The following is a 142,380-nucleotide window of genomic DNA, read 5'->3' as shown; positions in this document are numbered from 1 at the left end:
GACTTCAGGAGCTCAAACACAACTTGGAATTACTCTATCTTTCTCTCTCTCTCTCTCTTTTTAATGTTCATTTATTTATTTTGAGAGAGAGAGTGTGAGAGTGGGGAGGGGCAGAGAGAGAGGGAGAGAATCCCAAGCAGGCTCCACACTGTCAGCACAGAGCCCAACATGGGGCTTGAACCCGCAAACTGTGAGATCATGACCTGAGCCAAAATCAAGAGTCGGTCACTCAACCGACTGAGCCACTCAGGTGCTCTTTTTTTTTTTTTTTTTTCAACTCTTTTTAATGTTTAGTTTTGAGAGAGAGTGTGAGCAAGGGAGGGATAGAGAGGGGGACAGAGGATCTGAAGTGGGCTCTGCACTGACAGCAGCAAACCGGATGCAGGGCTTGAACTCATGAACTGTGAGATCATGACCTCAGCTGAAGTTGGAGGCTCAACTTACTGAGCCACCCAAGTGCCCCATATCTCTTTCTTGGCATGATGGTATCATTCTGTCAATCCTACTTCTTCCACAAAGTAGGAAACATGGCTGTCAGCAACCCTGATTTCATACATCTTACAGCTTCACTACCGGAGAGGAAATGCTTGTTGTTCCCTTATTTCAGTTCAAAAAATCCTGGAGAAGAATCTTGGCCAATCAGTAATGGCCAGGGCAGCAGTGTCGCATGCCACAGATAGGGCCTTTAGGGGCCCAGAGTTAGGTTTCCAGAGACAGGGCCAAGTGTTCACAGCTGTAAGGTGGCGAATGAGGTGTTTCTTTCAGTGTGGTGCCTGGTACCTGGCACGTTGTTCAGGCATAATCTTTGTGATTCCTTATCATGTGTGGAGGCCTGGCAGGGGGAGGATCAACAAGGGGAAGCTTGGCTGAGAAGCTGTATCAATTGAGTGTAAGAGGGACTCCCCACTTAGAGCATAAGCTTAGATATCACCAATATTTACACTTCTGTAGTAAGTGAACTGATTTTCAGCTTAGCACATAGCCAACCAGATAATAATTTTTCCTAGTTTTATTGTGCCAGCGTGGCCAAGAGACTACATTTTAGCCAATGGGATGTAAATAGACTGTGTGCATCTTATTGGAAGTGTCTTCAGAGGCAGTAGAGTGCCCTTCTCTACCTCTCTGTGGACTGGAATGTAGACATGACGGCTGGCATTGGAGCAGCTGTCTTGTACATTGAAGAGGAAACTGATGATGGCAGAGTAACAATATTTAAGGAACATGAAGTTAGCATACCACAAAGGTCTATGTGCGAGAGAAATTAACTCTTTAAGCCACTGTTTTTTGGCTTTTGGTTTCTCACAGCCAAACATAATACTGCGTCACTCCTATGCAGGAGAGGAGCAAAAGTTTCTGTTAACAATAGCAGTAGTAGGGCCCATAGGTAACCTCCCAGTCCCTGCCACCTGCAAATCTATCAGCAACAGTTCCTGTCTGTGTCCCCATTTCAGTTGTCTGGGGAATGTTGGTTCCTGCCTTTCCTGCCCCCACTTTCTTCCCAGTATGTTTTCCCATAGCACATTTCCCGCTCTCTCTGCCCACCCTAAAGGAAGAATCTGGGTCCACGTGACACTGCTTCTACTGGTCAGGCCCCTCTCCACACTCTTTTCCTCTGCCACCATTCTCAAGTGGCTCCTTCTTTGGCCCAAAAGAGGGTATATTTGACATGGACCACAGGCTGGGGGCTGGGGAGGGGGGGATTTCTGGATGCTGTGTGTTTTCATGGGCCATTGTATAGGTCCATGTGTGCTGTGTGTGACTGGAGTTGTGTCCAATGCCAACATATTTAAGTCAGAATGGATGGTGACCAAAAGAACAGAGCAGGGTCTGGAAGTCATCTTCCTGTGGGTGACCAGGGTACAGGGGGACACTCAAAGGCTTGGGGCAGCTATTTTTAACTGTTATAGAACTAGGTCAATATTTTAATAAGTAGCTCAGATATATTGTGTATACTACCTAAATATCAGCCATGGTGGTATCAGCCTGTGTGTGAGTGTGTGTGTGTGTGTGTGAGTGTGTGTGTGTGTGTGTGTGTAAGACTTGGGGTACTGGTACAGCCCAAGGAGAAGGCTCTGAGGGGTGTAGGACTCTCCCAAAGTCATATCCTCAGGCAGTGGTAGATGGTACACACGTCCCTTAAGTTCTTGACCTTAGTGACAAGCAGGCTGGGGCAGATAAGTGCACTGGGGACAGGGGCTGACCTCCACAAGAGGGCCAAAGATACTTGGGACCTCTGGTGGGGACATATGACAGCATTGAGGAGCATTAGAGTGATGGAGAAGACATTAGATTCAGAGTAGGGAGGTCAGGGCAAAATCCCCGCACATACACTCACCCACCACTGCCACCACCCACCTCACCAAAGTCGTCAAAGATACTGGCCCATTTGGTTGAGTTGGGCTGGATCTTTTATTTCATGTTATATCCTCCACTCTCACCACTCTTCTCTAGCCTGAAGCTTCTTGGCTTAAGAGGCTGCTATGGGGTCAGCATTTGCCATCCTTCACAATCTGGATGTCCTGTTTGGTTTTCCTAGGATCAAAGGAGACAAAGATGAGGCCATCTCCTCAGGGACTGGAGCATACCCTTCAGGGACCCTGCCTGGCCCCATCTATCTCTGCTGAGATATCTCTCCCCCATCCCCCACCCAGTGCAGGTGCAGGGCAGGTCCTAGGGGTCCCTGGACACATCCCTTTATAGGTTTTCCTTCTTGTACACCCTCCCCCAGGAGATCTGAGCTTCCTGGGATTTTGTCTACTACTGTATACTGATGGCTGCTGAATCTGTCTCCAGCCCTGACTCTGTCTTGAACTCTAGCCATACCTCCACCAGGCTGCCCCAGAGGCTCAACTGTCCACAGACCTCATTGCCCCACAAACCGCCTTGATCCCCACTGCCTCCCATCTAAGGACATTGTTCTGCTGCTCTCTTGCCCCTCTGTCCAGAGCGCTATAGCTTCTGAAGACTATCTTCCATGATCCTGCTTAGCTCTGGCCCAGCTCAAGGGTTTTGGGGTCTTTTTAAGTTTATTTATTTTAAGAGAGAGTGGGGAGTGAGTGCGAGTGGGGAGAAGCAGAGAGAGAGGGCGAGAGAGAATCCCAAGCAGGCTCTGCACCAGCAGAGCAGAGCCCAATGCAGGGCCCAATCCCACAAACTATAAGATCATGACCTGAGCCAAAATCAAGAGTTGGATGTTTAACCAACTGAGCTACCCAGGCACCCCTCAAGGGTTTTATTAATGAAGAAAGGAGACAAATAGGTGATCAGACATACCAAGGTCATATTCAGGCCCTTCTCACCTCTCAAGACTCATTTCTTGCCTCTTCCCACTCTCCTTTAAGCTTTATACTCCAGTGTATCCAATTTCTTATATTTTCTCAAATACAAACTTTCCTTTCCCTTCTAGATCTTTCCAAACCCAATTCACTACTGGGAATTGCCTTTCCTTGTTCCTTCTTTTTCCAAGCTAATTTCAACTTATCTTTCAGAACTGAGCTGGGAAGTTGTCCCTGCCCTTGTCCTTGCCCTGCACTCACAGTACCCTGGGTGCCCCCACCTGAGCCTTGAGGATTCTATACCACACAGTTGGCTAACCATTAGCGTGGCTTCCCCCTTGGGCTGACCATATGCCCCAGAAGACCAGGGATGCTGTCTAGCTTATGCCCTGGTATATCCCCAGTGCCTAGCATGTAGTAGGTGCTCAATAAATGATTGTTGGCTGGAGGAATAAATGAAGTCAGTCAGGGACAGAACAAGGGAAGGGACCCAAGGTTTCTGCAACGCCCTCCCCAACCCCCTGCCAGCTGAGGTTTTGTGCTCAGAGCCGTGTGCCTTCTTTGAAACACACTCGTGCTTGTTCTACTGGGGGCAGTGTCAGAGGAGTCAGGCCAAGGTGTGTGAAGGAAAAGGCAAGTCAAGTCTTGCTCCTTTCAGACCTGCATGCACCAGTCATGGGGCAAGCTGAGGGGAAGGTGTGCGGTGGACTTACAGCCGAGTCAAGCAGAGCTGGCATTCACTGTCATATGTAACCCCATCAGTGCCACAGACCGGGATGGATGTCTGGGAACAGATTGGAGATTCCGCCATGTGCTCACAGATGGGCTGTGGAAGAGAGGAAGGGAAGGAGGGCACTCAAGGATTCAGAGGCAGTGAGGAGGGACCCAGGGACTCTGCTTGGAGTCATGGGCTCCAGGGGAGAGCCAGATTCAAGATGGCCCCACTGTTGGTCCAGGGAGCATGAAACTAACCGCCCACAGCCCCTTGGCACTTTGCTTATGTGTGCGTGTATGACTAAGTGTGTGTCTGTGTCTGCTGAGCCCAAGTCTGTTGGCAACCATGCGTTTGTCTGTGTCTGTATGTGAGGAGTGAGTTTATGCCTTCAAGCTCCTGGGGATGGGTTCCCACTCTTCAGAGGGCCTAACTAGAACCTCTGCTGCTGGTCCCAGTGAGGACCCCAGGAGACAGAACAATCCAGCAGTCCCAGGGGGCTCCTCCTCACTGAGGGCCCCCCAACTCACTCTGGCCTACATGACCCATCAGACCCCTGGTGTGGGAAGGCTGGAAAAATGAGACAGGGCTTAGGATGGGAGCGTGGGACAGGACAGGGTGACAGAGGCAGTGCCGTGCAACAGTGATGAGATCTGGAGCCTGAGTTCTGCACTGATTAACTGTGTAAATTTGACTGAGCCGTTTCTACTCTTTAGGCCTTAGTTTTCCTCATCTGCAAAAACTGTAAATAAATATAGTATTCTTCTCATATAGGGTTAATTGAAATAATGTGTGTAAAGTACTTGGTTCCTTGGCACAATAATAAGCCTGGGTTCTGATGGGCTGACAGTGTGAACTTGCTGAGGCTGCTGGATGGGAAGGTGGCTTTGAGCCTCCTTGTTCACCTACGTGAAGGGTGGGTTGGGGGATCTCAAGGAGGCCCGCACCACTGCCTTGGGATCCCTGGGGACATCAGACCCAGGGCCAAGGTAGAATCAGTGTTCAGAGACAATTTGGTGTCTGTCCCCTGCAGTGAAGAGATGGATGATGGAGTGTGATTGGGGAGGTTGGTCACACCAGGGGGCCAAGGGGCCAGGGGGACTCTGGCCTGAACCCTACAGCCTGCGCCATCTGCACTACACAAAGCAGAGAGTGCACTCAGTCCTGCTGAGCCTGGGCAGGGGATCTCACTGCTGGCAGGGACGTTGGAGACCAGGTTGGGGCAGATCTCTCGAGGTCCTTGAAGGCAAGTTTGGGACCTTGGCAAAGGGGCTGGGCCAGCTCAGCCTGGAAGGGCTAACCTGGGGAGCATGCAGGCTCAGGAGGCCATGCTGGCCACCTCGGAGCCATCTTGAGTTGTCTGAGCAAGAGTATAAAGAAGAAAAATGGTGGTTGCCTAGCATGGATACGGAAGCGAGGCCAGAACAGCAGCCCTGGAGCCAAAACTACAAGCGGCTGCCTTACCATTCTTGAGAAAGTGAACTTTCCCTCCACGGACACTGGCACTTCTGAAAGGCAAAAATGCAAGAGTTAGGTGATAATGGCTCTAGGCAGGAGGTCTGGGGTCTGGGGACTGCTTCAGGAGACCTGTTCCAGCCACTACCCAGTCTGCAGTTCGCAAGGAAAAGTACTGAGTCACCAGACAGTGGGGCTCCCAGAAAGCTGATGTGACCTTGGGTTGCTAGCACAGAGACAGGAAATCTAGAGTTAGGGAGGTGATGCTCCGACCTGTTCCTTATTAGTCAGATCCCACTAGGATTGTTAAATCCCATATAATAATAAAAATAGTTCAGTTACTATGTACTAGGCATCAAGAATACATGATCTTAATTAACTAGTCTTCACATCTCTATCACTATTATGCAACAAGGAGGAAAGGAGGCTGTGGTAGATGCTGTGGTCTGCTACCCAGATCCCACCTGCAGGACTAAGGTGCTCATTTCCTCAGCTGCCAGGAGTATTGGCCACTCCTGGCAAGTCCCTTGCTAGGAATTACCCTCAGAGAACAGAGCTGCCTCACCCGTGTTTACATCCCCAACCCAGGAATAGCCCACATCCAATGACAGGCTGGTGTTGTACAATGGCCGGAACCCCTCATCTCTATTCAAAACAATGTGGAGGAGCCACCCCATCTCGAAAGCTCCCTGTAAGATTGTCGGGGGCCTCTGTTGCATAGCATCACAACTTTCCTCATCCCTCATGGGTGTACCCCCATGAGCACGCCCCAAGACACAGCATGCCTGTCTAAGTCTGCTTCCTAGGGAACTTGCCCAAGCTAGGGAAGAGGCTCAGAAGGTAAAGCAACACAGATTGTTGAGGGCAGAGCTGGGATTGCACACAGGTCTGTCACTTCCCAGCCTGTTCTTGTCTCATACACGGTTGTGCCACCCAACCCTCCATGGTCTAGGTGCACTGCTTGCACACGAACAAACTGATATGACTGGAGAACATGACAGGTGCAAGGGGGAACGGAGCCATATCTAATGCCATAGGTGGAAGGTAAGGTGTCTACATAAATTGGAGAAGGGCAGGATGCTTCCTGAAGTCTCTGAAGGGCTGTCCTGGGGCCAAGGGAGAGACAAGCTCTTCTCAACCTCACAGTGCAGAACCCATTTGTGCAAGGAAACAGCAGGGAGGCAGGTTTGAGTTTCAGAATTTTCTCTCAGTGGAAACATACCTCAGTGAAGGATGCTGTTTCCAGAAGTGGAGAGTTCTCCATCACTGGAAGTGTGCCCAGCACTGTGGTTTTAGCTTTCCCTGAGGCTGCCGTTTTAAGAGATTTCCAAGGTAGAGAGGGAGAAGGAAAGTGAGACGGAGTGACCGCTGATGTGCTGTTTAAGCATGGTGTTGGGGCAGCAAGATGCAAACCCAGCCTTGTCACCACAGTGCTCAAACCCTCCGTGATTATAAAACTAGAAATGAGAAGTTATCCAAATGTCCTTCAATAGCAGAATGGATAAACTATGATACACAATACAGTGGGATACAACTCAGCAGTAAAACAAGAAAACAACTGATACATGCGACAACATAGCTCAATCTCAAAACACGCTGAGCGGAAGAAGCTAGACACAAAACTATATACTATATGGAAGGGGCACCTTGAGCCAAGGCGAAGGGCAGCCCGGGGATAAATACAACTTTTAAAAAAAATTTTTTTTTTTTTTTGCATTTATTTATTTTTGAGAGACAGAGACTGTGAGCAGGGGAGGGGCAGAGAGAGAGGGAGACACAGATTCATAAGCAGGCTGCAGGCTCCGAGCTGTCAGCACAGAGCTGGACGTGGGGCTTGAACCCATGAACCATGAGATCATGACCTGAGCCGATGTCGGACACTTAACCGACTGAGCCACCCAGGCGCCCCAATAAATACAACTTTCTATGTGACTTTCTAGAACAGGCCAAACTAATTTATCGTGGAGGAAAAAAAACAGCAGTTGCCTCTGAAAGTAGGGTGGGGGAAGGGATTGACCAGCATGAGGGAAATTTCTGGGGTGCTGGAAATATTTTGTTTTGGTTTGTTTTAATTTTTATTTTAAGTGGGTTCCACACCCAACCTGGGGCTTGAACTCATGACCCTGAGATCAACATATGCTCTATCAATTGAACCAGCCAGATGCCCCAGAAATGTTTTGTATCTTGATAGGGGTTTGGGTTACACAGGTACATGCATTGTCAGAACTCATTGAGTGATAAAATTTGTTTGTTTCATGGTCCATAACTGTTAGGGGATGAAAAAGCATTAAAAATATATAAAGGCCTTCCATGGCTCCCTGCCAGGATCACTAAGCTCCTTCATCTTATGTTGAGGGCCCTGCGTGAGACCTCACAAACTCCCTCCTGGACTCACTTCCTAGTACACCTCTCCATGTTCCTATGCCCCAGCTATTCCTTGCTGCCCATTCTTCCAGGACAGGCTCTGCTTTGGCTTATGCTGTGTCCCTCTACCTGAGATGTTCTTATCACCCTTCTACTGATTCTACCTTCGTTTCAAGGCTCAGACGCTACTTCCCTGGGAAGCCTTCCCTCATGTCTCCCAGAGTTCCCTGGGCAGACCTGGATTAAGGCTTCTGTTTTTGTCCATTTGGGCTGCTATAACAAAAATACCACAAAGTGGGTGTCTTCTAAACAACAAACATTTATATCTCACAGTTCTGGAGGCTGGGAAGTCTAAGGTCACAGAACTGGCAGATTTGGTGTCTGGCAAGGGCCCTCTTCTTGGTTCATAGCTGGCGCCTACTTACCGTGTCCCCACATGGTAGAAGGGGTGAGGGAGCTCTCCGGGGTCTCTTTTGGAGGGCACTAATCCCATTCATGAGGGCTGTACCCTCAGGATCTAGTCATCTCACGAGAGTCCCACCTCCCAAATAGCATCACCTTGGTAGTTAGGATTTCAACATATAAATTTTGGGGGCCACAAATATTCAGACCACAAATAGTAGCTTCTATCATGACAGTCCTGCCTCCCTATGACCTGAGCTCCTTGGGGCTCCTATGGTTCTGCCCCCATGTGTCAATGCCCCGCCACATAGTGGGTGTTCAGGAATTGGAAGTTACACTGACTCTCAGGCTGCCCTGGACTCCCATCCTCATTCAGCCCAGGCAGGAATCTGAAAGGACACAAGGATTCTCTTCAGGGCAGGCCTCCTCAGTGTTCCTAACAGGAGAACTTCTCAGAGAATGGCTGCCAGGTTGGGAGTAAGCAGGCTATGCTGGGCCAGAGCCCCCAGACCCATTCTCTGTTGCCCCAGCCCCTAGGCATATGTCCCCAGCGAGGGGAATGGGTGTGGGACTGGCCATGAGGTTGGTGGCCTTCCAGGAGGGTCCTAAGAAATCTCCCTGCTTCCGTCTTTAGTCTATTCTCAACACAGCAACTGGAGTGATTCTTTTAACACAACTCTGCTCGAAACCCTTCGGGGCCTCCTGTTTCTCTCAGAGGGAAAGCCACGTTCTCACATTGGCCTTCAAGGCCTTACCCAGTATAGTTCCCCGTTGCCTCTATCATCTCCTTCCTTGCTGCTCTGCACCCTGCCTCTCATTCCTTTCCAGCCACAATGGCCTCCTTACCGTACCTCAAACACTCCAGGCGTGCTCCTACCTCAGGGCCTTTGCAGTGCCTGTTCCCTCTGTCTGGGACCTCTTCTCCCAGATATCCACATGGCTCAACCCCTTGCCAGCTTCCAGCCTTGCTCTTAGAACGCCCCTGATTTAACATTGCAGCCCCCTCCCTCACGCTGCCCAATATGTTTTCTTTATCCTTTATCGCCTTCTAACATTGCACCTATCTTGTTTATTGTCTATTCCCCTCCATCCTACCCCACTGGATTTCTGTTCCATCAGGGCAGTTCTCTTTCTGTGTGCTCACTGATATGTCTTAAGGGCCCAGGACAATGCCTGATACACAGCAGGTGTGAGACCTCAGAGGGGCTCCAGGGCCTGAGGAGACCCCACTCCAGCTGGATGTGTCTAGCCTGGGACAAGGGCTCCCCTGGGCTCACACAGCTGCGGTCTGTCCCACAAGCACAGCCTGTCACAGCAGATAGGAGCTCAGAGGACCCAAGCCAAGATTCCTTCAGCACCCACCACCTTGCAGCCAGAAGACTTACCTGCCTCTCCTGAAATAGGCCTGCTTCCTGCTGCCTCCCCAATGTCTCACCAAGTAGTTGCTCAGAGAAACTTTGAACCAGGACAACTTCCTACGCTATAGCTGGAGAAACAGAGGCCCTAAGAGAGGAGGGATTTTTGCAATTCTGGGGCCAGAGTCAGGATTTGAACCCAGGTTTCTTCTAGCCCAGGACTTTTCCCACCACAGTAGAGGTACAGAAAGAGGATATATGCAGAAAATTGAGGCCTCACAGGTGCTCCAGGTCCTGTCTCTGCCCCCACAAGCTCATCTACCATTACCAAGCCACAGAGAATCCAGGCTCTGTCCACTCACCCCTGTCCACAATGAGGAGGGCGGCCATGGCCAGGGCAACCACCCACAGGCGGACAGCCATGCTGATCCTGGACTGACTGGTCCAGGCTGGCTGGGGCCTGAGCCAGGGGGATGATCGGAGACTATTTATAGGGCTGATCCCCACCCTTATCCGGGGCCAGATGGAGAGGCAGGAGCGTCATCCAGAGAATATCTGCACCCTGACATCAGAGATGTTGAACCTGTGGTGGCCTGGAGCTGTGCCTGTGTGGCTGGCAGATTTCCAGAGTGAAGGAAAGTTTGGACAACCTACAAAGCTAACAGCAGTCTGAGGGCTGGAGTGAGAGGGAGAGGGAAATTGAAGTAGAAAGACAGAAACCGAGTCAGAGAGAGAGAGGGAGAAGGACAGACAGGCAGATCAGAAGGACACATAAAAAGAAAAGCAGCCACTGAAAGGTGAAGAGGCAGAGAAGAGGGGCTGGAGCCTTGGGTTCCTTTGCTGGTGTTGCACTAACCAACTTTGTGATCTCAGAAAAGACACTTTCATTAACTGGGACTGAGTTTACCCATGCACAAAATGAGGATGGCAGTTCTGACTCTGTCTCCCTCCTGGGGCTGCTGTGAAGAGGGGAGTGGGGACAGCAGATGGGAAAACATTTTTGCAGAGGATGAAGTGGGGTGTAAATAGAAATAGAGATGTTCTTGGGGCGCCTGGGTGGCTCAGTCGGTTGGGCGTCCGACTTTGGCTCAGGTCACGACCTCATGGTTGGTGAGTTCGAGCCCTGCGTCCGCCTCTGTGCTGACACAGAGCCTGGAGCCTGCTTCGGATTCTGTGTCTCCCTCTCTCTCCACCCCTCCCTGGCTTGTACTCTGTTTCTCTCTCAAAAATAAAAGTTAAAATAAATTTAAAAAAAGGTTCTTTTTATTTCTTTCCTCTCCCTCCCCCACCATGACACAGTGGGGGCGGGGGGGGGGGGGAAGCAAAATAAAACATAAAGAAGATACACTCATGCCTTTCATGTATTATATTCCATTTGCAGTTTAATGGGTTAAACCCATGGTTTAATGGGTTTTAATGGGTTAAAACAGACAAGATTCTTTTCAAGAAAAATCAGTATCTAAAACTCCCCCATACTTATACAATATACATGAATGAGATGTTTGGTTATCTGCTTTCAAAGAATTTCTGATTTACAGAACAGAATAATGAAATGTTATTACATATTCACTTTTTTTTTTTTAATTTTTTTTTCAACGTTTATTTATTTTTGGGACAGAGAGAGACAGAGCATGAACGGGGGAGGGGCAGAGAGAGAGGGAGACACAGAATCGGAAACAGGCTCCAGGCTCCGAGCCATCAGCCCAGAGCCCGACGCGGGGCTCGAACTCACGGACCGCGAGATCGTGACCTGGCTGAAGTCGGACGCTTAACCGACTGCGCCACCCAGGCGCCCCATATATTCACTTTTCTAATTAATTTAGATCTGTGATTTTTAGCTCCATCGACAGATTCAATTTCCCTGGGAAGAATTTAAAACTAAAGATGCTGAGCCTCTTTCCAAAATGAATCAAAGTTTCAATGTTTTTTAAAATATTCTTTTTATTTTGAAACATTTCAAGCTTACAGATAAGTTGTAAGAAAGTTACATGACTCAATGGGAAGGATTCTTCTTCAAGAATAGCCCCTTTGGGGACTCCAGGCAGCCAGAGAGTCACCCCTGCAGACTGATAAGAGGTCCCAGATCTGCAGCCACGCCCAGCCTCAGGTCGGTGACTCAGCTTCAAGATCTTCCTGCCCCTCCTCAGGAAGCTCCCAGGCTCACAGGTGCCTCTAAGCCAGGTGGTATCTACCCTTCCATTGTGTAACCAGGCAGAGCAAATATTTAAGGATGATTTCCTGTCCTAAGGCAAGAACATCTCATTAGTGGGGAGGGGAGGTAACTTTAAGGTCACCTAGGTCTTGTCTACCATCCTCCACTCAGACCTTCCTACAGCAGCCCTGCCAGGAAGTCATTCATCCTCTAGGGAAGAGGAGCTCACTACCTACCAGCTTCATCATTGCATGGCTTGGAACTAAGTCCTTCCTCACACAAAAGGTCTGTTTCCCTGAAACTCCTTGGGGGAGTCCCAGCTCTGTCTCTAAGCCTCCTGCACCTACATGAACCCCAGTGAGCACCTCCAGGCTAAGCAGGTCCAGCCCCTTGCAGGCCCCCATCCTTCCACATGATGAAGCTCTTGAGCCTGTCTGCATTGCCTATCTGGTCCCCAGGTCTGTCTGCCAGTGATCCAGGTTAGAGTGAGAAGGGGACAGAGGGAAACAAAGGAGTTTGTCACCTCCCTTGTTTTTGGAACTTAGACCTTTATCAATATGGCAGGGAGGTCTGCTGCTGGTTCTAGCTGCTTCAAGGGACCAAGCGGCTTGAATTCTGCATCCTTTAAAGTTCAGAGTAAAATCAAGGGCAGCCTGATGCCCACCTACCATCCTCCCTGCCCAAAGTCTCTTTCCTCGGTCAAACACCTCTTGGATTCACTATAGTGATAAACTTCAAATCTGTCCTCCCACCCAAATATGAACCTGACCCCTATATCCAACCGCTATTGGACAGCACCCCTATGGATGTCAAGGTATCCAAGTAAACCTCATTCATTAATCCAGAATTCATCCATTCACTCAACAAGAGTTTAATAAGCAGCTAAGCTCCATGCTGAGTGTTTGGACACAGCAGAGAGTTAAGTCAGACACAATTCCTGCCCTCAAGCAGCTTGTCATGAGGCAGATAGGTGACTGGTACCAGAGCTTTATTGTTGCCAGTGAAGTAAATCTCACACATGAGATATGCTCAGTGCCTCTGGAGGATCCAAGACTGGCCTATCCATATGGGAAGTCAGATAAGGCCAAGGGGTGAGTGGGTGGGGCAGGTTGTAACAGAGTGGAACAGTGTTGCAGATAGGAAACGGAATGTGTGAGGGCCCTGAGGCAGGAAGAAGCTTGGCACATCCAGGAAACAGAGAGGTCAATGCAGCTAAGGTGAGGTTAGTGAGTGGAGAGAGGCACCTGATGAGTCTGAAATGGTCAGGGAGATCAGATCACTGCTTCTCACCCCGTATCCCCCTCCAGCAGTGGGGTCCTGAAGCTGACTCTGTGGCCTTGTTTGCCTTCCCACTGGGTCTATAGGTGCTGCTTCCTAAGTAGCTGTTGATCATATAAGCGAGAAGGAATGAGTCCTGCAGAGATTTGGGGGGAAGAGTCTGCCCAGAGGAGGAGCTGCAGGAAGAGGCCCTGGGACAGGAGCAAGTTTGGTATGCTAAGGAAGTAAATACCAAGGAATGCATTATGGCTAGAGTAGAAAGAACATGGAAATGAGTGGCAGGAGGAGAGGGCCAGCTCACCCTCAGGTCCCAGCCCAGACCAAACTGTTGGGTGAACTTGAGGGTATCCCTTCCTCCTTTTGGGCTTGTGCATGTGCTCCCATCTGGGAAATGAGCCTGCTGATCACCAGCCTGACTCCCAGGGCAGCTATAAGGACCCTGAAGAGGAGAGGTGAGATGTGTGCAGACACTATGATGCCAAGCTTGAGTGCAGATTCCTAGAAGTGGAGCAGAAGCGAAGCGCTAAAAGCCCTATAAGCTGTACTTACACTACACAAGTGCTGGGATCAATACAATAAAGACAGAGATGCCCTGAGACTGGGCTCTGGCAGAGGAGTTGGTGGTTCCTCCATCTCTTCCCCAGGTCAGAGTGAGGGCTGGGACGTGTGCACTGGCCGAGCCCACACCTCTCAGCCTCGCCCAGCAGCCTTCCTGCTCACTGCTAAGTATTGGACTGATGCCAGAGAATACAGCCTCTCCTCAATGACGACAATGCAGGATCCATTAGGTCTGAATTACCAGCCCTGCTGATGGGTGGAGGAAACAATGTCCTTGTTTGGTTTAAGGTGGATAAACTGAACTCAAGCAGGTCTTGGGCCTGCCAGATGGCACGGCCAACATGGCCAGCCTGCCCCTGGACCATCTTTCCTGGCCCCTCATCCCACATCCTGCTCCACTTTCCTCCAACCTCAAGTGCCCTCACTTGCCCATCTACCTGCATTAAGCACCCCAGGTGTGGGCACTCTCCCCCAGGAGGCCTGGTCTGGACACAGCCAGCTCCACGCCCTGTCCTGTCCTGGGATCCTGAGCCATCTGACTCCATGTCCCAGGTCTGGCCACCTCCCATGCTGCCTGGTCCAAACTTCAGGGCCTCCACATGATGGCAGAAAGAAGGATAGGGCACCCCTCTACTCCTTTAAAGGGAGATTTCATCTATTTGCTTGGGATCTGACTCCAAGGAGGACTCAATGATGGCAATAGACTGAAGTCATACCTCCATGAGGACACCTGCCCTACCATTCAACACACCCTTATTGAGTACCTATTGTCAGGCACAAGTCATTGTTCCAGGTCCTGGGACCATAGAAATGAGGGATAAATGGATGTCTATGTTCAAGGAGCTTGCATTTCACAAGTAGTGGGGAGGTGGAATGGACACATGGGCACTGAACATTTATAACTTTATAAAGATATTTCTAAAATGCTGTGGTCAGGGCAGTGATGGAAATGGTGATAGAGATATCCCATGGACCTCTCACTAAATGTGTCTAAAAGTAAGTTTACTATCTCCTCTCTACCCAGAGATACCCCACCTCTCAGTGCCCCCATCCAGGTGGACAACACTACTATCATCTAGGTGCCCTTGGCAGACATGGGCATCCCCCATGAATGCGCCCTTCTTCATTCTTACTGATTTCATCTCCTTCTCCTCTTTCATATCTATCACCTCTTCTACATTTCCACTGCCATTGCTCTAGTTTGGCCTCTGTGACCTCTTGGCTTCATTGTCTCCCTGCTTCTGGTCTCACCTCCTCTAACTCGTCCTCCATACTTCTTCCAGAGCAATCTTTCTGAGATGCAGAAATGACCACATGATCCATCTGCTTAATATTATTCAATTATTATTAGTCTATTCAATTAAAATTATTTAATCTCAATTGACTTGAGGATGAAATCAAATTCATTGGCATGGCATGCACATTTTTCCATGACTGGGCCTTTGCTGACCTCTCTAACTTCATCTCTGGCCACTTAGCCCTGAACTCCATCAGACAGAACCACCCACCATGCTCTTATTCCTCCAAGCCTTTGCTCATGTGGTGCCTCTGCCCGGCATGCCCCTCTACCACCTCCCTTGGGCTCTCTTCTGGGGCACTCAGCCCTCCCCAGTTTGGGCTCCTCACCTGTACAGAAATCTATCCCAGCAACACGCGTAATGTCCCACGGCCTTTTCTTGCTTATGAGACTATGCTCTATATTTCCTTACAGAGAGGAATGGGTAGACATCCGGTTTACCTCATATCCCCAGTACTCTGTGCAGGGCCTGACACAAGTGTGTTGAGTCTACGACTACATCCAGAACTGAATGCAGCTTCAGCACAGCAAGGAGTCCAGTTCCAGGTTCTTTCACCTGGGCTCAAGGGCTTCAGAGTGTTCTGAGAACCAGGCTGGGCTCCAGTTGGCCCAGTGGGTCCAGCCACTGACCACTCTATGCTGTGTTCTTATGGGAACAGAGGTGGCACTCTATTCCAAGGATCACATTGTTCTAGTTCTTGGTCCACCTGTTGGGGCCCCAAAGAACTCAGCATCTCCTCCAAGATCTAGATGTGGTGCTTTATTCCAAAATCTGTCCCAAGTCCTTCCGTAGGACTCACAGATAGCAACTTCACACCTGCCTTCTCTCTCAGTGTGTGGAATTCTGGCTTGATTATCATTGAGATCATAAGAGACCTGGTGATTTCAGGCCGTGTGCCATTCAAGAACTTCCATTCACAGACATAGCTCAGAAGTCAAGTCTTCTGAGCTTACCTGTGAAAGAACTTAGGACAAAGTCTCATGAGACCTTCTTCTTGCTTCTTCCCCAGAGCTCTGATGGTCTTTAGAAAGAAGACTTTAGGTTCTTATGTCCAGGTGCAATGTCACACCCCCCACCCCCCAGACCACTGTTAATTCTGATAGGGTCCATGAGTCAGGAGTTGATACCAAGAAGCACTGGCAGGGAAGTCAGGATAAGTGAGGCAAGGGGGGAGGAGAACTAATAGTGCGTATTACTGAGGTTATGGTTGTGGGAAACCAGGCCTCAGTCCCAGCAGGGACGGATGGGACACTTTGTGGATCCCATTTCAGTTATCCTCACTAAGGGGTGAGGGAGCTGGAGTATATATGTACCAACTCCTATCAGCCACTGATTGAGAATGCTGGAGGGAGGTCCTTAACTCCCTGGCTCTAAGCAGCTGCCTCTCTCAGGTCTCAGAGCACACAAAGAAAGCCCCCAGCCAAAGAATTGCAGGTGTTGTGGACGGAAATGCAGGTGTGCACAGGAACAGTGAGTGCCAAGAGATGTGGGTGGAGCACTGACAGAGTACACACTGTATAGTTCCACGTACATGAAGTTCTACAACAGGCAGGGCTTATTTATAGCGACGGAATCAGATCAGTGGCTGCTGGTAAGGTAACGTGTAGGGAGGATTTCCTGGGAAGGGCAGAAGGAACTTCCTGGAGTGATGGAAATATTCTCTATAGCATTTAAAGTGATGATTACACTGATGTACACAATTGTCAAAATTCATGAGTTAGACACTTAATATCTGTGCATTTTGTAGTATATAAATTCTATCTTTAAAAGACCTCAATTGAGGGGCTCCTGGGTGGCTCAGTCAGTTAAGCGTCTGACTTCGCCTCAGGTCATGATCTCAGGGTTCGTGAGTTCGAGCCCCGCGTCGGGCTCTGGGCTGACAGCTGAGAGCCTGGAAACCACTTCGGATTCTGAGTCTCCCTCTCTCTCTGCCCCTCCCCTCACCTCTCAAAAATAAACAAACAGTAAAAAACAAAACAAAACCTTAACTGAAACAGACCCATAAGTACAGAGAACAAACTGATGGCTACCAGAAGGAAGAGGTGTGAGGGGATGGACAAAATGGATGAAGCAGAGTGGGAGATACAGGCTCTCAGTTCTGGAATGAATAAATCACGTGGGCAAAAGGTATAGCATAGAGGGGCACCTGGCTGGCTCAGTTGGTGGAGCGTAGAACTCTTGATCTCAGGGCTGTGAGCTCGAGCCCCATGTGGGGTGTGGAAATTACTTAAAAATCAAAAATCTTGGGGCGCCTGTGTGGCTCAGGTAGGTTGAGCATCCAACTCTTGATTTCAGCTCAATGTCATGGTCTTGCAGTTTGTGAGATCAAGCCCTGCATCCGGCTCTGTGCTGACAGCATGGGGCCTGCTTGGGATTCTGTATCCTTCTCTCTCTGCCCCTACTCTGACCATTCTTTCTCTCTCTCTCTCTCTCTCTCTCTCTCAAATAAATAAATAAACATTAAAAAATATTTTAAAAATAAAAAACCTTTAACTACAACAAAACTAAATAAAGGTATATCATAGGGAATATAGTCTATCATATTGTAATAGCACAGGGTGACAGATGGTGACTACACTTGTGAGCATAGTGTAATGTACAGAGTTTTGGAATCACTATGTTGCACACCTGAAAATAATGTAACACTGTGTCAACTATACTTCAATAAAATAAAAAAAAAAAATAAAGCTACGTTGTGATAGTACTACACACTCACTAAGATGGCTAAAACATAAAAAAACAGGCAGCATCAAGTATCGGCAAAGATTTGAAGCAAGTGGAATTCTTTAAAAACAAAACAAAACAAAACAAAACAAAACAAAACAAAACAAAACAAGACAAGACAAGACAAGACAAAACAACACCCCAAAGAAATCAACCGGAATTATGCCTCAATTTTTAACCGCTACCACCAGGTGGCAGTGGTGCCCGATTCCTAAGCATTCAGCTGTAAAGTTTGTGTGATGACTAAGATTTGTGAATCATTCCATTTGTGAATGTTCTTGAAAGCATTGTTTTGTGGGCATGTATTTTTAATTTCAATCAATAGTATCGCGCTGGAGGTCTCTGTGTTCCTTACTCCCCCGCCCCCAACGTTCAGCACCATGTTTTAAGGATCTATTTACATTGTTGTGTGTATAGCTGGTTCATTGCGCCTCACTGCACCCAGCACTCCAACCATCACAAACAACTTTGTGATACAATACCCTCTTACATGTCTCTTCACGCACCTGTGCAAGAATTTCTATAATTGCATAGGCGTGAGTCGGATCCTTCTCATCTCTACTCATAATATTTATTTATTTGTATCTTTTTATCTCCTACTTAGGAAATTCCCCCAAAATTCTTTGTGTTAAAGCAGCTTAATCTGAGCAACATCCTAAACTTCTAAATTAGGGAACATATTTGCTGTGAGGCATTTTATTTCTGTAGCTCCTTGCAAAACATGTCCCCTTGTTTGTGATGTGATTTAAGCTTACAAAATACTATTGTTGACTAAGATTTGGACCATCACATTGATGATCATGGATTTTCTTCTACTAAATAGACTTTCCCCAATTCTTTATGGTAAAAGAGTTGAATTTAAGCAACATCTTAAGTTAAAAAAAATTTTTTTTAATGTTTATTTATTTTTGACAGAGAATGAGCGGAGTAGGGGCAGAGAGAGAGGGAGACACAGAATTGGAAGCAGGCTCCAGGCTCTGAGCTGTCAGCACACAGCCCCATGCGGGGCTCAAACTCACAGACTGTGAGATCATGACCTGAGCCGAAGTTGGACGCTCAACCGACTGAACCATCCAGGCGCCCCACAACATCCTAAATTTTAAATTAAAGGTGACATTTCAGAATAACATTTAAGGCAAGTTTTCTCAACAGTGGCACTATTTTGGCCTTCTAATTCTTTTTTTCTTTAATGTTTATTGATTTATTTTGAAAGAGAGAGAGCATGCAAGTGGGGGAGGAGCAGAGAGAGAGGGAGAGAGAGAATCCCAAGCAGGCTCCATGCCCAGCACAGAGCCCGCTGTGGGGCTTGATTCCACCATCCTGAAATCATGACCTGAGCCAAAATCAAGAGTTGGGTGCTCAACTGACTGAGCAACAGAGGCGCCCCTTGAGCTTCTAATTCTTTGTTATAGGGGCTGTCCTGTGCCATGGAGGATGTTTAGCACCATCCCTGGTTGCTACCCACTAGATGCCAGTAGCACTTCTCCCCAGTTCTAACAACCAAAAGTGTCTGCAGACACTGGCAAATGTCCATCTAGTTGAGAACCACTGTTTTAAGGTAAGTGAACTCTGGGATTCACATGAGGCCTTTTTCTAGGTTCTTCCTTTCTTTTCTTCAGTTTATTTCAGCCCTAATCTCAGGGACCTACTTGCTGTATGTGATCCCCCCCCCCCCTTTTTTTACATTTACTAATTTTTGAGAGACAGAGAGAGACAGAGCACGAGTGAGGGAGGGACACAGAAGGAGACACAGAATTCGAAGCAGGCTCCAGGCTCCGAGCTGTCAGCACAGAGCCCAATGCAGGGCTTGAACTCACAAACCGTGAGATCGTGACCTGAGCTGAAGTCAGACGCTTAACCAACTGAGCCACCCAGGTGCACTTTATGTGATCCCTTTTAAATTCCCCCCACCCCTTGCTTTCTGGCTGCACTAAAGCTCTTCCTGGAGATACTTACTGGAGCCCTTAGCCTCTTAGGGGACTGAGCTCCAAGCAGTCCTCTGAGTTCTATTTTCTCTAGGTTTCCTGGCCTCCCCCTCAGCCGCTACAATGCATCAGAGCAGGAAGAGGAGGACCCCTCCCTGGGTTATCCAGAAGAGGAAGGAGAGCCCCACAGTGGCTTATAAGACCTTAAAAGACTGATGACTCAGTCTGAAAGGGGGACAGATAAGGTAGTCTCTCTTTTCAGCTCTCATATCCTCTTCTCATAAGGAGCTATTCTCTCTCTAGATCTCTTATGTAACTTAATTTTAATCTACAATCCTTGGGTGAAAATGCAGAGTGACAACTGTCTGCTACATTCCTCAGCACACCAGCCCTGCAAGATCCTTCTGAGGAAATTTCCTGTGGTCATGTAAGGGAGGGTAATGCTGCCTCCTGGATCCCTCTCTTAGATACTGGCAATGACCATTTGTTTATTAACGGCTTTGAGAAGCTTTTCAGATGTCTATTTTTAATCCAGCATTTCCCAGATTGACTACAGAACTTCCCACTCTCCCTCATCATTTAATAAATATATATTAACACTCCTCAGAACTAGTGTTCCAAGGAACACAGTTTGGGAAATGTTGTCCTAGCTATTAACAACCTACATCTTTTATAAGTTGCCTTCAAAAGCCATTAATGTGTTCATTCATTTATTGAAAACTGTTGGGTATCCACTATGCGAGGTGTTAGGGCTGCAAAGATTACTTGTGCTAGCAATCACCAGGCTAGCAAGGGGACAGATGAGTCAGTCAGAAGATATGTCGGGGTGCCTGGGTGACTCAGTTGGTTGAATGACCGATTTCATGGTTCGTGAGTTCTAATCAGCTCACTGCTGTCTGCGTGGAGCCCGCTTCGGATCATCTGTCTCCCTCTTTCTCTGCCCCTCCCCTGCTCGTGCTCTCTTTCTCAAAAATAAATAAATGTTAAAAAAAAAAAAAAGGAAAAGAAAAGATATGTTAAGGTTTGAGTCAGATGTTGGGGAGAAGATGAAACCCTGTGATTAATTCTGACACTGGAGTTCTGATAATCTTCACAGATCAAATAATACCTTACGAAGCCTAGAATACAAGACTGGGTCCCTTACATCCTCACAATGTTAGGAGCTGGTTAGAAAGACAGAATCTTAGGCTGCACCTTAGAGTTACCAAGTCAGAACTTGGGCTTTAACAAGACCCCCAGGTACTTTACTTTTATACTTTGCTGTTTGAGAAGCACGGCCTTAAAATGAGCACATGTTCTGATAAGAATGCAAACAGAACCCAAATGTATTATACTGAGTGATCTCTTGGCCAAAGGCTGGCATAGCAGTCTCCAGGCCAGGCCAGACAGACGGACTAGGAAGGGAAGACTGGTACATCCAACAACTGTCCTCTCTTCTCTCCTTGTCCTCACCTAGCAATGACTGATTCAGTAGGTTAAGCTGCAGTTATGTATGTCATCAGGGAGCAAGAACACATAATGAGGCCGTGCCTGTGGTCCTTCCTGCTTAGATGTCTCCCACGGCTGGGTAGACTTAATGGCTACGGTTGGAAAGAAGGGAATGAGCAGGGTTCAGAGGGGGAAGGGGCATTTCCCAGAGACATCATCTCTGCTCTGGACTAGGCAAATAGCCAGCTGCACAGCCCAGTCCTCAGGGCTCTGTATGGAGAGCTTTTAGCTTCTTCCTCTTGATCCCCAACACTGGTAGATGGAGGAGGTACAGTGAGGATTTATGGCAGCCTGACCCATCAGGAAGCAAAGATGTTCCGAGTGAGTGCACCAGGAAGCTGAACAAGTCCAGTTTTAGGTTCTCATCCACCCTCCACTCCCCGGCTTTTTTATTTTTAATTTTTTTTTTTTCCAACGTTTATTTTTATTTTTGGGACAGAGAGAGACAGAGCATGAACGGGGGAGGGGCAGAGAGAGAGGGAGACACAGAATCGGAAACAGGCTCCAGGCTCTGAGCCATCAGCCCAGAGCCTGACGCGGGGCTCGAACTCACGGACCGCGAGATCGTGACCTGGCTGAAGTCGGACGCTTAACCGACTGCGCCACCCAGGCGCCCCTCCCCGGCTTTTTTAAAAGTTTATTTTTATTTATTTTGAGAGAGCTATATATAGAGAGAGCAAGTGGGGGAGGGACAGAGAGAGGGAGACAGAATACCAAGCAGTCTCATGCACTGTCAGCACAGAGCCCACTGTGGGGCTCGAACTCACAAACCGTGAGATTATGACCTGAGCCGAAATTAAGTCAGATGTTTAACCAACTGAGCCACCCAGGCGTGCACACCCCTCCCCTCCCCCCTTTTTTCTTTTGATTCTCTTCTCCTCTTAACAGGTCGTGCCCTTGTCTGGGCCTGGCCCTGGGCACTGGCGGCATGAGATCTGCAGGCAGACTAGGGTGAGGACCTTGCGGAATGCTCTCTCCACTGGCTTGGCTTCTGATGGGGGACCGTGGCTAGCCTGGGTGGGGGGGTCACCAAGAGGAGGGAAACTGAAAACCACAACCTCAGTAACCACCATGAAGGGTGGTGGACCATGCCATCTCAGAAGATGCCACTTCTGTGTATTGATTATGTTGAGTGTAGGCCCTTGAAAAGCAACCGATGCAGAGAGAGGCTTTCTCTAAGTTCTTCTTACCTGCCTAAAGATAGATCCTCCCAGGGCACCTGGGTGGCTGAGCCAGCTAAGCATCTGACTCTTGATTTCAGCTCAGGTCATGATCTCACAATTTGTGACTTCAAGCCCCACATTGGGCTCTGTGCTGACAGTGCGGAGCTTGCTTGGGATTCTCTTTCTCCTTCTCTCTGCCCCTCCCCTGCTCGTGCTATCTCTCTCTCTGTCTCAAAAATAAATAAACTTAAAAAGATAACAATAAATAAAGATAGATCCTTCAAAAGGAGCTCATTTATCATAGATCCCCTCCCTAAAGGTGTCATCAACCAGGGAAAATTGTCTCATTACAGGAAAGGAGGCTAGAAGTCAATACCACACCCAGAAGACAAACTTTGTCTCAAATTATTATACCTGCCATCTATTCTGAAGGCCCAGTAATCTTTCCTAAAAATCATTTTATCTCCTCTAAGAGGCCTGTATTCCCACTTCCCTTTCCCTATTCAGTTGGTATTTAACTCTAAATTCTAAACCACCTCAGTGACCTCCTCTTCTCCTGAGTATCTCCCATGTATACACGAAGTATACATGTTAATAAACTTCTGTGTTTTTTTTCCTCGTTAATCTGTCTTTTATTACAAGGGTCTCAGCTAAGAACTCAGAAGGGTAGAGATAACATTATTTCTCCTCCCCTACAACAACAAAACAAAACAAAATATTGAAATACCAACACAGGCTTTCAGCATACTTCTCTGCCCCTGACTCCAGGTCTAATGTGTGGCGCATTCTCCAGCAGGGGGCGCCTGTCTGCTGCCTCCAAAGGGCCAGCACAGAGCAGCCAATGCCTGGCTCCACCAAGATGAACTCTTCTTACGATTCTACCTAGACACTCAAAGGTAAGTCAGCAGGAATCTGATAGACATGGGATTTCAAGTAGAAAGAAAAGCCCACGCGAAGGCCTAAAGGCAGGCCCACATTCACTTGGGTGGGAAAAGGGACATCAACTTACACGTCTCTGTTCAGTCCTGAGTAAGCTGGACTTATGTTTTCCATACTCCAAAGACACCATTCATACCCTGTGCATGTCACTGGTGGCAGAGTCCCATGTTTGTTCCTCAAGGACAGGGCTAGTTCTGATTCAACTTGTTTCTCAGCAGCCCACTACAGGTGGCCCAACCTAACCCTGACCGGAAGAGTAAGAACTCCCCACATTTCCATGGCAGGTGCTTAGGACAATGGGATCCATGGTAGCAACCTCATTCCTACAGGTTGACCTCATCAGAAGGGTCCCTGTCTCACCACCTCCTACTCTTTTCTGAAGAAAGAGTTAACTCAGAGAGTTGTTTGCTGAGGTTCCTGGCACTAATCAGGCCAACGCATATCTGGAGGCAAATTCCTTGGCTGGGACTTGCCAGGGTCAGTCTGATTTGTTTCTGATAGTGTGAGCAGAACATGATGTATGTGTTCTCTTAAAAAAAAAAAAACAACAACAAATAAAACTGTAGCTACAAGAGTAATTTGTACTCATTGCAGAAAAATTGAAAAATAAAGAAAAAATATAAAGGAAAAAAGAAATACCACCTCCAGTCCCACTACCTAAAGGCAACCTGTTTGTACATTTTGGTAAATTCCTTACAAGTTTTTTTTTTCTATGCATATATGTGTATGTATTTAACATAGTTGAGATCAAAATAACTAAGTTTCATGCTTTACTTTTTCACTTGGTAGTACATTGTAAGCTCTTATTAAAATTTGCTGTAATCATCATTAATATTCCATCTATCCTTCTATCATTTAATTAACCATGTCCCTATAGTGGTGACAGATTTACATCACACTTCAACTGCGAATGTGCAGAAAAACTGTGATTTCTGGATTCTTTAGCTAAGCTAGCCTCCTGTACAACTTCCCACCCACTTATAATAGGGAAAATGAACCATGGGTCTAACTACAGAATAATCTAAGAAATAGTTTAAAAAGCATTTATGGCTTTTATCTTACTACATGATCCCCTTTTGCATGTCAGAAACCTCAAGCTTTCTGTAACAAATTCTGATCCCTGCTTTCCCCTCCTTCTCATGGATGCTGAGCCCCCCAGGGTCTCAGCAGAAAGCAGATGGTTTACTCCATGTGTCACTGAGGAGTTTAATGAAGGGACTATTTACAAAGGTGCCAGCAGGGCTACCGTGACAAGTAAAGGACAAAGTACTCAGGACTAGAGATGTGGGAGGGCATTGCCTATTGCCACCCCTAGTCCTGAAGGAGCAAAACTGTACCCGTGAGGGAGAGACAGTCCAACAGGAATTTAGGTGAAGGAACGCAGCTATTGCCTCCCTGTGGTCTGGTTGAGAGGGAACCAGGGGAGCAATCACTCTGACATGTCTCTACCTGCACTCAGATCTCTTCCCAGTGCCTCCTGTTAGCTGAACTATAAGCTGAACCCTTTGGAGGGTGCTGGCCACCCTAAACTGCTGGAGCTGGATGCTAAAGAAACCATCTGTCCTGCAGGAACTTGATGCTAGAGAAGTCACTTGCATTGCAGGAGCTGGGTACTGGAGAAGTTGTCCATGTTGTAGGAGTCAGGTGCCACGTGCCCTGGGGGCATGTGGGGGGGGGGGCGGGGGGCGGTGTTGCAGAACAGAGCACACCCAAATCAGGAAAAGAAAATTCCTCCCACAATGTCTCTCCCATGCCCTCTACTGACAAAGCTTTACATCAGTCACCTAGCAAAGAAAACATTTTGAGATGGTGTACTGTATTTTTTCAGGGCAGACAATGAAGACTGAATTTGGATCTGAGAGGCAACAGATTGATAATTAGCACAATCACAAGTCTGTATGCCCAGAGAAGGGACTTTGATTGGTTGAGCTGGTGCCACCCTGGATTTATCAGTCACCTGTGCTAAGAATGGAAGGAACCACATTACTATAAAGAGAAGCAGTGAGCATGAAAAGGCAGGTGCAGGAAAGCAAACTGGTCACCAAGCAGCCTCTGCTCTCCCAGGAAAAGAGCACTAAAGAAAGAGTCACTAGAGAAATTGTCTGTCCTATAGATCAGGGACATTTCATCAAGCCTCACCATTACTTGGAAAATACTCCTCAGAACTACACATTTTCTTTTATTCAAACATGCAGCTCACCAAGAAATCTGATTTTTCTTACCATTTACCCCAATATCAGCTGAGGGACAGATTTTTGGGCAGTGGATACACATATTCTGCTGTTTGGAAAGGCATGTCATCTACTGTGATCTAATAGATTGACCTTTGATGGCTATAGAAGCCTTGAGTGGTATCAGTGAAAATTTGTCACCAAGACTCTGTTCTTAGCTGGTGCACTAAGAAAAGCCAGTTTCTGATCTTGAGAAGCTGAGAACCAGGTTTTGGACTTCAGAGACTCAACCAGGGTGTTCTCCTAAAGGACCTGCAGCTTGCACCCCAGACAATTATTGCTGCCAGCACATCCCCCAAGGAAGAACTCTGCAGAACACATAATTAGGCATGGATAAATAATATTCTATAAATGTCTAACCAACAACCATCCTATAGTTGCTGGACTTAACAGGCATTTTTCAGTCTTTCACTGTTAAATATAACACAAAGATGAATGTTTTTGTGATTAGTATCTGTGATTTGTGTTCTTTTTTGCTGCTGTTTTGTTTTTACATTTCAAATGGTTCCATTAGGCTAGATGATCAGAATTGGAAATAAATTGATGTTAATTCACATTCTCCTTTTTGGGGGAGGGGAAGCATTTTATTTGCACTTGAGAACTACTGCCCTATGATTTCAGAAATGTACCAATTACAGTTCCACTTGGGACCATTTCAGGACATCCTGACTCACACAGAACATTATGGTTTAAAGTGTGTGTGTGTGTGTGTGTGTGTGTGTGTGTGTGTGCGCGCGCGCGCGCGCATGCACGTATACATATGAAATCTTGCTTTCTCTACATTTCTTTAGTTAATATTGATGTTAGCTATTCATGTGCACAAAAGGTATTTAGTCCTCTTGCCCTCTTCTGAGAGTCATCTGTTGAGATCCTTCACAATAGAGATGAATTGTGTTTCAATCTCTGGGGAATTTCATGTCCCAGATTCTTCATTCTGTCCTCTTTTGAATGGAAGGGAGTGCTTCTCCTACCTCTAACTCCTTTGGAAATTCCCTTCTAGATTCAAATGTCTTTGGTGTAGGATTGGGCTTGAGTGGCCAAGAGCTTCGATGAGAATGGAAACAAGCGTATGGAAGTCTGAAGCCTGCAAAGCAGATCGAGTTTCAATCCTGGGTGGAGAGTCTTCAAAGGGAAAGAACTGGTCTGTATATAGTTTTCTTTTCACTCCCCATTTTTAAATACCCCAGAGTGACCCTGGGTCTTTTTCTTCTCCTTATTTGACTCAAATTGAGTCTTTAAATAAACTATGCTCCTCTTAGCAGCCTAAGACATATCTAGAGGAAATGTGTCATTGAAAGTGCTATTTTGAAGTCATGTGATAAGTTATCAGAGCCAGAATCTCCTTACCCCCCTCTGAGCTCTATGCCTTCTTTGGCTCCGGTAAGAGAAAAACTTTCTTTTTTTCCCTCTCCTTCTCCTTTTGGCTTCTAAAACTGACACAGGGAACATGGCTTGCCCTGAGAAACTGCATGCAGGTGGTGAGCAGATGGCAAGTGTTAGGCAGTTGTGTGTGTTGAAGTCAGTGTGGCATGTGTGGGAATGCAAGAGGTGACAGTAACTCCTTCATGTGGGGAGTGGGGCTTAACAATGGTAATCAAGGGAGCTTTGGGGAAGAGGGGCCATTGGTGGTCACCTTAAATGATAGACAGAGTTTGGAAAAACAGCAAAGGAACCAGCTAAATTTCTGTTAGTTTCCACTCCTGTTTTACTGATACCACCAGGAATTCTGGTGCTCCATGTTGCTGCCAGGGACAGTCACCCATTCATTCATCATCCCTCCATCCATCCATCCATCCATCGATGTATGCATATATACATACATCTGACATTTTATTTGTCCATTTATTCATCCTTCCAGTGATCCTTCCATCTTTCCATCCATTTTTCCACTATTTACCAAGGCTCTATTCTCTGTTGCATGCTGAAGGCCCAAATATTAATAACACAAGATTCTAGCTTTCAAGGTGCACACAGTCTAGCGGTTAGCTGAACAATTTACGAATAGATAACCATACAGAGCAGTAAGTGTATCCTGTAGGAGTTGGTCTAAAGGATGCCTGTATAAATGTCTCTGTCACCCAAAAGGCCTTACCTGACCACCCAGTCTGAAACAGGTTCTTGTTATTATTATTTTTTATAATATTCTTTATCTTTTCCTTTGGAGCATTTATCACAACTTGTTAGTGTATAGTTAACAGTATGTTGCTTTGCTAAATATCAGAAGCTCCATGGGGGTAGGTAGGTTCTACCTCTACTTTGGTTATTATTGACTATGCAACAAGTGGTCTATGTATGGCATACAGCAAGCCTGCAGTAGACATTCACTGAATGAATTAATAAATAAGTGCTGATCATGCCCACGAAGCATCATTTCTTGTACCAAACCAGTGGTTATCAAAGTATGATCCTTGGACCAGCAGCATCACTTACTGGAAATGAAAATTCTTAAAAAAATTTTTTTAATGTTTATTTATTCTTGAGAGAGAGAGAGACAGAGCACAAGTTGGGGAGGGGCAGAGAGAGAGGGAGACACAGAATCTGAAGCAGGCTCCAGGCTCTGAGCTGTCAGCACAGAGCCCGATGTGGGGCTCGAACCCAGAAACTGTGAGATTGTGACCTGAGCCAAAGTTGGTCACTTAGCAGATTGAGCCACTCAGGTACCCCTGGAAATGAAAATTCTTGACCCCACCTGTTGGTTCATAAACTGGCCCCATACACAGAGGGCAGAGAGGCCAAAGAAACAAGCAGATCACTCCAGATTGTTTGGAGGCAGGTTTAATAAGCAAGGGAACTTACTTAGGAGGCTTGGCTTTTAGGGCCACAAGAGAAATACATGTCTGCACCCACCCACCTAATCTTAAAAGTTCATACAGAGGCATAACCTGGGTTCAGCCTTGTCTTCAGTCCAGGTGATCTCAACACCTTACTCTTTCAAAACTTCATCCTAGGAACAGCTCCCGCTGTGGGAACAGTAGGCAGAGCATACATTCCAAGGACAGGGGAGGGGGTGATGAGCCTCCTGCTGCCCAGGACCTCCTTGAGGGTCAACCAGCAGTCGTGTCTTCTCAATTACCTCCTCCCACATCACCCCAGACCAGAATTAGAATCAGAAACTCTGCAATCAGCAATCCACTTTTTAAAAATCTTCGTGGGTGATTTTGATGCACACTAAAGCTTATGAACGTTGTACTAAATTAATAAATGACAATTCTAGTCTACTTTAGACATCTATAGATTTCAGTGCAGAGACCAGAGTAATTGTGTCTGGATTGGGGAATACTTCATGGAGAAAGTGATGTTTTCAAGCAAGCCTTGAGCTAGATGAGCCAGGAAAAGGCAATTCAGGTGGATTAGCCTGGTGTATAACCAAAGACGTGGATTAGCCCTTATAGGCCTTTGAAGAGACCTATAAGTAGTTCTGCATGGCTGGGGATGGCATGAGATGAGGATGGCGATGTAGGCAGGGGTCTTGAAAGCCCAGTTTGGAGCGAGGAGGTAACACATTCCCCATCTCCCTCCCCTTCCTACAGCTGTCAAGACTGGCCTGAGTCAGACTTCCCTGAACTCACTTCCCACCTCTTCCCGCCTTTCTCTTCCTTCCCTCCTTCCCCTCCTCCCTCTGCTCTCAACTCCTCCCTTCCCCTGGGGGTGAGACCGCCTGGCTCCGGGGCCAACTCCACCCCTCCCCCACCTGGCCAGCCCACTGACGTAAGCTTGGCCAGGCGGGGCATGTCTGGTTTGCAGCTTTGGAGCCTGGCCTGGCTGCCTCCCTCACCGCTCCTGGCTTTGTGGGAAAGCCTGGGATGCTGGTGTGCTCTAGGAGCTTATCTGGGGGTTCCAGGGCTCAAGAGAGTCTCTTCCTCTGGAGACATCTTGCTGTGGGGGAGGGAACAGTAGTGTCAGAGCCTGGGCTTCTCGGGACCCAGGCTTGCGTCATACCACCTCCAGGGGAACTGGCTCTAGGCCCTCTCCTCCCCTAGTGACTCACAGCAGGCCTGGTCTCCAGGGTCCTCAATCCAATTGTGCTTGGAAGTGATGAAGTGTGATAACAGCCCTAACGACAATACGTCCTATGTATCCAGCTCTTAGTGTGTTGGCACTATGAGTCACCTACACCTTGTAACTCTCAACTTTATGCAACCCAATAATATTTTTCAATGCCATTTTTAGCATTCATAGATAATATAGCCAACCTGCATCACAGTTTCATAATATTAAACTAAAAAATGCCTCATAATTTAAAGGTGGAGATAAAAGGTGTTTAGAATACAAGAATATATATTTTTTGCTTGCTTGGGCAGCACATATACTAAAATTGGAACAATACAGACAAGATTAGCATGGCCCCTGTGCAAGGACAACATGCAAATTTGTGATGATAGCACATAGCCTGCTTAGGGTTCCCTCTCTCCCTCTCTCTGTCTCTGTGTCTCTGTCTCTCTGTCTCTCTCTGTCTCTCTCTTTCTCTCTCTCTCAGCCTTCTCCTTCTCAAAATAAATAAACTTTTGGAGCTCCTGGGTGGCTCAGTCGGTTAAGCGTCCGACTCTTGATTTCAGCTCAGGTCATGATCTCACCGTGTGTGAGTTCCAGCCCTATGTCAGGATCTGCACTGACAGTGCAGAGCCTGCTTGGGATTCTCTCTCTCTTTCTCTGTCTCTCTCTCTCTCTCTCTTTGCCCCTCCCTCCCTGCCCCTCTCTCCCAAAATAAAGAAATAAACATTATATGGGGTGCCTGGGTGGCTCAGTCAGTTAAGCGTCTAACTTCAGCTCAGGTCATGATCTCGCCGTCCTTGAGTTCAGGTCCCGAGTCGGGCTCTGTACTGACAGCTCAGAGCCTGGAGCCTGTTTCAGATTCTGTGTCTCCCTCTCTCTCTGCCCCTCCCCCACTCACACTCTGTCTCTGAAAAATGAATAAACCTTTAAAAAATTTTTTTTAAATAAAAAAAGAAATAAACATTATAAACAAATAAACAGACTTAAAAAAAGATTTGTGAGGGGCACCTGGGTGGCTTAGTCAGTTAGGTATCTGACTGACTCATGTCATGATCTCCCAGTTCGCGAGGGCGAGCCCCACATTGGGCTTGCTGCTGTCAGCACAGAACCGGCTTCAGATCCTCTGTTCTCCTCTCTCTCTGCTCCTCTTCCACTTGTGCTCTCTCTCTCAAAAATAAATAAACATTAAAAATAGTTTGTGAAACGTTCAATATGGAAATGCTTGGACAGACCCCGCTGGCAGATATAATGAAGCAGCCATCCCCTGTAAATGGGCAACAACTACAAACGCAGGCTGTTACACCTATGTTACATTATTGGCTCCAACAGCAACCACCAGCACCGTTGCCATTCAATCATGATTTCTGCAATGGTGAACTTCCCTGCTAAAGTTCCAAATAAAACAGAATCCAGTCTTCCCTTGATTGACACAGTGCTCCCCTGTCTTTTGTATGCCCCTCCAGATCCATTCTCCCCCACTTCTCTATCCTGCTGTTGGCCCTGGGAGCCTGACACAACCACCACACTCTTGGCCTCTGATTTCCTGTTGGGTTTGGCCAATGAAAGACAGGAGATGGAATGAGGGAGGGGAAGGAGATTGGGGTTTTTATTTTTCTGCCTACCTCCTATCTATACTTCCATCTTAAAGTCACTGTTGTTCTCAGGGTGGCTACAGAGGGTTGAATGAGGGCCCCCAAAAGCTGTTTGTGGGGCAACCTGATATGGTGGAGGCCAGCAGCACAGGCCGTGAAAGAATTCACCGAAGGCAGAACAAAGGAGAAAGAAGTCTATTGAATAAGTTTCAAGGGAAGCAGCAGGCAGGACAGCAAAGAGGCTGTGGTACGGGGCTGTAGTTAAGGGGGAAGGTGAGGAGGTATGCAAACATACAGAATTGTCCCCTTTTGATACCTGTGCCTGTGTGTAAGTAGTAAGTAGCCCATTGGTCAGCTAGGGCCCCTGGATGTTTTGAAGTCGGTCGCCTACTGGGCCTGTTTGCTTTCAGCCCGGTGGTCACTGTGGGCCCTTTTACCTTACCTTTTTCCATTGCTCAAGCCTGTTGCCTAAAAGTGGCCTCGCCAATGTCCACGTTCTAACTTCTGGAACCTGTGCATGTAACCTTATTTGGAGAGAGGATCTGTGCAGATGTAATTAAGGCTCTTGAGATGTGATTGCCCTAGATCATCTGGATGGACCCTAAATTCAAAGACAAGTGTCTTCAGAAGACACAGAAGAGAAGACACAGAGAAGAGATGGCCATGTAAAGTTGGAAGCAGAGACCGAAGTGATGCAGACAATCAAGGAACACTGGGGGCTCCCAGAAGCTGGAAGAGGCCAGGAAGGATTCTCCTGTGGGGTCTTCGGAGGCACTGTGGCCTTGATGTTGCCTTGATTTCAGACTTTTGACCTTGAGAATGGTAAGAATAAATTTTTGTTGCTTTGAGCCACCAAGGTCGTGGTGATTTGTTGTGGCAGCCTGGGAATCTAATACTGTCAGCAACACTTCTTCCCTGTCAGGTTCCAGTAATCTCGCCCCGCCCCCCGCCTCCCCCTTGGATATATAGCGGTGGTGACAGCTGTGCTGCTGCTGGACCTGGGTGCCCGCCCTGTCCTGTCTGGCTTCCCCACACCTGTCCACACCTTTGCAATTCGTCATTTTGCAAATTAACCCCTCCCTGAATTATCCTCCCGTGAGGGTGCTGATTCCTGTCAAAGTGCTGACAGTGACACAAGGCAAACACATTCCTGGAACACTCAACTGACATTAAAACCATGCAAAAATACTTTGTGGTTCTTTGTAAAACAGCGTTTAGTTCTAGGCTTACATTATTGTAACGTCAGATAAATGAATGTCCAACGGACCATATGAAAGCTTGGCGGACGAGTAACAGCTTGTTACTGTGGAGGAGTGTCCTAAGCATCACAGCACATCTAGCATCTTTAGTTAGAAGGGTTCCACAGTCATTGTTACAACCAAACATGACCTTACAATTTCCAGCTCCCTCCTCCCTCCCAACTCCCTCCCTCTCTCCCTCCCAGAGTGACATCATTCGATGGAGAACCACTGGTTATATAATATTTTTTTAAACCCTACAACCACATTTTAACTAGAAACTGTCTCTACTTTACACATGTGGAAATAGGCTCAAAGAGACAAAGAAACCTGCTTGGGTCTTTGGGGTGGAGGTGTGGGGGTTTCAGACTCAGATATGACTGGATTTAAGGCCTGTGTTCCTAGTCACAAAGCTGTACTGCCCCCTTTGTATTTTGGGTCTTTGTCAGGGTCAAAGGGCAGAGACAGTGCTGGAAGAGGTCAAATGTAACTCATAATAAGGAGGGGTTCCATCAAAGATGTGCCAGTCTGGGAATGGTATGCTACATATAACAATATACAAGTTCAAAATCTCAGTGACTTCACACAGTAAGGATTTATTTATTGCACCTGTAAACTCCAATTCAGATCTTCGTGGTAGGGTGACTCCTGGGCAGCTCTTCTCCAGGCAGTGAAATCAGAGATTTGGCCTTCTTCCATGAGGAAGCTCCCATCTCAGAGCCTTTTGTTTCCAGCCTTATAGAGATAGGAGAGAGGGTGTGGAACATTACCTGGGATATTTTATGGGCAAATGTGGAAATGGCATGCTTTTCTTCTACCTTCCTCCTATTGGCTGAACTCAGTCATATGGTCCATATCTAGATGCCAAGGGGCCTGGGAAATGTAATCTACATCTAGTGAGCATAGCATTGTCTCTGCAGAAGTGTTGTAAAGCTCTTCCAGTCCTTCTATTAAAAGCATAAAGAAGAGAGACTTAAATTCAAGTGTTATCTTTGCTATTGATCTGCCAAATGACCACGTTCATATCCTGTCCCTTTTTAGGGCCTCAGTTTCTTCATTTGTCAGATGGTTTTGGAAGCTCATCCCTCATAGCTGAACGATAGCCAGATGTAAGAGGAGAAGTAGAGTGCTGGTTGGAAGAAATCCTGGAGAGAGCTGCTCCCATCTCCTATCTGACTTTGCCCAACAGATCTCCAGACTCCACTTTCCACCTTCTGCAGCCAGGAAAGCCCAGCAGATTCTCCTGGTCATTGAGGAGGCCTTCTCTGTGAAGTTCAAGTTTCAGTGGTATGTCTGCACATTGGTATTGTTGGGGAAGAGGGGTTTTGGGGAATGAATAAAGTTTTGGAAGCCAGATGCTAGAATCTACCAGAGAACTCTCACAATGGCCATGAAGACCTACCGAGGCCTCAGAGATCCAGGCATTAATCCAAGGAGATGCTGGAGTTGTGGCTGAGGAACTGGGGCTGGTGTGTGGGGAGCCAATGCTCGCTCCAATGGACATCTACTGTTTGGTCTTCCCAAAACCTCTCTTTCAGGAATCAACTCTCCCATACCCAAACTACAAGGTTGCAGTGGGAAATGCCATGTTTCTACAATATGACCCTAGTCCCTGGTCACTTGATTGGTCCAGGGTCAGGCACTTAACCCATACCAGAACAATAATATTTCTGGTTTTTCCAACCAGGGATAGAGATGAGAGAAGAAGAGCTATGTTAACTTCTCTCTAGCTGATGGGTCCAATAACATGTAAGTCTTAAGTTCTTTTGACAGCCATATTTTCTCCCCTGTGTGAAAGTAACAAGCAGGAGAAACTGATCTAATGAGAGAATGAAAGATGAGGAGATTCCCAGTGGCATCTGAGTTTCTGATTCTGCTCCATGGCATATAGTATTTCATTCCTGGGGTCAGTCCTTTGTCTCTGTGGCATGCCCCTGTATCGTTATAATTAAGTTTCCCCTTCTTGATAATGCAAATTTTTGTTATTTATAATCCAAAAAAGCTAAGGAATAATGTGAACTTTCTTACCAGATACATTCATTCATTCAAGTGCATCCTTCTTGTGCCACCTCCATGCTTGGTTACCATGAAGGTGCTGGAAATCCAATGATCAATAGTATAGACATAGTATCTACCCTCAGGGACCTTATACTTGGAGGTGGGAAAACAGGTTAGGGCAGGGCAGACCTGGAACACATACTATACAGGTAAACTCCGGGTTTCTGAGAGCATACAACAAGATTATGAGAGCGTACAAGGTGAGAACTAAAGGAATGCGCAGGAGTTGACTGGAACGAGTTAGGAATTACGATGTAAAGGAGGGAGAGCATCCCGGTCTGGAAGAAGAGCATGAATAATCTACCATGAAGCCAGCATCCTCTACAAAGAAAGCAACATTTCAGTTAAGCGTCCTGGTTTCTCATCTACCCCTACTTTGGGCCCTCTGCTAATACACTGGTAAGAAAACTCTTTCCTTTTGCCCAGAAGCAACCGCCTTGTCTTTTCCAGATTCTTCTATTCCTTATTGAGCGATTACAAAGGGAGAAACACAAAATGCCCCCTCTCATTGATTCCCATTTTGGTAGAGAAAGCTAGATTTCATCCTAATAGCCGCTCTCCTCACCTTCTTTACTACTATGTTAGGGGCAGCAAAGTGGCTGGCTAATAAAACCACATTTCCCAACCTTACTTGTAGAGGGGGATGGCTAAGGAGAGGTCACTGGAAGTGATTGGATAAGGTTTTTAGAAAGCTGTTTAAAGGGGTTAACTTAGCTAGCAAGCACCTCTTTGTCCTTTCCCCCTGTTCTTGCTTATTTGTCCCTGGGACCAGGACTTGATGGATGGAGCTCCAGCAGTCATTTTCATCTCCGAGTTGAAGTCGTGTGCTAAGAATGACAGAGCAGAAGGCAGAATTCCAGTTTTTGAAACTTGTAGAGTCCCCACACCAGCCTGGCCTGCCTGGAGACAGTTTATCATGTAAGAGGAAAATAATCCCCAATCTCATTTAGGCCCAAACTGTTGTTTTGAATTGCTCTTACTAGCGGCTGAACAAAATTCCTCATTGATGAAACCCTAAAGGCCCTCTCATAACTCAGTTTCTTTTCTCTAAATAGTCCCAAGTCATTCATTCAATCATGTATTCATTCACTCACTCAAACACCCTCTGATTGAAGATAACTATCTCATATTCTTGAATCAGATGAGATTATGCGGGTATGAAAGGGTAGTGTAAATACCAAAGCATTCCGTACATATTAAATTTTGCTACCATCATTTTATTAATATTATGATTTGTTGTTACTCAAGTGTCCAATGGAGAAGTTTTAGTATGTGGTATGCAATTTGCTGGAGGAAACTACTGCTGTTAATTGGTGTGAATTGTTGAAATCCAGTGCTATTTGGTATGGAAAAGAAGCAAGGCGTGACCCAGGGCAAGTGCTTCTCAAACTGTAATATGCACAGAGAAAAATTTAGCTATCTTATTCAAATGCAGATTCAGACTCAGAGGGTCTGGGGCAGCTGAGAGTCTGCATTTCTAACAAGCTCTCATAGGTGAGGCTGCTTTGCCCTGGACCTTTGAATAATAGGGACCTAGGAGAGCTTTCCAGGTGCTGGGGAGAGAAATGATGAGAGGGGAGGAAGGCAAGCTGAGAGCAGAGAGAAAAGGAAAGTTATTTAGAGGCTCTATCTCCAAACAGGTTCGTACCAATTAAAAAAAAGCCAGGAACTACACATATAGTATTTCATTGGATTCTTACAACCTTATATAAGAGGAATTCTAATCCTTATTTTACAGTTGAGAAAATAAGTGGAAGCTCAGAAAAGTTAAGGGAAAGTCACACAGCAGGTAAGTGGCAGGGATTGGATCGGGATCCAGGCTTTTCAGAGGCCAGAGCCCATATTTCTTTCTAAGTACCTTGCTAAAATTCTGGGGAAGCTTACTCCTTTCACTGAGTTCTTCCTTCTCACCCAGGAAATGCTAGTCAGGGAAGGAGGAAGAGGCTGCCCAAAGGAACCAAGCTGCTTGGCTCAGCTCTTATCTACATAAAAGCTTTCAGGGGCTAAGCTTTGTTTTCAAGCCATGGGGCCCCAGGGGGTGGGAAGTGGGAGGGGTACAGGTGGGATGTTTACACATTTTATTGGACAATTTCCACTTTGTAAGCCTAGTCTCTTCTCTGGAGGGAGCCATGTTCCAGAGCTGCTGGAACTTGTCCTGGGAAGTGGGAGCCACAGAGGTGAGAGCAAACCCTGCTCTGACTCTGACCTGGGACCCTTGCTCATTCCCTGGGTACTTGAGGCCTGTGAGGGACTCCTGGCTCCCCCTTGGCTAACTGGGAAGTGTAAGTCCCCAGCGGAGACCCTCATTTTATCCCAAGGTAGCAGATATAAATGAGCACATTGTGTCTCTACAAAAGGTAGGCCACTCAGAGCGGAGCCTCTTTGATAGGCTCCCTCTGCCAGTGCTGTGCCTTGGGGCTCTGAAGTAAGAAATCTGAGCCATTTCTGTCTCCAGTTTCCCACATGTGACTAGATTTTGTCCACTTTCACCACCAAGAATATCTGGGGAGGACCCTTGCACGGTAAATCTTTGATTGGGAAAGTGGTTCTATCATTTGAAAGGATGATGTTAAGGAGAGACAGGACTAAGTGACAAACGTACTCAGGGGGTAGTGCAGAGAAACAGCTCCGGGTGCAGGACCAGGAAAAGCCTGGGATCTCAGAGCAGGGTTGACAGGTATGAGGGGAGAAAATCATGGAGGCACATCAGGAATGCCAGTCTGAGTCCTGGTTGCAGAAAAGCATGAAAGAGCTTCCGGGTAAGAAAAGAAACCAGGACCCACGATGTGGTCCCTTCTCTCCAGAGGATAAGCTGTGGTCTGCTTTGATGTTAACTCCACAGGTATGCCAAGGCTATTGGATGTACTGGTTTTACGTCTGGGGTCCAGCTATAGCAGCAACACCATAGGTGGGAAGAGAGGGGACAGAGGGGACAATCTTCTCATTGAAGGATGCCCAGAGGTATCCTAGTGTGGACTGTCTGAAGGGGAAGGACTTGATAACATCTATTCTGGCTGAGCCAAAATCATCCTCTAGCCTTCATTCCCTCAGGAATGTTTTCTGTTCCCAGGATCCCAGTTTCCCCTCCTTTCTGAGACAGGGCCAGCATTTCCAACGCCGTGAAGGATAAATGGGGTGCAACATGGAATGGTGTCGGATATTCCAAATCACCCTCACTCTGGCTGGTCTGGTCCTAGAAGCAGAAGAAAGCCAGGAAAATCCTCTCGGGAGCCCATGACCTCCATTGTCTCCCAGCCACCACCATCTTTGGGGCCAGGCTACTGGTTGATTCCAAATGGTTAACAATACTTGTTGCCTCCATTTTCTTGATTATCATTCTCCCAGAACTCTGCAGTCTAGTTTCTGCCCCCACTCTACCCTACCCCACTGAAACTCCTCCAACTAATGGCATCAACAGTCTGGACCAAATCCAGGGACCATTTTTTCAGTTCTTACTTTTACTCTGAGCCCTTTGCCTATTGGTTATAATCTTTTCATCTTGAAAATCTCAACTCTAGGGGTTCTTAGCAAAGGGTTCATGAGTCCTTAGATTGTCTTCAGGTAAAAACAACATTTTCAAGGACAGCAGTCCTTGAAATTGTTATACAAAGAGTTATACAAAAGTGTATTTTTTTTAGGGAGGATGGTCCAGGGCATTGCATTCTGAAAGGAATCAATGAACTGCCAATGTTAAGAATCAGTGCCTTTGACATCTGTATTGGCTAGGATTAGGTTCTTGTGGGGGCATTCCAAAATAACAGTGGTTGATTAGTCTTTCACGTATACAGAGGTAAGTCGTCAGAGCAGGAATGGTCGCTCTGACTTAGGAAGTTCTCAGGAACTCTGGCTCTTCATAGCTGTGCTCTGCCAACCCCAGCATATAGCCCTCAACCTCGTAGTCCAAGATGGTAGCATCTCATGCTCCAAGCAGCATGTTAGAGGGAGGGATGAAGAGTGTAAAGGGTATGCTCCTGCTGTCTCTCAAAGATTCCTGGGAGCTGCTTTGTGACATTTCCATTACATTATTAGTCCAAACTTGGTCACATGGTCATATCTATCTGCAGAGAGGCTGGAAGACATCCTTATTCCGGACAGTCATGTGCCAACCTGAAGATCCTATTACCATGGATGAAGGGTAGAATAGAGATATTGGGGGACAGCTATCAGCTCCTGTCATACTCATACAACATCCCTTTCCACTTCCTTCTAGTACATTAGAGCCGGGAAGCTCTGCTTCCTAGAATTCCTTGCAACTGGCATTCCAAATGTGGTTTAGAAACTGCCAATTAAATGAACTTACATGAGACTGGATCCTGGAACTAAGAGGGGGAGAGGCAACAGGTAAGTTTTGCTGGTGTGGAAGGAGGCCAGCTTGTTTCACGATCACCACCTTCCTAGTTCAGGAGCTTCCTGTAGCACTAGTTTGGTGGCTTCTTTCCTGATCATGAGGGCAGAGGCAAATTGATTCTGAGGGTCTACAGGTATCTCTGGAAGCTCCATTTAGTCTACACCTCCACCCATTCCAGCATTGCTATAAGCCAGAGCTTCTTACACTTTAATGTTCATGTGAATGACCAGAGGATACAGTAAAGGATAGATCTGGAGTGAGATCTCAGATCTTGCGTTTCTAACAAGCTCCTGGATAATGTCTGATGGTTAGAATAGATTTTTGAGTAGCTTGGTCCTAGGGTGTCCTCTGTTCACCTATACTCAGTTATAAATTCCTTTCTGCTTTAATATCTAAATATGTTTTCTGAGTATCCAAATTCTGTGGCTGTCTCTTCCTTTGTTCTTGAGAGATCTTCTTCCTGTGCTATCCCTTAATATTGGTGTATCCCAGGGCTCTCGCTTAGGATCATTCTCCAAACTCTTCCTGGATGATCTCCTCCATCCTCTGGGCTTCAGTCACTACCTATATGCTTCTCAACTCCCTATCCAATCTGTACTCTCTCCTTTGCTCCAGATTCTGGTATCCACAGCAGACCAGAACTGAGTTCTATAGATGAGCAGCACATGAAAGAAAGCTTCTGTGGTCAAGTAAGTTTGGGAAATACTGTGTTAAATAAAATGAAATTTATTTCCTTGCTGAGTTACTTCTAGAACTGTTAATGTGTTAAAATGCGTTGCAAATTTCCAAGAGGGGGCATGTAATATCCAGTACTTCTTAAACTTATTTGAAGTCTGTATTAGATACAATCTGTTTTCTCAGTCTCTGTTACACTGCCTGAGTGGTGGACTTCCAGCCTTTTGCTTTTCTTTACTGCTGCTACTGTAGCCAACTGTGTAGTTCTGTGGCCCACCAGCTGCTCTTCCCTGCATTTTGCACTGTTTCCCATCCCTCCCTGCCTCACTTCCCTTTTGCATGGCTCACTCTTGAGGCTTTGGGTTTGCACCTTCATAAAAGGCATCAGCATATAATTCTTGCCTCTGGCTCTGTTTCCCGGGGAATCTGGACTAATACAACCTTCAACAGACTCTACCCACCCCCCTTACCCTTTTTCTTGGAATATTAATATCTCCTGGAACTTGGGTTCCTAGAACATGCTTTGGAAGTGCTGTGTTGGTCATTTTTCCCTGTATATCTACAAGCACCTGACTCAGCATGTCCAAGACCTAATCAGTTGTTTTCTTTTATATCTGTCCCTTTTCTGGTCTTATCTGTCTTAGCAACTGGCACCATATTTGCTCATCACCCAAGCTACCTGGGTGTCATTCCTTGTTTTGTTTTGAAGATCTAATTGGCTTTATTAAGCAATCTGGATGTCATTCTTGACTCCTTCTTTTCCTCTTTTATCCAATCTGCCGCCTCCTCATCCTTCCTCTTGACTAATTGACTAAGTAACAATTATTCGTCCATAAAGAGACAGTGTAGGTACCATCTTCTTACCCCATCTCCTTCATCATCCGAGTGATGTACCACTCTGTTGAGCTCTCATAGCCCCTAAACTTGTCTTTCTTATAGAATTTATCACACTTTGTGGTAATTCTTTCTTTCTTTCTTTCTTTCTTTCTCTCTTTCTTTTAATTTTTAAAAATATATCTGTCCACCCTTGCCCCCACCTTTGGTGTCTCTCATTCAGTTCTTAATCCCTGGCATCCAGGGTAGAGAACTAACTGATTAATTGATAGATAGGAGTGAATGAGGTAAGTGGGAGAGAGAGAATTAAAATTTGTAAACCTTCCAGGGAGGAAAAACAATTTCCCCTCTACCCTTCTGCATTCTTGGCTGAGAAACCTGTAATGAAAGACAGGTTAGGGGTGCCTGGCTGGCTCAGTTGGTAGAGCATAGGACTCAATCTCAGGGTTGTGAGTTGAAGCCTCACATTTGGTGTAGAACCTAGTTAAAAAACAAGCAAACAAACAAACAAACAAACAAAAAAGACAGATTAACAAGAGAAAAACAAACAGAACTTTATTAACATGTATACCTCATATATACATAGGAGATACCCAGGGGAAAATAAGTAAGCCCCTGAGATGGCTTAGAATTCAGGAGTAAATGCCATTTTAATTGGGACAAGGAAGGGAAGGGGATGCAGTCCTCCTAGGGGAGAGGCCATGTTTTTGTTTTGTTTTGTTTTGTTTTTTAAAGTAGGTATATGCCCAACTTGGGGCCCGAACTCACAACCGTGAGGTCAAGACCTGAGCTGAGATCAAGAGTTGGTTGCTTAACTGACTGAGCCACCCTGGCGCCCCTGGGAGAGGGCATGAATTTTAGGAAAGACGGATGGGAGATACGATGTTTTGTACAAAGTTTGTCTGAGCATGGTGTTAACTTCTAAAGTCTCCTCCTAGCAGAGGATACCCTAGGACCAAGTAACTTCTCAGTCTTCCCTGGTTTATGAAATTCCTGGGGAGGGGATTTATGACAGTTGAATTCCTTTTCGGGGATCTGTCTTTAGACAGATAAGGGAAATTCAGAGAACAATCTCCCTGCACTGGCTATTTTTCAAGTGTCCTACAGCTCAAAACAACCATTATACCAAAGCAGCATATTTTGGAGTAGCATGTCCCGAAATCCTGTAATCATATTTTGGCATGGCACATTCTTTTACCATTCATTCCCTACCTTTGAAAATTCTTCAAGAAATTTCACAATCTAGAACCCGAGCTGGTAGATTTCACTGAACCAATCTCTTAGGTCAGTTCAGTTTGGTCACACTGTTGCACATCTGAAACTAACATAATGTTATATGTCAATTATATTTCAATTTATTTTCAAGAAAGAGTACACCAATACCCAAGAGAACTTTTTCCTTTTAACAGGTGAAAGAAAATTAAATTTTAGTTTTATATAGGTGCACTCTTTTTTTTTTTTTTTATGTTTATTTATTTTTGAGAGACAGAGAACATGCGAGCATGAGTGGGGGGGGGGGAGCAGAGAAAGAGGGGGACAGAGGATCTGAAGCAGGCTCTGTACTGACAGAAGATAGCCCAATGTGGGGCTCGAACTCACAAGCCGAGCTTTGAAATCATGACCTGAGCCGAAGTCAGATGCTTAATTGACTGAGCCACCGAGGTGTCCCTTCATAAGTATACTCTTGATACTAAAGCTTATTTCTAACCCCCCCCTTTTTTTCCCCTCTAAAACCCTTTTAACAAATTCATTCAGTTTTGACCAGTTTGACCACAAGAGATAAGATTCTCTGTCTGTCCTGATCTCACTCTCTCTTTCTCCAACTTTCTCCACCTATTTAGCTTTTGTCCTTTATTCTTCTCTTTTCCATTCTGGAACAACCAGTTATTCTATTTTAGGACACAATTATTCTCTTCTCCCTTAACAAAAATGTGTCTCTATAATTCATATCTTTTCTTACCAAAAATAACCCTACTTTTCTTATATATTTTGCATATAGAGCTTTTTTTTCTATTAGTTTTAATCAAATACATTAATTAGGATTCTGAACTCTTAGAAACCCTGATTTCTAGTGAACATTAAGAAGTAATCAACTGTGAATTGTCACATCAATATTCTATAGATGTCAAATTAGCTTTTGTTCCTCTCTAAGAAGAGGACAAAAGTAGGTAAACTTAGACGTATGTGTAGCAATTAATGTTTTCAGTACATTATCTTAATTGGAAATGATCTAGGTATTCAATGAATACCTGTCATGTAATTTAACATAGTATAACTTTAAGATTTCAAGTTACCAAAAGTATTTTGGAAATGATAAGATTTTGGAAATGATTTTTAAGCAGATATATTTTATAATATATAATCATTGTTGAAAAGATCATTTATAAACTTTTATCCCACCTACATTTAGATTATTCACTTGTTCTTAACAATTATATTTAGATCAGTCATGAAAATTTCGTTAGACATTAGACAAAGGTGGGCATCACTTTAAGTTACTATTCTTCCTGACAAATGTTTGACTAGTACACTCAGCTAGAATAAAAGCTGTATGTCTGCATTATTTTTTTTTAATTTTTTTCAACGTTTATTTAGTTTTGAGAGACAGAGAGAGACAGAGCATGAGTCGGGGAGGGGCAGAGAGACAGGGAGACAGAATCTGAAGCAGGTTCCCGGTTCTGAGCTTTCGGCACAGAGTCTGACACAGGGCCAGAACTCACAAACTGCGAGATCATGATCTGAGCCTCAGTTGGTCGCTTAACCAACTGAGCCACCCAGGCGCCCCCCCCTTTTTAAAAAAAATTTTTTTCTCAATATTTATTTTTGAGGGACAGAGTGAGACCGAGCGTGAGTGGGGGAGGGGCAGAGAGAGAGGGAGACACAGAATCTGAAGCAGGTTCCAGGCTCTAAGCTGTCAGCACAGAGCCTGACGCGGGGCATGAACCCACGAACTGTGAGATCATGACCTGAGCCGAAGTCAGTCACTTAACTGACTGAGCCACCCAGGTGCCCCTCTGCATTATTTTTAATGCTGACAGCTCTGAAGACTTGCCGTGCTGTTTTGTTTTGTTTTTGTTTTTGTTTTCACTAAACCAACAATATTCTTGTTTATCAAAGAGTACTCAAGTCACATGAACTTGAAAAACATTTAGGTTAGTTTCTATACTGCTCTGAATGCTTAATTTATATAAGCACTTGCTTTTCTTTAAGCCAATTACATAGAGCTCTTTTACAATTTATTCTGACCAGTGTCATCCAAAGTAACATACATATATGGACATATGTAAACATATAGACAAACATAGGGATCTTAGAGCTTTTATTAAAATTTTAGCCATATGTTGGGTATATGAATACAAAACTCGCTAGTTTATAAAGCAACAGTTGGGCCCAAATTGTGTTTCTAGCAGATGAAAAAGTTAAGGTTGCCTACTCAGATGGCTACAAGTTCTTACTTATATTTGTGGAGACAACTTTTAAGATTTTTCACTTGCCAAATTTCCAAAAGCTCCCTTTTCCTTTTCAGCCTCAAGTAGTTGCTTGTGGGGGTTTCTGGGTCCCTTGACAGCCTCTGATGAAGGGTAGGAGGCCTCAAGTCGAAGGGATTATAGGGAGCTGAAGGCTGAAGTGGGCAGGGTGGACAGAGGGACAGAGGAGGTTAGAGTTTGAGGGTGGACCTATCAAAAAATTCAAGGAAACTGAATGGAAGATTGAAAGTGGCAAAATCAAGAAGAAGCAACAGAAGAAATGGGAAGTAAGAGGTCTTAAAGGAGCCAGTTTAGGGAGATTTTAAGTTTCCCAAAGAAACCAATGGGGTTCCAAATTATCCTTAGCGAAATCATGCCATGAAGGAAGTAGACAGAGTTGGTGGAAGGAACATGTAGTCAGCAGGGGTTTGAGAAAAGAGTTTTAGTGGACTGAGAAGTCCCCATGGGAGGAACAGGATCAAGGAAAAACAAAGAACAGAGAAACCTTTAAAAAAAGAAAAAACCGAAGCTCCTATCAGACTCTGAATATCAGCTTCTAGGAGTGCCTGGGTGGCTCAGTCGGTTAAGCGTCCGACTTCAGCTCGGGTCATGATCTCACAGTCTGTGGGTTCGAGCCCCGTGTCAGGCTCTGTGCTGACAGCTCAGAGCTTGGAGCCTGCTTTGGATTCTGTGTCGCCCTCTCTCTCTGCCCCTCCCCTGCTCATGCTCTGTCTCTGTCTGTCTCAAAAATAAATAAAAAACATTAAATATATATATATATATATCAGCTTCTAATTAGGCCAATTTCTGACATAGAGTGCTCTCAAAAAATCCTTTCAATATCTTATTATCAGCTGGAACAAACAGTAAATATTTCTGGCAGTATTAAACTTCCTTTTTAAATAATTTTTTTCCTTTTTCTTTGAAACCAAACATATGTTTATCAAGTGGCTCAAAACCAAAGCTAATAAGCCTTTTGTGACAAATGGTATCCCTAAAGAGGGCACAAAGATGCACGCCTCTCTAGGTCCAGAACTACTCACTTGCACATACACAAGAACCAACAACCTGTGTCCCAAGCTGAGTTCTCATGACATTAAAGGAGACAAACAGAACAGCAATAGCTGTCCTTGGGAGGGAAAAGGATAAATAACCAAAGTGTACCCCAAAAACCAAATTCAAAAGAGTCATGGTTCAAAGAATTCATTCTTATGAATGTTTTCCTCCTGCTAATCTGAATTTGGAAAGTAGGGACAACATGAAGTTTTACCTTCCTCTCTTAACTGGGCACTACAGAGATCCAAGAGAGCTGATGTTAATAAGAACTCTTACCCTTCTGTCAGTGTTCCCAGGATTCCATCTGGGTAGGATGTCTCAGCAATCCTATCCTCATAATTTTCTCCATTCTTCTGAGTTGGCTGAGACTCCTGTAATAAAGCACAGATTAACTAGAGAAAAGCAAGCAGAAGTTTATTAACATATATACCTCATACATACAGGGGAGATATCCCTGGAAAAATTAATGATTCCCCAAGATGTCTTAGAATTTGTGATTAAATACCATCTCTCTCTCTCTCCCTCTTTTTTTTTTTTTTTTTTTTTTTTTTTTAAAGTAGGCTCCATGCCCAGTATGGGGCTTGAACTCACAACCCTGAGATTGAGAGTTGCATGCTCCATGGACTGAGCCATCCAGGCATCCCTTGTATACCATCTTAATGGGTAAATGAGAGGAGAGGATGTAGAGCTTAGAAAATAAATGATTTGGGGGAAGTTGAATGGACACTTAGAAGGATAAGAGATACAATAGTTTGTGGAAAGTTTGTCTAGGTGTAGTGTGGACTTCCAGGCTGCTCCCTGGTGATGGGAGTCATTCTTCCCTACTTGATGAAACTCTCTGGGAGGGGATTTATGACAATTGAGTTCCTTTTGGAGGATTTAGGAAGATTAGGGGAATTCAGAGAAATCTCCCTGAATTTGCTGTTTTTCAAGTGCCTACAGCTTAAAATAATCAACATACCAAAGTGGCATAATTTGGGGTGGCATGTCCTGAACTCCTTTAGTCATATTTTGGGGAGGCGTATTCTGCTATTCCCTCACCTTCTGCCTTAAATAAAGAGGAAATGTTCTGAGATTACGAGAAATCCATGTTTGTTCTGCCCTAGGTTAAAGTGGCTGGAGACTACATTTAATTATTTAAAAAAACGTTTTTTAATGTTTATTTACTCTTGAAAGAGAGTGAGCAAGCATGAGCGCATGGCAGGGGAGGGGCAGAGAGAGGGAGACACAGAATCCCGGAAGCAGGCTGCAGGCTCCGAGCTGTCAGCACAAAGCCCAGTGCGGGGGCCTGAACCCACAAACCTCAAGACCAGGACCTGAGCTGAAGTCAGACGCTCAACCGACTGAGCCACCCAGACACCCTGGAGACTACATTTTATAATCAGCTCCAAAGCACCACTCAAAGCTATTAGATAATGCGTTCAGGCTGGACGACTGTCACACACTCCGGCGTGGCCATAGGTGCCCAGCTCTCAAGGAGGCACTCAGAGCATCAGCACTTGCGGGGACCTGAGAGTAACTGCCTCCCAGAGTTTCGGACCCTGGGTGCCTCACCCTGGTCCTGGCCCCGCCAAGGCTCAAGCTGGGTGTCCCACTGACTCATGCTGAAAAGCGGAAATTCATAGCCGATATAAAATTCATAGCCGATTTAGGGGAGTGTATCAGTTTCCCCCCGGGTTGCCATAACAATGTATCATAAACTGGGTGGCTTAACACAGAAGCAATTTCTTCTCTCACAGGTCTAAAATCAAGATGTCAGCAGAGTTGTTTCCCTCTGAGGACTCTGAGAGAGAATCTGTTCCATGCCCCTTTCCTAGTTTTCCAGGATAGCTAGCAAACCCGCCATTCCTTGGTTTACAGATGCATCGCTCATCTGCCTGTCTTCACAGGGCATTCTCCCTGTGTCTTTCTGTCTTCATATGGCTGTTTTCTTTATAAGGAGTCAGATTAGGAGTCAGTCCTACTACAGTATGACCTCATGTTAACTAATTACATCTGCAATGACCCTATTTCCAAATAAGGTCACATTCTGAGATACTTGGGCTTAGGACTTCAACTTATTTTGGGGGAAGGGGAAACACAATTCAACCCGTAACAGGGTGAAAACTTTTATTTTCTATCCATTTAGAGAGCTGCTTTAATCCAATTATCCTCATTTTTGTTTAAAGCAGGGTCATAAGCTGGTGCCCCAGGGCCAAATTTCGCTCCTGAATATTTTTGTTAGGTCAGGGTGCTTCCCTAATTTCTTATGCCGGCCACTTCACAAGTAGCCGTTAAGACTTTTGCATAAGTGACTCTTAGTTTAGAACTTGCTTTCTCAGAGCCTTCATTGGTAAAAATCTTAGCCTCCCAACTACCCTGAGAGGCATAACAAGGGTGTTCCCATTTCACTGACCAGGAAACAGAGGCTCAGAAAGTGCCTGGATCATACAGTTGGAAGTAGTGGGTCCAAGTCTCCAACCCACCCCCTACCCCCACCTGGGCTTGCACACTGATCACGCCCACATCTCAATGACCCCAATGCCACAAAACTGCAGGGGGCTCACAAGACACCCCTTCCTCCCATTTCCCCAGCAAAATTTTCACAGTAGCAAATGCTATTAGCATTGTTGAGTCTTACAGACTTTTTAAAACCAGAGACATTTATGAGGGAAAATCTTTGCAGGTGTTTCTCCCAGAGAGAAGAAAGTCTAATAATGTGCTGAGTTAAGGGCAGTCTGGTTTTGAGCTTGGTCAATCTTTCCTTTTGTGAGTGTGCAAGAAAAAAGAGTGAAAGGGACCAGATGTAGAACAACCTTAATTAAGGGTTGAGCCCCTCCTCGCCAGCCTCCTTGTGTGGAGAAGTTCTCTTCATAGGAGACAGCAGTTCTTAGACTTCCTTTATGGTTGCTCTTTTAAGAACTGGGTACATGTTTTTCAGATCCTCTTCCTGGAAAAATGCACTTACAAATATAGGAGAATGGAACAAAATTGCTTGGCATTTCCTTTATACTTAGAATTCTGAAATTTCATCATAGTTAATCTAAGCATAGGTCTTTTTTGTGGGGAGGACAATTATTCTTCTTGGTATTCAGTGAGCCATTTCAGTGTGAAAGCTTATGCCTTTCTTCACCTCTAGGAAATAGGCCATGACGTATTTCTTTTTTCCCCTCCATTCCATCTGTTATCTTATTCTGGAATTCCTACTAAAGAGGATGACAGAACTTCTGGGTCCATTTTCTATGCTTCATCACTTCTTTTTCCTCTGCCAACCTGAGATATTTTTATGAAGTAACTGATAAAATGATAAAATGAAGTCCTTCAAGTCCCTTGAAGACTTGGGCCTGCCGTGTGCACAGTAGGGGTCAAATAAATGTGACCTCCTTCTTCTTCATTCTCAGCACCTACCTGAACAAGTACATCAACAGTAATAACTAGTGTTTATTGGCCGCTTATTATGTATAAGGTGAGGAGCAAAGTACTTGACACATTGCCCCGTTTAACTCCCACAACAACCCTATGAAGCTGGTACAAATATTATCTTCAGTTTACAAACAAGGGAATTGAGGGCCATAGAACAGAGGTTGGCAGACTCTAGCCAGTGGGCCAAACCTGTCACTGCCTCTAATTTCTCTTTTATACCTCCTACCTCTGTTCTTTTGAACTGCATTTCGGGAGAATTTCTCCACTTGACCTGTCAACTCTATTATTGATTCTTCATCAATATCTATTTTGTGATTTAGCCCCCCGAATTTTTTATTTGGAAAAACAAGTGCTTAAAGTTCCAAATCACCAGTTGATTTTTTTTTTTACCTTTTGTTTCAATCCTTTTTTTTTTTTAAGTATGCTTTGCACCCAATGTGGGGCTTGAACTCAGGATGCTGAGGTCAAGAGTTGCATGTTCTACCAACTGAACCAGCCAGGTGCCCCCTCCAGTTGATTCTCTTTAATAGATGAAATATCCTTTCACATTTCTTTTTTTTTTAATTTTTCATGTTTATTATTGTTATTATTATTTTAAGAGAGAGAGAGAGAGTGCGAGTCGAGGAGGGACAGAGGGAGAGGGAGACACAGAATCCGAAGCAGGTTCTAGGTTCCTAGCTGTCAGCACAGAGCCCAGTGTGGGGCTCAAACCCACAAACCAAGAGATCATGACCTGAGCAGAAGTCAGACATGTAACTGACCGAGCCACCCAGGCGCCCCTCCTTTCACATTTCTTATGAAGACTTTAATTACACTTAATCTGAAGTCTTTTTCTTCAGTAGTTGTTAATTCTGTTTCTTGAATGTTAGTTTTTCTGATGGTATTTTGATGGTTCTGTGTCATTGTTCTGACTTTTCTCAAATATTTAGTAATTCTAGACATTTGTTCATTTTTAAGTTGTATATTCTTGTTCCTGTTTGTCCTGTTTACTGACTCTGCATGTAGTAACTTTGTAGAAAAGTGGAATGTGCTGGATGGTTGGAGATGTGGGGGTTATGTAAGGAAGAAGAGGACCCATTTTGTCTTTTGAGTATGGCAATTTTCTTCCCCTCTTGGGTCCTAGTTGTTGTCTGGGGCAAGGCTTTGCCTCTGGCCCAAGAGCCCACACTTACTGGTTTGGTTTGGGGAAAATCCCCCTTGCAGCTAATTGGTACAAAATGTGAGAAGGAAAGGAAAAATCGCATCGGATACTCCAAGTGCATTTTCCCAATTAACCACTCCAAGGAATGGCCCAGGGCCTCTTCTCCTTATACCCAATAATCCTGAAATTTTGGAGGTCTTTGTTAACATTTCTACTTTCATGCCAGTCTTCTTGTGTGTGTGTGTGTGTGTGTGTGTGTGTTCCCATTAATCTTTTATTATCTGCCTTTGGTGTCAAACTTAGAATGGTCTTCTGTACTTCCCTTCCCTTCCAAAATTATAAATATTCATCTATTTTGTTCTTTTACTATTTTTGTGATTTCATGTTTTACATTCAAATCTTTCAGCCATCTGGAATTTATTCTAACGTCAGCCATGACTTGGAGCTCTAAACTTAAATTTTTTCCTAATGGTGAGCCAGTTGTACCCACCATGCTTTCCATGTGTGGGCTTTTAATTTTTTTTTTTTCAACGTTTATTTATTTTTGGGACAGAGAGAGACACAGCATGAACGGGGGAGGGGCAGAGAGAGAGGGAGACGCAGAATCAGAAACAGGCTCCAGGCTCTGAGCCATCAGCCCAGAGCCCGACGCGGGGCTCGAACTCACGGACCGCGAGATCGTGACCTGGCTGAAGTCGGACGCTTAACCGACTGCGCCACCCAGGCGCCCCAGCGTGTGGGCTTTTAAAAGGCGGCTTGGCCCCCAGAGCTCCATAAAAGCCTAGGAGTTAAGAATAGAAAAGCTAGGACTATAACTCAGTCAGATCCTAATCTCTGTTCCATTACTGCTCACCATGGGACTCTGGCAGAGCTCGGTTCTCCCTAGGGGAAAGCTCCATCGATGATGTAAGTAAGGCCGGCAGGGCTGAGGCAGGGAGAGGACTTGTAGAGAGCCCTCTAGAGGAGTTTCATAGTTGCTGTGTTCCTGCCACTGGGCATGGTCTCATGGGCAATAGCTGCTCAGCCTTGCAAGAAACTCCAAGGGCTCCAAACTCTACTCTTTAACAGTATATTCTTGGGGCGCCTGGGTGGCGCAGTCGGTTAAGCGTCCGACTTCAGCCAGGTCACGATCTCGCGGTCCGTGAGTTCAAGCCCGGTCCGTGAGTTCAAGCCCGGTCCGTGAGTTCAAGCCCGGTCCGTGAGTTCAAGCCCGGTCCGTGAGTTCAAGCCCCGCGTCAGGCACTGGGCTGAGCCTGTTTCTGATTCTGTGTCTCCCTCTCTTTCTGCCCCTCCCCCGTTCATGCTCTGTCTCTCTCTGTCCCAAAAATAAAATAAAACGTTGAAAAAAATACTTATAACAGTATATTCTTTCTTCAACTCCCATAGCCTTCTCCTATAGATCATTCCAAGTCCAATTCATCCTACTCCTCTGTGAAGCCTGCCTTGATATGCCCGGTGAGGCTTAGATGCTGCTTTTCCTAATCCCCACTGCATTTTGCACAGATCTCCAGTGTGATTTTTGTTAACTGTTTGTTGACATGTTGTGGATGAATAAATTAGCTAACAAATAAACTAAGTTACTAAGCATGAAGGATGCTATCTGCCAGGTGGAGGGAGAAAAAGAAAGCTACCAAAGGGTATGGAGTTGCTGCTGACCATGTCCCCATATTCATCTGCGGCGTTCGTTGAGGCCCAGGTGTTCATGGCACTGTGGTTGGCACCCCAGACCAGCTGTGGCTTTGATTAGGTGCCTGAAGCTACTAAGGAGTCTTTTTTTTTTTTTTTTCAAACCAAGTGTTAGGTCCTGAAGATACCAGGAGAGTCAACTTTGTCTCTTTCCTCAGAGCTGGTAACCTCATGTATAAGTGTGTAGACAGAATCTTGGAAGAAACTTTAGGGAGGGAAGAAATGCGCCCATCAAAACCTCCAAAGAGTACAAGTAATGTAGTTGAGTCAGAGGATGCTCGCTCGTCTGTAAAATATGTCCACCAGCAGCAAGCCAGCATTTCCTGTGTGCTGAATATGTGTGCCTCTCTAAACTCTTAATATACTTTATCTCATTTGCTCCTCATGAAAACCAGGTGGCACTATCAGTTCCATTTTGTAGATGAGGAAAGTGACTCTCAGAGAGGTAAAATGATTTACCTGTGGTCACAATGAGGAAGCCACAATCCGAAGCCCCAGTGGGGAATGGCTCAGGTTCAGAGAAGAGAAAAACGTAATATTTGGCCATCTGACCTCCCTCCCCCTCTCCTTTTACTTGGAATTAACTGGTGGGGTTGAACAGAATTTTGCTTTGTTCTCTGGACCTTTGCTTCTGTGGTAGAGATAAACAGGTGTAGATAAACTCTACCCTTTCTGGTCTCTCTAGGTCTTAATACAGAGCCTGGCACACAAGTTGGTGAAATAATGCAGGAAGAAAAACCAACATTTTCAAACACAATATGTCTGTCTCAAAGCTTGCCCTGTTCAAAATTTATCCCTCTGAATTCTTACTGAAGATTATATGAGACATAGCCAAGAACCATGAAAATGCTCATTCCTTTGACTTGTCTTTTGTACTGTTTCCTTGGGGATTATCACTTTTTTTTCCCAAAAGATAGTTTACACTTTGAGAATTAAGATAATTTCTTAAAATACATATGACACAAAATTTAACATCTCAACCATTTCCAAGTGTATAGCTCAGTAATGTTTAGTGTATTCACACTGTTGTACAATACACAAAAAGAACTTTTTCATCTTGCAAAACTGAAACTTCATACCCATTAAAAATCTTCCCATTCCCCACTCCTCCTGTTTCCCCTGGAAACAACAATTCCACTTTCTGTCTCTATTTGACTATTCTAGATACCTCATACAAGCAAATCATACAGTGTTTATATTTTTGTGACTGGCTTATGTCAGTGCTTATCTTTTTGTCACTTAGCACAATGTCCTCCATGTTAATTGATTTACAGCATGTGTCAGAATTGCCTTGCTTTTTAACACTGAATAATATTCCATCCAGATATTGTGTTTTGATTATATTTAATTTTCAGCTTTTCTATTGCTTTTCAGTTTCTGTTTTTGCTATTATTTCCTAGTTTTAGTGGATTGTGATTAGAGACTGTTGTCTGTACTCATTCTACTTTTTGAAATGTATTGAGGTTTTTTTGTTTGTTTTTTTATGAAAAAACCTTATATGTGGTCATTTGTTAATGATCCCGGGATACTCACGAAGTGTAAATTCTAGGTTTTCAAGATATAGAATTTGATATCTTTTAATTTAATCTACCTTACTAATTTAACAAATCAAGTCCTCTATATCCTTACTTTTTGTATAGTTTATTGATCAGTCACGGGCTAAGAGAGGTGAATTAAAATTTTCTACAGTTACTGTACTTATGTCCATTTTTCCATGTAATTCCTATTGTTTTTGCTTCCTGAATTCTGATGCTATATTATTTTGTGCATAAATATTTATGACAGATCTACATTATTGCTCTCTGCCTTTATCATTATTTTCTCTTATGTCTTGTTTTCTGTTTTTCTGTGAATTCAACCATGTCTGATATTAATTCCAAAACCCTTGCTTTCGTGTTGCTTGTATTTGCATGTATGGCTTTTGTTCTTGTTTTCTATTTTTTCCTACTCTTTTACTTTCAGTATTTCCGAGGAACACTATTTTAGATGTATCTCTTGCATGTAGCACTTGTTGGGTTTTATTTTGTGACTCCACGAGCTATTTTTAAAGAGTGAGGTTACCAGGTCAAAGTTAAAAAGAGCTTCTATAGCTCTTGACCCTCATTGCCAAATAAATTGTTTTTCACTAGTTGGACCACTTTATCCTGTCACCAGCCATTTAGAAGTGAACCATCTCCCCACCATTGCCAGCATGGCTATTATACTGCTGCTTAAATTTTTAATAGGTGAAAATGGGACCTCATTGTTCTTTCATTTGCTTTTCTTGGCTTTATCTAACTCTAAGTAAATAAAGATGGAAGAAAAAAGAAGTCAAAATGAGGGGCGCCTGGCTGGCTTATTAGGTGGAGCTTGAGACTCTTGATCTTGAGGTTGTAAGTTTGAGCCCCACGTTTGGTGTCGAGATTACTTAAAAAAATAAAATCTTGGGTCTCCTGAGTGGCTTAGTTGGTTAAGCAGCCACTCTTGGTTTTGGCTCAGGTCACAATCTCGTGGTCTGTGGAACTGAGCTCTGTGTTGGCCTCTGTGCTACAGTGTAAAGCCTGCTTGGGATTCTCTCTCTTCCTCTCTCTCTGCACCTCTGCTGCTCTTGCTCTCATTCTCTCTCTCTCTCTCTCTCTCAAAATAAATAAATAAATAAATAAATAAACTAAAAAAAATCTTAAAAAAAAATTTTTTTTTAATGTTTATTTTTGAGACAGAGAAAGACAGAGTGTGAACAGGGGAGGGTCAGAGAGAGGGAGACACAGAATCTGAAGCAGGCTCCAGGCTTCAAGCCGTCAGCACAGAGCCCGACACGGGGCTCGAACTTACGGTGTGTGAGATCATGACCTGAGCCGAAGTTGGATGCCCAACTGACTGAGCCACCCAGGCGCCCCAAAAATCTTTTAAAAAAAAGGTTAAAATGAAACATTCCTTTTCAGTTATCTCCAGCATGATTAAGATGGGTGGTGGTGTTTCTTATTCTAGATTCCCTTGACATTGGATCCCTTTCCAAAGGCTCCTCAGCTTGGGCCTTAAATTTCCCCGGGAGAAATTGTTGAGGCTCCTTCCTCACAGCCCTAGACCTTGCTTTCTTTCATTCTGTAGTGAATAGGTAAAATAACATAATAAGAAGATATAGGGTCTGGAGCTAGATTAAATGGATTTAAATCCTAGCTCCACCTCTATTTACTAGTTTGTGATCTATGACAGTTACTTATCCTCTCTGTGCCTTGGTTTCCTGAGGTAATAATTCTCAAGGGTAATGATGACTACAACAGCGACACCTATTAGGGTTGTTATGTACAAGAGTTAACTTACACAGACTCAGACCGGATTTTTCTTTTAGAAGTAAGCTCTACACCCAATGTTGGGCTTGAACTCACAACCCCGAGATGAAGAGTCACATGTTCTTGGGGCGCCTGGATGGCTCAGACGGTTAAGCATCCGACTTCGGCTCAGGTCACGATCTTGAAGTTCGTGGGTTCGAGCCCTGCGTGGGGCTCTGTGCTGACAGCTCAGAGCCTGGAGGCTGCTTGGATTCTATGTCTCCCTCTCTCTCTGCTTCTCCCCCACTTGCACTCTGCAGCTCTCTCTCTCTCTCAAAAACAAATAAACATTAAAAAAAAAAAAAGAGTCACATGCTCTACTGACTGAGCCAGCCAGGGTCTCCAGGATTATTATTATTAGCTCCACCTCTGTGAAATACTCCTTTTCTACTTCAACTATGGGGTTTTGGTGGAAGTTTTTTCCTTTTTACATGACCCTGCTTCCTTAGCTGCTGCATTAGGTCTTAGGCCAGGGGCAGGATCCTGACACAAGCAGCGCTAATCAGAATCCTTTCCTGGGGTCTCTGAAATTGGGACGTGAGAAAGGAAGGCTTTATTGACTCTTTGGTGGAGGAGCTCCCAGAAGTGAGACCCAGGCTCCCGGCAGCCATATTTCCAGCCGGTGGGGGAAGCCAGGCTCTGAGAATGAGGTTGACTGACATGTGGAGAAAAGTAGACGTTAGAGATGGAAAGAGTCTGGCACCGTTGGAATCCTTCACTCTGGCGGTCCCCAAATGCACCTTACAAGCTTCCCATTGTCCCTAGGCTTGCTTGCATTGATCTTCTGCCACTTGCAACCAAAAAAGAGTCTTAATACACTTCCTAAGGCACCTTAGGACAGTACAGATTGTGAGCTCTCCCGTTTGTCTGTTCACCTTTCTCTAAAAAGCCAAAAGCTCTTGCAAGCCTAAGACATGCACACATGCACACATGCATGCATGCACGCACGCGCGCGCGCACACACACACACGCACATGCAGGCACACAGACAAGGCAATTCGCAGCTTTTGGAGTGAGCTGTGGCTCCTTCACTGCCCATGCTGCCTGCACATGCTTCTACTTCACCACACACATTAAAAGACAGCTGTGCCAATGTCCAGGCCTAAGGAACTGTACTTGCTAAACAGGATGTTATCCCGGAAACTTGCGCCCTTCTCTGTACACCCCTTGTCCTTTTTTTCACTGCCCTATTCAGTAATTCACAAATATATAATGAGCACCTGCCAAGAACCATGTCAGGCCTGGGGCCCCAGAGAGGCAGCAAACAGTTCCTGATGTCAAGGATCCTGCAGCCTGTAGGGCTGTCAGGCTGTAAAAAGACAGCTCCGAGAGAGACCGTAGAGTGAGTGTTAAACAGATGCTTTTGCCAAGTGCTCCAAGAGCTCGCAGGAGGCTTCATCACTGGTTGCCTGGGATGGTTGTCTGGCTGGTCTACCGGCCTCCAGCTTCTCTCCACCCCAGTCCACCCTGCCCACTGCTGCCAGACTGTCTTTTTGAACACAACTCAGTTGTCTGCCTCCTGCAGGCCTAACCCCACATTCCTTAGCCTGGCAAGATCCTAATCCACATATTCCTCAACCTACTTTCTCAGCCACATTGTCCATTGTTCCCTATTCACAGACCTTACTCGCAGGCCTACGCAGCCCACTCCCCTTCATCATACACGTTCAGTGTCTCCCCACTGCTGTGCCTCTCCTCACTCTGTTCCTTCTGTTGCTGATCCCTGCAGGTCTCAATTATATACGCCTTCCAAGGAGTGATGGCAAATGCCTTTCTTCTCTCGTGCACCCTCTCTGATCATCTGGCTGGGTTGCTGTGTTGAGAAGCGTTCTGTGGATATACCTGGGGCTTGTGAAAAGGTACAGGGATCAGTTAGCAAAATCTTCCATTGCCACCAAATTGAGTGAGTGTTGACAGCAGGGAAGTGGTGGTGGGGGGAGGATGAACAGCACACTTGGGGTGCATTTGCAGATTTCATTCCAGGTCCAGGTCTAATGCGTCCCCCTCCATCCCCATGAAGACTTTCCTGCTCCTCCAAGTAAAATTAACCTGCTTTTCCCCCCTGAATATTTATAACATTCTCCCTACACTCTGTGAGAGCACAGATTGTTCGTACCACCTTTTACGGGTACATCTGTTTTGTTGTCCTGTTTTGTTTGTTTTCTATTTGAGGAGACAGACAGTATCCTACAGCGTATGATACAGGTAGGGATTCAAAACACATTAACTGGATGGATGGAGCCGCGTGAACACCAGGACGAGTGAATTGTTACAGAAGAGCCTCTAGGGGCCTGTCTCGTCAAGCTGACTTACCCTACAGGTCTCCACCCGGAGAAGACTCTGAGGATGGTGTTATGGTGGCCGTGTTCTCACTCATGAACTAATTTCCTGCATTGTTACTTCTGCCTGACCTGTCATTTGCTATCTTCTTGTGAGTCTGTGACCACTGAAATCTGAGGTCCCAGCCTCACTTTCATTCCTTTACTCAAACCATTTTTGATGCCTCCTTGGTGGCCAGTTCTAGGCTCACTGTTAGGGGCACACAGATGGTGTCCTGTCTTCAGTCTGATCACTCACTTGGGGAGAGTGAGGTGCTGGTGGAGGAAAGACTGAGAGCTGAGTCACAGGACATGTGGGACCAGTGATGTGCACCCTAAGGGAAGAGCAGAGGAATATGGAGGGAGGACAGCAGAGGCTGCTGGAGGAGGAGGGGTGGCAGAAGTTGTTAACACACCCACCCAATTCCCTCTTTGTCTATACTCCTTAGCACCTCATAACTATGTTGCCTGATGGCCATTGCTGCAAGCTGTCCTCCCCAGTGCCAGGACCCGAACAGGAAATATTTTTTATTTTTGTTTTTATTTATTTTAGAGAGAGAGAGAAAGAGAGTGTGCATGTGCAAGTGGGGGAGGGGAGAGAGAGAGAGAGAGAGAGAGAGAGAGAATCCTAAGCAGGCTCCACTCTCAGTATGGAGCCTGATGGTGTGCTCGATCCCACAACCCTGGGATCATGACCTGAGTGGAAATCGACACCCAACTGACTGACCACCCAGGTGCCCTGAGTCAGGAAGTGTTTCAACAGCCTCACTACATCCTAACACTCCACACCTGGCCCCAATCCACACAAACCTTAAAAGCCCAACACTAATTAACCTTCTAAATCTGGGCTCCTCGTGCTACCCACTGGACTCCTTTGAATCTCCTTTGCTGCAGTTCACCTCTGGGACTATGGGCCCAGGTAATCACCCTTTGTCCTGAGCTGCATGGGGGTCCTTATTTTCCTGTCCCCAGACCTGGGTGATCACCATGGGCATCACATCTGTGATGTCTCCAAATTATTACAGGGCCTCCAGAACACTTGGTGGATTTTCTAAAGCTGCTCTACTCCTCTGTCCTTCTGGGTTTCTGGTCTCACCGCAGGCACCTTCCTCACCCTCCTGCCAATCCCCTCTCCCCACCTACAAACATGTTTAGGCTGCTGACCCAGCAGCAGAGCTGTCTAACCCTGTTGGCAGGAGACGGGCTGGCTCCAGAGAGCTGGCTGGAGGGGAACACAGAGGCTCACATTTCTTCAGCTTGTGCCAAACGTTATTCAGATGTAGCTTTTCAGACAGACACAAATTGCTCATCCAATAAACACAGAAGGGCTAATCCCAGGACATTTATCACAGTGAGGAAAGATGAGAGAAAGGACAGTCACAAGAAGCCTTTGAGAGCTGGCCTGGTGTGGCTGGCCCAAGAGGAGGTGGTAAGACCTCCATGTACTCCTGGGGTTTTCTCTTAGAGGGGCTGAAACCCGGCACCAGGGCTTTGGCATTTGCTTTCATTGTGACATACAAAGCCTGCGTTGGTGCACACACTTCCCATGGTGAACAGGGGGAAGAAATCAACATGGGTCAGGTACCTTTGTGGGCAGACAGACCTCACCTCCAGTAGTCAATGGTCATGTGATAATAGCTGGCTGCAAGGACTTCCTATACTTCTCCCACCGTGCACACACACAATGCCCTCAAGGCATTCTGTAGCTGTTTGCAGAGTTCTTAGGAGGTGTCCTTCCTGGCACAGAATCTCTTATTTCTGGACTTCTCATTTCTGACAGGTGTGAGAGCATGGCTGCTGAGAAAGCAGGTTGAGGGACTAGACTGGCCACAATGGCAGGGGACCAGAGACAGGGGGATCCTCTGTCCACACAAGAGGGCTGGCCAAGCCATTGAAGTCCTTTGCTGATCTCTTTCTGTTAGGTCCTTCTAATGGGCCCCATGAGCATTCCCCTTTAGGGACTGTGCCTGGAAATGAGAGAAACCGGGCCCTGCTCCAAGGCTCAATCTCAGAGCCCAGGGAGAGGAGGACTAGGTGACACCTCTGTAGGCAGCCTGGGTCGTCCCATTATGCCTGGGTCTGTGCCATGCCCACTGGGACTGTGAAGCGTGTCCAGGAGTGAGGGTCTCCTTAGTGGGAGGAGGCAATGACTAGATCAGGGTAGGGGCATGACAATAATTGCCAGCTTTCATGCAGTCAGGCACTATTCTCACCTTTCTCACAACAACACAATGAGGCAGGTGTAGTATTATTGGTGCCACTTTTCAGTGAGGCACTGAGAGTTTAGATAACTAACCCAAGATCAGCCAATTAGTGAATGGGAGGCTTGAGTATCTGTGCTTTTAATTTGCTGTGTGGTCAACAGGTGTAAGATGCAATGGTTTCAGAAAGCAGTTTAGAAATTCCAATTGTGTGGGGATACTGAGGAGGCTGGGGTTTGGAGGTCTGGAGTCACCAGACCTGGGATGAGCCCTTCCAAGGACAATGCTAAGGCAGGTTTCCATTGAGGACTCTCCCAGCTTTTCCAGAACTGAGAGGGGTCCTGGGACATGGGACAGTCCTGAGCCAACGGGAATAAGTTGACCATCCAACTGTAACAAAAGGGCTGGGCTTGGATCATTGCCACAGACTTCAGGGCCCACCTGTGGACTAAACTCCTCATACCTCACAGGCTGGAGACTCACAGAGTGGCCTGCTGATGAGGAAGATGGGCAGAATAACAACCAACTGGCAGGAGCTCTCCCCAGATCCCTGGGAGGAGCAGACGATACTGTCAGGTGGCTCTAGAGCAGGAACGCCACAGCTCTTAGAGCTTAGTGGAAACAAGGTGCCTTCTGGTAGGGTCCGTCCTAACACAGTCAGGAAGGCTGGGGCAAATTCCCAGGTGAGAAGTGGCAGACAGGCAGGCAGGCAACATGAACCTGGTGGCCTCAAAGGAAGCCAGAGGCAGGGCCCAGCCTACTGCCTGCAGGGAGGAAGTTTCTTTTCTGGTTCCTGAGACTTCGTTTTGGCCAGAAATGACCTCTCATCTGCCCAGCTGTCTGGTAAACCCACACTGACCTGCATTCCTAAACCCAGCAGCTCTTAACCCTTCTCCCTCTCTGGCTTTGTCCTCACTTGTTATATGACCTTGTCTATTTGTCAGTCTCTTTGGTTGCAGAGATCTAAAACTCACTCATGCAATATCTGGAAGATTTCAATATAGGGAGATTGGGTTCTGGGGCACAGAAATGCTATTAGGCCTCAGGAGGGATGAGAACGGGGCAGGAAGCCTAAGGAATGTAGGTAGTGCTCTCTTCATTTCTAGGTCCTCTTTATGGTCAGTTTCATTCTCTAAGTTTTCTTTGCTTCTCTGTATATTGGCAGAAGGTGGAATATTTACATAATTTCAATTCCAGCCATATCTAGGGTCTGACTGACTGTCCTGAATCTCAGATCCAAATTCTCAGGAGAGACCCTCTGATTGACCCAGCTTGGGTCAGATGCTCACCATTGGTCCAATCAACTATGGCTGGTGGGTGGTTCAAGCAGTACAAAAATGGATATGGAGGACCAGTCCCAGGAGGGTAAAGTTTTTTGAAAAAAGAGTTACCATGAGCTGGCTAGCCACTTTCACACTCTATCCTATAGATTTCTGAAACTGACAGGTAACTGTGCCTTCCCTTCCCAGAGTTTATAAAATCTCCTCTCTGGATCCCTCAGTGCTTGGTTCAGTGTTCTCACTCTGAAATATTGTAAAAATTAGTTTGAGTAACTGTGGTATTCAAAAGACACTTCTTAAGCCTGGTGACCTGTCACCTCTACTTTATACAGTACCCTGTCTTTTCTCCTTTGACAGACCAGCAGCATTGTAGTCTTTATTAGAACTGCAGAATTCCCCACCCCCTCCCACATATTTCCCACCCCCTCACAAATATTTGAGTAGCTTCTGCATTTTAACATCTCCCCAGATGGTGTACACTAAAGTTTGATAAGTACTGGAGGGGCTTCTTGTCTTATCTCTCCTAATAGATTGGAAATTCTGAGGGCAGGGACTCCATTCAGCAGACTCTGGTGGACGCTATGTCCAAAGTGCCTTGTTGAGTCTTGCAAGGCACAAAAGTCTTCGAATACAGTAATGAGGGGATTTAAAACTTAGAATAGTGGTTGAAGAGGATAAATTACTTATATAGTATCTGAGTTTTGAAGTTATCCTGCAGGAGGTGGAGGGAAGTTGGAGGTGTAGATGAAGCAAACATGGGGTGATAGAAACATTGAGGTTCATTATACTATTCTCCCCACTTTTGTGTATTTTTGAAATTTTCCATAATAAAAATGAAAAGCAAGGAATAATGGTGGGATGCATTATAAGAAATCGTCTAGCTGCTCAACATAAATTTGTTTCCTGGCCAAATGAAGTAAACAAAGTAAATCCATTCCACCTCCAAGTGGGACTGCACAATCCCTGCCAGAGATTTTTGGAGGATGGGAGAAGTTTGGAACATGGGTCATGTGCAAATGACTTCCTAATTTTACAAAAGTAGGGGTGGTAGTCAGTTTCTTTCTGTCACTTCAAGATGACTTAAGGCAAAGGGGGGGAGATTCGCCAATTCATATAATTGATCAGTACAGGGCCAGATACGGCCATACTAGGACACATACCCCATGACTCCATGCTGGTTTAATTCTCAGGCAGGCTTTTTCCACTTGATAGCTGTAGGGGGTTAAATAGGGAACCCTTGAAATTCATGTCTTCCCTCAGAATAAATCTTGTTTGGAAATAGGTCTTTGCAGATGCAATTAGTTAAGTCAAGATGAGGTCATCCTGGATTAGAGTGGGCCCTATTTCCAGTGATTGGTGTCCTAGTAAGAAGAGGAGAGGACACACTGACAGGAGAGAAACATACACACAGAGAAGGCCATGTGAACATGGAGGCAGATTGGAGTGATGCAGCTAAAAGCCAATGAACACTGTGGTTGCTGGGAGCCACCGGGAGCAAGAAGAGGCAAGGAAAGATTCTTTCCTAGAGATTTCAGAAGGAGGATGGCTCTACTAACCTCCTAATTTCAGATTTCTAGCTTCCATAGCTGTGAGAGAATGAAGCTCTTTGGTTTTAAGCCACTGAACGTTTGGCAATTTGTTACAGAATCTTAAAAAACTAATATAATACCCTTGGCAACTCCAAGCTGGTCACCCCAGAGGAACAGAAGAGATTTTTTTCTCAGTGTTTCTCCATATTTCTCAATCAGAAGTCCCGAAGGAAGATGGGTTCTTTGCTTCTTGGCCTCCTTGGATCATGTGTCAATTGTTGAGCCAATTACTGTGGCCAGAGGGAAACAGTGCTCTGATTGGCCAATATGAGTCCACCGAGGAGCCCTATCCCAATTAATTATATGGTATCTGAGTTTTGAGGTTAGGCTACCCCAACCACACAGTAAGAATGGACCTCCTCTTACCATAAGGATGAATGAATAAAGAGTAAACAAAATTAACACCTGTCCATTACAAAGAGAACAAGTTGACTCTGCAAACTATACTTTTACCCAAAAATTGATTTTTTTAATTAAAAAAAATTTTTTTTACATTTATTTTTGAGAGACAGAAACAGAGCACAAGTAGGGGAGGGGCAGTGAGAGAAGGAGACACAGAATCCAAAGCAGGCTACAGGCTCTGAGCTGTCAGCACAGAGCCCGACGCGGGGCTGGAACTCACAAACCATGAGATCATGACCTGAGCTGAAGTTGGATGCTTAACCAGCTGTGCCACCCAGGCGCCCCCAAAATTGGTTTTTAAAGATATAAGGGAAGTAGAGGGGCGCCTGGGTGGCGCAGTCGGTTAAGCGTCCGACTTCAGCCAGGTCACGATCTTGCGGTCCGTGAGTTCGAGCCCCGCGTCAGGCTCTGGGCTGATGGCTCAGAGCCTGGAGTCTGTTTCCGGTTCTGTGTCTCCCTCTCTCTCTGCCCCTCCCCCGTTCATGCTCTGTTTCTCTCTGTCCCAAAATAAATAAATAAACGTTGAAAAAAAAAAAAAAAGATATAAGGGAAGTAGAGATCTCCCAGAACAAGTCAAGGCAAGGGCAATCAAATTTCCTTTTATGACGGGTCCCTGAACTGATAGATCACAGAGCTGTAACTGATTGTTGGCAAATCGGATCTTCAGCAGGGACTTTAACAATCTCTGCCATGATATTCTTGTAGGTAAAATGAGAAAAATGGGTTGAATCATAGTACCATCAAGAGGAAGAGTAACCTGCTGAATGACTGGAGTGAATCTTTGTCATTTTATTTGTCCACTCAGCGTACAATCCCTTATTTTGGAATAATTTTCTTTTTTTAATATTTTAAAAAATGTTTACTTATTGCTGAGAGAGGGAGAGAGAGCGCGAGCATGCACGAATGGGAGGGGGCAGAGAGAGAGAGGGAGACAGAGGATCCCAAGTGGGCTTTTGGCTGATAGCAGAGAGCCCGATGCTGGGCTTGAACCCATATACCATATACCATGACCTGAGCCGAAGCCAGATGCTTAACTGACTGAGCCACCCAGGTGCCCTGGAATAATTTTCTAATAATAATATAATATTGGAGGGTTGTAGTTCCCTGGCTTCCACCATGGAAGCAGAAAGAAGATTCTCTTTTTCACTTCCTGGCAGCTAGGACTCAAGCGTGTGAATTGGACCAAGGACTTTGACTTCTTAGGAGATGATGCTAAGAGGCAAGGATAGTGTGGGAAGTGTTCATGGCAACAGCAGCAGCAGCTTGAGCAGTCTTGAAGTGGTGGTGCTGAGTATTCGCTGGCAGCGGTGGCCATGGCAGAGCAGTGGTGTAATTACTGTTTTGCAGTCAAAAACCCTGGTTGGCACAGTGACTGTATTTAAAGGATCCAAGTCAACTTGTAGGGTGTTTCTAGTCTTCTAGGATTCTGTCTTCAGCCCTGTCTCTTAGTTTAACATGGACATCAAAAAGTGAATGTTGTGTTAGAAGGCATCGATGAAAATCTGATACTTGGAACTATGAAGGCAACTAATTATCCTTCTCTGTTCTGTCACTTGGACCCCAGCTAGAACGCCACAACCAGTCCTGAGCACTAGTCTTTCATGAAGGAAATAGGCAGACTGCACCTGGTCAAAAAATGATCAGGACAGGGAAGGAAATCAACCACAAACTATGAAGAACAGTGGAAATGATAGGTATCACATTCCCTGACTCTGGAGAAGGGGGAATTGGTGACATACATGATTGGATCTCAGATTTCCTAAGGACCAATGCCTATTATTCCTTCCTTCCTTCCTTCCTTCCTCCCTTTCTTTCTTTCTTTGTTTCTTATGTTTATTTATTTATTTTGGGGGGGGGGGAGAGAGAGAGAGAGAGAGAGAACAAGTGGGGGAGGGGCAGAGAGAGAGGGAGAGAGAGAATCCCAAGCAGACTCCACACTGAGCCCACAGAACCTGTAGAGGCTGACACAGGGCTCTATCTTACAAATCGTGAGATCATAACTTGAGCTGAAATTAAGAGTTGGACATTTAACCGATGAGCCATCCAGGTGCTCCTATTTCCTTCTTTCTCTCTTTCGTTTTTATAAATTTTTTTAATGTTTATTTATTTTTGAGAGAGAGAGAGAGAGAGAGCGAGGCAGAGAAAGAGGAGGGAGAGAGGGAGCCAGAGGATCTTAAGTGGGCTCTGAGCTGACAGCAGAGAGCCCAGTGTATGGCTCAAACTCATGAACTATGATCATGACCTGAGCCAAAGTCAGACGCTTAACGGATTTAGCCACCCAGGCACCCACCCCATAAATATTATATGCATATTTCGAACATAACCACAATGCAACCTACAAAATTAGGAAATTAACATCGATACAATACTATCCTTATCCTTAGTCTGCATTCAAGTTTCACTGGTCATCCCCAAAATATTTTCTAGCAGAAGGATCCACTTCAGAATCACAGTGTTGCATTTGGTCATCATGTCTCTTTAGTCTCCTTCAGTGGGGGAAAAGTTCCCCAGTTTTTCATTTACTATCATGAACTTGACATTTTTTTAAGAGGTCAAGATAGTTATTTTCAAGAATGTTTTAAAATTTGGATTTTTCTAATGTTTCCCATTGAAATTGTAAGCATATTGTGGAGGAGGTACTTTGAAATTATGTAAATATCTTGTTACTCATCAAATGTTCATTTCTTTATTTATTCAGTATGAACACATGGTTTCTTATTTTGTTCAGTTGGCTGTGAACTGTTTCTATCAATATTTATTTTCATGCTCAAATTTTTCCTAAATAATTTGTGGCCACTGGGAAAACTACAGTGGATTAAAAAATAGGTAGCTGCCGGGGTGCCTAATTGGGTTAAGCGTCTGGCTTTGGCTCTGGTTATGGTCTCGTGGTCTGTGAGTTTGAGCCCTACTCTGTGTTGACAGTTCAGAGCCTGGAGCCTGCTTCGGATTCTGTGTCTCCCACTCTCTGCCCCTCCCCTGCTCGAGCTCTGTATCTCTCTCTTTCTCAAAAATAAATAAAAATTAAAAAAAAAAAAAAAAAAAAGATGGCTGCCGATTCTTTACTTGTCCACCCACCCAGAAGAGGAGACATCTACTCCCCTTCAATCTGGACTGCTCAGTAAGTTGTTTTACGTAAAATATCCACAGAAGTGATGCTTAAGGCTGGGCCTTAAGGGGTCTACATCTTCTTACCTTGTCTTGAAATGCTCCTTCTTAGAATGTACCTTTCATTTTGTGAGGAAACCCGAGCAGCCATGTGAGAGGCCTTTATGGAGAGGTCCAAATGGAGAAGAGCCAAGGCCCCTGACCCATGATCATTCTCAGTCAGCCTCTAGCCTACACAAACTGCCAGTGTGAGTGAAATCATTTGGGGACTTTTGACTCTGCCAGTGCCCCAGATGACACCATGTGAAGCAGAACAACTGTGAGATAGAAATGGTTAGTTTGAAGACACTAACTTTTGGGGTAATATCTTATGCAGATCTAGATAACTGAAACAACTGTCTACTGTGTGCCAGGCACTATTCTATGTCCTTCTGATCTACTAAGGTAAAAGAGAAATGTAAACTGACAGGTGCAGATAAGGGTGCTGTGAAAGGGTAGAGGAAATGCCACTAACCAGGTGAAGGCAGCCTGCGGGGAAAAATGGGGAGGTGGGCAGATCAACATCCAACAGGCAAACTACAAAACCCAGATTCCAGTTTTTGGCCAGTCAGCACTGCAACTTCCTCTTCCGGTATCTCCTCTGATGGGATTAGTTTTCAACCTGACAAGGTGAAAGTGGAAAGGGCTGGAGAAAGTTGTCTTGGGTCTGTCTGCAATACCAGTTCATGTTTGGACAGCGGGACAATATTGTTCTGAAGGTTTCTGGTCTCTGGACCTTTCTGAAGCAAAAAATTTACCAATTCTAGGCACCTCTAGATGGGGGTGGGGCTGCTGATAAAGCTGGTGGGAACCTTGTGGGCTCTGCATGCTCCCAAGGAATAGATAGTTAGCAGTTTCCTTGCTTCCTGGCCACAGAGAGGGTCCTGGGATAGTTCTGTGACCCCCTAACCTCCCCTCAGTCCTGTCTCCTGCCCATCATCTGGACACAAGGAAGACATATCTTCATTTTCCCTTCTCATTTTTCAGATGGGGTCTGTTATAACCCTCCTCACTCATTGGTCAGGCATTTTCCTCTAGGCATAGGCTGTTGGGGTCAGCTTTACCTTCAGCAGCTCCCTGCTGAACAGCTCTTAACTTACGTGTTTCAAGTAATTTAGCAACAAACAAACAAACAAATAAAATAACTTAACAATAGTTCTTCTCCCCTTCCCACATAATCAAGATGATCATAAGCATTCATTTAACAGTTTTTTAAAATTAATTATTTTTGAGAGAGAGAGAGAGAGAGAGCACGCGTGCACACGCCAGGGAGGGGCGGAGAGACAGGGAGACAGACAATCCCAAGCAGGCTCTGCGCTGTCAGCGTGGAGCCCGACACAGGGTTTGAACTCATGAACCGTGAGATCATGACCTGAGCTGAAATCAAGAGTCGGATGCTTAACTGACTGAGCCACTTAGGTGCCCCTCATTTATTAGGTATTTTAACAAATATTTACTAAGTGTCAACTAAGTGCCAGTTCAGTTCCAGGAGCTGAGGATACAGTAGCAAATGAAAGTTCCTGCATTCGTGGAGCCCATCGTCTAATAAGGGAGACAGACAACAATAAATAAATATATAGTGCTGGGTAGTGATACATGCTCTGAAAAAAATCATGCAGGATAAGTATATTTGGAACTATTCCACATAGGGTAGTCTAAAAAGACCTCTTTCTTAAGGTGACATTTGAGAAATCTGAATGAAATATGGGGGAAGACTATTTAAGACTAAGTGAATAGAAAGTATAAAGGCCCTGAGGCAGGAAAAAATAAGCAAAATAAGAGAACAGCAATTAGGTTAGTGTGGCTAAAGCAGGTAGAGCAGGTAGGGAGTGATAGATGTGGGTGGGGAGGAGAGCTAGGAACCAATTAGATAGGGCTCCTACATATTTGGATTTCATTCTGAAAAATGGCATGACCTGACTGATGCTTACAAAGATCTTCCTAAATGCTGTTTGGAGAACAGACTGTGGAGGGGGGCACGGAGAAGGTGAAAGCAGGGTGACCAATTAGGAGGCTACCATATAACCCAGGCCAAGATGATGGTGGCTTGGTCCAAGATAATTGCAACAGAATTAATAAGTGGTTAATTCTGATGATTTAAAGGTAGCACTGACAAAACTTGCCAAGGGATTGGAAATGGCGTTTGAGCGTAAGAGAGGCACATCAAGGATACCTTTTAGGTTTTGGGCTTGAGGAACTGGATGAGCAATGGTGCCATTCCCTGACGTAGATAAGAATGAGAGTGGAGTATAAGGAGTAGGTTATTGAGGGCAGGATGTATTGAGTTTGAGATACTGGTTTGAGGCACTTGAAAATCAGTCTGAAGATCTAGGCTGGAGATAGAAATGTTGCAGTCATCAGCAAACAATTATTATAAATTACTCCTAGGGAGTGTGTAGACAGAAAAGAGTATCATGTGCCATGTTCTGAGGCTTTCAACAGCTGGGGAAGACAGAAATTTTGTGGTTATTAGCATACAGATGTTATAAATCACTCCTAGGGATTCAGTACTGACAGAAAAGAGCATCATAGACAGTGGCCTGGGGCCTTCAACAATGGGTGAAGAGGAGGAGAAGCCCACAAGGGAGACAGAGGAGTGACCAGTGAAGTGAGGAAGATCAGGAAAGCCTGGTGTCCAGAAAGGCAAGTGAAGAAAGTATCCTGTATAATCACAACCAAGAGTGAACTCCTGAGCCTCAGTTTTCTCAGCTGTGAAATGGAGACAGGAACAAGTACCTACTTCAAAGTGTTGTTAGGATCGGGGCGCCTGGGTGGCGCAGTCGGTTAAGCGTCCGACTTCAGCCAGGTCACGATCTCGCGGTCCGTGGGTTCGAGCCCCGCGTCAGGCTCTGGGCTGATGGCTCGGAGCCTGGAGCCTGTTTCCGATTCTGTGTCTCCCTCTCTCTCTGCCCCTCCCCCGTTCATGCCCTGTCTCTCTCTGTCCCAAAAATAAATAAACGTTGAAAAAAAAACCAAAAAAAACACAAAAACCAAAGTGTTGTTAGGATTGAGACAATGCATATAAAGCAGTTAGGCTTGTGTTTGACTGGCATATAGTAAACTCTCAATCTATGCTAGCTCTTGCTATCATTCCCTCCACTTTAGAGTTGGCTGCCAGAGCTGTCACCCTCTCCATCCACATAAATAATAGCACTCTCATGGGTCTTTCTCAGGGGTCAGGTGTCCCTGCTCACTCAGGCATCAGGTGTGCCTGAGGAGTGGCCTCTGAGTCAAATTTGAACCACACAACTTCAGTGCCTAGGCCTATCACCCTGATAGCCTCCAGCCCTTCCCTGCAAATCAACAAGGGTTAAATGTGTGGTATATAAAGGTTTTGAAGACAGAATTCTGACTCTGTCCCTCACCAGCTGTGAGGATCTTAGGCAAGTTTTTTTTTTAAGTTTATTTATTTTGAGAGAGAGAGTGCACACAGGGGAGGGCCAGAGAGAGAATCCCAAGTAGGCTTTGTGCTGTCAGCAGAGCCAGGAAGCAGGGTTGGATCTCACAAACCGTGGGATCATGACCTGAGCTGAAATCAAGTCAGATGCTTAACTGACTGACCCACCCGGACGTCCCCTTAAGCAAATTTTTAGCCTTCTTGAGCCTTTAGCTTTTTTTTTTTTTTCCAAGCCAAGGCCTAATCCTGAGCAATTTTTTTTTTTTTTTTTTAAATAAAGACAGACTGCCACATGCTGTGCCTCATTTGAATGTATCTGGAGTTTTGGAAGCTTGACCACCCTACATTCTCCTACAAATGGACCTCCAGAGCTTGTTTGGAGAGGAGCGCAGCTACTCCTATACCCTTGATGGAAGGCCGATCCTCTATCCGGGAAGGTAGTGGGAAGGTTGTCCTTTTCGACCAAGACCACAGCTTCCGGAGGGATGCACCTGGAGCAGAGAGGGAGGAAGGGGACACCCTCCTAGCCAGCCAGATCAGCCGAATCAACCCTGGCGATCAATGGGGTGACAGATGTCGCAGCCAGATAGCCCTCACATCCAAGCCTTTAACTCTTTATCTGTAAAATGGGGGCAATTCCTACTTCATGGGATTGTGTCTGGGTTCACACAGACTATATAAACAAAGCTGGCTGATCTGTTTGCCAGCATGGGAGTTACTGAGGCTTCTTGCCACTCTCCTGCTCAAAGCACACATCCTCTCGGGGCAGGATGCACGTAGAGGAGGCACTCCACACACCCAAAACCAAGCTGGGTGGGCCTCTGCCCTAGGCTGGGCTGCAGGTGAGTTAGCCAGACAAGCGAAGACTTGTGCACTGTCTCCTCCACGGGGCGAGGGTGAGCCGCGCCTCCTTGCTGGGCCCTTACATTGGTAGAGGGGCCTAGCCCCGCCAAGGGAGGGGTACCGAACGTCCCAGAGAATCCCTCCTCAGCTGTTCCACCTCCCACCCGGCGTCGAAGCCCATTTCTTGGACAACTCTTTTCCGTCCCTCTTCCGGACCCACCAGGCCTACCGAGCCCCGGGCCGGAACGCCGCCGCGTCCCCCCACCCATCAAATCAGCAACTAGCGTCTCCCTGCGCCACTGCGTGTAGGCCCAGGCCCGTACCCCAGCCCTTCAGCACCGCAGGAAGTGGTGGCGCCTCTGGAGGGCAGCCAGAAGGAGGAGGAGGGGTGAGTAAGAGGAGGAGGCGGCGGCGGCGCGGCTGGGGAGCAACCGAAGCCACAGAGCAAGGGCTCGGGAGGAGGGCGGTGTGGGAACACGACCGCTCAGCGCCGCGCCCCGGGGCAGCTAGCCGCGCTTAGAGACGGCCCCGCCCCCTGCAGCGCCCCGCCTCCCGAGTCCCCGCCCGCGCACCGCGGCTCCGCCCTAGAGGCCCCGCCCCTCTGCTCCAGTCCCGAAAACCCCGCTCCAACCGACGGCCCCGCCCCCGCCCCCGCCCGCGCCTCGGGCGCACTTCTAGTCGCTGGGCGGCCGCGCTGGTCGGAGTCTCGGCGTTCCGCCGCCTGCCACCCGGCGCCGCGCTCCCCAGCCTCCCCTCCAGCCCCTCCCCCAAGAGCCGTGGTCGGGCAGCGCCTGGCCGGCGGCCCGCGGGCGGGCCGCCCCCCTCCCCCCCGCGGTAGCCCACCCGCCTCTTAAAGCGGCGGCGGGAAGATGAGGTTTCGGGAGCCGCTCCTGGGCGGCAGCGCGGCGATGCCGGGCGCGTCCCTGCAGCGGGCCTGCCGCCTGCTCGTGGCGGTCTGCGCGCTGCATCTTGGCGTCACCCTCGTCTACTACCTGGCCGGCCGCGACTTGAACCGCCTGCCTCAGCTGGTGGGAGTCCCTACACCGCTGCAGGGCGGCTCAAACGGCGCCGCCGCCATCGAGCAGCCTTCCGCGGAGCTCCGACCCCGAGGGGCCCCGCCGCTGCCGCTTTTGGACGCTTCCTCTGAGCTGCGCTCGGGTCGCGACTCCAGCCCAGACGCGGACTCTCACCCCGGCCCCGGCCCCGCAAGCAACTTGACTTCGGCCCCAGTGCCCTCTACCACAGTGCTGTCGCTGCTCGCATGCCCTGAGGAGTCCCCGCTGCTCGGTAAGGACTCGGGGACTTTACTGAATTTCCCCGACAGGGTCCCCTGGACGTTCGCCCATGCCCTCTTCCAGGATATTCAGCCCCCCGGTTCCGGATCGGAGTCCCTAGTCCCAAACAGAGGTTCCGGGCTGGATGTAGGGAGAGGGTGGGAGGCGAGATTTTTTTGGATTTACGTGGAAGGCTGGGGCGGGGGTGGTACAAGGAAGCTGCAGGCCCCTCTGTTCCCAGAAGAAGAGAAGGCCTTGGAGACTTCCCTGCTCTGGCCCGTGCCTCAAGAAGTTTTGGAGTTTGAGTTTGCTTCGGGCATGGAGCAGCCTTCGCCCTGCCAAGTCTGGTAAGGACCAAGAGGCAGCTCAGAGTAACCCACTCCAGTTTAGGAAACTGATGCTGAGGCCTCCAGTGGGGAAGGAAGTTGCCCTCCCAGTTCACATCCAGCTCACATACGTTGTCTTCCCATAGAAATACTCTCCTCTGAGTGTGGGTTAACTTTTCCTGAGCATTAGGACGAGTGACTTGCTCTTTAACCTTTGGTTTGTGGTCTGTTAAATGGGGAAGATAAATGGTACCTAAGTCAGGTTTGTTTTGGAAGGCTAGATGAGACAATATAAACAAGGGTTTACATTAATGAAGGTAAACCCTTAGTAAATTGTTGCTATTATGTTAAGTTCCTCCTTTGTGTAGATCTCTGCCCTGGGGCCTTCCTACCCTGCTTCCTGCCCCTGTAGGTTCCCAAAACCTAAGTGAACTAGCACTCTTAAGGGCTGAGGGTGTTTGTAGGAGTACAGTGTGTGTACCATAGGGGCTGGAGGGCTAAACTATAAACCAGTTCACACCGAATTGTCCCTTCCAGGAAGCAGCTCAGAGTCTCAGGTATCTTGCCCAGATAATTGGAAATGTGGCCACCAGCCTGTGTTTCAGCATATACTGGGAGTTTGAGTGGGTGGGTTTGCATTCCTCACATCAGGAGGAGTCTGAGCCCGTGCCTGTTGGAGGCAGTGGGGGGGAACCTTTCCTTGGTCTGTAATCCACAGGCAGTCAGGCCCAAGGCAGCCACAGGTTGTTCCCAAGATTATCATACAGGTGGCTGCTCATTTTTAATGCCAGGGTTTATTTGTTGCTCTGAGTGAGGGGCCCTGGCAGCAGGTCAGGCATCCTGCCAAAAGGAACTCTGTCACCTTCCCGCAAAGCCCTGGCAGAGAAGGCCTCCTACATGTTCTTGCTCAATTTCTCCAATGATTACTTCAGTATTTTCGTATCAAGTTTGGGGGGAAGCTCTTGGAATTGGTCAGACGTGAATTGTGGAAGTAAGGGGATTTTTTTTTTTTTTTTTTTTTTGTAAACAGAAAATTGAGTCCCTTTGGACTCAATTGGACTTCCCTCTGGGAAGGAGACTAGTTTTATAAAATAAAGTTGAATATTTGCCCCGCTGCTACGTGTCTGGCCTCACGCATCTTAGAGAGTTTCTCAGAATCTCTTTCTTATATGTAAAATGAGGTTGTTGGTGATTAACTCACAGGGTTATTTTTAGAACATAAATGAGATTGCGTACATTAAGTACATGGCAAATAGGACTTGGGACTTGAAGTTCCATTTTCTCAGACTCCCGTGGAGGTAGAAGGCTCTGAACAGCAGAGAGAAGGGGGAGGAGAGAGAAGAAATCCTCAGAACCCAGAGAGGCCAGGTTTTGTCTTTTTTGGTTTTAATTGTTGCCTAGACATTTATTCAGAAAAAAAGAAACTAGCAAATTAAAGTACTCCAATGTTCATTAGATTGGTGTTTGAGGTACGAAGTCTTCTTGATGAAGCTGGAGAGCCCGTGGTGCTGTATCTCTGCTTTGTTTTGTTTTCTAATGGTGTTGCTAGTGATTGGTGACCAGTTACTGGTATTTCTGAGCTGAACTTTGAATTGGTGGTTTGAAGGGACTTCCTGAGAGATAACGTTTGGAGGGTGAGGAGAGAGGCCCTGGGCCTTCTCTAGCTTGGCTGCCTTAGCGTGACACATATGGGACCATGATGTTTGGGCAGCTGCTACGGAGGTCCCACAAAGTGAAGTCAGAGGGTTTTTCTTCATTTTAATTGAGCCCTTAGGTTTGAGTGGTTGGGTGCAGCTCTTGGAGTGAGGGCTCCTGGCTGGGAGGGGACCTTGAGGAAGCTGAAGGTCTCTCGGAGTGTGTGGGTCAGGGGAGTTGAGCCCATCTGTTCATCTGGGCAGGTGTCGACCAAAGCCCTTGTGGGTGGTTTTGAGGTTGATGGGAGAAAGCATCCGTGGGGTTTAGAACTGCGGCCTTTTCACTACTTGCAGTTTCTTTCCATGACTTGGCTTTACTTTCTGTTGTCCAGGGGTCTGGGCCATACGCTATGATAAGCTCCTGTCTGGAACATGGAGGGTAATGGGCGTGCTCTTTCCCGGAGGAGCCAGGCATCAGACTGGGCTTGATGAGTGACTGTTTGATCTGTCGTGGGTTGTCAGAGCCTTGAGACAGACTTCAGAGAGACTTGGGTTTGAATCCTGTCTACACTATCTGTGTGACATAAGGCAGATTGTAGAGTTTAGAGCCATTGTAAGCCCTACTTCAGGGTCCCCCATGGGCTAGTGTGAGGCCTTCAGGAGTAGGGACTGCAGGGGGGAGGTAGGCCTTTCCTGAGGACTCTTACAAGTTCCCCAGGGAGTTCTCTCAGACAGTTCAGAACTGCAGGCACTGTCCTCTTGGCCCTCTGGCTGAGCAGCATCTAATCCACTGAACACGGTCATGTGGCGCCCTTTCCTGGCTGCCTGGGTGTTTGCCTGAGATGTAGTCAACCTGGGAAGAGGAGTGGTCTTGCCTTTTCCTTTTCCTGGGATATTCATCTCTGCTCAGATTTGGTGGCAGCTCAGTGTGACTTGACTTGTACTGGCACTGGCACTGTCAGCCCAGAGAGGGGCTGGGTGGGAGTGGGCAATACTTTAGGTTGGACTGGTTAGAGAAGGCCGGGCTGACCTGGGGGCTCAGTTGGAGCCTGGTACACCTGGTACAGTCTTGTCAAGGGTGTATGGGGTGTGGGGGGTGAGTAAAGGACTGCTTAAACCCAGAGACTTCCCCTGCCCTTTGTGCTGTGAAGAGATTCTCTTCATTTGTTCAGACGAGGACTCTGATCTAGAGGTGGGCACCAGAGAGTTGTGGGCCCCTGGGCCAGCAAACAGCTACTGTAGATAGCCAAGGCCCTGGGAGAACACTTATCCATGAGCCAGTTTCCCCAGCTTTTGTGGGGGCTGTCAGCCAAGCCCCTGCCATGGCTTGCACCCTTGGGAAGACAAAGCACTTTCTGAGTCTCTGCTGGGCTCTCAGCTCTCAGGTGTTTTTCCACCAGCATGCTGTCCCCCTCCCATATGCACACATGTGGACACGAGCAGGCTGCCCAGGACAGAATGTACTTTGAGGACATCTGTTCTGGCCTCGGCTTGGGAAAGGGCTCTCTCTCTCCTTTGGAGATGAGTCTTGGAGCCTCATCCTCAGGGTTGGGGGAGGCATGGGGAGCCTCTCCTGTGTCTAGATCTTTAAGCTTTGTCAGATTAGGTAACTAGTACTTTAAAACAGTTTTTTCCTGTTGTTTTTCCTGGGGAAAATAATTTACTGACAAATTGACAGATACACCTTCTTGTCTGACAATCCGAGATTATGAAACGCGCTCTATGACTATTCGGCTCACTTTCTTCCATTCAGCCTGATGGTGGCTGAAGTGATTCCTGACTGTGGCAATCTGTCCCAGACTCTGAGCAAGCATGGAAGTTCCTTGGGGCATGGGGAGCAAGAGCCAAATGTGGGATTGGATTTCATCCGGAGCATCTTGGACCCACAGCATCCCAGGATGGGACTGTCTAGTTCTCTGGCCCCATCCCTCATTGTGCTAGAGGGCAAGGGTGTCGTCTCAGGCCACACAGCCAGGAATGGCCAGCTGGGGCTGGAACTCAGGTATTCTGCTTCCCAGCATAGTGCTCTTCCTTGAGGTTATTGCCCTGTAGATACCTAGTGCAGGGGCTCAGAGCAGGCTAACATCTGGAATTTGGGAGGACCCTCTCTCTCTAGGTATGTCTGTGTCCACCTGAAAGGTCTTATGTAGCAGCTTGCATGGACATCCTCAATGGCTAAAGCATCTGGTAACTTCATTCACTTCCAACAATGTGCCTGATCTTTGCTGGGTACTAGTGTCACAAAGAGGAATATGACAAAATGCCTCTTCTTTAGGAACTCATAGTCCAAGCAGAGGAGGCATAATTAAATTTTGCTGATGTCATTTAGAGAAACTAAATTGTGTGTGTGTGTGTGTGTGTGTGTGTGTTATAGTCTCTCTCTCTCTCCTACCCATCCCTCCTTTCCTTCCTTCCTTCCTTCCTTCCTTCCTTCCTTCCTTCCTTCCTTCCTTCCTTCCTTCCTTCCCTTATTCAGAAACCCAGAGTTGATATCAGAGTTCTTCAGTCCTGGTTTTGATTGTGTTGAAAAGTTCCTCTAATTTCTGTAGCCTCAAATTAGCTTGGCTGAGTAATCTGTACCTTGCTGCTTTATAATGACTGTAATGATACAACAGCAACCATATGGTCTTTGGGTAGCAGCAGGATAGGGATTTCTAGGCTGAGACTAGACTAATTTATGGGTTGGGAACAATGGGACAGTTCATGCTCAGGCAGTCCCCGCCTTTCCATAGACTTCACCCTGGGGATCTTCCAGGCTTTGGGGGCAGGTCTGGGAGGCTCATCCCCTTTGGGCTTAACTGGGCTCTGGGTGTGTATGAAAGGGGCCCAGTTGTCCTGTGGCCAACTCAAACCTGGTGATTTCTCCCCTGCTCGTAGACCCAGTGCCTCCTGTGCCATCTTCACTATTCAGTGTTCCCTGCCTGCTCCCGACAAGAAGCAGAGACTGGAATTCTGCTTGAATCCGTATCTACCTGGAAATTCCAGTTATTCTTATCCAGTTAAGGGCAATCCGTTTGTTTGAGGACAAGTGGTCCGCCTTTGTGGCTTAAATCCCTTGAGGCCTGGCACTGTGGCCATTTTACACTTGGCTCTGGCACTGCCCAGGGTGGTCTGGCCAGTGAGGTCAGCCAGCCAGACCCTGACTCCTGGGGGATTTGACAAGGCATGGGATTGTGAGAGTTCCTGGGAGCCGGACTGTGGCTATGATTGTAAAGGCCCCAGTTATGGGGGTCTCTGTGTTTAACTGGGCCTACACAGGTCACGAGCTCAGGGAGAGATTGCAGATCCTGTTGTAAAGGTCAGACCTCCAGGTTCGAAGGTCGTGGTGGCTTAGGATCAGGGGTCAGGGTCTGGTTGGGAGCTGGTTCTGGGTGGACGTGGCCTAAAGGGATTCGTCCTTAGAAGGCAGAAGGGCTGAGTCACACGCTCAGTGTTTCAGGTTCCACTTTCCAGCCTGGCCTCAGCCCGCCCCTTCCCTACACAAATGAAGGCCAGGAGATACATAATTGGCTGTTGCTAAATTCTTTGGCAGTGATTTTAATGTCTGGTCTGGGTGTGTTCTGTAGCTGCTTCCCTTTCCCCCTGCCACTCTCTAAAGCCCCTCGCAAAGCCCAGAGAGAGGGAAGGATTCGCCTCCCTGGAACACGGCAGTCTAGGGCTGTGGGTCTTTGCTTTTCTCTGTATTTTTTTGAGGAGCGCACGATCTCTTCGTCTTCTTTGCAAAAAGTAATGCAGGCTTATTGAAAATAACTTGAAAAGTTAAAAGAGGTAGAAAAGCACACTTGTATTCCTTACCTAGAGGAGACATGTAGGCGCATCTTCTGTTAGTCTTTTTTCTCGTACATATGATAAGAATATAGTTACTGTCTTTACACATGAACACATAGATTGGTATGTTTAGATATAGATAGCCTGGTGTCCAGCATTTGTCACTTAAGATTCTTTCTTACGAGCTCAGTCCTACAACTTTAAAAACCACAAAAGCTGTGTCATTCTGTCAGCTGAATATGCTATAACTTTCTTTCATCATTTAGTTGTTGTTGAACACACACATGTAGTTTTTGTTTTTCTTGGTGGCCCTCTGAGGCTCGGACATAAAGCACTACACTTTTTGGATTTTTTCAATAGTAGGGTTTTCCGAAAAGGGGGGAAAAAAGGGTGAATGCTTTCTGAGAAGGGCTATGTTTTAAAACCATTCTTACTAAAAAAGATAGACCCATTGAGAATTACAGGTTTGCTTAGCGCTGGCAGAGGAGTATCATTTATTGCTGAATGAGGGATGTGTCTAGAATTCTGATTAAAAAGGAAACTAGGTGCAGGAAGTGCCTGGGGCAGGGGCAAAGGGCCAAGCTGCAGGACAGACTCTTGGGATCAGACTGAGCAGAAATCTGTTGTCAACAGAAGCGGTGGGGGTGATGCCCCAGGAGTCTGCTTTCTCAGTAACTTCTCCATTTGTCTCCTTAGCAGCCAGGTCCCTGGGCTAGGCTTACGTGGACTGTGGCACTGAGGCCGTGGAAACACCAGCTAGCTAACCCAGTGCAGTTGACATGACTGACTTGTGACTGTTTCCACAGAGCTTGTGGGAACAAGCCAGCAAATCGAACTCTGAAACAAACAACACAGCTCTCCCACCTCCAGGCAGTTCTGAGATCTGGGGAGGGGCCACAAAGTGAGAACCTGCAAGTTTCCAGGAATTGCTTTTGAGAGAAGCCTCAGAGACCAGTAAAGCCTGGCGCTCAGTTGGAACTTGTTCAGGTGGTTTGAGCAATCCAGTCTCAGGCCAGTATGCCAGTCTCTTCCCAAGGTGTCATTCCACTTTGAAGTTATTCCACTTTGATTGCCCTCACTGCATCTACATTTTCCTCTTCCAAGGGACACTTTGGATTTGGGAATCTGCCAGGGGTTATTTGGCACAGAGCCTGGGGATTCAGGGGGAGGCTGTGCTGAGGGAAGAGGCGGGGTCATGTCCGACCAGCATGACCAGTATGGTATGAGGTCAGGTTCCTTCCTGTCCCACCACATGAGTCTGGAGGTTGTGGGGAGGGTCCCTGGTGGGGGGTGCAATAATTGCCTGGCCCCCTGACAGGGTACATTCTAAAAGTGCTTTTAAAATTTTCTTTAAACATTTCTTTCTGTTTTGCATAATATCCTTTTGCCTTTGACATCCTGAAACGGCAGATCGGTGTTGGTTGTTTCAGGACACCACTACCGCCCGATTGAAAAAACAGGAAAGGCCTCCCCAAGTGGAGGGTGGACCCTGGGAAACTGGTATTTGCATTATAGGAGCTTGGCGACTTGGTGTTGAGGTGTTAGGTGGCTTCTGGCATTCAGATGAGCACCAAAGGAAGCCTGCCTGGCTGAGAATGGGTAGACCTGGGTATTCACGCCAAGTCAGGAAGGGCCCTAAGAAAGAGAGTAAATGAAGACTGGTTTGCTCGTGCAGCGAGCCTTTATTGGTAACTACATTACGTTAGGCATGGGAGACAGACATAAACAAAGGCTGGTCCTTACTCCGTGGTGGACAGACCTGGGAAAAACTGTGTAGTCAGACAGAGGAAGCATGAGGGCCCTCAGGGCACCGAGGAGGTGCAGGGAACCAGATGGATGATCTGGGCTAGGTCCAGAGTCAAAATGAGGGGCCTCTCTTCCAACACTGATTTTTAGCATCTCTGTCTCTCCCAATGTGTTTGAACAGTCTCCCTGGTTGGGAAGGGCAGGGGTCTACTGCTGAATGTGGCCTGTAATTTCCTCTGGCTGCTGTTAGGCCACATGGGAAGAACGCCGTAGCTGAAATGCCAGCTGCTGCATACAGTCACCTGCAGGGCGGGAGAGGACTGGAAGTGGAAGCAGAGTGAATGGAAGATAATGAAAGACAGAGAAGCTAGTATAGTAGGGACCATACTGGACAAGGGAAAGCTGAGGATAGCTAGACCGGGGGGACCAAAGGAAAGAAGGTAAAGGGAGAGAGAGATACAGAAAGAGGAGGTCGTGGTCTGCAGGGGAGAGGGGCAAAGCCTCAAAGACCACTGGCGTGAGAATTTCGAGTTCTGGTTCTTCTAAGTCATTACATCATCTTGGGCAAGTCCCAACTCTGTCGGTCCCTCTTTCCCTTTCTGAAGTTTGAGTGGTCTTCAGTGCTCGTCCTTCTGAAGTCTAGGTTGGTATGGCGGGAAATCCTGGTCATATTTGCAACATGAAAAGCCTCTGAAATAACCTGTGAAGCTCACTACCTACTGCCCATTTCAGGCTCTTGGGGTGAGACTTCTGCTGTGGATTTTGTCGTCCCGAAGCAGGCACAAACATGTTAGCAGATGAATGACCTTTGAAGTGGCATGGAGAATGTTTCTTTCCATCACTCTGGCTAGCTGTGTGATATGGGAAAGCTGTTATTACCCTTTCTGTGCCTCTGTGTTCTTGCCTATAATAAAATGGGGGTGATAATAGTGTCTACCTCATGGATGTTGGGAAGTTCAGGTAGGAGGCATAAAAGGACCTAAAACAGTGCCTAACACTGAGTAAGCTCTGAGTGTGTTATTTATTATTGGTAGCACTAACAGTTATTTCTGAAGATTTTGGTTTTTGCTTTGTAGGATTTCTTCCTTTTTTAAAAAAAATTTTTTTTTAGTTGAAAATATATCATCACATCAGATGTTTAAAAAACTATAATTCGGGGTGCCTGGGTGGCTCACTTAAGTGTCCAACTCTTGATTTCAGCTCAGGTCATGATCTCATGCTTTGTGAGTTTGAGCACCACATCTGGTTCTGTGGTGACAGTGCAGGGCCTGCTTAGGATTCTCTTTCTGTCCCCTCCCCTGCTCACATGTGCTCACACTCTCTCTCAAAATAAATAAACCCAAAAAAGACAACAAACTATAATTCTACTACCTACCATTGTAATCAAACATGTGTCTACCACTGTAACAAAACCTGCCATTGCTTTTTATTTGTTTGTTTGTTTATTATGTTTTTATTTTATTTTTGAGAGAGAGCGCATGTGTGCACAAGGAGGAGAGGGGCAGAAAGAAAGGGAGACAGATAATCCAAAGCATATTCCACACTGTCAGCACAGAGCCCAACGCAGGGCTCATACTCACTAACCCTGAGATCATGACCTGAGCTGAAGTTGGACACTTAAATACATACATACTTAACTCTGTTGTAATGGTAGTATAAAACTGTTCTGCGTTCTGCTCATTTCATTCAATGCTATCTTAAACTGTTAGGTTATTTGTAATTATCCTTATTATCTTTTCAAGCTGCTATCTAAAATTCTTATGGATATTCCCTTAGCATTCAACATTCCAGGTTTCTCCATTATAGATAGTCTTTTTTTTTTTTTTTTTTTAATCATAGATAATCCTGAATATTTTCGCTTGTGTTGAGCTCTTTGCTTCAGTTGAATTAACTCCATGGGATAAATTCTTAGGAATTCTAGGCCAGAGGACATAGACACTTTTAGCACATTGGTTCACATTGCCACCTTGCTTTCCAGGAGGGTTGGAATAATTCACAGGCCCTAAATCGCAAATTCCTGGGCTAGGGATATTGGCTTTTAAAGAATATGGATACCAAGAGAGTCAGATTTATCTGGAGTCTTATATCTATACTCTCAGCTTGTGTGTGTGTGTGTGTGTGTGTGTGTGTGTGTGTGTGCGCGTCTGTCTTAAGTGGCCTGTGTAGGGCACTGTGGCCATCCTGGACATGAGGCTTTTCCTGTAGGCCATTGCATCTGGGCAGTTTCTGTTGAGGTGTATCCATAAGGGCCTTACTGATGGCTCTTTGAGCACCTCATGTACCTTCTTTGCCAAAGAGTTGATTTATACAAGGTAAGAAACTCCTTCTTCCTATGTCTGTGGAGCTAAATCTATAGAATGGGGGACAGGTTCTGGCTTTAAAAGCCTGGCTTAAAAATGGTGTTGACCTAAAACTTTGTGGGTTGATGTCTGGGAATACCACATGCAGCCATCCACAGAGACCATGATAGGTTCTGACTGGCTAGTCTGGGCAGATGGCCATTTAACCCATATGGATCAACTCCAGTCTGACAGACTTGGTTTATGGGATCTAGGAATGAGGCCCAAAGGAAGAAAGACTTAAATTATATTGGGTAAAAATAAATTGATCAATAACTATAAATTGCCAGTTCTGCTCCTATGCCCCCCCACTCCCCCTCCGCGCACATGCCTCTTTTGTAGATAAACAGGAGTCTGCTGACTTCCAGAAGTAGTAGAATGACCTTAGAGCCAGCGATTTCAGTTATCAGCGGTTTATAGATTAAGCAGATGGGGTGCATTCAACTTGTGACTGTTCCTCCTCTCATGTTGTAACCACTCTTGTCCTCTTGTGCTACATCCCATGGTGATCAGCTGTGATTTAACAAGGTACTCCCCGGGGCTGTTTATAGTCAGGCTAGAGCTGCTGTCCAGCATGTTGTTCCTGGGGGACCCAGAGCAGTACTTTCCTCCTGTGTAAAATGGGGGCAATAATTCCTACCTCCAAGAGTGGATGAGAGGATTGAATGAGATGAGGTATGTGGTGATATCAGTACTCTTGTCTTTTGTTCAATGCCTAACCCCATTCTCTTGGGTGCAGAAGGCTTACACTCAGCCTAGTAGGAGGCAGAGTAAAATTTCCTCCAAATGCAGTTTTGTCTTTGTTTTTGTTTTTTTCCATCTACCCTGGGGCAGAGTTAAGAGGATAAGGGAGAGGTGTGAGGCTGTAACCATAATTTAGGGACAGGGTTTAGCCTGGAACCAGGGTTTAGTGGAGACCTACCCCAGTCCACAAGGAAGCCTCCCTCTTGTTGAATCCACAACACTGCGGAACTTGCAGTGGGGGTTGCTATGTGTCAGGCGTGCCAGGATTCTGTGGCGATTCATAACCTTCCCTTCTCCAAGTGGACATTGTCAGTCAGTGTCCTGGGGAGAGAACTTCATGGAGTACAAATAGTTGAATGGTCAGGAAGAGGAGCTGGAGGGAGTATTGGGTGTTTGGTAGAGTCTCAGGAGGTGAGAAGACGTGTTGTGGTTGGGAGGTGGGTGCTGGGCTCAGGCTGGGGTGCCCAGTGACCTGTGCTTGGTGTGTTATTAGAAAAACTTAGAGGCTGTAGATAGCCTGTCTTGTAAAAGAGACAGTAAGAAATACTGATCTGTAGCTGTTGGGATTTTTTTTTTCCAGCTTTATTAAAGTATAATTAACAAATAAATGATTTGTAGTTTTCTTTATTGTGATGCCTTTGTCAGATTTTGGTGTCAAGGAAGTACTGCCTCATAGAATGAGCAGGGAAGTGTTCCCTCCTCTTCCAGTTTGTAGAGGATTTGCAAAGGATTTGTATTAATTCTTCTTTAAATATCTGGTAGAATTGACAAGTGAGGCCATCTGAGCCTGGGTGTTTCTTTGTGGGATGCTATTTGATTACTAATTCAATTACTTGCTACATGTCTATTCAGATTTTCTGTTTATTCTTGAGTCAGGTTTGGTAGTTTGTGCCTTCCCAGGAATTTGTTCACTTCATCTAAGCTACCTAATTTGTTGACATACCGTTGTTCACAATACTCCCTTGGAATCCTTTTTGTTTCTATAAGGTTGGTAGCGGTGTTTCCTTTTTTATTGCTGATTTTGGTAATTTGAGTTTCTTTCTTTCTTTCTTTCTTTCTTTCTTTCTTTCTTTCTTTCTTTCTTTCTTTCTTTCTTTCTTTCTTTCTTCCTCCCTTTCTTTCTTTCTTTCTTTCTTTCTAGCCAGAAGGATGTCATTTTTGTTGATCTTTTCAAGGAACCAACTGTTGGTTCACTGATTTTCTCTATTGTTTTTCTGTTCTCTAGTTCATTAATTTCTGCTCTCATCTTTATTATTTTGTTCCTTCTGCTTGCTTTAGGTTTAGTTTGCTGTTTTCCAGTGTCTTAAGGTGGAAAGCTAGGTTATTTATTGATTTAAAGTACATGATCTAAAGGCCATGTACTTGTAACATTTTCATAGATGGTGTCAAATTGCCTTCCAATTGGTTCTCATCAACAGTGTTTGAGAAGCACCTGTTCCCCACATCTATGCCAGTTAACAATCTTTTTACATTTGCCAATATGATGGGCAAAAGTGATACCTTGTTTTAATTAGTTCCTTTGATTACTGATGATGTTGAACAAACTCTTAGGTGTTCTTTGGCCATTTGTATTTCTTCTGTAAATTACTTGTTAATATTTTTACCCATTTTTCTATTAGTTTTAAAAATATGTTTGTAGGACCTTTTAATATTATGGATATTGCTCCTTTATATTGTTTGCAAACATAGTCTCTCTCTCTCTCTCTTTTTTTTTTTTTTTGGTTTTGTTTTTTTGGTTTTGTTTTGTGTTGTTTTTGGTTTCCACCACCTTTCCTTTCCCCAGCCTGTTAGGCAGATTTCTTTTCTTTCTTTTTTTTTTAATTTAATTTTTAAAATTTACATCCAAGTTAGTTAGCATATAGTGCAACAATGATTTCAGGGGTAGATTCCTTAATGCCTCTTACCCATTTAGCCCATCCCCCTCCCACAGCCCCTCCAGTAGCCCTCTGTTTGTTCTCCATATTTAAGAGTCTTTTATGTTTTGTTTCCCTCCCTATTTTTATACTATTTTTCTTTCCTTCCCTTGTGTTCATTTGTTTTGTATCTTAAAGTCCTCATATGAGTGAAGTCATATGATATTTTTGTTTCTCTAATTTCGCTTAGCATAATACCCTCTAGATCCATCCATGTAGTTGCAAATGGCAAGATTTCATTCTTTTTGATTGCTGAATAATACTCCATTGTGTATGTATATACCACATCTTCTTTATCCATTCATCCATCATTGGACATTTGGGCTCTTTTTCTGTACCTTGGCTATTGTTGATAGTGCTGCTATAAACATCGGGGTGCATGTGCCCATTTGAAACAGCATACCTGTGTCCCTTGGATAAATACCTAGTAGTGCAATTGCTGGGTCATAGGGTAGTTCTATTTTTAATTGTTTGAAGAACCTCCATACTGTTTTCCAGAGTGGCTACACCAGTTTGTATTCCCACCAGCAGTGCAAAAGAGATCCTCTTTCTCTGCATCCTCACCACCATCTGTTGTTGCCTGAGTTGTTAATGTTAGCCATTCTGACAGATGTGAGGTGGTAACTCATTGTGGTTTTGATTTGTATTTCCCGGATGATGAGTGATGTGGAGCGTACTTTCATGTATCGGTTGGCCAGTCTTCTTTGGAGAAGTGTCTATTCATGTCTTTTGCCCATTTCTTCACTGGAGTATTTGTTTTTTGGGTGTTGAGTTTGAGAAGTTCTTGATAGATTTTGGATACTAACCCTTTATCTGATATGTCGTTTGCAAATATCTTCTCCCATTCTGTTGGTTGCCTTTTAGTTTTGCTGATTGTTTCCTTCGCTGTGCAGAAGCTTTTTATTTTGATGAGATCCCAATAGTCCATTTTTGTTTGCTTTTGTTTCCCTTGCCTCTGGAGATGTGCTGAGGAAGAAGTTGCTGCGGCCAGGGTCAAAGAGGTTTTTGCCTGCTTTTTCCTCGAGGATTTTGATGAATTCGTGTCTTACATTTAGGTCTTTCATCCATTTTGAGTTTATTTTTGTGTGTGATGTAAGAAAGTGGTCCAGGTTCATTTTTCTGCATGTCGCCGTCCAGTTTTCCCAGCACCACTTGCTGAAGAGACTGTTTTTTTTCCATTGGATATTCTTTCCTGCTTTGTCGAAGATTAGTTGGCCATATGTTTGTGGGTCCATTTCTGGGTTCTCTATTGTGTTCCACTGACCTGAGTGTCTGTTCTTGTGCCACATGGTCTCTCTTTTAACTTTATCTCTGGTGTCTTTCAAATTTTTGTGTATTTAAATCTGTTGTTTCCTTTATGGCTTCAAGTTGTTTTTGTACTCAAGAAGGTCTTCATCCCAAGATTATAATTTTATTCTGCATTCTCTTCTAAGCTGGTTCTTGAGCATTTTAGTTCTTGTCTCTGACAGTAAAAGATGAACAGAATCACTGTTAAACCCTCAAAACCTTATATCATACCCAGAAGGCCCTTTGAAGTCTTAACCTCTTCTTCCAAATCTATCACTGATGCTGGTACATCAGAACAGAAATGCAAAATTTTAGCCACTTGTGATTGTAGGGCTGTAATAACCTGTAGGCTTTGAAGTTGCTGAGATTCAGGGGAGAAGGCAAAGTTAATATTTATTGAATATCTGTAAAGAGCTAAGTGCTAAACATTGTGATGAATATATACAGGTGTCCTTTGAACAACATGGAGGTTAGGGGGCCTTACCCCCCTGTTCTGTAGAAAATCCACATATAACTTCTCACTCTTCAAAAACTCAACTCTTAATAGTCTACTGTTGACCCTAAGCCTTAGCGATAACGTAAACAATTGATTAACATGTTTTGTATGTTCTATATATTATACTGTGTATTTTTTACCATAAAGTAAGCTAGTGAAAAAGATCATATTGTTAAGAAGGTCATAAGGAAGAGAAAATACATTTACAGTATGTTACTGTAAAAAAACCTGTGTATAAGTGGACCTGTGCAGTTCAAACTGGTGTTCAAGAGTCAACTGTGTATGTGTTATCTCATTTACCATCTGAAAAGAGCACATTATTATCCCCATTCCTCAGAGGAGGAAATTGGAGCTGACTGCATTTAAAGTGATCCTGATACCAGAAAGGTACTGCCAGGAATGCATGACTGGCTGACTGCCCAGATGGCCCACAGGGCAGCAGGCTTGCCATGGTTCAAGGTCTGGCTCTAGATGGAGAGAGGATGTATTTGTAATCAGCATTGGGGATGTTCTAGAAACTTGAGTTAGGGCTCCAGAACTGATGAGAGGGGCTGCTGACTTACTAATAAAAACTCCCAGGAGACTTATTTTCATGCTGGAATACTAAATTGCTGCTTTATTGGGAAGATTAGAACTGTTGTCAGGTGGCTTAGAATTCTCTGGCTGCTGGCAATACTACAAGGGAAGCCATAGTGTAATCAAATCAGGCAGCTGGTAAGTCAGAAGTCAGAGCAGGGAAGTGAGTTGTACCCTAATGTTGGATGGTGTCTGCTGTCATGGCTCATGAATCCATCCCCACGGAATTGCAGACCTTTTTCAGGGACTGGGGTCCGGTCTAGTGGTCAGGCCTTTCTTCTCCCCATACAGCTCTGGAAGGACACATCCAGCTCCGTCTCCACCACTCCCCCATTTGTTTCTTTTTGTACTTTCTTCTTTCTTCCCTTTCTTTCTATCCAGCCATCAAACTTTATTTCATGGCCCATTATCATCACAGACTCTACTGCTTTATTTTCTTTGTTCTGTTTTATTCTCATTCCCACTTCCATTTCCCAACCACCCCCCTCCCCACTTGAGCAAACACTTTAATGTGTTTCATGTGTATCTGTTTTTCTCTTGCCAAATTGGAGCTGCTGCTTTTTATATGAACATATTTATGTATTGAATTTTTTAGATTAACATATAGTAAAATTGGCCTTTTTTGGGTATACAGTTCTATGAATTGTAACACAGTGCACATTTGTGTAGCCACCACCATGATAAGGATTCAGAACAATTTTATCACCCAAAATTCCCCTTGTAATCACATTCTCCTCCCACCTTTAACCCCTGACAGTCACTGATCTGTTCTCCATTACTAGTGTTGTATCAGAATGTTATAAATATGTGTCATACAATATATGTACCTGTATTTTTATTTTATTTTTTTTAAAGTTTTTATTTAGGGGCACCTGAGTGGCTCAGTTGGTTAAGCGTCCGAATCTTGGTTTCGGCTCAGGTTGTGATCTCGCGGTTTGTGAGTTCCAGCCCCACATTGGGCTCTATGCTGACTGTACAGAGCCTGCTTGGGATTCTCTCTCTTCTTTTCTCTTTACAGCTCCTCTGCTCACTCTATCTCTCTGTTAAAATAAATAAACGTAAAAAAAGTTTATTTAAATTCCATTTAACATGCAGTATAATATTTGTTTCAGGTGTACAGCATAGTGATTCACCACTTCCATACAACACCCAGTGCTCATCACAATGAATGCACACCTTAATCGCCATCACCTATTTCACCATCCCCCCACCCGCCTCCCCTCTAGTGACCTCAGTTTGTTCTCTATAGTTAAGTCTTTCTTGGTTTGCCTCTTTCTCTTTTTCCCCCCTTAACTGGTTTGTTTTGTTTCTTAAACTCTACATCAGTGAAATCATATGATATTTGTCTTTTCATGACTGATTTATTTCAATTAGTATGATACTCTCTAGCTCCATCCATGTTGTTGCAAATGGCAAGATTTCATTTTTTTTATGGCTGAATAATATTCCATATATGTACATATATATTTATACACACACACACACACACACACACACACCCCACATCTTTATCCATTCATCAGTCGGTGAACACTTACGCTATTTCCATAATTTGGTTATTGTAAATAATGCTGCCATAAACATCAGGGTACATGTGCCCTTCAACCCAAATTTTTGTATCCTTTGGGTAAATATCTAGTAGTGCCATTGCTGGATCGTAAGGTAGTTCTATTTGTAACTTTCTGAGGAATCTCCATACTGTTTTCCAGAGTGGCTGCACCAGTTGGCCAGTTTGCACACCACATGTAAGGAAGAGCTTTCCCTTCTCCCCTATTAATGCATATATTGGTGCAGACTTATGGATTCTTTACTCAATAGCTCATGATCCTTTACTACCATTATTTATTTTGATGCTCAGATTGTCCTAGATTTGGTCAGTGAGATCCCCTTTAGGCTGGTTCCTATGTCTTTCTGACATATCCCATCATTCTTTAAGCACTTTCTTTTAGGCACAGCAAGATGATCCGGGGTGCTCTTGTTCATTCCCTGACTCAGCCGTGGAATCAGCTACTTTTCCAACAAGCCCTAGTTCTTTTCTGTAGAGAATGGCATTTAGAAACCAAGAACTGGGCCGTAAGTTTTTCAGGTCCATCCGTGTTGCTACGTGTACGTCTAGTGTCCACGATGTTCATCCCAATTTTCTCTCTCCCTTAATGATAGGCTCCCACACTGCCTCCAACACTGTCTTCACAAATACATCTGGAAGGAACAGCCTTCTCTGTGTCCTTGATGGGCCTGTCGGTGTATATTCGTATTGATGTGGCACTGCCAGATACCACTCCAGAATGGCTACCCATCATTTATGTTTCCACCTGCGGAACTTAAGTGTCTCTGTACTTCCAACAAATACTTGGCTGAGTGAATTGATAATGCTGGGATAGTTCTTGTTTTAACTTGCTTTTCTCTGATGACAAATGAGTATGGGCATTTCTTCATATGCTTGATGGCCATTGGGTTTCTTCTTTGGTAAATTGCTTATTTGTGATAATCATTTGTCTGTGCTTTTTTTTCCCCTCCCAGTGGGACTCTGAACATTTTTCTTTCTTTTCCTTTTTTTTTTTTTTTTAATGTTTATTTATTTTTGAAGGCAAGAGAGCGCGCGAGCAGGGGAGGGGCAGAGAGAAAGGGAGACACAGAATCTGAAGCAGGCTCCAGGCTCTGGGCTGTCAGCACAGAGCCTGATGAGGGGCCCGAACCCACAAACTGTGAGATTATGACCTGAGGCAAAGTCGGATGCTTAACTGACTGAGCCACCCAGGTGCTCCAACATTTTTTATTTTGATGGTATGCAGGAGTTCGTTATGCATCCTGGATATTAATCCATTGCTGGTCCCAGACATTGCAGATTCTGGATCTGAATCTGTCCTCTGTTAACTTTGCCCGTGCTATCTTTTTTTTGAATATAGATTGTTTCCTTTTTGTGTGGTCTCTCAGCATCAATTTTTTTTCTATAACCACTTTACTACCCTTTGTTCCTCCACATTTTAGGTGTGCTAGTATAGCTGAACGCAGCCGATTCACTTCAGCAAACAGTCTATCTTTATGACTCCTGAGCCTCTTACTGAGTTGTATTAAGAGTGACTTTACCTCCTAGAGTGTGAGGCTTGGATGTATTAGTCATATACTTATTCAGCATGTATATGCTGTAGGTCTGCTCTGTATTAGGCACTGTGCTATCACCGGCAAGGTTCAGAGGTTATGAAACCTGTCTGTGGCCTTTTGAAGGGAAAGCAGGGATTTGAGCCTCTTCCTACCATGCTGCTTCTCTCTCGGAAACTGAGTTTGGTTCCTGTACAACTGTGTGTCGCATTTCTGTATAGTTTCTAACAAATCGCCTAGGAAGGTGCAAAGTGTTCTCCCCCAGCAGCCTGAGGAGGGGGAGGGTAATCCTAGGGAATGCAGGCAAATGTGGCTCCTGTCATCCCAGGCCTGGAGTCCTCAAGTGGCAGGCTCTGGGCTACCTGCTGGTGACTGGTGACTGGCTCGGGGCTCAGAGCAGAGTACCCAGAGGACACAGGAAGACGGCCTCAGTCTGGAGGGGAAGGTCTTAAAATAAAACACGAGGCCTTAAGTTATTCGAATCCTTTCTGAGAAGCTCCTATCTTCTCTTGCAGAAGTGTTCTAGTTCTAAGATGAGAGAGATCCCCCAAGATCTTCCTGGGGCTAACAGAATTTCCAGGCAAATTGACTTCCCAGCCTTTCCTGGTAGTGGTAACTGTGGGCAGGAGCACTTTCCAGAATTTCCACAATTTCCACCAGAGGGAGGGAGGAGGGAGGGAGAGAGGGAAGCCAGAGGGAGAAGAGCTGAGTGAGGAGGAACTCTGCCTTTGGGCCAGGACCAAACAAAACAGAAATTCCTTCTGGGACGGTTTTCCCTCGAGGACAACACTGAGAAGCCTGTTTATGGGGCTTTAAAAGCCTGTGGTCCCCAGCACAGTTTCTTGACCTCAGGACCTTGCATCTCTGTGGTTTCACTAAGGGTGGAAACTTTCTCTTCGGGTCATCCCGGGACAGAAGTGTGCTATCACTCCCATTTCGGGGGCCTCCTTGAGGTTTCCCAGTGCTCTGAACTTGCTTCTCCTGACTCCCTCAGTTCCAAAGCCATGACCACATGTGGTAAAGAAAAGTGTGTGAGAAGAGTTTAGAGCAGTCAAGTCAAATAAGATTTACGTTTAGGCCACTTGGATCAGTTAGTGGCTCCCTGGAACCCTAGATTAAGAAGGATTCCGAGACAAGCTCAATGGGCACAGTGTAGAGAGAGTAGAGTGACGTGTGTGCTGTCCGCTGTGTAGACACATCCATGAACATCAGAACCCTAAAGGATTAATGAGTGGAAGATAATGATGACTTTTTTTTTTTTAATGATAAAAAGCACCTTTATTATTGCTTGGTAAGAACAAGCCTTGTCTTGATGCTAGATAAAATCCTGGATAGACCCCTGACTTTTCTGGTCACTGTCAGGTAGTTTTAAAGTTTTATAGACGCTGTAAGTGATGGTGACTTTTTTTTTTTAAACAACTTAATTGAGGTATCATTTACATATCAAACATAAAATCCACCTGTTTTAAGGGTGTAATTAAGTTAGTTTTAGTAACTTGACAGTGCCATGCATCCATCATCATAATCTAGTTTTAGAAATTTTTATCACCCAATAAGACCCTCCAGCCCATTTACATTTAATCTCCTTTGTCACCCCTGGCCATAGGCAACTACTTTTTGTCTCTTTAGATTAGACTTTTATGAACATTTACCTTTTTAACTCAGGTCTTTGGGATTTTTGGCATTCTCTTAAGGATGGCCTTTTATTTTTTATTTTTTATTTTTTGCTAATCAAAGAGTGTCCTTGAGAAAGTATGTCAATCCTTCTGCCCTTCATTTTCCTTCATGTGCAGCCCTGGAGCAGAAACATAATTCCTTAAAAAAATTTTTTTCCTACCTTTCTTTCCCTCTTTTTTATTTTATTTAATTTTTTAAAGCTCTATGCAGGGGTTGAACTCAGGACTCTGACATCAAGAGTCACATCTACCACCTAAGCCAGTCAGGCGTCCCTGAAACATAATTCTTTTTTTTTTTTTTTAATTTTTTAAAATTTTTATTTAATTTTTTAATGTGTTTTACTTGTTTTTTAACATTTATTTATTTTTGAGATACAGAGAGATAGAGTATGAGCAGGGGAGGGGCAGAGAGAGGGAGACACAGAATCCGAAACAGGCTCCAGACTCCAGGCTGTCAGCCCAGAGCCCAACGTGGGGCTCCACCCACAAACCACCAGATCATGACACTTCTCCAAGTGAGCTGAAGTCAGCTGCTTAACCGACTGAGCCACCCAGGCGCCCCTAATTTATTATTTTTTAAAATTTACATGTAAGTTAGTTAGCATATAGTGCAACAGTGATTTCAGGAGTAGATTCCTTAATGCCTCTTACCCATTTGGCCCATCCACCTCCCACAGCCCCTTCAGTAACCCTCTGTTCGTTCTCCATATTTAAGAGCCTCTTATGTTTTTGTTCCTCTCCCTGTTTTTGTATTATTTTTGCTTCCCTTCCTTTGTGTTCATCTGTTTTGTATCTTAAAGTCCTCATATGAGTGAAGTCATATGATATTTATCTTTCTCTGACTAATTTCACTTAGCATAATACCCTCCAATTCCATTTACGTAGTTGCAAATGGCAAGATTTCATTCTTTTTGATTGCCGAGTAATACTCCATTGTGTGTGTGTGTGTGTGTGTGTGTGTGTGTGTGTGTGTGTGTGTGTATACACACACCACATCTTTATCCATTCATCCATCAATGGACATTTGGGCTCTTTTTCTGTACTTTGGCTATTGTTGATAGTGTTGCTATAAACATCGGGGTGCATGTGCCCATTTGAAACAGCATACCTGTGTCCCTTGGATAAATACCTAGTAGTGCAATTGCTGGGTCATAGGGTAGTTCTATTTTTAATTGTTTGAAGAACCTCCATACTGTTTTCCAGAGTGGCTACACCAGTTTGTATTCCCACCAGCAGTGCAAAAGAGATCCTCTTTCTCTGCATCCTCACCACCATCTGTTGTTGCCTGAGTTGTTAATGTTAGCCATTCTGACAGATGTGAGATGGTAACTCATTGTGGTTTTGATTTGTATTTCCCGGATGATGAGTGATGTGGAGCGTACTTTCATGTATCGGTTGGCCAGTCTTCTTTGGAGAAGTGTCTATTCATGTCTTTTGCCCATTTCTTCACTGGAGTATTTGTTTTTTGGGTGTTGAGTTTGAGAAGTTCTTGATAGATTTTGGATACTAACCCTTTATCTGATATGTCGTTTGCAAATATCTTCTCCCATTCTGTTGGTTGCCTTTTAGTTTTGCTGATTGTTTCCTTCGCTGTGCAGAAGCTTTTTATTTTGATGAGATCCCAATAGTCCATTTTTGTTTGCTTTTGTTTCCCTTGCCTCTGGAGATGTGCTGAGTAAGAAGTTGCTGCGGCCAGGGTCAAAGAGGTTTTTGCCTGCTTTTTCCTTGAGGATTTTGATGAATTCGTGTCTTACATTTAGGTCTTTCATCCATTTTGAGTTTATTTTTGTGTGTGATGTAAGAAAGTGGTCCAGGTTCATTTTTCTGCATGTCGCCGTCCAGTTTTCCCAGCACCACTTGCTGAAGAGACTGTTTTTTTTCCATTGGATATTCTTTCCTGCTTTGTCAAAGATTAGTTGGCCATATGTTTGTGGGTCCATTTCTGGGTTCTCTATTGTGTTCCATTGACCTGAGTGTCTGTTCTTCTGCCAGTACCATAATGTCTTGATGATTACAGCTTTGTAATACAGGTTGAATCCTGGAAACATAATTCTTAATATACCTCCACCCCTGGTCTGCCATGACTCTTTCGAGTTCTGGTTTGAGGTAGATCCTTGACGCTTCAAGGTGATAGAATCTGACTTTGGCTTTGTTCCGTAGATTTAGGCCTTGGTATTCTTGGTGATAGAATCCTGGATTGAGTGACCACTCAAGGCTTTTCTGGTGATCTCAAGACCCACGTCAGACTGAATTTTGGGGTTATTCTCTCAAGGAACAAATGTTATTTGGTGAAGAGCCTATTTGATGTGGCGGTGTGAGGTTTAGATGAGGAAATGCCATGTTTTCGTTAGATTAGGCTTGTCCACTGCCACAGGATCTCAAATTACAGGCTAAGAACCTGGAGGAAACTCATTTTGAAAGGGAGGGTAGGGGCTCTGCCTATAGGTCATGATTCAGGTGCTATATCTGGACACAAAAGGCATATTTAGAGCTTAGGAAGGAGAGTGTTTTTGGCCTTGGTGCCTTGGTCATAGATGTGTCATTAGGACAACAATCTAGATTCTCAAACACCAAAAGCAAGATGGTTCCTGCTCTGTTAGTTCTCTGCTTAAATTCATAGTTGAACAAGTACTGTGTGGGTCAGCAGACATTTGTGATTTTACTCTATCAGAAGCTGTCCCAAGTACAGAAAGGAATGGGACACAACCCTTGCCCTCAAGGAAAGGAGGGTCTAATGGAGGGAGCCCGTAGACAGACTGGTGCCCTCATGCCAAAGGGCATGTAAAGGTTGTAATGTTGATTTGGAAAGGGTGTTGTGGGCATCTAGAGCAGGGACTGATCGGTCCAAGGGTTCAGGGAAAGCTTTGAAGAGGAGATGACATTTGGTTTGAACTTTGAAGGATTGTTACTTTACTTCTTTCACAAAGGTGTTTTTTTTTTTTTTTTAAGTTTGTTTATTCTGAGAATGAGAGAGTGTGTGTGCATATGCACGAAGGGGGAGGGGCAGAGAGAGAATCCAAAGCAGTCTCCACACCGTCAAATCAGAGCCCCATGCTGGGCTCAAACTCACACCATGAGATCATGACCTGAGGCAAAGTCAGATGCTTAACCAACTGAGCCACCCAGGCCCCCCCACAAAGGTTTTTGATGTAGCTTATAAGGATACATACCATAAAAAGGACAGATATAAATAAATTAAAATCAGAGAAAGAGAAAATGTGACTTAGAAAGTTAAAGACTGGGAGAAGAGTTAAAATGTAGATATTCATACCTTAGGGCTCAACATAGTTATTATATCTGTTCCATTGCAAAAACCAAAAGTGAAACATGTTCTATCATATGATAAATATTGTCAGACAGTAGATATACACAGTAGCTCCTGAGTATAAATTGTTTTTCTTGGTACTCACTCTTAAAGAGCTTTATGGGGGTGAGAGGAGGGTGGTGGTCAATGAATGAACCTGTAAACCACCATTTCTCAAAATACAGTCCAGGAACCTGTGCTAAAGTTATCTAGATAAAGTGCTTATTAAAATGCAGAATCCTGAGGGGTGACTGGGTGGCTCAGTCAGTAGGGTGTCCGACTTCGGCTCAGGTCATGATCTCACAGCTCGTGAGTTCGAGCCCCATGTCAGGGCTCTGTGCTGACAGCTCAGAGCCTGGAGTCTGCTTCAGATTCTGTGTCCCTCTCTCACTGTGCCCTTCCCTTGCTCATGCTCTGTCTCTCTCTTAAGAATAAATAAAAAACATTAAAAAATGCAGAATCCCAGGCCTCAGTCCCAGACTTACCAAATCAGGAACTCTGGGGGGTAGGAGACAAGAATCTGTAGTTTTATATGCTTTCCCAAATGATTCCTCTTACACTCCACAGTTTGAACCTCTTCGATAGAAAGAAATCTCACCAGCATTTTGAAAGCTGGTGCAGGGGTGCCTGGATGGCTCAGTCGGTTAGGTATCTGACTTCAGCTCAGGTTATGATCTCACAGTTCGTAGGTTCAAGCCCCATGTTGGGCTCTGTGCCGACAGCTCAGAGCCTGGAGCCTGCTTCGGATTCTGTCTCTCCCTCTCTGTCCCTCCTCCACTTATACTCTCTCTCTCTCTCTCTCTCTCAAAATAAATAACATTAAAAGAAAAGAAAAGAAATGAAAAGAAAAGCCAGTGCAGTAGCAAATAAGAGTACTTGGCCTTGAGGCGCCTGGCTGGCTCAGTCAGAAGAGGATGCAATTCTTGATCTCAGGGCTGTGAGCCCCACGTTGGATGTAGAGATTACTAAAACAACAACAACAACAAACCTTTTTTTTTTTTTTTAATTTTTTTTTTTTAATGTTTATTTATTTTTGTGACAGAGAGAGACAGAGCATGAACGGGGGAGGGGCAGAGAGAGAGGGAGACACAGAACCAGAAGCAGGCTCCAGGCTCTGAGCCATCAGCCCAGAGCCTGACACGGGGCTCGAACTCATGGACCACAAGATCGTGACCTGAGCTGAAGTCGGACGCTTAACCGACTGAGCCACCCAGGCGCCCCAACAACAAACCTTTAAAAATAAACTGACAAAAAGAGAGTACTTGGCCTTTGTTTGAAGATTGGGTGGGAATTTAATGGGGGAGAGGGCAGGGTGTAAGAAAGGCCAGTTTCACTAATGTGGATGGTTTGTAGATGGTTCGTTCATGGCAAGGTCACTTTCAGATCATATTTTTGGAAGATCTACAAAGTGTGGCTGTTCAGCCATGTGGCAGGGCCACTTCTACAGAGATAGAGGGGCAACTGATGCCACTGTTCTCAATTAGTCCAGTCTCCTCTTGGCCACCTGGGCTCTGCTTTGCAGACCTCCTCTGGTAGGCTTCTTCATTTTTTGAGCAAATACGCTGTTTTTCTCTGTGCCCCCAAATGCAGGGTTCTGAGACCACAAATGTGTTCTGCTTCCTGCTGAAAAAGCATTTCCGTCCCTGGAGTCTAATAGTGGCTTGGATGGTGAGTTGGCAGAAAGAACAGTGGGTGTTGACATTGTATTGAGTGTATGGTGTGCCGGAGACCTATCAAGTCAGCATTAGGACTAGATTATTCCTGTTTTCTGGTCACTGAGTTGTATGTTTTGAAATCTTCATTTTGGTTATTTATTGATTTTTATTTTAGAGAGAGGAAGTGCGAGCTGGGGAGGGGCAGAGGAAAAGAGAATCTTAAGCAGGCTCCACGCTCAGTGCAGAGCCTGGCACGGTTTGATCCCGCGACCCTGGGATCATGACTTGAGCTGAAATCAAAAGCCACATGCTCAACTGACCGAGCCACCCAGGTGCCCCTAAAATCTTTATTTTGGAAAACCTTTGCTTATTGGGAAAGGGATGAAAGAAGGGGTCATACTTCTTGTCCTTGGGTTATGTTTTAAAATATTTATTGTTTGATTAAAAAAATTCTTTTAATGTTTATTTTTGAGAGAGAGAGAGAGAAAGAGAGAGAAAGAGAGAGAGAGAGAGAGACAGGGTGTGAGCAGGGGAGGGGCAGAGACAGAGGGAGACCCAGAATCTGAAGCAGGTTCCAGGCTCTGAGCTGTCAGCACAGAGCCCAACGCAGGGCTCGAACTCACGAACCGTGAAATCATGACCTGAGCCAAAGTTGAATGCTTAACTGAGCCACCCAGGTACCCCTTTATTGTTTAATTTTAAAGATATACCCAAAGGTATAGAGAAAAATGTCATGAACATCTAGTTTGAGAAATAAATCATTTCCAGTACTTTAAAAAAATTTTCTCAATGTTTATTTTGGGGAGAGAAAGAGAGACAGAGCATGAGCGGGGGAGGGGCAGAGAGAGGGAGACACAGAATCTGAAGCAGGTTCCAGTCTCTGAGCTGTCAGTACAGAGCCCGATGAGGGGCACGAACTTACAAACTGCATGATCATGACCTGAGCCCAAGTTGGATACTTCACCGACTGAGCCACCCAGGTGCCCCTATTTCCAGTACCTTTGAAGCCTTTGTGAGCTCGATTTTAAAATTTAACCAGCAGTGGTTAACATGAGACTTGAGATGTCCCTTCTGGTAGCTGTCTGTCCCATGCTCTTACATCAGGTTTCCTTGAAGTGTATCAAAATCCTCTTGGTTGCTTGCATCAGTAGCAGGGAAGCAGGGAGAATAGCTATGTGCTGCACCCTCAGGTAAGATTTGCTGGTCTACTCTGTGTCCATGGCTGCCAAGTGTGATCCGTCCTCCCTGATAGGAGCTGCTTCTCTGCAAGGCTTTCCTTGACTCTTCTTCCCCAGCACCAGAGTTTGTGCCGTTTCAGCTGTTGTTGTCACTGTCACCTCACCATTGTTTGCTGGTCTCCCTCCCCTCCAAGGGCAAAGCACTGTTCTTAACCCGGCCCTGCCACTCTTGCCTGGCACCAGCCTAGCCCGTGGTGCTTCTTGTGTCTAGTGCGAGGGGCCACAAGGAGCACCGTGAGTTTGTGGGACCATTGCAGACAGCTGTCACCCCAGGCCTTGGGAATGTGTCAAGACCTGGCTCCCAGCACATATTTGGCCTTCAGATTAGATTGGGACAGAGGAAAATGGCCTACACACATGAGCCTGTGAAAAGCACTGTAGTTGAGTTGGAGAGGCACCATGCCACACTGTCAGGGCTGAGGTCTGGACAAGGAAGACTGCCGGTATCCCGACTGGAGAACTACAGCTCTGGGCACTGCCTAGTCTCACAGTTCCTAAATGTTTGAATTTCATTATCTGGAAAAGTTCCAAGAGAAACTTAGGGGCCTGACCCTTGGCTGCCAAGTATGGATTTTTTTTTTTTTTTTTAAACATCACGTTAAAAAAACAAACCCAATTCAGTCTCAAAATCTATCATGATCATCTCATAAAAGGATGTTTCACCATTTAAAGAGTAAGAAGTGCTTGACTTTGGATGCCAATACATTTTTTTTTAAGCTTTTTAACTTATTACTTTGAGAGAGAGAGTGAGTGACTGAGAGCGTGTGGGAGGGGCAGAGAGAGTGAGAGTGAGAGAGAATCCCAAGCAGGCTCTGCATTGTCAGTGTGGAGACCAACGTGGAGCTCGGACTCATGAACCGTGAGACACTGACCTGAGCTGAAATCAAGAGTCAGACACTTAACTGAGCCACCCAGGAGTCCCTGAAATCTTTATTTTGGAAGACACTTGCTTATTGAGAAAGGGACACATCCAGTACATTGGGTACATTTAGCTTGATGAAGAACAACGTACATTGTGTTCACTTTTACCATTTTGTCACTGGCTAGTGAAACATTCTCACCACCCGGCATCGGGCCAAGGATTGTGTCTTGAGCCACTGGCCAGCCGGTTGGGAAGGGGTGACTAGATGTTCCAGCCTGTTTTTGCTGAGGCAAGAAGAATGAACTAGTGGCTCAGCCAGCATGAGAGTGAGGCAGGGAGTCCGTGCTGGGTTGGCTCGAGATTAGCAGGGCTTCAGTGGAGGGGCATGTGTGTGTTTGGGTTTGCCATGCCGGGCAAGGGAGCGGTGGAATTTGTCTGAGTTGAGCTCACACATTGAAGTTATTGAGCGCCTTACACGCAAGGCCGTGACCTGGACTCCCAGCCGAGAGGCCCACGTGGCGGGGCTTTAGCCGGGGGAGCCAAGGACAGGCTCACATCTGCTCAGCTGCTTACGTAACCCTGCTTCCAGCTCCCAGAGCCAAGAAAACACACAAGCCAGCCCAGCAGGGCCTAGGGCCTGTGGTAGCACACGCCATGCGCCGCACAGCAAGGGAGCCTTGGCTCAGCCTGCGGACTGTCATGAAGCCCTCAGCCCTCTGCTTCCTCCCCTCACCCCTCTCTGAGGCCCCCGGCAGTGACTCTGAGGTCTGATAGCAGTTTATTGTAGTTCGAGGCAGAGCCAGTCACTGCCTTCCTGGAGTCAGAGCTGTCTGCATTTTCTCACTGGGACAGGGCCCGGTATGCCATGGAGGACCGCCCCTGCAGCATGGTAAGGGGGTGTGCGGGGCACTCAGGGAGGCCTCCTGACTGCCACTGGACCCAGGAGGCATTTGGCTCCAGGTCTGCAGCCGCTGCTGAGGGCTGAGGGCTGACCAATCTCAGGCATGAGCCACAGGGCTCTCAGAGCTGTAGAGCCTTCAGAGAAAGCAAATGGGGAAAGGATATCCCAGGGTAGCAGGATCGGGGACCAGGGTGCTCTGGATGCACTTCAGACATGATGCGGGTTGTCCGCAGTGACAGGAGCAGGAGAGTGAGAAGAGGCTGTTCAGCAGTAAAGCTCTGCGTGAAGCCACTGGAGGAGCAAGTCCCTGAGACAGCTGTGAACCAGGGTAGTTTTCACTTAGGTTCTCATACCCTCAGCAGGGAGCTCCTTCAAGTCAGGAGCCATCTTGCCTATTGCTGTCACCTCCCCCTGCCCCTCAACCTGGCACACATTCTGGCACACAGTAGGTGCCCAGAAGGTACTGACTAAAACTGGAGGTGGCTTTGACACATACCATAGGAAAAGTTGGCATTAAACACCTCAGAAGACTCTGGTCTGGCACTTGAGTTGGCTCCCGTGGATTGTCACACACTGTTGACACCTCCTGTGTGTGAGTGGGTGAGTGTGCTGGGGGGGAATAGAAGATGGACCACCTAGGTTATCAGCTCCCAGAATTGGGTGGACAGTGGTGTCAGTTGCTGAGGAAACCCTGGAGCAAAAGCAGATTTTGTCATAGGTGATGGTGGTGGCGGGGTCGGGGAAGAGTTCTTTTGGCGCAGCTTGTGTTCCAGCCCCTCAGTCTGCAAATGGGAAAGAGGTATCCTGAGAGTGGGTGGTACTTGCCTGAAGATCATCCAGCAAGTCGCTGGGGGAGCTGAGCTGGGGCCCAGGCAGCCTTTTCTCCTGTCCGGGAAGCTCCCTCAGGACCACTGTTTTACAATCCCCGAATTGGCAAAACCAAGATGTTCTCTGACCTGCAGGTGTCTGCTCTAGGGAAGCTGGGCAGACCAAGTGTGAATTCCTGTCTTCTGGGTTGGTTTCAGAAGGTGTGAGCAAGTTGGTAGGGTGACAGTCCAGATGCCTCTTGGGTTCCCGAAAACAGAGTTATGTTTAGCAGCATCTTCAGAACCAAAGGTGTAGGGTGGAGCTGGAGGGTTGCAGATGTTGTGGGGCCCTCTGAAGTGAGAAGAGCCCAATGACGCATCTTCTTTTCATGTTTTTTACATGCGCACTGTGCAGCAGGGCCTCCCATGGTTCTGCTGTCTGAGCTCTGGTAATGAGAGCAAAAGGATGAAGCCAGATTGGGACTTTAATTTTAAGATTCTGGTCTGTCTCAATGCAAAAGTCCATTGTTAGAGGAAAGAAGGAAGGACATTTCTGGCACAGATTAAGTGTGGATATAAGCATGGTTTATTGGAATGGGAAGGGAGGCAGAACTGAGACTGAAGGGCTTTGGTGCCACGGTAAGAAATCTGGCCTTACTCCATCAAAGACCACACAGGAGCCATCAGGGTTTTTGTAGCAGCAAAGTGATATGATAAGATCTGTGTCTCAGAAGAAAATAAACAAGGGCCGCCTGGGTGGCTCAGTCAGTTATGCGTCTGACTTAGACTCAGGTCATGATCTCATGGTTTGTGGGTTCGAGCCCCATGCTGGAGCCTGCTTGGGATTCTCTCTCTCACTCTTCCTCCCCCTTCCTCCCTCTTTCTCCCTCTTTCTCCCTGTTCCTCCTTCTCTCCTTGCCCCTCCCCTTCTTGTGCTCTCTCTCTCTCTCTTTCAAAATAAATGAATAAACAAACTTTTTTAAGAAAAGAAAATAAGTGAATGGGAATGGGTCCCTTGATGATGGAACTGAGTCAGCACTGGAAGGAGGGAAGGGTGAGAAGTACCAGGGGATGCTGGGGAAGAGGAGATGGGGGGTTTGCACCTCCTGACAAATAGGAGGAGCAAGAGGCACATCTTTTCTGGGGCTCATTTCAGCAGGGTGAGTGACCTCTGGGGATAAGGGGTGCTTGGAGTGCCACATTATTGATAAACAAATAGGGCACCCAAGGCCTCGCCCTGGGCCTTGGGTGGGTCCCACCAGCATATTTCAGGTGAACTTGCTCCCGGTTTGTGGTCCGCATTCTTTTTTTTATAATTTTTTTTTTCAACGTTTATTCATTTTTGGGACAGAGAGAGACAGAGCATGAACGGGGGAGGGGCAGAGAGAGAGGGAGACACAGAATCGGAAACAGGCTCCAGGCTCTGAGCCATCAGCCCAGAGCCTGACGCGGGGCTCGAACTCACGGACCGCGAGATCGTGACCTGGCTGAAGTCGGACGCTTAACCGACTGCGCCACCCAGGCGCCCCAGTGGTCCGCATTCTCACTGCTGTTCCGCAGTTTCCTTTTTTCTTGTGGCTAGTTGGCTTCACAGGTGAAGCTGGTTACACTAGAGTAACAGTTCTCAAAATGCGTTCCCTGGTAGGATGGTTCTATGGCCAAATAAGTTTGGGAAATGGTGGGTTAAATAAAGTGGAGGGGGATTCTTGATGGTACAACTTCTCAGAACCTTTGGTAAGCCTCGTACTTTCCAGAAGCAAGTTTCGGTGTGCAAGGTTCCCAGACTCACTTGACCAGGGGACATGTTCTTCCATTGAGCATCTTACTGGAATTAGTGTTTCCTGGAACCTGCTTTGAGAGAATCTGGCCTGCTGGGAATACTGGGGCCCTAGGTTTGAGTGCTGACTCTGTCCCCAGTTCCCTCTGTACCCCTGGGCCTGTCATCTTTTCCCTGCCCTCACCATCCAGGCCACATGAAGGACGGTCCCCAGCTGGGGAGTGGAGCCCTCTCCTGGCTCCACCTTAGGAAACAAGGACTTCCATGTCTGGATCTTGACCTTTGTTTGTCTCTCCCTCTACTCACCTACCACTGTTTCAAAGTCTACCATCCGCATCTCATCGATTTTTTTTTTTTTTTTTTCTTCTAAGCTCTTATGAACTTATTTCTCTCACCTGGAGCTGTGTGCTTCCAGGCTGGAAACCTGGGAGTCCTCTCGGACTTTTCCTCTGTTCTTTATTCCCTTTGTTACTCCATCTCCTGTGTTTACCAAGCATTCTTCTTTGATGTGCTTTTCAGCTGTTTCTCCTCTCTTCCCCTTAGTCTGCTCTGGGGTCTCAGTTCCTCGAGTCCCTACCTCTGGAGTTTTTTTTTTGTTGTTGTTGTTTTTAAAGTTTATTTATTTTGAGAGAGAGTGAGAGAGAGAGCAGGGGAGGGGCATAGGGAGAAGGAGACAGAGTCCCAAGCAGGCTCCACACCATCAGCACAGAGCCCGATGGGGGGCTTGAACTCACAAACCGCGAGATCATGGCCTGAGCCAAAACCAAGAGTTGGACGCTTAACCGACTGAGCCACCCAGGTGCCCCAGAGGTTTGTTTTTTTGTTTTTTTTATCTGTGCATCAGGTGTCTTCCTGAGACAGGGGTTACTTGTGGTCCTCCTTCCTGCCTTCTGATTTGAGGCTGATTTCCACAACACCACCCTCCCCGACACACACACACACACACACACACACACACTCCCCTTTCTCCCACTGGGCTAGGTTCAGAGAGTTGATGGAAGTCATTTGTCCAAGGTCACATAGCTGGGGTGTGGCAAGGTTAGGTCTCAACCTCAGGATTTCTGAGAAAGTGCTTTCTCATCCATGTTCTCTGATCCTTACAACGTTTCAGGAAGTCTAAGCAGCAGTCATTCCATTTCAAAACATTTACAGTGGAGAAACACAGAATCTCAGGGGAGTGGGTCCTGGGCAGATGAGTGCTTCATAGGCTGACCAGCTGTCTGGCTTTGCCTGGTACTAAGGGGTTTCTTGGGATGGTGGATCACGCTAGCACTGGACAGGAGTGTCTTTTCCACAGCCACACTGCCTCTCAGGAGATGTCTTCTGAGGCTGTGGCCTGGGGGAACCCTATAGCTTGCTAACTTCTCCTTCCTTCCACCTCTCTAGTTGGCCCCATGGTGATTGAATTTAATATGCCTGTGGACCTGAAGCTTGTGGAGAAACAGAACCCAGAGGTGAAGGTGGGCGGCCGCTATACCCCCAAGAACTGCATTTCTCCCCACAAGGTGGCCATCATTATTCCATTCCGTAACCGGCAGGAACACCTCAAGTACTGGCTGTATTACTTGCACCCAATCCTACAGCGTCAGCAGTTAGACTACGGCATCTATGTTATCAACCAGGTGAGGTTTGGGGAGAAGGAGTGAGGGAGGGAGTGTGTGTATGTGTTTGCGTGCATGTGTGTACATACATAGATGTGCGCAAATATGTGAGTAATAAGGGCTAAGAGAAAGAAAAGATACTAGACATGGCATTTTATAACCTCACCACCATGACCCTCCTTAATGCAGATAAGCTAAATACCATACAACTTGCTTGTTGCTGTCAGCTCTTTAGGCAAGGGTAATTGCTGGGGTATTTTGTTTTCTTTTTGCTGGAAGTAACCTTCCAGCAAAATTGAGAGAAAAATGACAATCCTAACTCCCCCAAAGTAAAGCACTGATTATTTCCTGTCTTTGAGTAGCTGTGTGTTTTCCTTTAGGGAAAAAAACAAACAAACAAAAACACAAAACACCCATTTAAACGTCAGAAGTTTAGCAACTTTGAGATTATAAAGTCTAATTATTTTCTGGGACCCCTGCTGGAGATGGCATCCTTAGATCACCTGAAAGCCAGCCCCCAGCAAAATGGCTGGGAAAGTCCGATTCATAGGCCACCCAGTGTCATGTGCACTGGGCTGGGTCTGAGAAAAGAGCTTCTCACTGCATGTCTGATTTGTGTGTGTTGAGCTTAGCCGTGCTTAGGAAACCAATGCTGAAGACATGTCAGCCTTCATCACCATGACCTGGAGAATCAGATTGATCTAAAATTGTTTTTTTAAAAATAACTTTACTCATTTCCAGTCTGAGAAGCATTATTATTTTTCTACGAGTATAACTTGGGTGTTGTGTGTTTAAATACTAAATTCATATCTTTATAGACTATAACCTGCTATGTGGAATAACACATTTACCTTATCTACACACCAAGGTTTATTGAAATTCATCTGAAGAGACACAGTATACCCATTTCTGAAAGGCCTATTCTCCATTTCATATCAAGATAAATTGTGGATCTGCTTGAGGTAGTAAAATTGGTGGCAGTTGACAGCTTCCCTTAGAGGGACAGTGTGTGCCTTCCTTGGACCAGAGGGAAGCTGGAAATAGCAGTGTGTCCATCAATCATTTCTGAGCACTGTCATGACAATGACATAGTTTGCAGAGAGTCATTAAAGAAGGAAGGTCCCAGTTCTATCTGTCCTGAAGCTTCCATCCCCACTGTGGCAAGTGAGACCCTTCCAGGAACAATTTATTAACAATCCCAAATAGTATGTGATTGGATGGCAGCTGCCAAATGCTTTGGAAGCTCAGAGGAAGGAGAGAGCAGTGACCTGGAAGAACCAGGATATAAACTAGGTTCTAGAGACTGGAGGGACACCTGGGCATCTCAGCTGGAGCTAGTGACCAGGGACCTCAATGCAGAAAGGAGCTTTGCATATTGATCAAGTTGACCGTAGGTGTAGGAATTCAGCAGAGGTGATAGGGCCAGGTGCAGAAGCTGAGTCTGTCAGGCAGGGAAGAGCAGAACAGCCCTGTTACAAGGGAACTGAAGCTCAAGGTGGGGGAGTAGGCAGCAGGCAAACCCCTCAAGACACTTTGAGTCCCTTGGCCAAATGAGGCACAGACTTGGGCCCTGAGAAAATCTGCAGGCAAGACCACCAGACAGTTGTGGGTCATCTTAGAAGAATATTTGAGAATGTAAGAGAAAATAGGCAAATGCTCTGCAAAATCCAAAGCCACTTCAATCTGACAAGTTATTTGTTTAAGAAAAGCTGTGTCATCAAGGAACATTTATTTGGCTGATGCCAGTAAACACTTGTTGATCATGGTGAGATTCAGGAGCATTATTAAAACAATGACAGTGAGTGCCTAGAAGAGGAAGCCGCCATCACCAGGAGCCAGTAGGAATTACTAAAAACAAGCCACACCACTATATCTCCTTCCTCTCTTTGACAGTTATTTATACCAGTAGACAAGTGATACGCTGTAGATACAGTGTTGTCAGATCTTATTATGCAAAACATCTAATGGCCTCCCACAAACCTGTCTGAACTAGACAACTGTGGTCTAGATAGCATATAAATTAGATTAAAATATATACTTGGGTGAAAGAGTTGGTGGTGATGCTGAGTCTTTGAATTTAGGTGACTGAGGTCAAGGAAAGCTGGAGAGAAGGATGCTGATGTAGAGATGTGTCACATTTTAAGTGAATGTGAGACTTCCCCATTCAAGTATAAAGTCAAAACAAATATTGGACCAGTGAAATTTAGCCATGAACTTAAATTCCTCTGACTAATTTATACAGATAATTTCCAGGTTTCAAACAGCAAGTTTCTGAATGTTTTATACCAGTTACATGCTCCTGCCTGCCCCAGTCCAAGCCGGCAGACCAAGCACACAAGCCAGCTTGGACAGCGTGGCACTGCCGTGCTGGCTAGCACTGGACAGCACATCAGACAGGGCTTCTTCCCAAGTGTGCTTTCTGAAATGGAGCTCTGAGGCCAAACACATTTGAAAAATGCTGGATTGAACAACCGGGAAGCAGGCTTCATTCCTACAGAGCCTTTAGTGTACTAGCATACGTTACAGCCTCCAGAACTACTTGGCACACAGTGATTCCTGAGCTTGGGTGACTGGAGGTCGCTTTTCCAAGAGCCATCTCAAGCAATTAATGTTCTATGACTTACACTTTGGGGAAAGCAGGCCTAAACAGATGCCTCCCCCCTCCACCTCTTTACTTCCCTAGGATACTGGGAAACCACCCCCCACCTCCATCTCTTCCCACCTGCAACTTAGCATTGGGCATATTTTATTTTTAGCTTTCCAAACATATTTACATCTTTTTTCCCCTCTAGTCTTGTCAGTATCATCATCTCCACCCCTGCCCCCCCCCCCCCCATGTCTTTTTGCTTTTCTATCTTTTCCTTTTCTAAGGATTAACTTTCCACCTTAGGAAAATCTCCACTCCCCCCACCCCCACCCCCATCTCCCTCTCTACCAGCTAATCTTATTTATTCTGCTCCAACTCTACCCTGATTGTTTCTTTGGGAAAATAATGATCTGACTTCCAGATAACCAAATCATGAAGAAAACAAGTTTGCTCTACTTTTCCCATAAAGATTATCATCTGTATGATCTCAATAAAGAGCACACAATAAACTAGTGATAGGAAACCTAATCCTTGAAGAGAGGCAGAAGAAGAAACATTTGGAGCATGCCCCACCTACAAATTAGGAACTTTCTCTCTTCTCTGTTTTGTTGTTACATAGAGAAGAGGAAGAAAGGGAGTTGGTAGCATCTGGCTTTGACCTTTGTGTAAATTGATGGCATTCAAGCCTCCTGTCATCTCCCTGCCTCAGACACCTTGCTGTCATTTTGACTCTTCATTCACTGCCCACCCCATTTAAGATTAGAGAGACTGCTTAAAGTAGGAGGCACCTCTGAGACATCTATTCTGAGGCTTCTCAAACAAGTTTTTGAGAACAGAACCTACTGCCCCATTAAATTGCTATGCAATCCCCCCATCAACAGCAGATCACTATGGCACTATTCTACTTGAAGTGCAGACCATGTCCCCATCTCTACCCTTAACTTCCCCTTCATTCTTTGCTGGGATCTGCCTGGACCCCTGAGGCCAGGTAGTATGAACATGTCTATTCTATTGCACACATGAGGAAACTGAGGCTCAGAGAGGGGAAGTGACTGGTAGGAAGTCATAGAAGTAATAGTAGGGTACAGTTCAGACTTTAGTCCCTGTCACTTAGTGCCCTCTCACTGCATCAGCACGAACTCTGTCCTCTAGACCATTTGGTCCCTTCCTCAAAGCCTTTCTCAAAGCTGGGTATAAGGGCTGGGAGCAAGCTTCAGGCTTGGACTGCCTGAATTCCAGCTCTGCCACCTCCCAGCTCAGTGATGGAGGCTTGAATTCTTCAGACCTCCATTTCCTTATTGGTGGGAGGGGAAGGTTTTAGTATTTACACAGGGGACTGTAAGGCACCCGACAGATGAACCCTCAGTAAGCATTAACTATTACTGCCATGATTTATGTTTCTTCTTGCCACTCACCCCTCCTTTCTTCCTGCCTATTTCCTTGCCCAGCATTATAGCAATGAACTCTTTACTGCTCTCCCTGCCTCCTGCTTCACCTCTACTCAGTACCAGCCTCAAGACCCTCCCATTTGTGTCCTTGATAGGGTCAGAGGATACTGGATAATGACAGAAAACAATCTGAGGGCACTTAGGGACCATGTCAAGCCTAATAGCTTCTTCTGAGTAGGGTTGTGTCTCAAGCTCTGCACATAGGAGTGAGCTTTCATGGGCTTTGTGGCTCCTATCCTTGTCTATATTAAGCTATTAACCACTCCCTTTTGGTTTAGGCCCCTCTAATTACCACAACAACCCGCATCTCACAGTAAGTGTGGTGGATAGGGAGAGGCAAAGGCTTTATACCAGTTGAGATTGCGGTTCATCTGCAGGTCTCCACCTCTCCTCCTACCCTGGCCCACCAGCCTTCCAGCCTCCCATTAGGGTTCTGGCACGTCCCGCTGTCTTGGAGCACAGGGTGCTGCTCTGTGGCGCAGATGTCCCACCCAGGGTCTAACACTGAGACCTTGGTGCAGAGGTGGATAGCAAGATGTCATAGCAGATGGGGGAGGAGCACTGCACTCCCTCGCACTTTAATCAGGAAAGGAAACTGTAAAACCACCCAAGGTGAAAGGAAGGCAGGTTGCCACCTGGTGGTAATAGCCATACGTAAGAAACAGAGGATGTTTGTGAGATTAATCAGCATAAAACTTACCAAACAGGTGAGGAATGCAGGCCTAGTTAGTCAGGCAGGGGTGTAATAACCATGTCATAACTATGGCAGCCCTTTGCCCTGAGTCAGTCAGTGTCCAGGCCTGGTCTCTCCAATTCTGTTCATGTATCCTCTGGGGCTTCTGATCTCTCTTGGCTGCCCAAGATCTTTGTAGTTCTGACCAGGTCACTCTCTAAGCCCTTCAGTATGTCCCCACTGCCCACAGCCAAAGGTCTAAAGGGTCTGAAGCCCTGAACTTAGCTTCTGAGACCTTCTGCAGTCCAGACATGACCTATTTACAGCCATTTCCTCCTTAGCCCTCCTTTATTTACACATGATGTCACAGCCACACTGAGCTCTCCATCTTCACTGAGACATATTCTGTGTTCCCCTCCTTGTGCCTTTGCTTAGGCTGCCCACCCTCCCACCCTGTGTGCTTTTCCTTCTGTCCTTCCCCTAGTGGCTCTTTTCTAATCACCATGTGAGTGCCTCCCACCCCCCACCATTAGCTCTGTGAAGCCTTGTAATAGAGCTGACTTCTCCTTCCCTCCTGTTCCTGGGCCACTCAGTGCTTTCTAGTGAGGAGTGAGGGCTGATTCCACGTGTGCATGCCCTCCCTCGCCTGCAGCCTCTAGACCCCAGGCCCCTCAGGTCTGCCTCCCTCTGCCTCCCTGACCACATATCTCCATGCATGGTCCAGTGTTCATTCGGGGTTTGGCACTAGAAGCTGCTCCCTGTGACTCTTGCCCACTTACTTAACATGCACCCTCAGCATCCCTTCCTTGACCCTGGTTCTCTGGTGAGGTCTGTTCCTCTTGGCAGTGAAGCCTTCTTCCCCAGTCAGGCCAGGTCATGACTCTTGGGAGCCAACCTGCACAGCCCTTCCCCAAGACATCTCCCCAAAGCTGCCTCCTCCTTGCTGACCAGAGCAGGCTGCCTGGGACATGGCCATCAGGGTGACCTTGCTTTTCAGGAAAAATGCAGAGAACCTACAGTAGCCCCATGGTTGTTGATGGTCATAAAACTTTATGGTCCTTTGGACTGAACCTCTTTCATGGTCTCACTTCGAATTTTGACCCTGCCAGCCTCCCAATGAGGCAAATGGGTACTCTCATTGTTCCTGCTGAGAGAAAGCTCACAAAGGTAAGCAGCTTGCTCGGGGCCCCATGATGGCTGAGTGGCAGAGCTGAGATTTGGAGCGAGATCACCTAAGGCCTGTGGAATGCCTTACTTTACCATGTTCATTCCCAAACACACTCATTCCCCTCACTGGGAGACAGCTCCATATCCACTTGGCAACACCACCGTGAGTCCCAGTGTGTCATGAGAGGTGGGTAGCAGCTTTGGAGTAACCACCTCAGAACCGCCCAGGAGGCTTGCCCAGTTATCATACTGACAGGTAAATCCTGGCTTGAAAGCCTGTGGGTGCAGCGCCGGGGGGGGGCCTGCCTGAGGACTCTTTGAACGTGGAATTTTTTCCCTCTTCCTTTTTATCTGTGCACTGCTGTAAGGTAGTTCCAGGCTGCTTGTCTGGAACCAAGTGTGGCCAGGTTTGGAGACAGTGAGAGCATTTGTCACCACACCTCAGCAGCTTATCTGTGTGACTGTGCTGAGTAGCTGGTTCCTACATGAGGCCAAGATAAATTAGAGTGAATTGGACTCATTGGCCCATCCCATTTTGGAGGACAGCTGCCTGGGCCTATGACCCCAGTGGTTTGGTTTCTGTTTTGATCATGTCTGTTCACCATCCCCGTCCCCCCGCCCTCCACCCTGATCCCTGCCTTCTATTTTCTCCGAAAGCTGTCAGTGCCCAGACTGATGTGTGCAGAAATGGGGCTCGGGAGTGGTAGGTCCAGTCCTATCCTGTAGCACCCCCTTGCTTGAGCACTGGGACCTTCTGGATCCTGGGGCCCAGGAGCATCATAACAAGGCCGGGAGTGTCTGTGTCCACTGTGTCCACCATAGCTTGTGTGCTGTCCCAGTGATTGATGGTTTCCTTTGCTGTGTCTTTCCTCTCCCTGTCTGTGGCTTGGTCCATTCTCCTGGGGAATGTGTCAGAACACGTACAGGTACTCACAGAGCTCATGGATTGCCTCCCTGGACATTGTACTAGGAAATGTCTTTTTCCCTGCTCACCTGTGACTTCATGACAGGGAGTGCCAGCTTGTTAGGAATTTGCCTTTGCCCTGGAACAAGAGGGGTCAGAATGGGGCCCCTTTTCTTCACAGCCTTGACATTGCCTCTCTTCCTTACCTCTCTCGTTGCGTCCATCCTTGTCTCTTTTTCTTTTTCTTTTTCTTTTTTTTTTTTTTTCTAGTGGGGGTTTTTTGCTTTTACTTGTCAATCCTGTTTGTAGCAAAGCAAGCTGAAGGAGGAGCTCCTCTCTGTGATCTGCTTCTTACTCTCCACCTACCTCCTCTTCTGTGCCCTCCACCTCCTAAAGAGAGAGAGAGAGAGAGAGAGAGAGAGGAGTGCCGACCTAACTACTGCTGTGACTGCTGCTGCTGCTGCCACCACTGCTGCCACCCCTGGTAATGTCCATGTGCCCCAAGTCAAACCCAGAGCCCAGGCTCTGCTGGTCACGGGGAAGCCATGTCAGTAATCCTAAGAGTGTGCCATCCTCCAGCTCTGGGGTCTCCCAGGCAAGGTCATGGTCTCTGTGGTCTTGCTTGCAAATGCTGAGGTTGCTGGAAGCCAGCCTGTTGTGCAGAGGTCAAAGATAACTTTGCCTTAAAATTAAGCCACAATTGAGCTCATACCGTATGTGTATATACTTTTGTGTCCTGCTTTTTTCTTAAAATTCTGTATCATCAGCATCTTGCCATGTTATTTCAGTCTTCATAATCACCACTTTCCATGCTCTCAGAGTAGTTGAGCATGTAGCTGTGCCATAATTAACTTAGTCCTTCCTCTAGGTCAAAGGCATTTAAAGAACCTCCACTTTCTCACCAGTGTAAATAACAGCGGAATGAACATCTTTGAATCTGAAGCTAATTTGGTGTCGCTTCTTCCACATTTAGAATCCTCTCCCCAGGCTAGATTTTCCAATACGGAATTATGGGTTCAGAAGCAGTGTAAACATTTTTACAGTTCTTCATATAAATGGTCAGATTGCTTTCTGAGAAAGAAGCCTTTATTTTCTAAAGTGTTTTTCTGCAGAAAGTCAGATCTCAGGGCCTCAGGTCCAGGGAAGGAGGCAGGCATCCTGCTGTTGCTCCTGTGGAGCTGGGGATTAAAAACTGTTTTCTGGGCTCACCTCAGTCAGAACCCAGAACCCCTGCTGGGCTGTTTGATTTGCTCAGTTCTCTCCGAAGGCAACTTAGGGCTTCTGATCTGTGTCCGGCAAGGGCCAACGATGTGCTCATTCTTGCCAATTACTTTGGCAAGCAGAGAGCCACCACCCCCTCAGCTCCTTGACCCTGAAGGGCCCCATTTCCTTTACTCCCTGGGTGAAGAGCTGAATGAAGTCTCAGACTCAGGTTTTGTTGAGGGCCCTTTCCAAGTTTGAGGCTGCCATACTATTATGGTTAAGAGCTGAGGCCCAATTGCTGTGAAATCATGGCTGAGTGGATATTAGCCTTCCACAAACTCAGCATTTGTATAAATCCGGCAATTCTCTGGGGATCACCTCCCAGCCAGCCTGTCTACTACCCCTAGGTCCACACGTAGGCCTGTGGGCAGTCCTGCCACAGGATCGCTCAGCCCAGCCAGAGCTTTGTCTGCTCTCCTGTCACCCACTTGGCCTAGGCCTTTTCTCTTGGTGTCTGAGTGGGCACAGAAAAGCACACAGGAGGAGTTTCAGCAAATGTGTCCACTTGACTGTAGACCTGCCTCTGAATCTGTGGGCTTGAGAGCCTGTGGGTTACTGTGGGTATTGAGCAGGGGCCATGTGTGTATGACTTTGTGATGGGCCGGGGCATGTGTATGGGAGCAAAACTGTCTCATCACATGGAATTTTTGATTCTTTGAGTCTTGGCTTCGGCTTGCTGTTTTCCAACGTCATTGTTGCCGTGTCTTTTGGCAGAGGAGGGGCCAGGTATGGTCAGTCCCCAAGCTGTCTTGGCTGGGGGAAATGTCTACTGGTGTACACACATGGGCCTGACGTCCAGGAAAGGTGGGGTGGTTTAACCAATCATTTAGTGACTGTTAGAACTTGGGTAAGGGCGACCATGGCCTTCTGCAGCTGGTCATGTGTCTTGCTGCAATCAGGAGAAGGCTTCTGTTGCCTTAGCCATAGTCAGGATTTGCCTGGGGATTAGACCAGACTCTGGTACCTATTGTATTTAAAAAAAAAAAAAAAAAAAATTTTTTAATGTTTATTATATTTATTTTTGAGAGAGAGACAGAGAGACAGAGAGACAGAGTGCGAGCGGGATGGAGAGAAAGGGAGACACAGAATCTGAAGTAGGCTCCAAGCTCTGAGCTGTCAGCACAGAGCCTGACTTGGGGCTCGAACCCACACACTGTGAGATCATGACCTGAGCCCAAGTCCTATGCTTAACTGACTAATTCCCCCAGGCGTCCCTACAATTGCCTCTTTAACTTGGAACTGCTCAAAAGCAGGGCCTGTGTCTTTTCCTTTTCTGTATACCTATAGCTAAGCATGAAATAGATACCCAATAAATGACAAGAATGAATATATGAGAAAGAGGGGAAATATAACCCTTGGTCCTTCCCCTGTCTCTGGAGCTGGCTTTTCTTTCTTTTTGGCAATCACTTTACTGAGATATAATTATATACCATACAATCACCTATTTAAAGTACATAATTGGGGCACCTGGGTGGCTTAGTTAAACGTCCTACTCTTGATTTCAGCTCAGGTCTTGATCTCAGGGTCATGAGCCCCATGTTGGGTTCCATGCTGGGCATGAAGCCTACTTGGAAAAAAAAAAGGAAAAGATAAAGCACATAATCCATTACTACAGTCAATTTCAGAACATTTTCATTATACCAAAAATAAACCCCATTTTTCTTAGCTACTAAATCCCTTCATTCCCCCCAGCCCTAGGCAATGACTAATATACTTTCTGTCTCTTTAGATTTGCCTATTCTGGACATTTCATATAAATGAAATTATGCAATCTGTGGTCCTTTATGACTGTATTCTTTGATTTAACATGATGTTTTCAGGGTTCATCCATATGAGAGCATTTATCAGTACTTCATTCTTTTTTTTTTTTTTTTTTTTACTGAATGACATTGCATTGTATGAGTATAGTACATTTTATTTATTTGTTCATTAATTAACAGACATTAATGTTTCTGCTTTTTACCTGCTTTGAATAATGCTACTATGAATGTTGTATGAAAGTTTTTGTGTAGACATATGTTTTCATTTCACTGGTTATATACCTAGGAGAACTGCTGGATCATAAAGTAATTCTTTGTTTATCCACCTGAGGACCTGCCAGACTGTTTTCCAAGATGGCCGCACCATTTTACATTCCCACCAGCAGTATGTGGGGGTTCCATTTTCCTTTTTTCTTTTTAAAAATTTTTACTTTTTTATAATTTCTTAGTGTTTTATTTATTCTCGAGAGAGAGCATGAATTGGGGGAGGGGCAGAGAGAGAGGGAGACAGAATTCAAAGCAGGCTCCAGGCTCTGAGCTGTCAGCACAGAGCCTGACACAGGGCTCGAACCCACAAACTGTGAGATCATGACCTGAGCTGAAGTCAGACACTTAACCAACTGAGCCACCCAGGTGCCCTTTTTAAATATTTATTTATTTTGAGAGAGGAAGAATGCACGTGTCTATGGGGGAGGGGCAGAGAGAGAGGGAGAGAGAGAATCCCAAGCAGGCTCCATGCTGTCTGCACAGAGCCCAATGTGTGGCTTGATATTACAAACTGTGAAATCATGACCTGAGCTGAAATCAAGGGTCAGATGGTTAACTAACTGAGCTACCCAGGAGCCCTGAGGTTCCATTTTCAATGAACATACCACTTGCCCTCTCTTTAATATAAATGAGGGCTCTAGAAAAAGGTTTTAACAGCCCTAAAGAGCTATTTGATGCTTCTTGTGACATTGAGCCCTGCCATCCAGATTTGCCAGAAAGGCCCTGGGTTTGTCTGAGGGTAGCCTCTCCCTCTTTGCCTCTCCCTGAGGAGTTTGGCCTCAGGCTTGTGCCAGCCTCGTCACTACTCCAGACCAGCGTGCCTGGCCAGACCCAAGCTCCTGTCCTCCCCCGACTGACATTGTTGGCTTTGCTTGACTGACTGATATATCCATTTTTAGGTAAATGCCCAGTCATACAATGTTTACAGCCATAAAGTTTTACAGAGAAATCATAAAAGGTTTTTCTGTGAGCTTTGGTCAGTGAGACGACTTCCCTGTCCACCTGCGGGAACAGTCGTATTGTTATCGAACTGTCTTCTTTCTTCCTATTGTCTCCTGTTAAGAGGAGCCAGTTGGCCTAGAAGGAAGGGATATGTGTAACTCTTTTTTTTTTTTTTTTAAGCTTATTTATTTATTTTGAGAGAGAGGGAAAGACAGCGTGCAAGTGAGAGAGAATCTGACAGTGCAGAGCCTGATGTGAGGCTCGAACTCACTAAACGTGAGATCATGACCTGAGCCGAAACCCAAGAGTTGGAGGTTTAACCGACTGAGTCACCCAGGCGCCCCTGGGGTACATATAACTCTTATCGACCAACATAAGATGAAGCCTACACTGAAAAGCTCAGTTTTTCAGAGGGAACCCTGATCTCGGTGCATCAGTTATTCTTCGTGTGTGACTTCCCAAGCACATGATACATTTCTAAAGGTGTCTCTTTCTTCTGCTGCTGTAGAGATTCTAATCATGTGAGCCACTCACTTGAACCCTAATCCTTTTTAGAAATCCTCCCATCAGAGAAGCAAGATTTAGGAGGGCTCTTGGAGCTGATTCGAAGGACACACACAAACACTAGAGAAGAAGTGTCCATGTTGGATTTCTGGGAGACGTATTGAAAGCTCTGCCTGTTCAAGATGGATAGGAAGACCTACTCCTATAATAATGATAGTAGTCAACATTTGTTGTCAGGCAATGTGCAAAGGCCTTTTCATGCATTGTCAAATTTAAGAAAATTCACCTGTTGTCATCCAAGTAACCAAATGAGGAAATGGAGCCTGAGAGGTATGATTTGCCCAAAGTCACATAGCTAGTAAGCGAAGAAGATGGCATTCTTGGGATAAAAATGCACGTGTCTGTCACAACTGTGTTTTTGGCTTGGCTGCACAGTAGTGGTGCTTGATAAATATTTACCCGAGCAAATGAAGTAGCAAAAACACTGGATGCATGTGCCCAATGAGAAGGGACAGGAATGAGGCCTGGATGTCTTCCCATCCCCTGGAGAGGAATGAACACCTCCTGTTACTGGTGGGAGGTTGGCAGGCTTGCCAGGACCTGTCTTTCTTATCAGGAAAGTTACCCAAAAGTGTTATACCATTTCACCCAAGGAAGCCTAGAGTTGACTTTTCTATAATCCTAGGGGAGGAAGGGGAAGACATACTTTCCGTATCTACCATTCAGCTGGTCTGATGTTCCTAAGGGCCCTAGTAAGGAATTATACCTGCAAGAAAGAACCCTGCCTTCTCCCTCTTCCAGGGTCACAGAGATGAGGCCAGGATGAGAGGAGTGACATACAGGTCAAGCTATTTTAGGAAACTGCCTGACTAATTTTAAGGGTGGACCAGACACTGAAGTGCCTTATTGAGTTGAAGGAGCTTGTTATACATATGGAGAAAAGGGTAGGATAGATCTGCTCCCTTGGGTTTTTCCTCTAGGCTGCCATTGTTCTTGGGGCATGGTACCAGAGGTGTCCATTCATGGTTCCAAATGTGCAGTTCCCGGGAGAGGAAAAATGCATAGTATAGTCCCAGGTCAAACATCTGCTTAACTCAAATAGTCATGGCTAGCAGACCAGGCCCTGTCGTTTGGGCATGGCCAGCACGAGCTCCCTGCCCCTGTCATTAGAGAATGTACCAAGAGAAAGGAGCATTGGGCAGCTATCCTTGGGGGTCTGCTATACAGGTGTGAAAAGGCTTTGTTGGGACACCCTTTCAGTTGTTGGAAAAGTGTTCAATGGGGTTGAATTGTGTTTTAAAATATTTAGAGAAAGCTAATTCTTAGGGTCTTGATGGGGCTAGAGGAGCAAGAAGGAAAGTACCAGGTGCAGGCCTCTCCCCCCATTGCCAGAAGGCAGAAGGGTATGGCAAGAATGAAGTAAATCTGGGTTGGGATGAAGGTTGTTACAAGATTGTTGAGATGTTTAAATGCATGTCAGACACTTATCCGATGCCTTTCATGTTATATATCCCAATTAATTTTAGCAGTGTGTTGTAATAATAGTGATTATAACAGTTTTATAGTTTTCAAATCTGGTTTCTAAACTTTAAACTTCTTTTTGCCTCAGGACATACAGAGAATTAGCTGAAGGCAGGATTTTGAATGACTCTTAACTGGTGGGGACAACCACAGAACACAGTATGTGCTGTTGGGCCTGGCCTTCTCCTTTCCCCATGCATGATTAGAAAGCTTTGTCATGGGCTGAACAAAGGAGCTCTTGTGTAAAATACTTCCTTAATCCATTCACTCTTCTCTTGGCAACTCTATCTGACTTCCTGGTACTCGTGTTTCTTAAGTGGTTTCGTTTCTGAGTCACCCACCTGAGGTTGGGTAGCTGTGGCACCATCCATATGCTCTGTACTCACACAGGTAGCCTTATAAAGCACCAGTTTCCAAATCTTCTCTTGTGGGCCTGGAGAGTGGATGTTGGGTATCCCACCTTTGGATTGTGTAGCCACTGTAGGCTCTTGTGAGTATATTTTCCCCCAAAGTAGAGGGCTCTGATCTTGTTGATCCCAAGAGATATTGAGAAGGAGCACTAAATGCGGATTTCACAGTGTTGGGTCCAGCACCAGCTGTGTTGCTTATGTGCCTTAGTTCCTTCCTGGCATCTTTGGGAGGATTCTGGCCGGGATGAGATGCACGTATGGAAGGGCTTGTGGACTGCTAAATGTAAGAATGGTAGTGTCGATGCTATCACTGTCCTTACTACCCTGGGGCTGTGCGAGTTGGTAAGGACAGAGCCCCATGGTGGTGACCCTGAGGGAGCCCTTTGGTTGAAGCTTCCTAGAAGAATTTTCATCTGCCGTTGTTTGTTGAAACCCATCCTTTGGTCCATCCATCCATCCATCCATCCATCCATCCATCCATCCAGCAGTTATTTATTGAGCTCTTATTGTATGCCAGGCAGTGTTCTGGGAACTGGGGAAATAAAAAGTTAAAAATTCCAGTTTTCATTGAGCTTCTATTCTAGTGGGGGAGACTGAAAATAAACAAGTAAATAAAATATGAAGTACCTTTGCACCAACAGACTTGGTGCTTCAGGACCCAGTGGTTGGCATCCTGAAGTATGTGTCCTCTTCTCTCTCATACACCCTGTTTCTATCATAGTGTGTATCACACTGCTTCCCACCCTACGTTGTGAGCACCATGAGGGCAGAGATTGACTTGGGCTCACCATATTTCTCTGGTACCTAGTTTAATAATAGACATCTCGAAGGGGCACACAATGTGGTGATCAAACCATAATCAACCATACAAAGAGGGGAGAAGGGTAAAAAGTCCAATAGGCACCAGTTTCCTGGGTGTCTTCATGGGAATTAGTCTATATATAGTATGTAAATATATGACACATAGGTCTAAGTACCTTTTCACCTAACAATACTATCTTGGAGATAATTTCCTTTTAGAGCTTCCTTATTTTTTTGAACAATTCTATTCCATTATATGGTTATTACATGATTTATTTAACTGGTTCCCTAGCAAAAGCTTATGTCATTGTTTGCAGTCTTTTGCTGTGATGAAAATCCCGTGGTGAGCAAGTTGTTCTTATTCGCATATTTGCAAGTCCCACATGGTAGTTCCTAGAAGTGGGATTGCTGACTCAGGGCATGCCATTCCGTATTGATTTGTAAAGTGAAAGCAGAAAAATGAGTGGACTAATGATCCCATGTAGTCGACAAAGTCACCAGTCCCTGGGAGTGTTCTGCTCATTGGCCTTATGGCATCTGATATCACTTCTTTTTTTGTGCACCAGGCTGGAGAAACCATGTTCAATCGTGCCAAGCTCCTCAACATTGGCTTTCAAGAGGCCTTGAAGGATTATGACTACAACTGCTTTGTGTTTAGCGACGTGGACCTCATTCCAATGAATGATCATAATGCCTACAGGTGTTTTTCACAGCCACGGCACATTTCTGTAGCAATGGATAAGTTTGGATTTAGGTAAGAGATGTTCACCAGAATCTGCAGGAAACATGTTTCACTCTTACATGATGACTAGGAAATGCAATTCCTGCAGCCCAGGAGTGTCTCTTTAGGTTCTTGGAGGAGAATTTTTCCTCTGAGAACTGGGTGCTTTTTAAGCCCAAAGTCCGTAAAACTTGAGAAGAAAAGTGAAGTTCAGAAACACCCCTACCTCTACACATCCAGGCAAGAAGAGTTTTTATGTTTGGGATGGCTCTTGCCTTTAGGCTCCAAACAGATGCTGTTATTTCCTTGCTTTCTTCTGTCCTCTTCCCTACACAGTTTGGGAAGCAAATTGGACTCATTTTCCCCTAGTAGATTCTTGGGTTTGGGTACCTTGGCAGATATACCTTGGTACTTTAAGAAGGAACATGATACTGTTTCCCTGCAAAGCACAGGCTTCTGTTTAAGCATGAGGACCCAAACTTTCCCACCAAAATGCCTCTAGTGAGAGGTCAGCCAATGCCTCTCTCTAAGAGCAATAGTATAATCTAAAGCATAAGGTCATAGATGGAAAATAGCCTTATGTAGTCTTTTTTTTTTTATCTTAAAAAAATAAATCTGCATTTTGCTCCATAATTATCCCTGTTTATATTAACATAGAATTGTTTAAAATCACCTATTAGTTGAGTATACTGACCTTTCCCTCCTTGCTCTACGTTAGCTTGAAGCTCCAGGAAGCTGTGCTGCAGACCCCATGTGCTAGGCATCCCCGGCCTGGGTGCGCTGCCGTGGTGTGGCAGGCCTGTGCCAGTCAGCAGTCCCTTGGTTTAGATATGAATGCTTTCTTTCAGACTCCTTTTATTCCCATTTCTTTCTGTCTTCCCTTGCTGGGGGCAGTGACGGCTATGAAACTAAGGATGCTGTGAGGAGAATTTGACTCTAAACATCACCCTGTGCCCTCTCCCCTCTTCCCTGTTTATGTATCTTCTTCTCTTTAAGAGACACAGGCTCAAACCCTGTCCCCTCTTAATTTCTCCCCTTGAAGCGTGGTGGTAAGGACCTCATTCTTTGCCACAGCACCGTGCTTGTTTTACCCAGAACCAGTCAGGCTTGGGGGATGAGGTGGTTGGTCAGAGAAAACACAGACAGCAAACTGAATCTCATCAGCTCGGCATGCGCTTCCCTGTGAGGTCACGAAGAGTCCCTTTTTTTGTAAAAACGCTGATCGTGACAAACCTTAGTGGCCTGGCCACCTGGTTCAAACCCTCACTTGTAATCAGGTGCAGACGGTTGTGTGACGTGTGTCCAAAGGTGGGTAACTGGGCCCTTAACTGATGACACCTAATTATAGATAGATTACCTTTGACTCATTAAAGCAGGCCCTTCTGGATCTTCATGGATACTTCTAGTCCAATGTCCTGAATGTATTTGAAAATAATCATTGCAGCTTTTTTTTCATATGCTCTGTATGGTTTGGCTGACTTTCCCCTTCAAGTCTGAGTTAGTTTTCCTTAAATTGTGTGATGGATTTTAGTCTCTTTGGATTCCAGTAAGAGCCCTAGTGTGGTTTGGTGCTGCATACAAGGTCATCCCAAAACCACAGCCTTTAAAGGACCCATAGGAAAGCCTTTGCCTGGCTTCCGGGTATGATCTGAGTGTTAACATTTCTCATTGGTGCTCCGTCTGCATCCTTCAGAAGCCTATGATTCATAACCGTTGAAATAGTAAACTATAGGGGCACCTGGGTGGCTCAGTCACTTAAGCTTCTGACTCTTGGTTTCGACTCAGGTTGTGATCTCACAGTTCCTGAGATCCAGCCCCGTGTTGGGCTCTGCGGGCTCAGCGCTGGCAGCCCGGAGCCTGCTTGGGATCCTAACTCTCCCTCTCTCTCAGTGTGTTTTCCCTGCTCATGCTAGCACCCATGCACACACGCTCTCTCTCAAAATAAAGAAATAAACATTAAAAATATAGTAAAATACAAAAAGGTGTGGAAAGATGAGAGCCCTGATGCCCCATTTCTTGAAAATGTATCAAAATAGATTCACCATTATACATTTTGCTAAGTCGGGATGTGGTAGAAATTTCCTAGAAAATTTTATTTTGGCAAATTTTCGGAAACGCTATTTTGACTGTTGGGGTCAGAGTTCAAGCCAGTATACCTGTGGAAGAATGAAAGTTAGACTGGTAGATGGGCTGAGGGTGGAAAGGGAGGGCATGACAGGGTGGGCACAGGGAGGCTTTACCACAATCTCGGTTTCCAGGACCTCCTGGATAAGCATTTCTCATGCAGGAGCAGGACACATGGGAAGCAGTTTCCTGAATGGGGCACAGGAAGTGCGCTTATGCTCTCTCGTCATTGACTAATTTTCCAGGTAACCATAGAAGCAACACAATATTCTTAGAGCAAATTCTACTTTTTGACTTCTGTGTCTTCTCTACTGATATATAAAAACAGAACAAAGAAAACCCTTATAAATCCCCAATTTATAAGTTCCAGAGAATAAAAATAACTTCAGAAGCATTTATTTGTGCTTTGAGCATGCTTTATTTTGAAAGTCAAAACTTACTAACCACTGGTTTTCTTTGTGTGTGTGCGTGCGTGTGTGTTTTTCCCCCAGCCTACCTTATGTTCAGTATTTTGGAGGTGTCTCTGCTCTAAGTAAACAGCAATTTCTCACCATCAATGGATTTCCGAATAATTATTGGGGCTGGGGAGGTGAAGATGATGACATTTTTAACAGGTAATTGTCCCAACTCAGATGTCTTTCTCCCCTGTCTCCCTTCACTTCCAGTTTTTCAATCAGTGTCTGATTATTCTGCAAGGATTGACCCTTGGGAAGGATGTAGTCCCCACTCAGCCCAAATTCTTAGATGTGCCCTGCTGTAGGTGCTACAGGTGCTGAAAAATGTCTTTAGGAAGTTTAGCTTTTGTGATTTTTGCATTAGCCTTGGAACATGCAAAATGAGAACCAAATAAAGGGTTGGGTTTACTTTGATTTATCCCACATGCCATTTTGTCCTAAAGAAGTAAACATGCCCTTTGCAAAAATTCAGCATCTCATTGTGGTCCCGTTTGATTATGAAACAAGTTTCTTTGGGCAGGATCCTAAGTTCCTTTACAAAATCTTTGTGCTATTTGTTTATTTTGGAATATTTTTAACAAACATAAAAGAGGACTGAGTAGTATAATGAACTTCTGTGGACCCACCCAGCCCCAACAACCACTATTTTCTACCAGCCCTGTCCGCCCCATCCACACCCCCAGGGCTCCTTTATCATGTGCATTGTCATTGCAGATGGTAAAAAGAAAAAAACAAAACAAAACACCAGTGGCATTTGAAACCACATTCTGCCCAGTTCTCCCTGACAGTGGAAACTTCAACCCTGCCATCTCCAGATAAGAAGTAACTTCTCCCTCTGGGAGCTAGTCTGAGCTTGTCACTGAGCTTGATATCAGAATATACCCTAGCTCCTTCCCGAATTGGAGTACCTTAATTTGATCAATTAACAGAAGGTGTCTGTCAGAGCAGCACCCAAGTCAGTCAAGTTTAGCTTTGTGTGAGAACCTGTCATAGACCCAGGTCTTTACTATCAACCTGGAAGAAAACCTGAGGTTTAGAGGATGCGGATTGATTATCAGGCATCTTCAGACAGAGCACTGTGTCACACAGGCCCGATGGGGAGGACACTGAAGCCCCAGACAGGGGTCCAGACAGAAACAAACTTGCTTCCACAGCACCACCTGGGCAAACCTCAGACCCACAGGATGGTGTTAGGGGCTGATGTGACACCACAGATGCAAGCAGTTAAGAGGGTTAGTGGGAAGGGAGCCCTGAGAATGGACACCCAAGGGTGGAGGGACTAGAAGGATGGGTGGCTGGGGGAGCAGCTTTCTTGAAAGATAAAGGACCTAACTCGCCGTGTGCCAGGCGCTGAGGGAGACAAGACCAGAAACCTTTAAGTTATCCAGGACCAGCCAGTCCTGCTTTTTAGCCAACTTGTGCTCCTGCTGTGTCAAGGCTTTGGTTGTGGTCCTCATTCCTTTCCCCCAGATCTACACAGAACCTTCCACCCTGTTCTGGCTGCCTCTAATCTTGTTCTCTGCTCTCCATTCTTAACAGTGCTTATCAGAGAGTCCTCCCTTTGGCCAAAAACTTTGGGTAACTGTATATTCTACCCCTTTCAGACACTGGCACGGATCTGAAAAATGAGATGCGAAAAGCTCTGAGAAGGCCTCCATGATTTAGCCTTCACCCTTCTTTCCAGCCTCATCTCTGACCACTTTCTACCCCAGACTCTTTCCACCAGTCCCCAGAAGCTTCTGTTGTTCCCCGAGGGCCCTGTGTTTGCTCTGGCTCCCTGCCTTTGCCTGTGCTGTCCCGACTTCCCTAAATGCTCTGTGGGCACCCATTCGTCTTCATAGCTGGCTCTGCCTAGTCTTGCTCAGGTAGAGTGAGTGGCTTCTCCTTCTGTGCTCCCCACCACCACCTCCCCTCCTCACCTCCATCCTGGCACTGGTGGCCCTATGTTCTAAGTCCACATTGTAAGTTCTGTGAGGGTAGACACCCCCAGTGCCTGGCACAGAACACTCCCCAACCAACACAAACTACAGGACCAGTGGTCAAAGGGCACAGGGAATTAGCGTGAGTTTTAACTGATGCCACAGTGAGCTAAGGTATGGGCTGAGTGAGAACAGTGAACAAGATGGCGGATGGGGCAACAGTCTGGGGCTGTCGGACCCAAGCCTTATGGCAGCTTTGCAGTGACGACTTGTCCCTTCACTCCTTGCAGGTTAGTTTTTAGAGGCATGTCTGTTTCTCGCCCAAATGCTGTGGTTGGCAAGTGCCGGATGATCCGCCACTCAAGAGACAAGAAAAATGAACCCAATCCTCAGAGGTGTGTTCTATGTTCATTTACATTCTTTCTTTCCCCTTTCAGGTGGGGTAGGCTATAGGAATGAGGCTCTGGTGAGGGCTCTAGGCCTCAAGGGAAAGGGAGGGATCTGTCCATGAGTTGGGTAGAGTAGACTAGGTGGTGGGGTGGGGTGGGGGGGCAATGAAGGACAAATGTTTCATGTTTTTTTTTCTTGAGATTTTTGTTTTGACACCAACCCTTTGCCTGTTTTTCTCTTGTAGGTTTGACCGAATTGCACACACAAAGGAGACAATGCTCTCTGACGGTTTGAACACACTCAGTTACAAGGTGTTGGACATAGAGAGAAACCCGTTGTATACCAAAATCACAGTGGACATCGGGACACCGAGCTAGCATTTTGGTACACTAATAAGAGACCTGAAAATGGCCAGGGACCTCTGCTGTGTGTCTCCGCCAATCTGCTGGGCCAGTCCCTTTCATTCTTAACAACCAGAGTGATAGGTCCCCTCCAGTCATCATTCAGATGCCTTTCCAGATGACCAGGACGAGTGGGATATTTTGCCCCCAACTTGGCTCGGCATGTGACTTCTTAGCTCTATGAGGTGTTTGTAAATGTAGAAACTATCAGCCTTTGGGGGAATCTCGGCATGTTCACAGTGTCACCCCAAAGAATCAGTACACAGCCCCAAATTTGGTGACTGTGGGACTCATTTCCAGTGATAAACTCCTAATCTGTTGTGAAATAGGTAAGAATTTCGCTTTAAATTGTGGTATTCTTATTACTTCATGAAAAATTGGAGAGTGCTGCTGAAATCGGATCGGTGTGATGTTTTTTTGTTTGCATATTCTAACAGAAAAACGCAATCTCGACCTTTCTCATTTTACTCCTCCCCCACCTTTTAGCAGTATGCAGCTACCACAATCACTTGTGTGCGTATGTCTTTTCTTAGCAAAAGAATTTTAAAACTTGAGCCTTCGACCTTTTGCCCTGCTAACGTGTGAATTCCAAGGCAACGTTAGCCATCAGAGCAAAAGCCTTGAGTGTCCTCAAATTCAGTGGCCTTTCTCCAGATTGTCTGATTTCTGAATGTAAAGACTTTTTTTTTTTAAAAAGCAGTTTGTAGTATTTTAAAGAAAGAACAAATCGGGTTTTATTATGATCTAGCTTGATTTTGTGTTGACCCAGATTTGCATAGCTGTTTAGTGTTAAATCATGACAATTTATTTTTCTGAGCATGCTATATAAACTTGAATTTCCTATGTATTTTTATTGTGGTGTTTTAAACGTAGGGAGGGGATTGAGCATTTTTTAGTGGGAAAAATAGCATATGCTGTAGTGGCCCGATTTGGCCGGCAGGTCAGGTTTTGTAAAGAGCAAAATCACTTTTGGGCCCTTTGAGGGCAAGACCTCCCTGGTCAGAGTTATCCTGCTAGACCTCTGGGGGAGGCAAAAGCCTAGATCTGCCAGGCAGAGCTCCCCACCTCCCTACCCTCCCCAGGTGGGAGGGAACCTCCTCCACCCCTCTTCCCACTGACCCTGGGACCTCCCTTTAGGGCCCTAGGCTGTGGAGTTCTAAATGATAGCAATCAGGTTGTTTACTGGCCCTTAGTCTGGGGCGGGGGAGGAAATCACTGCTCTGGCCCCTGTGGAGTCCAGGGGCCACCTCCTTCACTGTGCTAGCCACATTGCCTGGCCTACCTTGCTGGACCCATTCTCCTTCCTCCCCCCTTCTCCTTTCTCCTTTCTGTCTCCTTTCTCCTTCCTTCTTCTCCGTTTTTGTTCCTTTGCCTCTTGCCTGTTCCCTAAAACTTGCCTGTGGCACTCAGGGTCAAACAGACTATTCATTCTCCAGCATGAATGTGCCTTTTAATTAGAGATCTAGAAAGTTCAGCTGAACCCTCCCACACTCCCTTACAACCACTCTGGTGCCTAAAGCCTCCCAGTCCCCTTCAGGTTTTTAGCAGGTGCTCGCACTCCAGGGAGGCTGATCCACGGGGGTGTCTTCCCCAGACCCACCTCTCCTGGGGGAGAGCGAGGACTGCCTGGGGTGGGATGCACAAGGCAGTTGCTACCACTGGCTGCCCTTGTCGGGTCTAGCCTGAGCTAAGGGCAAAAAGAGTCAGCTATCTAATCCCAGGGTTGACCCTTCAGCTGGTGGCAGCCCAGAGCCCCACCACTGGCCTCCTGGAAGCCAGCCCTCAGTGTGGAGGCTGAACTGGTGTCCAGACCTGGTCTTACCTGTGCCTTTATCGCTTTGAGCATCTTGGATGCTACCATGGTTCTTTTCCAGAAGCCTTTGTATTGGTTAAAAATTATTTTCCACTGCAGAAGCAGCTGGGCTATGCGAAGAGTATTCGTTCGGTCAGTCCCCCGTTCCTTGACAGGGGTGTCAGTGGAACCAGGAATGACCGCCCTGAGAGGGAGTTTTGGGAAATACAAAGAATGAAGACCTCTCCTCTCCTTCTGTCCCCAGATCCTGGCTTTTCCAAAGTGCCTTAAAAGAAGGGAGACAAATATCCTGAGTGGTAACTTCTTTATTATATACTTTACTCTTACAAAAAAATTCTGACTTTTTTTTTTCCTCCTGTTTTCCTGTTACACTTTCCTTCATGTTCCACTGGAATAGTCAAGTGTGTGGTTCGTTCTCAGAACCAAGGGGGCTTCTGCTTCACCTGTTCCCCACTTGCTGACCTTCTGGTGCTTTCATGGGGCCCACTTGGGCCCAAGGTTAGGCCCGGATGCTTGCCTGGTTTATAAGATGCTGTGGGTCCTCTTTCTTCCCTGAGGAGGTTAGGGCTGAGGGTTCAGGGAGCATTTCCTTCACCTGGAAGGTGTCACCATGAAGTTGTTATGTGCTGTGTCTTTCTCTGTTTCTGTCCATCCCGATGCTGGTGACCCCGTGAATTGGCCTTTGGGAAAGATTAGAAGGCAGAGGTGGCATGAGAGGGTAGAAGAAATGCTGGTGCTGGCTCTCAGTCTGGGCAGGGTCTCTGCTGACCTCAGGGCTGGGCGAGGGTGCCCCACTCAGCCAGTACGGCAGCTGTCCTGTCCCAGAGACCTGTTGTGCTGTGTATTTCGATCTCCCATGTATGCAAATGTATGCGTTTACCATTGTAAGTGGGAGGGGGGAATGTCTGACCTTGGTGTTCAAAACAGAACTGTATTTTTGTCTTTAAAATCCAGTAATATAACGTGAATAAATGACCTTATCTTTGTAACCTCAGGTGGTTTCTTTTCTGATTTAAGTAAGGGGTTTGGGCTCTCTGGGCCGGAGGGAAATGATTGGGACTGCCTGCTGGGAGGATCAGAGGAGAGCAGAGGTCTGCCACAAGGGGGCGGGTCATGGCTGGGGGTGGCGGTGGTCCCTCACCTGACTATGTTCCACACACCTCACTGGAATCAGCCATTTCCCAGTCTGAGCCTCATTTTCTTACCTGAAAATGGAAATAATAGCACCTAGACTTTCTGAGGCTTAAAAGAGATGATGGGTCTAAAATAATGACTGGCACCTCACAGGTACTTACTACATAGTAGTTAGTACCACTTCAAAATAGAATTTCCACTAGCAGTTCTCTGGCCACATTCTGCTGTATTCGGCAGTCACCATGAGAGTTCCGAGATCCTTCACAGAGCCATTTACACAGGTGTTCGCAGAGTAACTTAAATGGTACCATATGAAGTAAGATTTCTTTTCAGTCCCAGGACATTTAAACAGATGTTCTACAGGGTCTTAGTTGTGACTCAAGGACTTGAGACAGTAAGTACCCTGTGTGCCTTCTCCTTCTCATCACCCCCAGGATCAGGTACCAGCAACGTATTAAGGTGCTGGTTGGATTGACTTGGCATCTGGAAGAAATGTGTCAGAGGAGACCGGTATGAAGGAGAGGGCACCCTTGCTGTCCAGGTTGGTGGAGCTGTGAACGTGGGACCAATTGGGAAACAGGAGCAGTAAGGGCAGCACTGTATAGCCCCCCAATGCTATCTGGCTATCCCCACCCATCCTTGTGACTGCTGAAAGGACCCCTAGGGGCCTCAGACCTGAACAGAGGTGGCCTTGGGCTCAGATCTGACCTTTGAACAGGGGACTCTGATCCTTTCAACAAAGTGCTGCCTTTGCAAGCTGTAAGGTCTGGGTGAAGTGAAGCACCTTCTGTCCCCAGAGATGCACATATCCGCACAAATACATACAAACTAACATGCATAACATACCTGACATGTGCCTATGAGAGACCGGAGTGCCTGGGTTCAAATCCTACTGTTGCTTCTTCCTAGTGCTGTGATGTGACCACTCCAAATCTGGAGGCACTCAGGACCTCACCGGTGGGGTTTTCCCTCCCCTTCCCTGCCTCACCTGAGTAAAGGTGTTTGGAATGGCAGCACTGGGAAGGAAGGGGGCTTGAACCCCCATGGTGGGCTCTGAGGGGGCCAGGAAGGGATGATGGCAGGAGGAAGGGGGCCACAGACAGGCTCCTGGGGGTTGGCCATTTCCTTGAGATGTGCTCTGTCTCATCTCCCACTCCACATGGACCCAGACCAAGTCTGAGCCAGGCAGAGCTCAGGAGTCATGCAGTGTGGACTGGGTGGGCACCAGGCCCCCCTACACAGTACCTTTCTTCCATGGGAGACTGTGACCTGGATGCCAAATCACTGACTTACAAATAACTTTTAGAGGCAGGGCGATGGTGCCCAGGTCACTGGGTCCTTGTGGAGGTATGCGAGTGGAACCTCCCGAAAGTAGGAGTATTTGCTGCTGGTGACCAGAGGGAAGCTGTGTGTAGGGAGAGGTCAAGGAAATGAGAAGATGCCCAAGTTCTAAGTGTTACCAAGTCTTCACCACACTTCCAGTCTCCCCTCCTCTTGTTTATTCCAGGAGGTGAGAGTTTGCACATTCCTAGGGGCCGATTTCTTAGAACTGGAACTTATTTACCCTGTCAGAAAGGAAATGAGGTTTGTCTGGCTGAGCCAGTCATGCCAGACAAGCCTCATTTCCTTCTCTGGCAGAGTCCCCGGGCAGGGAATGTGGCTATTGCCTTCATCTGGGCTCAGGGACCTGTACCCGGGCTGTGAGGCAGAGAAACCTTTGGGACATGGTTGTTATGGGTAGTTACAGGGTCAGTAGGCCAGAAACCACAGGGACATGTCACCACAAGGACGTCTGGCTTTGAGCAAGATGTGTGCCAGCTCACCAGGCAGGGGGCTTGGGAAGATGGCCAGGAAAAAGCCATGTAAACAGTGATCATTACTTCTGGCTCTTTCTGCCTTCCCATTCACTGTGTAACTCTGGGCAAGTGGACTGCCGTCTCTGAGCCCTTGGTTTGCTCTTCTGTTTTAGGACTTGCTCTCAGACTCCACCTCTGGTTTCCCCATAGTTCTGCCCTTCTCCCAGTAGGAAGTGCCTTGATTTGGGTTTCCTTTTGTCCCTGAGGTTAACCCTTCTTATCACCTTGAAGGAAGTCACTTTATCTCTGAGTCTTCATTTATAAAAATAGCAGGATCGGCCCCGCCTGCCCTGTGCAAATCACCCACACTGAGGTACCACTTTATACCTATTAGGATGGCTGTTATCAAAAAATCAAAATTAGCATTGCTGAGCATGTGGAAAAATTCCAACGCCTGTGCACTGCTGGTGGGAATATAATATGGCATAGCACCTATGGAATATCTCATGGTGATTCCTCAAAAAATTAAACATAGAATTGCCATATGATCCAGTAATTGCTACTTCAGGATATATACCCAAAAGAAATGAAAGCAAGGACTTGAATAGATACTTGTAAACGCATGTTCACAGCAGACTTATTCACAATAGTCAAAAGGTGGAGATGACCCAAGTGTCTATCAAGGGATGAATGGATAAACAAAATGTGGTGTGTACATAAAATGGAATATCATTCAGCCTTAAAAAGAAAGGAAGTTCTGACAAATACTATGGCATAGATGAACCTTGAAGACATTATGCTAAGTGAAATAAACCAGTTACACAGGGAGAGATATTACGTGATTCCACTATGTGAGGTACCTAAGTAGTCAAATTCATAGAGACAGAAAGTTGAGTGATGGTTGCCAGGGGCTGTAGGGGAGAGTGAGTAGAGGGAAGAATGGAAGTTAGGGTTCAATGAGTACCGAGTTGTAGTTGTAGAAAATGAAGTTCTGGAGATGGATGGTGGCAATAGTTGCACAATAGGAATGTACTAAATGCCACAGAACTGTGTACTTAAAAGTGGTTAAAATGATAAACTCCATGTTATACACACACACACACACACACACACACACACACCCATATATATATATATATGCTATAGAGTGAGTGTGCCCCCCCCCCCCCCAATTCACGTTGAAACTTTATTCCCAGTATGATGGTATTTGGAGCTGAGGCCTTTGGGAGGTGGTTAGCTCATGAAGACAGAGCCCACGTGCATGGGATTAGTGCCCTTGTAAATGAGACCTGGAGAGCTCCCTCATCCCTTCTGCTACATGAGGTTAGAGCAAGAAGGCGCAGTCTGTGAACCAGGAAGCAGCCCCTCACCAGACATCAAATCTGCCAGCACCTTAATCTTTGACTTCCCAGCCTCCAGGACTGTGAGAAATTAATTTCTGTTGTTGATAAGCCCTCCAGTCTATGCTATTTTTGTTACAGCAGCCTGAAAAGACCAAGACGGCATACTTTACCACAGTTTTTAAAAAAGGAGGCAGCTCCCTGTGGCCAAACTTGACCTCATCTTGCTCTGGAGGTGGCTGAGGATGGTGGTGTGGGGTCCAGCACCCACCTGGAGATTTTGCGTGTGAGAAGGGCTGGCCATGTGGGGAGTGCCACCTGAGAATCTGCTAATCGTGGGCACTCAGCTTGGTTGCTGAATCCAGCTTGGTGCTCTGCCCCAGATAACCGGCTTTACAGTTGCTACCTTTGCCCAAGACTAATATCCTTCCCTAAAGAAACTAGATGCAAAGCTGCCAGGGGGGATTGGGGGAAGAAGGGGAAGCCTGGCCTCAGGCAGGTTATCATGACTGGGGGACAAAGAGGCGCTTACTCCAGAGTGCCCCCTTGATTCCCATTTACTGTTGGCAGAAACTAGGGGTCAAGCTGGAGGCTTTTTAAAAGAAGAAATGACAAGCTGGGGCCAGAAATGACAAGCTGGGGATAACATAGTCACCTAGATAAATTCTGTCTAGATGAAGGGGAAGGCCCCTAAGTGCCAGGAGGGAGAGCACAAGTGAGTTCTGAAGGGCAGGAGGGAGGGACACTTGGGAGAGATGGTCCTAGACTTGGTGTTGGTGAGGGTGGGGGAACCTCCATCCCCATGCTACTGCATTGTACATCCTTTCTGAGAGTGGACTGTAGACAAGTAAATCTTAAAAGTGGACCTACCCCTTGACCTTGCAATTCAGCTTCTAGGAGTTTATCCGAAGAAAGCAAAGCCATGCACTAAGATGCGAGTGTGTACCCTGCCACTGCTTGTAATACTGAACACTTAGAAGCCACCATCAATGGGGGACTGTGCTAAATAAATGAAGTGCATCCCAGCAATTAAGTACAGTGTGACCATTGAGAATGATGAAGTAGATCTATATTTATCGATTGGGAAGAGGTATAAGAAAAAAAGGAAACTACCGAATGGTTTTTCCATACATGGCAGGGAAATGTATGAATAATTTAGTGCAGAAATTACTCTGTAATTGTTTGTGGGGGCAGATGCACGAGCAATAAAATGAGGAGATGATCTTCCCTTTTCTGCACAGACTGTACAGCTAGGCTCCTCAGGAGTAACCATCTTTAGTGTTTCAGGGGTTGCCTGAGGGCTATTAACAGCGCTGTGCTGGCCCCATTGAAAGAATGAGCAGGATTGTCCCCTGGGGGGTTGCATTCCCTGCAAGTGCCCAGACTTGGAAGGAAGATGGGGGCTCCCCCTACAGGGGAGTGGTGCAGGCCTGTGCCCAGTTCCCAATGTGGTGGGATGTGGCATACTGTGGGGATGCTCAATGGAGGCTGGACAGGAGCTCAACTTGGGCTGATGAGCCTCTAGCTAGTCTCTCAGATTTAGAAAAATCAAGTGAGGACATTTGTTGCCACTCTTTCCTGTGTACAATTGAACATTCACGCCTGTTATATTTGGATAATAAAACTGTCAAAGGACAGAAGAATGGGAGGGGGCACTGTGCCCTGGCTCCTAAGGAGCAAGATGGGCCCGAGGCCCCTGATCAGGACCCTGTGAAGAGTGTGAGCCTAGGAGGAAGTGAGGAAGACCCCCAATGCCCATGGATCTTTGGCCCCAGAATCCAGGAGCTCTGCTGCTGAGGGAGGCCCTGACATCTGGATTTTGACACAGGTTTGGGCATGGAGCTATTGTAGACTCACGTCCGGTCCAGATGTGAGTACTGGACAACTCCCTGCCTGGGGGCATGTGCCAGAGGAGGGGGGATACCAGGCCATGGTACGGCTCTAACTTTGAATCTTTATCTGGTAGGGTGCCAGGAATTGTGTGCCCAGCCCTGCACCACCCTGCTCGGCTCCACAGGGCTCTGCCAGGCGGAGCTCTCTGCACCTTGGGTGAGTGAGCTATGGGAGGTTATCTAGCCAGGACTTGGGCTTTTGGCGGGGACTTCAAAGTGCTCCCTTTGTGTGAAAGTGTCCCGTTGCTCTGTAAGTGATTTTGGCTTCTCTGATAACAGCAGCATAGGAGACAGGCCAGCTGCAAGATCCCAACTCTGTAGTTTTGCAACCTCACCAAAGGCAGTGAGGGAGGAAGCGTGGGGGCTGCAGATAGACGTGGTGAACTGCTGCATGTGGGCCCTTATCGGCGCACCTCGTGCTTTCCCACCTGTTCTGTCGTGCTCATTCAGTAATCCCCATGGCGGGAAACTGAGGCTCAGGGAGGTCATGTGACTTATACAAGGTCACACAGAGTTAGTGTGTGACCCACATCTCCTGAGTCCCCAGTCCAGGACTCTGGCCATTGAACCATGAATGCAGCCACTCATCCAGACTCAGCAACACTCTCTCTGCAGTACAGGTGGGAACGGGAAGCAGCAGGCTGAGCGGTGCCCCACCCCAGCGGGAAGATGTGGCCCTTACTTGGAGCCTGGCATCAGCAGCATTTTGCCAAGGCAGGTGCAGTGTAGGTTGAGCACTGGGCCCAAGAGCATGGTTTTTATTTTGTGTGTTTTCATTTTGTTTTGTTTTCCCCCTTAGTTTTAGAGGACTTGGGAGTCTGGTGTACCGCATGACAGCAGCTCCTGGACCAGGGACAGTAGTGCAGCCGCAGTCTGGGAGACACATGGGGTGGTTAACGCACCCACGAGGATGCACGAGGCCCGGGTCATGGGATACAAGGAAGGAAGAAGGGAGACCCCTAAGGGCTGAGGAGCTGCGTGGCTCTGAAGAAGTGGGGCTGCTTTCTGCCTCTGGAAGCATCACTCTGGGAAGTGACAACCTGGTTCCCAGACTGTACAGCTCTTTCATCCCACTGCTCAGTACCTGTCCCTGCCCTGGGCCAACACCCAGTGTCCAGGAGGGATCACCATGGTATCTTCCAAAGGCTGTGGAGAGTGGTGGAGAGTGGAGAGAGAGGCCCGGGCTTCTGCTCAGCCTTCCTTTTTCCTTCTTGGCACCTATCCTCCCTTCCTATCCACGCTCTCCCCAAAGGAGGGGAGCTGCCACACCATTCCCAATCCTCCCGGACGTTCTTAGCCAGTGGCACTTTCCTAAATGAAGCCAGGGCTGTGTTTTGGTCTGATGACTCATGATTTTTAGACAGGCTGAACCAAAAGTGTTAAAAAGCGGGTCTTGGGGTCTAACTTTATCAGACACCAGCCCTCAGTGCTTCATGTTTCATGGGATTTGCTCTGGATAGAAGCTGACCTAGCCACAGTGAAACAGTGATAAGGGAAAAAGATCTGCTGGTGAGGACAGATGACTGTCCACCATGACTGTTTTGTCAGGCACTGAAGCTCAGAGGCCAGCCTGGGCTCTGCCTGTCAGCTGGATGCTCTGTCTCGGACTCATGTGCTGGGGCTCAACTCTTGTCTCTCACTGACCCTGGGCTTGGTGACTGGTGGGCTTGGCGGATGAGCTTGGCCCTGCTGTTGTCCAGGGCCTGTGGGCACTCTCTCACCGTCTTGGGCCTGCTGGATCTTGCAGGTTCACTGCCCACACCCTCTAGTAGACTGTTCCAAGGCTTTTCTTCATGGGAAACAAGGCCTGCCAAGCCTTTCCCTGGCCCACCACCAACTCTTAAGTGAGGACATTGCTGGGGGTGCTTTGCTTTGGGCCGAGGCAGGCAGTAGAGGGACCTAATGAAGCCCTGGACTAGCAGGCCCGTATTGACTTGATGGGTGACCAAGGCCAGAAACGGTGTGGAGGCCGTGAGGGCCCTTTAAGGCTGCCAGCCATGGTTCTAGGAAAACTCTCCAGGGGGGTTTATTGCCCCCACTCCTTCTGCCCATTTGAGGTTGCTGCTGTGGGGCTTAACACAGTACTGAAGGCCAGAAACAAAGGTCCCCTTGTCCATCCAGGAAACCAGGGAGGGGGAGGGTGGAAGGAAAGACAGCTTCCGGCAGTCCGGAGGCATTCCCGGGGGCATAGATCGCAGTCCAGAGGGAACTAGGCCTTTGCTGCAAGCCTTCCTGGAAAGCCCTGTTGCTCTTCCTTCTTCGGTCTGCCTCACCACCTGGACTGAAGCTGCAAAAACACAAAGTTCAGCTCACAAAGTGAGACACAAACTTGTCCCAAGGGTCTCTGGTGGCCTACCTCCTGTTTTCTCCCCAACACTGCTGGAGAAAGACCCCAAGGGAACATTAGAGCCTCGGCCTCTCACTGTGCCCAAGGAGAGCTCCAGCCCTGAGACTTCATGCGGAGATGTCAGCCTCCCGCTCAGGTTCCCCTGCTGGTAGCGCGCCAGAGGGCCACTCTTCTAAAGGGGATGTGGAGTCTAGCTGCAATTTACAGGAGAGAAGAGAGACCCAGCTCTTTAGGGGGCTTTAGGGCTTATGGGACAAGGCCACTCTACTTACCTGGAAGGCAGTCATCATCTCAGTGAATATAGCCTCTCCCACAGGTGCTCATAGCACTCCCCAGTTCACAAAGCCCTCCCATAACTTCTGGTCCTGTTGGCTCATGACAGCTTTGGGAGGTGACTGGGCCACTGGCAGAATTTAAAGGATATGGACTTACATTAAAGCCAGATATATTTGGGTTCAAAGACCTGACCTCAGGATGCCTGGCTGGCACAGTTGGAAGAGCATGCAACTCTTGGTCTCAGGGTCATGAGTTTGAGCCCCATGTTGGGTGTAGAGATTATTTAAACAAACAAACAAACAAACAAACAAACAAACTTAAGGAAAAGAAAAAAAGACCTGACTTCACCACATAGCCATTGTAGGCCACTGGGTAAATTGCTTTTTTCCCCATACAGATATCCCATAATCCCAGCATCATTTGTCCTTCCCCCACTGCTCTGCAGTGCCACCTTTGTCATGAAGCAGATGTCCTGACCTGTGAGGGTCTATTTCTGGACTCGATTCTGGTGTGTTGCTCTATTAATCTATCCTGTGGCAAACCATATGGTCTTAGTATACCTTTCAATTACTTTTATTCCCTTTCTTCATGAGTGTCTTGGCTATTCTTGGCTGTTGCATTTCCATGTGAATTTTATAAATTTTTAAAGTTTATTTATTTTGAGAGAGACAGAGACAGCACGAGTGGGGGGAGGGGCAGAGAGAGAGAGGGAGAGAGAGAGAGAGAGAGAGAGAGAGAATCCCAAGCAGGCTCTGTGGGGCTTGAACTCACAAACCATGAGATCATGACCTGAGCTGAAACCAAAAGTCGGGCTTTTGACCGACTGAGCCATCCAGGTCCCCTCCATATAAATCTTATAATCAGCTTGTCAAGTTCCACCAAAAATCACCACCACCATCACCCCACTTACTGAGGTTCTGATTGAAATTATGTTAAGTCTATGGATCACTATAAGGAGACTTGATACCTTTAAAACACTGAGCCTTCCCCTTTCACAAAGATGGCGCCAAAGGCAAAGAAGGAAGCCCCTGCCCCTCCCAAAGCCAAGCCAAAGAAAAGGACTTGAAGGCCAAGAAAGCAGTGCTGAAAGGTATCCACAGTCACAAAAAAAGATCCACACATCACCTACATTCCGACTGCCCAAGACACTGTGTCTCTGAAGGCAGCCCAAATATCCTCAAAATAGGCCCCCTAATTAAGCACATATTTAATTGTATGTGCCTCAAAATAGGCCTCAAAAGAGGGCCTACAATTAAGCACATATTTAATTGTATGTGCCTCAAAATAGGCCTCAAAAGAGGGCCCCCAGGAGAAACAAACTTGACCACTATGCCATCATCAAGTTCCCCCTGACTATGGAGTCACCTGTAAAGAAAATAGAAGGCAACAACACACTTGTATCATTGTGAATATCAAGGCCAGCAAGCACCAGATCAAAGAGGCTGTGAAGGGGCGCCTGGGTGGCGCAGTCGGTTAAGCGTCCGACTTCAGCCAGGTCACGATCTCGCGGTCCGGGAGTTCGAGCCCCGCGTCAGGCTCTGGGCTGATGGCTCAGAGCCTGGAGCCTGTTTCCGATTCTGTGTCTCCCTCTCTCTCTGCCCCTACCCCGTTCATGCTCTGTCTCTCTCTGTCCCAAAAATAAATAAACATTGAAAAAAAAAAAAAAAAAAAAAGAGGCTGTGAAGAAGCTCTATGACATTGACATGGCCAAGGTCAACACTCTGATGAGGCCCGATGGAGAGAAGAAGGCAAATATGTTTGACTGGCTCCTGACTATGACGCTTTGGATGTTGCCAACAAAATTGCGATCATCTAAACTGAGTCCAGCTGGCTAAATCTAAATATTAATTTTTTTACCATAAAAAAAAGATTAAATAAAACATTGAGCTTCCAATCTATAAACACAATGTAATCCTCTTTTGGCTTAGGTCTTTTTAAATCTATATTTAGAGGTCTTTACACATTATTATTTTTTCCTAGCTATTTGATATATTTATACTGTTATAAATAATAGCCTTTTAAAATTTATTTTTCTGTTGTTGCTGGTATATGGAAATGCAATAGATTTTTGTGTATTGACCCTGTATTCTGTAATCTTGTTAATTAATTCTAATAATTTTTCTACATTCTTTTGGATTTTCTAAGTACACTTTCTTATCATCTGCAAATGAGGTGTCTTCCTTTCCAATCCTTATAGCTTTTATCTCTTGCCTCCATTACAATGTTGAGTAGAAGTAGTAGAGGTAGGGTTTTCCCCCTTATATTTGCTTTATGTTTTGATTGTTCTAAATCCAGATATGTAAAGGAAAACCTTTACTAATTCACCATTGAGAATGATATTTGCTGGGGACGCCTGACTGGCTCAGTCTGTAGAGCATATGACTCTTGATCTCAGGGTTGTGAGTTTAAGTCCCATGCTGGGCATAGAACTTACTTTAAAAAAAATGATATTTGATGTAGTTTTATGTAGCTATTTGTTACCATATTAAGAAAATTCCCTCTGTCCCTTTTTTGCTAAGAGGTTATTTCCCCTAATTATGAATTGATGTTGAATTTCATTAAGTTTTGTTTTTAAATTTCTTTTAACGTTTATTTATCATTGGGAGACAGAGAGGCAGGCACAGAGTGTGAGCAGGGGAGGGGACAGAGAGAGGGGGAGACACAGAATCTGAAGCAGGCTCCAGGTTCTGAGCTGGCAGCACAGAGCCTGACATGGGGCTCAAACTCACAAACTGTGAGATCATGACCTGAGCCGAGGTCGGTCACCTAACCAACTGAGCCACCCAGGTGCCCCTTATTAATATTTTTTAGCATCTATTAAAGTGATGATGTGATTTTTCTCCCTTATTTTTTTTAAATGTTTATTTATTTATTTTGAGAGAGAGAGAGGTGCATGGGCCAGAGGGGGAGGGGCAGAGGGAAGGAGAGAGAGAATCCCAAGCAGACTCTGTGTTGCCAGCGCAGAGCCCAATGTGGGGCTCGATCTCATGAACCATGAGATCATGACCTGAGCCCAAATCAAGAATTGGACACTCAACTAACTGAGCCACCCAGGCACCCCTCCCTTATTCTTTTAATGGAGGTGAATTGCTTGAATTGGTTTTCAAATCTTAAACCAACCTTACATTCCCTAGAACAGAACCAATTTAGTCATTATCTATTAACCTTTTTACATACTGCAAGATTTGGTTGATTAATCTGTTGTTTTGGATTTTTACATTTATATTCATAAATGAGATTGGTAGGTAAGTTTCCTTCTCATAAAATCCTCTTCAGGTTTTCATATCTCTGAAGGAGTTATTTTTCCTTTTCATTTCAATCTTATATAAGTCTGTTCAAGGAAAAACATTTTGGTTTTGGTTCTATTGTACTTTATTTCCATTTCATTCATTTATGATCTAATTTTTAAATTTTCCTTCTACTTTATTTGGGTATAATTTTCTTTTCTTCTCATGGTTTGAGATGAAAGCTTAGCTCTTGATATATATTTAAATACATTCATTTATAAATTTCCCTCTAAGCACATATTTAATTGTATTTTACAATTTTATGTGTCATGTTTCTTACTATATAGTTTCTACTTAAAAATTTTTTTCTAATTCCAACAGACTTTTTTTCTTTCATCCAGTGATGACATAGAAATATACTTTTTAGGGGTACCTGTGTGGCTTAGTTGGTTGAGTGCCCAACTCTTGATTTTGACTCAGGTCATGATCCCAGGGTTGTGGGATTGAGCCCTGTGTCAAGCTCCATGCTGAGCATGGAGCCTGCTTGAGATTCTTTCTCTCTCCTTCTCCCTTTGCCCCTCTCCCCTGCTCATGATCTCTCTCTTTAAAAAAGAGAGCAAGGAAGAAAGAAAGAAGATAAAAAAACACAAAACACCAAAAACAACTAAGCCCTAAAAAAAAAATGTACTTTTTAAATGTCCTACCATATGTGGAGATATGGTCATGTGACTGCCAGTTGATCCACAAGTTGGACCTGGGCAATCAGAGACTCCTCACCCTCTCCCCTGTCCTTGGAATGCACACTTGAGCCTACTATTCCAACAGTGGAAGCTGTTGCAAGGACATAGCCTTGAGAAATTAAGGTGTTGCTGAGACAATCTGGACAGTATACATGACTGAACCCAGATAAGGCCTCTACATAAACTTTTTTTTTTTAACGTTTTATTTATTTTTGAGAGACAGAGACAGACCATGAGTGGGGTAGGGGCAGAGACAGAGGGAGACACAGAATCAGAAGCAGGTTCCAGGCTCTGAGCTGTCAGCACAGGGCCCGATGCAGAGCCCAAACCCACGAGCAAGCCTCCACATAAACTTTAAGATTTGGCATATGGGTGCAGAAATCTACTCCTTTTGAACTGGCCTAAGACAAGTCTCATAAATAAATCTCCTTGCTTATTCAAACTGCCACTTACCAATCTGGAGTGGTCTGACTTTTTCTTCTGTCTCTCCCTGCCCTTTGTGTACTGTAGCCACCCCAGGAAGCTCCTACATTTAAAAAAAATTTTTTTTTACATTTATTCATTTTTGAGAAACAGAGACAGAGCACAAGTGGGGGAGGGGCAGAGAGAGAGGGAGACACAGAATCCGAAGCAGGCTCCAGGCTCTGAGCCGGCAGCACAGAGCCCGCCGCGGGGCTCAAACCCATGGACGGTGAGATCATGACCTGAGCTGAAGTCAGACGCTCAACTGACTGAGCCACCCAGAAGCCCCCAGGAAGCTCCTAAATTTTTTAATCAGTACGTGGGGTTTCAAAACGTATCAGATGTTTTGTTTGTTATGGCTTTCTAGTTCAATTTCATTGTAAGCAGAAAGCATCCTCGGTATGATATCGATCCTCTGAAATTTATTGAGACTTCTTCCTTTGTGGCCCAGAATATGGTCAACTTTTGCAAATGTTCTTCTATGCATGAAAAGACAATGTAGTCAGAATTTTGGAGGACAGTATTCTGTGTATGCCCATTAGGTCAAATTTGCAAACTGTATAGTTCAAATATTACATAGCCTTAATAAATGTTAGATATCAATTCTTCTATACCCTTTACTTGTTAAAAATATTCCACTATGATTGTGCATTTTTCTGGTTATTCTTGTAATTCTACTGATTCCTACCTTTCATGTTTTGAGGCTATATTATTAGAAGCTTCCAAATTTAGAATTATTATATTTTCTTGGTTTACAGCTTTTGCCTTGAAGTCAACTCTATCTGGCGATTAGATAGCGGTGATAGTTGCATATCTTGTGAGTATACTAAAAATAAATTATTAAGTTGTACACTTTAAAAGGTCTGAGCAAACCTACTTTCTCTGATATTGATATAGCTACATCTGCTTTCTTTTGGTTAGAATCTTCTTGTTATATAGTTTTCCATCCTTTAAACTTTTCTGTATCCTTATGTCTTACCTGTGTCTCTTATAAATAGCATATAGTTGTTTTTAAACCCAATCTAAAAATCTTTGTATCGTAACTGGAGAATTTCTTCCTTTTATATTTGGAGTAATTATTGATATATTTCAGTCTAAACCTAACGCTTTTTTCGCCTTGTATTTGAGAGATTGTCGGGGGGCACAAGCGTGAGCTAGGGAGGGACAGAGGGAGGGGGAAAGGGAGAGAGAGAATCTTAAGCAGGTGCCACACCCAGTGCAGAGCTGGATGCCGGGCTTGATCTTGTGACCATGAGATCATGACTTGAGCCGAAATCACAAGTTGGCCACTCGCCCACTTGAGCCATCCAGGCATCCCTAAATCTATCACTTTATGAAGTGTTTTCTATTTGTCTCACATGCAACTATATTCATTTTTCTCTCCTTCCTTGACCTATTTTTTTAATTGATTATATATTTTTAACTTTTCAATGTTTCCTCTCTGTTGGCTTGGAAATTATGCATTCTTTTACTATTTTTTTAGTAGTTATTTAGAGGGATTACCAAATCAATCCTTGATTTATTGAAGACTAATAGGAATTTACCTTTTTCCAGAACAACACAAGAACCTTGGAACACTTCAACTCCTTTTTTTATGCCTTCTTGACTTCTATGTTGTTGTTGTCATGCATTTCAATTTCACTATATTTAAAACCTCCTGACAGGGGCACCTGGGTGTCTCAGATGGTTAAGTGTCCAACTTTGGCTCAGGTCATGATCTCATGGTTTGTGAGTTCGAGCCCCATGTTGGGTTCTGTGCTGATAGCTCAGAGCCTGGAACCTGCTTCAGATTCTATGTCTCCTCTCTCTGCCCTTCCCCCCTACATGCTCTGTCTCTCTCTCAAAAGTAAACATTAAATTTTTTTTAAAGCCTCACAAGAAATTATTATTGGTATTGTTTTACAGTCAGTATCAATCTGAGTTTATCCACATATTTACCATTTTCATTGCCTTACATTCTTTTCTGCATTTTCAAGCTTCCATCTGGAATCATTTTCCTTTTGCCTGAACAACATTTTCAGTGTGGCTCACTTGGTAGCAGATTTTCTTTTTCTATTTGTCTGAAAATGTCTTTATTTCACCTTCATTCTTTCTGGATAAAACTTTTAGAACGCAAAATTCCAAACAAGTGCAAAAATAGAGAGGCTGGTATAATGAACTTCTGTACCCATAATTAAACTTCAAAAATTATCCACATGTACTCCATTTGTTTCACTCCACCTATCCCACCCAGTCTCAGATTATTTCAAAGCAAATATCTGATATCCTAATGTTTCATCTGTAAACTTTTTATCTGTAAATATTTACTATCTATCACTGAAGGATAATACTCTTTTTAAAAAACCAAATAATAATAAAAATTCCTTAATATCAATTATTCAGTCAGTGTTCAAATTCCTCCAATTGTTTCATGTTTTTATTTATAATTTTCTGAATCAGAATCTCACCTTTATTCTTGAAGGATATTTTCACTGGATATAGAATTGAATTTGTCAGTTATATTCTTTCAGTGCCTTTAAGATATAATTCCATTGTCTACTGGTTTCATTGTTTCTTATGAGAATCATTGTTTTATTTTTTTTTCTTCTTTTTTAAGGTTATGTATCTTTTTTCCCTCTGGATGCTTTTAAGATTTTCTCTTTGTCACTGGTTTTGATTGGCTTTTCTGTGATGTGACTAGGCATGGGTTTTCTTTTTATTTAACCTATTTGGGTTTCCAGGACTTCTTGCATACCTGGCTTGATACCTCCTTCCTTTTTGGCAAGTTTTCAGCCATTAACCCTTCAAGTTTTGCTGTCTCTTCTTCTTTTTTATTTTTTATTTTTTATTTTTTATTTTTAATGTTTACTTAGTTTTGAGAGAGACAGAGCACGAGCAGGGGAGAGGCAGAGAAAGCGGGAGACACAGAATCCGAAGCAGGCTCCAGGCTCTGAGTTGTCAGCACAGAGCCCTATGTGAGATTTGAATGCACAGAGAGATCACTACCTGAGCTGAAGTCGGATGCTTAACTGGCTGAGCCACTCAGGCGCCCCTGTCTCTTCTTTCTTGAATTTGAATTACTCGTTGTTAGATCTTTTCATTACCCTCTTTATGAATTATTCCTCTCTTTTGTACTTTCAAAACTTTTATTTTCCTGTACTTTTTTCTAACTAATTTTTAAGGACTTATTTTCTGCTTCATGAGTTTTCTCTTTAGCTTGTCAAATGAATTGGTAAATCTATCCATGATTTCTTCTTATTATTAGATCTTTAGTTCTGAAATTTCCATTCAGTTTTTTTTTATTGTTCCCAGTCCTCCATTGAAACTCTCAGTCTTCCCTTTGAACATGGTAATACGGTAAATATAGTTAGTTTATTAAAGTCTGTGTCTTATAATTCCAATATTTGGATACCCCGTGGAGTTGTTTCTATTGTCTCTTGTTTTTGTTGATTTTCATTTATGCTCTATTGCCTGTACATGGGCCATTTTATTTGCAAAACACAATGCAAAAAAATGTTTATAGCAATAATTTGAGGCCTAAGTTGTCTTCTTTCAGGAAGGATTACCGAAACTTGCTTCTGCCAGCCTCTTGGTTACTGACATTCTAGAATTAATATTTTCCAATTTTAAGGATTGAGATTATTTGAAACTGAGCCCTGTGAGGAGGGCCTATCTACTTCTAATTCAGCCTTATTTTTAAGGTTCAGCCTTTCAGTATATTAACCAAGGGAGGTTCATCAGGGCTCCCCATTCTGGCCACTCCTACAGTCTAATCCCTGCCCTGTGTTCAAAAAAGCCATTTGTCTCTTGGTCATCCACTTTGGCATTGACAAATATCCCTCAGGGGAAAAGTGGGCCCAACACTAATTTATTATCTCTTCTATGCCTTCTGGCAGATTTGTTTTATATTTTCCAGTTCTCCTCAGTAGGGGGGCGGATGGGCCAAATTACAAGAAGTGAAAGCTACTTAACCTTCTGAACTTTAATTCTCAAGACGAGGACCTAGATGTGCTTGTTGGATTTAGCAACATGGGAGTCACCAGTGACCTTGACATAAGCACACTTTGTGGAATGGTAGAAATGAAAGTCAGATTTGAATAAGTTAAGAGTGAATGGGGTGAGGAGGTAGAAACAGCATTTGGGGACAATCTTTCTAGAAATGTGGCTATGCAGGAAAGAAGAAAAACGAGGTAGGAGATGTTGGTCAAACAAGCATTTTAAGAGTAAGAGATACTAGAGCATGTTTGTAAGCTGCTGGGAATGTATGATGATATATATATTTGCTATCCTCATGATAGGTATATTTTATACCCATGTGACAGTGAAATTAACAAGGTGGTTTTCTATGTCTGCCGCATAGTGGTGTTTTAATCAGCCTCAGTCAAAGCCCATGAGCCCTGCCAGTCCCATGGTCCAGCTCTAGCTAGTCTTTCTTATCACATCTCTTAGTCACTTTCATTTCTTCTTTTACTCATTCCAGTACCATGCTTGGCCCTAGATTAGGCCTCCATTCACTTTTACCTGATCTGATTCTCCTGAGGTCCCTACCATTAGGGTCACCAGTTCCCAACCCCTCCTACAGGCCTTTCATATATATTATGTGCCAAGTATTCATGTAAGTTGAGAGCTCTAAAGTGCAAATGTAAACATGCCAGTGTCTCACTTAGTAATAATATTCCTCGGCTCCCCATTTTCCTCTGGGTGAAGCCTTAATTCCTATCTGTCTTCCCAGCCTCACCCCTCTTCACCTTTGATCCTTTTCCTCAGTAGGCCACTGTGTGGGATCAAGCTGGCCTGACTGAGA

The 142,380-nt window shown here is 45.7% G+C and overlaps 2 protein-coding genes, 2 long non-coding RNA genes and 1 other non-coding gene across 10 annotated transcripts; 3 read left to right on the top strand and 2 right to left on the bottom strand.

Moving 5' to 3' along the window:
* Window positions 1-2,390: 2,390 nt before the first annotated feature.
* SPINK4 (serine peptidase inhibitor Kazal type 4) lies at window positions 2,391-10,033 on the bottom strand. 3 transcript variants are annotated; one of them, XM_045469844.1, is made up of 4 exons: window positions 9,926-10,033; window positions 5,452-5,495; window positions 3,989-4,101; window positions 2,391-2,532 (listed from the first exon to the last, which is right to left on the bottom strand). In XM_045469844.1, the coding sequence occupies exons 1-4, from the start codon at window positions 9,984-9,986 to the stop codon at window positions 2,487-2,489; spliced, it is 264 nt and encodes an 87-aa protein (XP_045325800.1). In that variant the 5' UTR covers window positions 9,987-10,033; the 3' UTR covers window positions 2,391-2,486. The 3 variants fall into 3 exon arrangements, with proteins under 3 accessions (XP_045325800.1, XP_045325801.1, XP_045325799.1); XM_045469845.1 differs by lacking the exon at window positions 3,989-4,101 and adding an exon at window positions 6,665-6,750 and having other exon boundaries at window positions 9,926-10,016; XM_045469843.1 differs by lacking the exon at window positions 2,391-2,532 and adding an exon at window positions 6,665-6,750 and having other exon boundaries at window positions 3,988-4,101; window positions 9,926-10,016.
* A 1,528-nt stretch (window positions 10,034-11,561) lies between these two features.
* LOC123593159 lies at window positions 11,562-52,035 on the top strand. Its single transcript, XR_006710156.1, has 9 exons — window positions 11,562-11,670; window positions 18,986-19,131; window positions 22,943-23,045; window positions 26,320-26,460; window positions 31,365-31,726; window positions 33,184-35,118; window positions 35,939-35,989; window positions 38,411-38,541; window positions 51,495-52,035. It is a non-coding gene; the product is annotated as an uncharacterized LOC123593159 (long non-coding RNA).
* On the top strand, window positions 29,609-29,711 carry LOC123593958. Its single transcript, XR_006710632.1, has one exon. It is a non-coding gene; the product is annotated as a U6 spliceosomal RNA (small nuclear RNA).
* Window positions 52,036-69,907: 17,872 nt separating the features above from the next.
* Window positions 69,908-125,372, top strand: B4GALT1 (beta-1,4-galactosyltransferase 1). 4 transcript variants are annotated; one of them, XM_045468702.1, is made up of 6 exons: window positions 69,908-70,578; window positions 102,099-102,334; window positions 117,127-117,314; window positions 119,897-120,019; window positions 122,070-122,174; window positions 122,414-125,372. In XM_045468702.1, exons 1-6 carry the CDS (start codon window positions 70,161-70,163, stop codon window positions 122,544-122,546), a joined length of 1,203 nt encoding a protein of 400 aa, XP_045324658.1. In that variant the 5' UTR covers window positions 69,908-70,160; the 3' UTR covers window positions 122,547-125,372. The 4 variants fall into 4 exon arrangements, with proteins under 4 accessions (XP_045324658.1, XP_045324660.1, XP_045324661.1 ...); XM_045468703.1 differs by lacking the exon at window positions 119,897-120,019 and having other exon boundaries at window positions 69,925-70,578; XM_045468704.1 differs by lacking the exons at window positions 117,127-117,314; window positions 119,897-120,019; window positions 122,070-122,174; window positions 122,414-125,372 and adding an exon at window positions 109,402-109,662 and having other exon boundaries at window positions 69,916-70,578.
* On the bottom strand, window positions 97,270-101,159 carry LOC123593160. The gene is made up of 2 exons (XR_006710157.1): window positions 101,108-101,159; window positions 97,270-99,381 (listed from the first exon to the last, which is right to left on the bottom strand). It is a non-coding gene; the product is annotated as an uncharacterized LOC123593160 (long non-coding RNA).
* Window positions 125,373-142,380: the final 17,008 nt, after the last annotated feature.

Source organism: Leopardus geoffroyi, chromosome D4 (assembly GCF_018350155.1).
Source record: "Leopardus geoffroyi isolate Oge1 chromosome D4, O.geoffroyi_Oge1_pat1.0, whole genome shotgun sequence".
Taxonomy (NCBI): Eukaryota; Metazoa; Chordata; class Mammalia; order Carnivora; family Felidae; genus Leopardus; species Leopardus geoffroyi.
The sequence above is the reverse complement of the archived record's forward strand: the minus strand, read 5'-3'. Positions and strand labels throughout refer to the sequence as shown.

Excerpts from the sequence above, each read along its gene's own strand:
- SPINK4 (XM_045469843.1), bottom strand. The coding sequence starts at position 9,986 with ATGGCTGTCCGCCTGTGGGTGGTTGCCCTGGCCATGGCCGCCCTCCTC. Across the intron at positions 5,496-6,664 it reads AAACAGCATCCTTCACTGAG|AAGTGCCAGTGTCCGTGGAG; the intron begins GTATGTTTCCAC and ends TTTGCCTTTCAG. Across the intron at positions 4,102-5,451 it reads AGTTCACTTTCTCAAGAATG|CCCATCTGTGAGCACATGGC; the intron begins GTAAGGCAGCCG and ends TCTCTTCCACAG.
- B4GALT1 (XM_045468702.1), top strand. The coding sequence starts at position 70,161 with ATGAGGTTTCGGGAGCCGCTCCTGGGCGGCAGCGCGGCGATGCCGGGC. Across the intron at positions 102,335-117,126 it reads GCATCTATGTTATCAACCAG|GCTGGAGAAACCATGTTCAA; the intron begins GTGAGGTTTGGG and ends TTTGTGCACCAG. Across the intron at positions 120,020-122,069 it reads GATGATGACATTTTTAACAG|GTTAGTTTTTAGAGGCATGT; the intron begins GTAATTGTCCCA and ends CACTCCTTGCAG.